Below are 104848 nucleotides of genomic sequence, written 5' to 3' on the forward strand. Positions count from 1 at the left end.
GCTCCATTATTAAACCACTCCATTCCAGAAGCCTGGGAGCACTATTGTCAACAGCAGTATCCAACACCAAACACACCTACTTATATAATTTCAATTTACCACACTATGGAATAAAATAACCAGAACAGGTAGAGAAGCAGAATCTGCCACCAAGCACCAGCTTACGGCTGTCAATAAGCATATGAGATCCTGTGTTGGGCAACAGGTGGCATTTCACAAAGTATCCCAAACAGCCTCTGCAAACAAACACATTAACCCTCCTAGGCTGCAGCTAGGGACAAGGGCAACCTGATCTCCTGCCCTATTGTATTGAACACCAAATATCTCAGAGACCACAGAATCACACAATGGTTTGGGTTGGAAAGGACCCTGAAGCCCACCCAGTGCCACCCCCTGCCCTGGGCAGGGACACCTCCCACCAGCCCAGGTTGCTCCAAGCCCCGTCCAACCTGGCCTTGAACCCCTCCAGGGATGGGGCAGCCACAGCTTCTCTGGGCAACCTGGGCCAGGGGCTCAACGCCCTCACAGCAAACAATTTCTTCCTCAGATCTCATTTAAATCCCCCCTCTTTCAGTGTAAAACCCTTCCCCCTCGTCCCATGGCTCCCCTCCCTGGTCCCGAGTCCCTCCCCAGCTTTCCTGGAGCCCCTTTAGGGACTGGCAGGGGCTGGAAGGTCTCCCCGGAGCCTTCTCTTCTCCAGGCTGAACCCCCCCAGCTCTCTCAGCCTGTCCCCACAGCAGAGGGGCTCCAGCCCTCCCAGCATCTCCGTGGCTTCATTAGCGAGCTGCTGACCTGGGGTAAGCAGACACACCAAAATGACTTGTTAGATAAGGTCACAAGCACAAGCGTTTTGCGATACCCCAACCCTTGGGAAAACCAGGTCCCTTCGGATCCCAGAAGCTTCACCCCAAAGCTTCTGGGGTGTTCAGAGAAACACCCGCTGCCGGGTGTTCATCCCGAGGAACCACACCTGCAGCCAGTTTTTAACACAGACACGCACGAGCAAAACACAGACGCAGCGACAAGCCCCGGGATTTGTCGTGCCGATCGCGACAGACCCCGTCGCGCCGCGCCGCGCGCTCTCCCCCCGCTCCGGCGCCCCCTGGCGGCGCAGGGCGGAGCCGCCGGCGGGAGAGGAGCCAAGGATGCGAAAGGGCGGCCGGGCGCGGTGCTGCGGCACGGCGGAGCTCGGGTTCTAAAGGGAACGAGATGAAAAACGCTACACAGGATTTCTTAAAAGCACAAACTCCCCGTGCACCATAACCTCCAGTGCCCGGGAGAACGCTTCCAGAAAGCAACCTGCACAGGGGTCAATTCCTCTGCACGCGAAATGACAACCAGCTAACGATGAATTAGCGCCCATTCCTGATGGACGCTGTTGTCCTCTTTCATATGATACCCACAAAGAACAGGGTGCGTGTATACTGACAGTGCCAGGGCATATATGGCAAAATAGAAAGACTATCGATCGCCAAGGGGAAGCTCATGGAGGTGAGCATCATGTGTGAAGGGCTTTGTCTCTCCTCATCATTGATTTTTATAATTGGTTTTGAAGCCGAAAAACCTCCTCACAACTCATGGAACAGCCTGTAGAACCAAGGACTGGGTTCTTTACTGCCAATACGACTTAATTCTTCACAACTTCCCCTCAACACAGAGGGAGTAAGGGGAAGGTGACAGGCGTCAGCCTGGCCTGGCCAAAACCTGACTTGTACTCCTCAAAGAAAGCACCACCTCTGCAAAGGAACGACTCCCCAAAATATCAGCCATCATGAAAGATGAACACGTTTTTACATCTCGCTAACATTCACAAAACAAAAGGCAACCACAGAATACCTTTGAACAGCAGAAAAATTACACAAGTCATGTTTATGGGTTATAAAAGCCCTTTTATAAAGCCATTTTTAAACAAAACCAAAAAGTTTACAAAAGAAAATAAAAGATACAGAAGAATGAGTTGCTTAATATATTCCAAAAAGGAGAAAAATAAAAGAGGGGACACAATTCCAACATGCTGAACAATAAAGGGTTCTTTTTCCTTGTGTTTTTTTTTAATACAAAATACAAGCGAAGGATACACATACTTAAAACAGAGCTCAGGAGCAGGTATGCAGTCCTGGGAACCCTTCAATAAAAGCAAAGCAGGGTTTTGTTATTTTTTTTTTCTTTCTTTGCAGGTACATACAGAGACTGGAATATGTAAAATTAAGTAGCACAAAAGACCATCACACAATTCTACCAATGAATGTTGCACCTATAAATTCACGAACATGGTCAACAGTCATGTTCACTTCAACCCTTTGGAAAAAAAAAAGTGTTGTTTTTATTTTAAATAAAGCATTAATGTTACATTCAGACTTAACTCCTAGTACCATGCGGTAGATCTCAGTATTGTCAAGGTATTGCAAAAGTCACCAACCCTACGGGGCCCAGTGATGGCAGCCACGTCTGCAACACACACCCCGGCACGGGCCAGCAGCGCTGGAACAGTCTGCAGCTGCCCCTTTTTCTGTCTGCTCTCGAGATTTAAGAAAAAAAAACAAAACAAAAAATTAAAAGGGATGGGGAGAGAAACTGCAAAGAGCCCGATTTTTAGAAAAGCTCAACAGGGGATTGCAAATACTCAAGACAAATATTCACTGCATACCATATAATGATGCCTTGCAGATAGCGCAGGGCCCAAGGCCCGACCTGGAGTCTCCTCCTCTACCTTCAAAGTGATTATTCAGGGTTTGCTGTGACATGATGTTCATGGTTAAACAAAAGTAATGTAGCTCTTATTTACAATTTTTTTGTAACAATTGCTTCTGCAGGAAAAAAAAAAAAGTAAAACTCACAAATCTTCAGAACACAAAGGGAATAAGATGTCAGACACTCCCATGCGCGCACTCACACCCGCGCACTCACACACAAAATACTTCAGGGGCTTTTACACACATTATTCTGGCTTAAGCTGATTGAGTATTTCTCCATCCCACCCACTACCCCTCCCAAAATATATATATAAAAAACCCTTGCCCCAATATACAAAGCATATGCACAATGGTGTTTGCAGTCACACTGAGCGTGCTGAGGCCGATGGACCCACTCGATTCACCGCAGCTGAAGGGGGCAGGCAGTCTAGAGAGTCGCTTCCAATAGTGGTTGATACAGAGTCAGCACATGGTGAGAACTTGACTAGACTTAGAAACATTTGTGTTTTAGTAGAAAGAGTTCAATGAAAAGACATTCAAATGCCAGTCATCTACTGAAGTGGGAAGTTTAAAACGAGGATACACTTGATTTGGGGAGGTCTCGGAAGGACACTGTCATCTTTCAGAGCTCTGATACTCCTTATGGTACTTAAAAAAAAAAGCCAACCTGGACAGTAAGAACATAATAGTTAAGTTCTGCTTCCTAGTTTCATTAGCAGAACTTTTATTTAAACCTCCCCAGAAATATTCAAACTTCAGGGAAAATTTTCTATTTGATCATATACATATAGAATATATAATTTCCACATATAGATGCGAGTCCCCCAAACTAACATATCCTACATGCCAGCAACTATTTTGTGACAGTGTCCCTTTAAATATCCATCTGCTTACATTTTCATATCCTGCCTCCCCCAGCAGATGAACATCCACTTCTCAAATATTAAACTCATGGATCAGTTTGTAGTTTTTAAGAACCATGTGTTCAACAATATGATCTGTTATAAAAATAAACACTTCACAAACAAATTACATAAAGCAAAGCACCAGTTTCTACAGCTCAAAAGCTTCCAGCATGTTACAGTTTACTTCCCTCCCTCCTTAACCTGGGTGCCTCAGTGTCTATTGTACCTTTGTGACCGTCACCAGCGGAGGGGGAAAAAAAAAAAAAAAAAGAAAAAAAGAAAAAAAGGAATTCAAGCACATCTTCTGCCACTGCCCTGGTAGCCCATCACCTGTGGATGCCGCCGTGCGGTGGCAACAGGAGCTGAGCAGGCTCAGCACTGTTACTGGCATCGGTGAGGTGCCCCAGCAGAAGCCACCCAAGGTGTGCTGCTTCTCTCCCCACACACTCTGCTGCTTTGATGAAGTTAAAACAACAAAATGAAAAGCTTCTTGGCTGCCCCATTTCTAAGTCTTGCTCTCACCCACAATCCATTCTGAAACCCATTTAGCTTGACACATTTGGCATTTTCATGCTGATCAAACAGAAACCAAAGGAAATAATCTTTAGTATGAAATTCCAACTGAAATTCCAATTTTTACTGATCAAGTCTTCTGGCCAGTTAAAGGCAGTACTACTGACATATAACTGCGAAACTCAATGTGGTGGTGTGGATTCAGAACGGAATGAATGAAAGGCTATATAATGGAAGTTAGTTATGAACTACCATTTTAAGAGTAAGACCAGGGCAGGGTATTAAGTTAACTGAACATTGGAATAAATTCGTTTACCTCTCTGCAAAGGCTCCAAAACTACAGCTGTGTAACAGAAGACAATCTTTTCAAAGCCTTCTTCTGTGAATGTAACTTTCTGCTCCATGGAGAACTATTCATGCTCCTAGAGAAAGGCATTTTTACAGCTTTCCTTCAAGAAATCAGAATGCTTAATACAAATTATTTAAAGAGGACATTTAAAAATGTGAAGTCTGCAGCTACCGGAAAATGTCGTGTACTAAAAAACCCAAAAAACATGTATTAACCTTCATAATTTTCCTCTTATCTGTAAAAACGTAAACTCCTGCAATTCTAACAGAGTAACCCAACAGACCATTAGGGCTTAGTGTTTGCACAATCAGCAAAACAGTAAGGTATAGGAAAAGTTACAAAATCCCAGAAGTAGTACAGGATTTACATAGTGTTTGGGTTGTAACAAACTCAAAGATAAGCATCATGCAGCCTGTAACAGCCATTAGAGATGAACACATGAGAAAGCAGAACAGTTTTGTAAGATAAAGGGCCAAAACTGCCAGGCGTAAAATAATCCAGTCCAAAATCTGAACTGAGAACAACAGAAACATATTTTTCACAGCCTTAACTTTAGTTAACTGTGGTAGAAAAAAACCTCAAGAATATATTTTAAATGGAACTTACAAAATACACTCTTCAGAAAAAAGTCTGGTCTAGCGGGCAAAGAAACAGCTGTTTGACCAGATCAGCTAGAGGTATTCTACATTTAAGTAACCCTTGCACATTTTAATACCAAAAAAACCGTAAGAACCCAATAGACAAGAATAGCTTGAAACATAGTCTGGACTGAAGGGGAACAACTGTGTGGACCAGACATTCATAAAAGTGTATACTATCCCCAAATTGAACGCAAGTGTTTTTTAGAACTTGGCCATTTATTTTCCCGTATTACCCAAGAAGCACTCGACTAGGAGTGGAGGGAATGCAAGAAACTCTGCTCTCCCAGAGATCTGGAAGGTGGGAAGAGGTGTGGGAGAGGAGAGGGGATTACATTCGCTTCTTTTTCAAGACTGATCCTTCATGCCAGCCTTAAGCTGTTCTGCAAAATTAAACCACTTTAAAAAAAAAAGATTTACAATGGAAACACCGATCATCTTTATTGTAACGGCAACAGTAGTTTCATTATAGTAAAGAATGTTAGAGAACTTAATTTTTTATAAGCCAAGGTAAAGTAATTTACCAGCCTCAATAAAATCCATGGCTATGAATCACACAAGACAATCACTCGGCTGTTATATTAATATTCCGTTCCGCATATAGGCTCCACACTGGGCTCAGCATCTTCAGGCTCCCTATGCCATTCAGCCAAGTGTCCTTCCTGGTCATATTAGTGTATCACATCTAAAAGCTCTCTAAAAATCCAAACAGGATTAACAAATCTGGTAGCATGCGCACCAGAAATCCAACTAATTAGCTGCCTTATGTTACCTTCAAGAGGCTGGTTACAAAACGTGTAGTTCTGTGACAAAAAAAAAGATGCAAAGCTTATCAGCTATAAGATAACTGTGAGCAACATACAGAAAGCACAAAGGGTTTAAGAAAAAAAAAAAAAGAAAGAAAAATGGCAGGTCCAGTTTTCAATATTTCCACCAACAAACATGGCAGCAACCTCTGTATTAGGCTTTGAAAACCAAGGCTTGGGTATTTTAATTAAAGATTAAAAAAGGATATGGCTGCTTTGATAAAAACACAGTAAAATGCCACCACACACGTTTCAAGTGTCTTGCATTTAGAGGGACATCTTGCTTTTATTACAAAACGACAGCCCTGCTACACTGCTTCCAAACTCCACTTCCTCCTAGCTTCACCTTTTAACACTGTTCCCTATTCAGCACGTCTGAGGCTCAGGGAGCAGAATGATGACCAACAGTTAGAAGCAGACATGTCTGCGTGGGAGCAAAGCCCCCCACGCTGTAGGATGGAAGGATGAAGACGTGGAAGTGGTACGGGGGTGATGTTCAGTATCGATGGAAGTCTGCTGGCCAGCACTGCGGCTGGAGAGGCTGAGAGGTATGACTACATAGCCTTTCCGAGGACAGACGGGGGGAGAGAAGAGAAACACTTAAGCGTGACTCATGGGATCCGAGACTGACCAGAGCATTACAGGAATCCTTTGCTTCACATTTATAAAAGGACATCCCTTGTCCCAAAAGCTAAAGAATTTAGTTTTACACTACCCATATTTTTTTTTTCCTTGGAAAAAACTTTAAAGACATTTTCCACAATACCAAATGGAAACCAGAGTTTTAAAAATTGTTTTCAATTTCTCTTCCCTATTCTGCCCATCTATAGCCAACCTTGGAAGAAATAAAATACAGTTAATGGATGTAAGAAGGTTGTATATCTGAGTTTGCATTGAATGAACTGCAATTTGCCTAAAGCAGAATAGTATTCTATCCAGCAAAGACAAAAGATCCTGCAACCTAATTGGAGGGTCTTTTCTAAATAAAAGACAGTGGACCATCTACAATCTCTTAATTGCTTTCCGTTAAAAGTGTGCCTGAATCCAAGAAACATAGGTTTCCTCCCCATGTTTCCTGTTCCTCAATTGGAATTCATATCAACTACATTATTTCTGAAAGTGAACTTGTATCAACAGAAGTCTGTTAAAGCATAGGTTCATTTTTTCCACATATTCAAATACAGAATAATAGTTTTAAAGAACTCTTACCAGCACTGGGAAATCTATTCTACTTAACGATTTGTAAGTATGGTTTCCACGTATCAGTCTCAAACCTTATTGCTTCACAACTGCAGTATCCCTTGAAAAAAATATATATTTAAATGGTCTGTTAATTTGTCTCAAATGGCTTTCAGATTTGGTGGGGGAGGGAGAACGGAATGGCCAACAGAGAACATTGACTTCAAAATATTACTGTATAAGGGTTTCCTCTTATTAAAAAAAGGATACACTGTATTAAACAGCTGAAAGTAAAGACAGCATTCAAAGCCCATGAGTCAAGCCACAGCCAAAACCGTGTTCTACCCCTAAGTATGTTTTCTTTTCCTTTTTCTTTTTTTCCTTTTTTTTTTTTTTAAACAAAGATTTTTTTCAACTGCCATTTAATCTTCACCAGAGGGTGCTTCATCTTCAGATCCCTCATCCCCTGACTTCTCTGGTGGAGGGCTGGCTGATTTTTTCTTTTCTGGGGGACTTTCAGGCTCTTCATCCTCTTCTTTGGGGGATGGGGTCTTTTCTTTTGTTGCCTTGGAGGCTGTGGGGCGGCCCGCCTTCCCTTTGCCTTTCACTGGACTGGGGGTCACTGAAAAAAGAAAAAGCTTATAAAAATTATGATCTCTAGCAAAACCAAAAAAAGCATATGGCTTTATACAAACACGATTTATGAGATGCTTCAGTAGCAGGATTCATTTTGCTTTGACCGTACCACACACAGAGTGGTTTTTGCACTCCATATTAGTAAGGCTGAACTGGAAAGTTAACTAACAAGATTTAAAAACTATTTAATTGCAGTTCCTAACTAATTATTGTATATGACATCATAAACTAGCATAGCTAGCCTACTGTCAAACCAGTACAGACGTTGCTATTATGATTTTAGACTTCCTGCAGAAATGCATCAAATTATCGTTTCATTCAAATTTCTCCGCCTTCCTCCACCCTGAAAACATCACAAAGTCCATGAGTTCCAAAGAAAGACACAAATTCTATTATTTGGCTATGAGACACAGAAAGTCAGACTGCAGCACCTCAATAGGGAAGGTTTTGCAAACTACACAGCTTTTGCCCAAGAGACATATATACTAACTCAATCTTTTAAATAAGAATTAAAGCCACCTTATTATTTCCCAGTGCTGCTTTAAATCATGGCAAATTACATGAATTAGCCCTTCAACATTTTATGTCAATGCTTAACGATCCCAAGACTTCCACTGAGTCTTCCATAGTAGAAAAAGAAAATACATGCTTCTAAAGCAAACCGTGCGACTATTTGCATAGACGCACCTGTAGCCTTTAGCCTGGGCTTCGGCATTTTCTTTTCTTTCCTCTCTGGCTTGGATTTCTTGGAGACCTTTTTATTTTTCTTTTTTGAACTGCCATAGTCACTATCATCGTCATCTTCCATGAGGAAGTCTTCATCGCTTCCTGAATCTGCTGAAAGCACAAAGAAATTTAAGTTTTTTGAAAAAAAGGAAAGGGAGCAGAAGATACAGTTGAGAGATCTGCCAGTTAAACTGCAGAGACGGGAAACTAGGACTCTGTGACCTTATGAGCTTCCACCTATCTGCTGTGCTAATGAAACTGGACATAGGAGAAGATTTTACACTGGTAGGGATAAAGCACTAGCATGATGAAACACACAAGTGATTTGAGGTTCTCAAAGTATGCTTCATCTCCTCAGTAAGTAACCCATCTCAAAATAAAGAGAATCTCTTGACAGAGAGAAGTGATCTTTTCAATGGTACTCTTACTTCGTTCTGAAATCATGTTTGCACTTTGTATTTCATGAACTTACTGTGGTTCATTACCGGCTGAACCCATCTCTTCTTATGAAACAAACTGTCCTACTTTGATCAATCAAGGATAAAGTACTTCTTTATCACCTGAAAGTAGCATCAATGCCCCAAAACCAATGGGATAGCAAGACGCAGCAAAAAGCATTAAGAACTTTAAAATAATCCTTTAGGGCTGCTTATAAAGACATACAAAGATCTTTGCTGCAAACTTCAAACAAAAATTCTAGATGTGAAAAACATAAGCTTGGTCTGTTGGACAGAAAAGCAATATCAAATAAATTGCCGAGACAAAAAGCTTTAGTCTTCACTGTCGCAGTCAAATAACAAACTTTATTTTAACTTTTTACAATCCCATTTACTCACTCTCCTGGAACTGTGCCTCATCATCCTCTTGTTCTTCCTCCTCACTACCCACATCATCCATAAGCATCTCTCGTTGTTTAGAAGCTGCTTTGGATGCTGCCTGTCGTTGCTGACGCACATTTTTGTGGTCTTCTTTCTCATCCTCACTGTCCTCTGCAGCAAAAGTCACCAAGTTATAATGAAGATACAGAACACAGACCACGTAACTGTCTTCAGGTAGCACATGGGCAAGGCAAAGGTCAAACCGTTCATGAGAAAGTTAATCAAGATGCTCACCGAATAACTGAGCAGTGAGGAGAACACGGTCACATTCAACCTAATAAGCACTTTTCTGTAGTCACCCAACAAAGATCTTGTGCAGTATCTTTCCCTGCAAAGACTAGCAACCCTTTTTTTTTTTTTTTTACCTGCAGGCCTTTTCCTGGATTTGGAGGCTGCTCTCTTATTCTTTTCTGGTTTAGCCTTTTTTCCTTTTTTGCTTTTTTGAGAGCTCTCATAGTCACTGTCAGCTTTGCCATCATCTGCTCCTAAGTCATCATCTTCACTGCCAAAATCTTCATCTGGAAGGAGAAAGTACAAATACGAAGTTTCTTGTATCATTCTGAAATATGGTTGAGAACTACAGGGAAGATTAATATGCATTTATCTACCTGTAAAGAAAAACTATCTCAGCATCGTATTACCCAAAAAAAGTATGTTACCCCAAATCAGGGCTGGAAGTAACAGGAGTAGAGGCAGCATCCAGGTCAAGGTAAGTGTATTGGAAAAGCACATGCTTCGCTAGTCAGAACAATTTCTTTCCTACGTGAAATCTTATTCCTGTAACTCTTACAAGCTGGTCTTTATTTTGAAGACACACCATCAGTACAATGTAGTTACCTGCCGAGTGTGAATCATCTTTTTTAGTCTTCACATCTTTTTCCTCTGAATCCTCACTGAAAATGAGAGAAAGACAGAGTTTGACTGCTATTTTAACCTCTATTTCAGTCATTGCTGTATGGAAAATACCAATTTTCAGAGAGCAAACTGGTCTCTAAGATGGCAATATGCACTTTCCCTGGACATTATCATGTTATACTTCAGGATTACTCAGCTGTATATGTAATTATCATGGTTGGAAAGATAATGTTCGAACTCCGAATCACATACAAACTTACATGGAATCAAGTGAACCACCAGGAAATAAGAAGGTTGAGATGAACCATGCACTTCACTCTGAAATCTACCAATAACCCAGATGTCTTCCATTTTACAGTTAGAATTTTGAAATTTTTTATGCTAATGCATGTCTGAGTCTATAAATGGAAAAGTTTTACTCTCAATAGATTTATAGTCATCACTTGTCTTCCTGTCATTGTTTTCTTTAGACTGCTTCATTCTCTGTGCACTGCCATAGAGCACTTAACCAGAACATATTTGGTCTACAATCTCCCAAACGATCTGATCTCTGATGGAGTTTCACTACTCCCTTCTAGTGGTTTCAATCCTCATCAGAGGGTATCCCTATCAAGCAAATACTAATGTTCTGTTCTTATCCAAACACCCATCATTAGTCATTACCACTGTCCAGAGAGGGTCTTCCTTCCAGCATGTGAGAACATGCACTCCAATCAGAGAATAAACAAGTGTTTTAAACAGGAATACTCTGTTGAAGGCCACTGATGTACAACATATGCTTCAGGAATGGCTGAACTGCAGACTTTGACAAGGTCAAGAAATACAATAGATCAAATCGTTGCTACTTTCAAATTTGGCAGTGGGAGCTGACACACAACATTCTCGAGAACTCTAATAGTTTAGATAACTTGTCACATTTCAGCCCCTCAGGCCCATATGTTTTCAGTCTTATACAGATAGCTGTGGATTTCAATCACTTAAATACATGAGTTTGTTTTACACGCAAGCCCTCTGCAATGTTTGTGATAAACACAGAAGTATTCTTACATACTTAAAAATTCCCAAAGCTAGTAGAACATCAAGTCAACTATTTAGTTGTTTTGGGAGCTGCCTAGTCCAATTTCTTTATACATCGTGCCCATTAAATCTTTGATTTCAGGTGCTACAGGCATTTGCCAGCGTGAAAATAGTCTCTCCCTCTCAGTTCACAATAGCAGGTGGACCACGTGAATACTCCCATGCCTTCATTCAGCTTTTAACTTATAGAACAGGAGCATGACTGGGGAAGCTTCTTAGGCACGCCTGCTGGTAAGTTACCTATATTCCCGCAAACAGTGCGACAGAATAAAGAGACACCTTCGGTTTATAGAATAAGAACCAGCTGGCAGAACCTCCATCCCTGAAGTTGATGTCGGTCACAAAAGCAGTCAGTTGACTTAGTAGGTTTTATGACAATCATTTGCTTAGTTCTAAGTGAGCCCTTTCACACTGCCGGAGCAACTCAGTTATCAAAACAAGTTACTGTGTTTCTGAATTAGACAAAACAGGAAATGGGAAACAAAGAACCACAGAGCTAACAAATGGCCCGTACTCCTAACTGCCACTTTACCATCCCATTTAATCTTTAACCACAGGAATGCTCTGAGCATACCGAAAAAACATGGAAAATGAAATGCATCTTGCCACTAACTTACCTAGGTAATTGTACTAATTGCCAGTTTTTGTAACTCAGATCATACTCCTTCCCATTCTAACTGTCTAGCTCTTGAAAGCTATTTTAATGACGAAGTACTAGAGACAAGTACTTTACACATGATTTCTCTGTCTACGCAGATAAGAAAGAACCACCTCAATGTCCAAGCTGGTTGTGCAAGCCTTGTGATCGAGAGCTCTGCATCTTATACTGCTGGCCTTGAACGCCGCTTACAATCATCCCTCTTACAAGATACTGCTCCCCACATGCAGGACAAGGTTTGGAGACATGTTCATAACAGATGAAGTGCTTCTTTTACCTGTCCTCCTGAGAATTCTTCCCAGATCGCCTCTTATTTTTAGCCTCCCGGGGAGACGAACGGATTTTCTTCGATGGGGGACCTGAATCTCTTCCATAATCTTCATCTGGACGGGACAGTACAAAATGGTTTTGAATCAAACTCCTAGTTCCCAGCAAACTGACTTCCTCAGCTATAACTTAAACTGACCATTTCATGCACATCAAAAAGAAGCCCTTCAAAAAAAAAAAATAAAATCACAAAGCTTCAAACAAAACTTTATAGAAGCAAAGTCCTGTCTTAAACTAGTGATTTACCTTTTTTTCTGCCAACAGCACAATAAAAATGCCACATAAAATCAAGTCTGACACAGGACTATTAGGAAACACACAAAAAGCCTCACAAGAGGACACAGTATCTCATTTTACAGCTAGTCAAAACCAGAGGTATTATGTAAACCTATTAAAAGTTAACATCCATACATATTTCTACACACTTTTAACAGCAAACTGTCCTCTGATGGGAAAAAGTGTGTCATTATATAGTATTTTACAGCATAACTTTTTACAACTATTACACAATACCTTATACAATATGAATAACAGGACTGCAATTAAGAACTATGCATATTTGTTTCCATTAATTATCAGTGCAACCTCACTTAGCAAACAGTAGCAGTATGTCTATTTTCTAAGAACACAAAACAGTCCATATGACTTTCAGAAATATTTTGTTAATTCACAGAGAACATAAAGATTTTTATTTTTTTTTAGATGCAATTCACAAAAATTCCTTTATGGAATTAACTAGAGTCCACTAAAATAAATTGAAAACATATTTTACTGGAGAAAAAAGTGGCATCAGGGAGATTCTGCCACAGAACATAACATAGACCAAAGAAGAGAGTTGCTGCCAACAGCCTCAGGGCACTACAACAATACAAGCATTAAATAATAAGATTTCTATCACCATTGTTTGTTTAATACAAAACATATGAGAATCATTATATTTTCAAATACTTATTAACAGTTCAGAGGCTGTGAAGAGCAGAAACTCCTTAGAATTTAAGTTAAAGATGAACTAGAAGCAAAACACTTAATATGCAAAGCAATAAATGAACTGCTGTAGCCCCAAAATATTATATTGTTAGGGGGAAAAAAAAAAAAAAAAAAGAGAAGTCATTTACCAGCATCATCTGATTCCTGAAACTGGGAGTAATCGACCACCTTTCTGTTCCTGTTAAAAAGCAGGGGGAAAAAATAAAATAAAATTAGCAATTCATAACCTCAGAGAGACACAAAAGCTTTCTTCAAGTAAGAAGAAAGTGCCTTATCCTTGCTTCCAGTGCAGGATTTGTATCCCAAAAACATCCCAAGAAAACTCTCATAAATAAGCCACCTCCACCTTTGAAGTCAGAAATGAACACACTGCATTTTCTAGCATTTTTCTAAGGAGCTATTATAACAGAGTGGATTATATTCTCAGAATTTGAAAGTGCTGTATAGTAAGTAGCACTCTCTTATGGCTCACTTATTCCTCACTGCAGTGAGGAAGAGTCATCTTAACCTATGCTACATAGTGCTTTCATTATTAAAACTATATATACATATTATATATCACTATACTACTGAAAGCACTATTTTAAAGCACTGTCTGCATCTCAAGATTAAACATGTATTTAAAGAATGCATCAGCCTGAACTTTAAGCCAGAGCTCCCCCTAACACCCTGTCTCAAAGCTGTGATATTGAAGATCAGGATTCCAGGTATAAAACAAGTATACAAATACTATCCTGAATTAGATAAACATTTCCTAACTGCTCTTTTTTGAATTTCTGCTTCTCACAGCTCAATATAATCATGCTTGCTCTCATACCTTCTCCTCAAGATTTTTGTTTTCCCACAGGTTCCCCGTTTCTAAAGCATTTTAAGTTTCCACCAGGGAGTTCTAGGAGCTTTCTCAATTAGTTACTTTGATGCTCTAACAGGATGTAAGAGAGCTATTACAATGCTTAACTGTATCACTAGGCACAACAATGGAAGAAAATATGCATTTCACCCAACCTATGTTTTTGGACAGCAAATGAGCACGGAACGATACTTTCTTTACCTTATCAGCACCTTCTCTGCTCTCTAATCAAACTGAAAGTAGCACAGGTAATGAGCTATCATTAACAGTGCAACTGCAACAGCCAATTCTAGACAAAACTAACTAACTACACAGGCAGCTATTACTGAAACCAATGTCTAACTTACCTAATTTTTTCTAACTTACCAAAACCTAAAAACCAAAATGTAAGTACTTGTTGGCTATTTTCTCAGCATCTGTCCCAACTACTTTATTGACAAGACACAAGTGCCCTGTAATACAGCTACTCAAGGGAACCAAGACAGCTGTGTAATTGAATTATATTTTAGTTATAGCTGATAACACCTCAGACAGACTGCAAACATCCACCTCTTACGTCTGACATGCAATGGGAGGAGGAAGCACAGCTGAAGGCACCAGAGATTCAGAAAGCCCTCCACACATACTTTGTACAATCCTTCTGACTCAAAGCCAATGATAAACTTGATTTTGCAGTTAGCACCACGTGAGCTCACCTCTACAGCTAGAAAAATCAGGCAAGCGACAGATTAAGTGACCTCCCCAGCACCACAGACTTGAGGACCACTGCAAAGAGAAGCCAACACAAGCTCCATCCAGCGCACAAACCCCAATGCTCTTCCCCTCTCCGGCACTGCAGAGCATGACTCTGGAATTTCACATTTGGTTCCCATAACTGAACTGCACTTTGTGATTAACAACATGCATTGCTGGTAGGACTGTTCAGTTGAAAGATACTCCAGAAGTCATTGTTGTGTTCTGGCTGTTGATCCATTTGAATCAATTATAAGTCACCCTTCTGTACAAGTACCTCTATTCATGCCTTACAGCAGTAGCCTTCAAAACATGAAGGAGCACGATTGTTTGATTTCAACTCTACACCAAGCCTCTAAAACTCAAAAAAAAAAAAAACCCAACAGAACCACCAACCCATCAACAAAACAAAAAACAAACAAGCAAACAAAAAGAAAGCAAGACCAATCATTAGATTTCTACAGGTTGAATCTCATCCAAGATTCAGAGTACGCATGAGTGGAACAAAGTACAACAGCAACGTGCTACACAGCCCTGCTGCTCACTCACGGTCCAAAAATGGTAAAATACCAATTTAGGAATACAACTACTGGCAAGGCTTGTTATGGTGTACCATCCAGGGACTCAAACTCCTGTTCCAACAGGCAGCCTTCCTGAAGATTGCCTCCTGATCCATCTCACAAGTGAAAACACTAAATTTTATTCTGGTGAGCATCTGAATAATAATAAAGTAACTAAGATACTTGATTTGGTCTAAGTATCAGATATTAGGGTTTTTTCCTCTGAAAGCGTAAACGGGGGGGAAAGTAGAATTGCCACATATTCTGTTCTAGCAGCTTTGTAAAAGAATGGTTTCTGACATCACTTCTCTAACAAACAAGACAGAAAATGCAATTTTGCCACCTTGTAGGAAGTTGGGTCATACACAGCTTCATCTTGCTTATTTCAGTCAGAGACCCATACTAAATCAGAAACTGAAAATGTAACACAGTCAGATAAAACATTAATGAAAAACATTGTCTATGTCCCTCCTCTTCCTAAGCACCATACCCTGTTTTCAGGTAGAAAGTAAATCCTGCTGGGCTCATTACCTTGTGAACAGGAGCAGCGACAGTTGTATAAAATAGGAAATAAAAAATCATGATGGCAGAAGAAAACAAGAGAGAAGGCTCTTTGGCTTGCTTTATACTATTTTGCAGGGCAAGGAGAAGGGTGAAGGATTGAAGGAATATCTGCACTGGTATCACTGAAGATAGAAACTTGCAAGTCTTCCCAACAGAACCACAGAAGCTCACAAGGGCAGAATCATCAAACAAACTGCTCTCATAGCTGCCATTCTCCTCACTTTATACTCATCATTCACTCCATTTAGATCTACTTATGTTCTTCTTTAGAACTGTCAACAGCACTGATCTGCAATGCTTAATAGCTATGAGTTTGCAAAGACAGAATGCATCTTTCATTACACCAAGGTGATAAAATACAGTAGGTAAGTTCACTGGAGTTGAAAGCCAGATAAAAAAAACATTGCTGGTTTTGTCAATGAAGCGTATCTCTTTGCCACTAGCAAAAACTAGAAGATGCTAAGGCAACCAACCAGGCATGAACATAAACTATTTGTACAACTCAGTTAGGCTGAGCATAAAAAGACAGTCTAGTAGACATCTGGGACGGATATTGTTCAACCTGGTTTAAAATGTGCACTGAAATGTTAAGATAACTTACTAATTCAGCTTAACATTTAAAGTGTGCACGTGAAAAGGAACTGGGAGAGGAAAGGTATAGAAAGAGGTCCCGATAGCCTAAGGTTTCACTAACAGCTGTCAGTCCAACATTTCTGGGATAAAGAGTAACTCATCTAGTAACTCATCAACACGTTACACGGGAAGCACTTACTTAGCAAAGTAATACTCAAGTTAATTTCATAAGAACTCAGAAATGCACAGTAATTCTTATGTCCCATACTCAATGCCTACCAAACTCAAATTTGGAAATGATGAAAAGCAATATCAACATTTAAAAGGATCACTAAATGCCTCTTCAACTGAATAAGGATTTTGGCGTAACACCCCACCTTCAGCTAGTGAGGTCCCTAAACCCTCAGTCTTTGTAAGTCAACATGTCAGAATAAAAACTAACAATCAGCTAGAAAGCTTTTGGTTTGTTTTTTTTTTTAAAGGGAATGCTTAGGTCCCCAGATATTTCCAAAGGCATCAAAATCCACAGATAAAGACCAAGTTTTAAAACCCCACACATACTTCTGAAAAGCAATGCCAGAAGGGGTCTTCAAAAAGCTAGTAACTGATCTCATCATGCACTGAGGAGGAACGTTTAGGTCAAATGATTACCAGAAGTAACAACCTATCTTCTTATACAATATGGCAAGTAAAATGAATGACAGATTAACTGGTCACTAAGATTTATTTCCTCCCCGCCCCCCCCCAACTACAGCATTTAATCAGTATAACCATCAAACCAAGCATTTGTGATAAAAGTTATAGATCTTTCTTCACGTTAAAGGAGTGGTCAGTTTCACTTTCTGGTTCTCAGTGCAGTTGGTAAAGGTGTCCCACTTGGAAGACAACACATTATCAATAAATATCACCACTGAAAGCACCCCTTCGGTGCCTTTTTTTATACACAGATAGAAAAAAAGATAGGACAGATTTTTAATAGGTATTTTTCAAAGTTGTGCAAAACAAATACACAGTGCTAGGCCTTAAATGAACATTCATTTACAATTATGCATCAGCAAGTTGAAATATCAAAGCCTAGTGACAGTTATGTACCTAAAACACGTCACTATGGTGTTAGTCTATTTAAAAATCGGCACAACTGTACTCAGACAAGACTCACCGACTAGAGGTTCCCAATTACAGAGGTGATTGTTTGGGTCTGGACTTGGTGTAACTCCAAACGTCAGTAAGACTAGGCACTGCTCATGGTATCTGCAGAATTTTTAGGGATACACATGACTTGAAACTCCATAAAGCAATTAAATGATTTATGCAGCAACAGTTTAAGCAGTCTTGTGCCCATGCTCCATTTGAACCTAACTACAGTTTAGAAGATTTTAAAATACAATATAGAAATGTTCCAATGCAGAGCAGGGGGGAAAAACCAAACTCCAATACACACACAAACAAAAAAAAAAAAAAAAAAAAAAAAAAAAAAAAGAAATTCTACAACCTGTGTTGTTCCTGGTATTTTGATTTTTATTATACCCCTACCTTGCTCTCTGTTTCTCTTTAGACTGAAAGTTTTCAGAGCAAGGACCTTTTAACTTATCTGGAAAGCGTCTATAGCTTATCTCTGGACACTACCACACATTATTACTCAAGTTAAATGCCAGTCCCCAAGGAAGTGTTGCTTTCCTGCTACCCCATGGAAGTTTTCCAGAATCACAATATTTATACTTTACATTGTCCAGGTACAACACTGGCAACATGACAAGTTACATTTAATAGATAAATACATTTTTTCTTGCAAGCAAAATTTCAAAGGACACTCTTCCACTGTAGTGCCAATGAAGATTCAAGAGTTACTAATAAAGAAAAACTAAGCACATAAAGCCTTGAAGCACTGAGATAGATCAATTAATATCTGATGTTAATCTTAAAATGAACAAACAAAAAAACCCCCGTGATTTCCATACTTGGCCACACGGTTTCATTTTGCAATGCCTGCAGGAGAGGAGTACCAGCAAGTGAAAGTGACCAGCAAGGAAAAGCAGAAGCAAGCTCCATCAAGTTTAAAGTTTAAATTCTTACTTAACACTCATTAATTGATGTTGTCTATAAAAATCGTGGCTCAAAATGTTTTATTTCATTTGCATTCCAGAATAGATAGGGCTATAATGTAGCCACTAGCTCCAAATGCTCTTTGCAGTACACCAGAAGAGTTAGCTACAACATGCAGAGGTTCAATAACTGTATGTTCCTTTACTTTTTACTTCTTGCCATTTTCTAACAATAGTGCAAATACCATCGTTATCCACCCAGAAGTTTAATTGTGTAGAAAGTACTTGGCTCTAAGTGCCAGGCACACGAAGCCTGTAAATACTGGGACTTTGTTACTACTTCTTAACAATTTTAAGAAACTGACTTCAACAACCAGACTCACCCTTAAGGCAGTCTTCTACCAATGAACAGAAACTGGGGATATATGTTGGACTTTACTATGTTCATTGTCTTAAGTGCATATATATTCACTACAAATTAGCAGACATAATAAATTAATTCAAAGACCATTGAATAGAAGAAAAATTTTCCAACACTAAATCTTATTCTGATGAGGAACCTTTCACCAGACTTCCATATTACTAGCTGAGATATCCAGAAGAAAATGTATACAATTTAAAAAGTTTTGGATTAAAATCTGTTAGGAGAGTTCTCCAGTTACTACCTAGTAGATCAATGCAATATACTAGCCAATGAGCATTCACATTTTTTTTCCCCTGAAAGGACTACTAAATACAGCTAGATAACAGAATGCTAGATCTATTCCTGACACACGCCAAAAAGTTTTCTGCCACTAACAGCCTGCTGGACTTTGGCACTTAATTTTCCTGTAGACCAGCGCCTGTCAACGGAGGGTAAGACAAGTCAGATCTTTCACAATACTGCAGGATTTTACAGAGATTTCTTTTATTATTATTTTTTAGAAACAGTTGCTCACAGAGTTGCTTAGTCTTAGAAGCTATACTTTTAAAGATACAACACTTTCCTTACCTGTAGCAAGACTCCAGTGCTGGCACATAAATCACCAGCAGAACGTACCCAGAAGTGTCACCCTGAGCAGCAAAGTCACATCACCACTGTATTTCAGAACACAGGCACTGTCATTCAAGATCAGGCCACTAGTCCATCTAGTCCAACATCCTGCCTTGCAGAAGGCCAAAGCCTGATGCTTCAGAGCAGCGTTTACCCAGTCCTGCTAATCCACCTTTTGAACCCAAGACAATTCCCTAAAACTGGAACTTTGAGCTTTATCTGCCCTTACCTTTGCATGCAGGAATACACTACTGGTCAAAAAGAGAGCTACGAAAAAAACAACCGTTTCACTAATCACTGTGCCAAACCTCCCTACTTAGCAAAGTTGTCCTAGTTCCTCCCCATTTATTTTTTAAACTCTTGTGTATTAGAGATATTACTTGAATACCAAGGCTATCATCTATAAGTGTATATATGTAATTTTTATAGTCGCAATTAATGTCATATTTATTATTCTAAAATATCCAGAATACCTAAGAATCACACCCCAGTGATGTGGAATAAAAGTACAACCAGTTACTTAAAGTATCTCGAGAATGAAAAAAATTTCAGAGCATTTGAAGAATACCTTATGAAGCCCCTTACCTTTTTTATAAAGACAACTTAAGTTACAAGTTCACTGAGCACTTTCCAGAGAAAAGTAAAAAAAAGAATACACTCCTCGCCCCCCAGTAAACTCTCGGATACATGTCATGTTCTCTATCCAGTAGATTTGCCAAGTTATAATGATTCAACAACGTAGGTAAGATTCCCCTCCAGCTCCACGCTGCAGGTCCAACGCTCTTTAACTAAAGACACAAACACCACGACCTCCCTCCTTTGCTGCTGGGGGAAACACAGACCCTTTTAGCTAAGCCGCCCACGCTTTCCCCCTCCTCCCCACCACCTAAAACCAGCCCTCTTGGGGGGTGGGAAAGGGGGGAAACACCAGTCGGAAGGCGAGCAGAGGAGAGCAGTTAGGCGAGAGGAAAAGGGCGTGTGTTCAATGCTGTTCCCACCAGAGGAGGCGGCTCCTCCGAACTCCTCCCCTAAACGTGGTTTAACTCGCATGCACAGCCCCTCTCTGCACAGCCCCTCTCCCCCAGACCCTCGCTGGTCATGGCTTATCGCCTGCCTGTCCCCTCCCCCAGCCAGCGTGGTTCGCTCTGCCCCCCCCCTTCCCCCCCAATCCCCCTCTTCTCTTGCAAGGGGGCGCGGGGGGCTGCGACAGAGGCCTGCTGGCCACCACCGCCTCTCGCCCGTCCGCCCTGCACCAAGTGGGTCAGGCTGGATGGCAAAGGTTCACTTTAGTTCCCCCCTCCTCCCCGTTACAAAACGTGGGAGGCCGGCGGCGGCCTCTCCCCAAGGCCTCTCCTCTTCGCACCCCCGGAGCGGCGCGGCCAAACGCGCCGGTAGCCCGCATCCCCCCGCGCCTGGCCAGCAACAAGCCGCGTTACAAATAATAATAAAAAAATATAAAAAGTTGGAAGAAAAAAAAAAAGCTAAATAGGGGACAAAACGGCCCATACGGCCTGCCCACCCCCTCCGTCGCGCCCGCTCTCCTCTCCACGGCCACGCAGCCGCCGCGGGCCCCGCGGGAGCCCCGCCGCAGGCCTGCCCTCCGGCGAGCGGGCTCCCTTCTCCCGCCCCTCCGCTGGGCCCGGCCCGCCTCGCCTCGCTTCGGGCTGCCCCTGCGGCGAGGCCTGCTACGGGAGGGCCTACACGGCCGGCCCGCCGCCGCCGCCGGGGGCCGGGCCCGGGAGGAGGGCGGGCGGGAGGCAGCGCTGGCGCGGCGGGTGGGAGGAGAGGCGGGAGCGGGGCCTCCGCGCTCCGCCAAGGACTCACCTGACAGGCCTGGACATTTTCCACGGCGGTTCGGGCCCGGCCCGCGGGACGTCGCCCAGCGCTGAGGGGAAGGGGGGGGAAAAAACAACGGTCGCCTGGTGCGGGCTCGGCGTCGCCCGTCCCCTCCCCGGAGCGAGCGGGAGCCCTGGGCCCAGCGCCTCAGGCCGCGCCTCCGGAGCCGCCTCTTTCCCCGCTCAGGCGCCTCCGCCGCCGGCCCCGCGCCCCGCCGCGGGAGACGCCCGCTCCTCTGCCTGGGCCGCGCGGCGTCCCCCGCCCCCGGTCACCGCTCCGCCGCCGCGCTCGCCGCCGCTCTCCGATCCCCCCCGCAAAATGGTCGCGTTCGCACCGCCGAGAGGATGCGAGCGGGGGGCGGTGCAGCCTACCCCGCTGGCACCACCTCCTCCCCCCGCTCATTGGCGGTGGCGGGCGGGCTGCTGCGCCCCATTGGCTCGTTCGAACCATCACGGTGGGCAGACCCTGCCCACTCTCTCCCCGCGGGGAGGGGAGGGGGGCGAGGACGCCCCACACGCTCAAGCTGCTGTGAGCGGCAGAGCGGGCCCGCCGCGCTGCCGGCAGATTCGCCACCGCCTTCTCCCGGCCCCCCCCCGGCGCCACCGCCGCCCCGTCCCGTCCGGCCGGCACCGTCCCGACACCGCCGGGATCCGGCCTGGATTTTTTCCTCCACGAACTGAGAGGGGGGTGGTCGGCGGGGCCCGACCCGCAGATTCGCCGCGCGGGGCCCGGCGTGGTTTTGGAGGGAAAAGGCGGGGAAGCGCCGCGCCGCCTCGCAGCGGCCCCGCGGGAGCGTCGAGGCCCCCGCGGCGCCCTCCCCGCACCCCAAGCCGTGCCCATCCCCGCTGCCCCGCGGCCTCGGGGCCCGGCCACGCGTGGGGCCTACAGGGCCCCTCCGGCTCCCCTCAGGGGAGACCCGCCGGTGAGGGGCGGGAGCGGGGTCGGGCCTGCCGGGGCTTAGGAAGGGAGGTTAGGGCCCGGGCGGGTGATCCCCGCCTCCTGCGGCAGCCCCTTTGTCATGGAAGCGTGTTGCCATTCAGGGCAGGGCTGCCCGGGAGGAATACACAACCCGGGGGGGCAGGGTGTCTGTCGGCCACCGGCGGGGACAGCCGGGGTCACACCGGGTCCCGGCGGCCCCATCGCGTTTATGGAATCATTGTAGAATTTACTGCGTCAACCCTTCGTGCTCCAACACCTGGACTCAAACTGCCCCTCAGTGCCCTGACGTGAGCCCCCCAACAGATGAGATCACCTTGTGTGATGGGATTTATCATAAATCTACACACTTTTAATAGTTTTACAGCACATTGCTTGCTTTCTGTTACACCGATCAGCCCTAGATGCGATGTGAAATACTTACGAAGAAATGCAGAAAATAAATTCCATTTATTAATTAATTTTATTATTTTTCTGCATCCGGCTCTGGAGCCCTCAGCACAGGAGAGACACGGAGCTGTTGGAGCGGGGCCAGAGGAGGCCCCGGAGATGCGGGGAGGGCTGGAGCCCCTCTGCTGTGGGGACAGGCTGAGAGAGCTGGGGGGGGTCAGCCTGGAGAAGAGAAGGCTCCGGGGAGACCTTCCAGCCCCTGCCAGTCCCTCAAGGGGCTCCAGGAAAGCTGGGGAGGGACTCGGGATCAGGGAGGGGAGCCATGGGACGAGGGGGAAGGGTTTTACACTGAAAGAGGGGGGATTTAGATGAGATCTGGGGAAGAAATTCTTGGCTGTGGGGGCGGTGAGCCCCTGGCCCAGGTTGCCCAGAGAAGCTGTGGCTGCCCCATCCCTGGAGGGGTTCAAGGCCAGGTTGGACGGGGCTTGGAGCAACCTGGGCTGGTGGGAGGTGTCCCTGCCCAGGGCAGGGGGTGGCACTGGGGGGGCTTTAAGGTCCCTTCCAACCCAAACCATGCTGTGATTCTATTCTCTGATGATCAGTACTGATTTCATTACCACCACCACTTCTCCCTGTACTAATCAACAGATATAAAGAACATGCACAACTTATGCAAAGTCCATAGAATCACAGAATCGCCTACGTTGGAAGGGACTTTCAGATCGTCTAGTCCAACCATCAACCTAACTCTGACAAAAAGGGAAGGTTTGGGATTCTTTAGACTTTAGATTCCCTAGAAGCCCCAAATTACTCATTTTGTTGAGAAAAGGAGCTGCTTTTGCCATGGAAAAATAAAATGTATTCCACAGTCCATTAAAATGGCAGCTTCTGCAATGGCAAGTCACTTTTGCTTTGCACTTAAATGTTGAGAGCAACTCATTCCTCAGTTTTATTAAAAACAGTACTTACAAACACTTTTTTTTATATAGTGGCTTATCTGAGAAGACTGGTTTGACAGTACAAATATGGTCAGCTTTTACCTAACTATAGGAGTAATTTGAGTTCATTTAATGCCTTGCTTGAGCTTAATTTGTCTCCTTTGGAATTACTGCCATTTTTCTGATCAATTCAAATGTGCCCCGTCCTTCGTGCAAGTCAATACTCATGAAAATCAAGCTGATCAGGAAAGAAAGAGGGGCATTCAGAGCGACCGCCTGCCCGCGTAGCCAGCCCCAAAATACACTCTGTGAATTAATGAGCCATAAGGAGGAAGGCGTATTAACAAACCACCACATCAAGGAATTCTTTTCTTTCTCCTCTTAGCTGGATATATTGGATTAAAAGCCACTACGACTGCGAAAGTTTTGCATGCTTACATCCCGCTTGTAGGTCAGTAAGACGACAATAATTGAGACAGGAAGATGTTTCAGTGAAAAGGATCTAATTTGTTTTGCTGGCAGTTCACGCCGTACGCTTTATACATACCCCATTACCGACAGCAAGACTGGTTCTAGTTTGAACTTGTGAACCCCGTTGTTAGGACTGTTGAGACAGGAAAACAACAACAACAACTACTACACAAGCAATATTAAACTTTTATTGCAAACTTTTGCAATACTGCATTAGTTACTGATTGATACGGAGGAAACCTCCCAGCAGTTTCTTCTCTTTATAGTAACATGATAATACTGCAACTTTACAGTAATCGGAAACCTGTCTCTAAAATACTTCTGCGTAACTGCAAGCAATTAAAAAAAAAAAAAAAGGCTAAGTTTCGATATTGCTGACTTATTTCTGAACTACAGTCTGCCTTCCTGATTTCCAATTCTATTGCAGTGCAAATTTCCTGCTATGTGGCCCCACAGTGCGCTGGCATCAACATACAAAATGCACCATTCAACTTCGTGTGGCTTTGAGTCCCGTGACCACAAATTAAAATTATAGGAATGAAAAACAACACCACGTGGAAGAGTGAAATAGGTACAGTTGGCCCAGAGTCACACAGAAGGTACAAAGTCAAAGCAGGCACTGCAGGAAGGAAAATCTTCATTTGATGAAACGCCTTCATTTTCAGACCAGGTCATTCCTGACGAAGGCACCAGTGAAGCATCACAGTAAGGATGAGGCTTTTCTGATTCATAGGTGAAAGATTCTAGTTTTCATCGGTCTGTGTGAACAAGACTTCTCTTTGTTTAAAATATTTCTTCGAAACTGCTTCACTCAAGTTGCCTTTTCCCTTTCAGTTGTTTTAAAAACAGGAATTATTTCAGCTAGCACGAGCTGGGCACAATCCATTTCACAGGCGACCGCCCTCCACACCCGGCCTGTCCCAGCAAAGAGCGTGTTTGGACGGGGCTTTTGAATCAGTTTGTTTTACCAGGACTAAACCAAGGGGGTTCTTTTATTATTTTGTTTTGCTTTTTTAAGCATCTTGTGTGCCACAGAGCAAGCTCAGAGAAAAAAACACACACATCTGCGGAGGGAGGTCGTTTTCCTGTCTGGTTGGGTTTTTCTACCGATCTCAAGCAACGACTCAGGCTCGGGTTTTTGACACGCGTCTCCTGTGTCTACTAAGATGTTAACAAGCAGTAAGCAGTGTGGAAAAAACCTCCCCAGGGCATACACCGGTACCGGAAACCACTGGGCAGAACAGAAATTATGTGTAATAGAAGAAAAACCTCCAAAGATCTTCCTTTGGCTTTTTGCTTGTTTCTGAGAGGCACTTATGAAAAAAAGAGGTCTGGATGAAGAGGTCCAGACGCCAAAGGGGCACTGGGACATGCAAAAGGTAGGAAGATGCTTTCCCGCCAGATGCGTGGCCCAGCAGCGAAAGAGGAATTAGACATTGTCCTTTCAGTGCCGAGCTCTTACGGACTGGAGTCATTTGTTGGTCCTGGGCAGAGATTTTCACCGCCTGCCTCGGCTTCTCCATCCATAAGGAGCTCTTTGCTGAAAGGCTTTGAGGGGCACATACAGAAATCAATAAATAACACATGAATCTTAACGGTTTCGTGACAGATCCTTAAAAAAATTAGACCCTTCTCCCCACGCTCCATAAAGAACTAGAAATAGTTACAGGATTAAAAAAAAATATTTTTTTTTCTTTTTCTTTAACACAATATTTAGGAAGTAAAATTCAACAAGACGGTTCCATTTTCCTGCTAACCAGTTCTACGCATTTCACGTGCTTCTACAGTGGATCCAATGGCACAGAAAAGGGTATATCTAAGCAGCTACAAAACCAAATTTGGCAATATTTGCACAACAGAATCCTAGCCCAGACATTTTAGCTTTTAATTAAAATAGTGGAACACAACACTTGTTCTAAATTTCATAGCCCTTACTGTTTACTTATCGATCCTTTTCAACTCCAGAGAATGAAAACTCAGAATTTTCTGTGCTTAGTGAAGGCAATCAGTTCCTGTTCTTACCACCTTCTCCCTCCACAGATTGTATAAAGTAAGAAAAGGCAGACAGAAGGGACACAGAGAAAAGCAGTCCTAATTCAGTAGGAATCAGGACAAACCAATTTACAGCCCTGTTTTCAAATTAAACTACTCCAGAAGGGAAAAATGTCCCTGAAGACCACTCGTTCAAATCCTAAAAGACGGGCAAGCTGGTTCTACAGCATGGCAGGCTTATATCAAATGCACACAACGCTATGTAACTCCAGCCCTAGAGAGTGCGCTTCCTGTGAACTCTGCTGAGAGAATTATCTCGTGTGCTTTTGCCCATTTTTTGTTGTTGTTGTTGGCACGACCCGTTCTCAACAAGGAGTACCTGGGGATACGCGGGGGAAAGCGGGCATCGAAAGGCCCGCGGGCAGTGGTTCTTTTCATTTCCTTTCGTCCTGCAAACCCCTCTCTTCTGCGTCCCCCCGGCATCACTAAAACCCGCGGGTGGGCTTTCAGAGCCCTGCCTGCCTGCACCATCCCCGCTCCCAAATTCACCCATCGCTACGGGATCATTGCGGGAAGGCAATTCAGCGGCAATTGCAAAGCTGTTGGAGATGGGAGGATACAGGGTGTTCTAAAAGTGAAAAGGACCGTTGTTCTGTCGTACAAAGGAGTTTACAACCTATTCCTCACTCGGCTCTCGGTGCCCTAATAACGTGGCAGCAAGAACAGACAGGATTGTGCTAGCCAGAGGAAGAGCGAGAAGGAACAAACAGAAGGCAACTGGGCAATTCTTGGCCAAAAATTGAGGTCTCTGCTGTTAAGCCCCACAGTCAGTGCACAGGAAAGCCAGGGCCGCGCCACACCACGTCTCAAATTCACACTGGGAATGCTACAGGTCTGGGCACGTGGGACACCGTGCTGATCCGCAGCCGGCTTTACATCGTAAGGACAGCGAGTGGCAACGAGGAGATGTGCTGGTCTCTCCAGGACGCGTAAGCAGAGGTACGGAGCTCCAGAGCACGAAGGAAGGACTTTGCTGCAATCCCACGGTGGGAATCCGCAGGCGCAGAGAGACCGACCGCTTGGGAAGTCACCGCTTCGGGCTGGGGCCGCTGCGTACGGTGGGCACAGGCGGCGGGGAATAAATGTGCAACAATACCAAAAATATACCTTCGACATCCTTTGCCCTGCCTGAAACAGGCCATCACATGTCAGAAGGTGAAGTGCTCAAAATTTAAAAAAAAAATGAATCCAAGCCACGTGCTTGAACATGGGCCGTGCTACGTCACTGTCAGCGGAGCTTCCAGTTGCTGCTACGCTGGAAGGAAGAGGAATCTTCTCACTCCTCTCTTCTTTCCGCTCCTCACTCCAAGTCATTGCAGCAACGCTCTGCTGAGAACGAGCAGGCACTAAACAGAAGACAGTTCATGATCGTGTAAAAAAAAAAAAACCCAAAAAACAGTAACAGCCAGTTTAGGAAAAAAGTGATGATAATAATAAAGGACATTGCTGCGGAAGGTGTAGTCAGTGCATCTAACAGCAAGCCCAGCCTGGCGGGGACGTCTCTTTTATGTGAATGTAATCCCCGCTCCCGGCAGCAGAGGAACTTCCATCGCCAGTGGATGAGGACATCATCTTTTCGATCAGGACTCTGGAAGACAAACATATGTGAGTTTGCTTGGGTTTTTTTTTTGGTTTTGTTTTTGTTTTTTAAACCAGCAGCGTTGGGCCACACAGTTTCTCAGCGGTACAAAGAAGAAATCGCAGTTCATTCTAGAAGGACACAAAACTCTGCAACTTTAAGGACCAAACAGTCAGGTTAAGGAACCCCAGAGCCCTGCCAAGAGCAGCACTGCCACTACCCAGCAGCATCAGGGGACTCTGCAGAGAGCGGATAATTACCAACCTACCGCAACCACCTCCCCTCGGTCCAGTTTAGGACTGGGACACAGCACCCGGCTGCCCAGCCTCGCCACCGGCTGTGAATACCCAGCCTGAGACCTTTCAGAAAAGGCCAAATTCTCCGTCAAAGGACCGGTGCATCACAAAAGAATTCCTAATATCTTTGCAGAAGAAATCTCATCCTGCTGGTAGAGGCCAGAAAAAGCATCCCTGGTATCGTTCAAGGAATTTCTGTTTCCAAAAGCATGTCAGAGCTTAACCAAGGAGAGGAAAAGTTGTGACCTTTCAGAATGCAGCTTCCCTTCGGGAGATTTACTTGCACGTTATTGCTGCTATTTGTTACTTAACTGACAGCATCGCCCCTCACCTCAAAGACGTCTGAAAGAGGGAGTTAACTCCCAGATGTGTCACCCGTCACCGTGCCTACCTCATGGACTCGTTAATATTCTTGTTTTCCTTGACAGACGTCTCCACCCAGCCAGAAAAGCCATTTTCTTTGCTGAACCGATCCACTTCGTCTCTTGTCACTGCCCACGGGGAAAGGTCGCACTGTAAAGCAAGAATTGGTCGTTTTAAGTCTAGCCTTTTAATTTTTAAGCTGGGAGGGGAATTCCACGCCCCCTCGGCCATTTACTGCCTGTGTGCAGGCAGGAGGCAGGCAGCAGGCAGGCAGGACGCAGCTCAGCCCTTCGCGTCTCCCAGATGGGGAGCTGATAGAGGTCTCCGGGCAAGGTTCTCAATGGGATGTTGCAAGCAGCAGTACGTTTATCTCATCTGAGATACCGCCACACCTCAGCCAAGCACGCGTGGAATGGAGGTTCATCCAGCACGGGACAAGAAACCCTTGTCGCCCATCCAAAATCTGCCCGGCCTCCCGCAGCTCGGGAGCGTTCCCGGTGCGGTGGCACCGTGGCGGCCGCGCTGATGCCCAGGGGACGCAGGACGAGGCAGTGACAGAAGCTGTCCCGCAACAGCTTGTACCAGCGCGTACACTCACACAGATTCCCCTAATGCCGGCAAAACCGACACCTTAAAACAGCTACTGAGGTAAAGCATTACTGGCGGAGAACGGGAGAAGAAAAGCCGCTCTCCTGCCCACCCATCACGCTTTTGAGTCATCTCCGGTTTTAGGCTCTCTCAAACTGGGCAAGTCTCAAACTGAACCTGGAAGGGGCTGCTGAGCCAACGCTGGCACGTGAAGAACATAAAGGTAGTTTTTAAATGAAAGAAAAATAAGTCATTAAAAGACAGCAACCAATCTACACGGTGGAACCCGACACTGCGTCCAAATGAAAAGTAACTCCCTCCGGCAGCTCCGAACAGAAACTTCACCTGCAGCGTCATCCCCAACCTGCCCAGGCTGCTGCAAGTTAGAGGCCAAAATAGGAAAAGAAAAGCTTTACAATCCTGGAGCTACAGAGCTCGAGCTCCGACGGTACGGCAGAAGGCACTGCAGTCCGAGGGAAGGGCAGCTGTTAACGCCTCCTTGGTGCCACCCAGGCGTCGAGTCCTACCAGTGTCCTGGCTAAGGAGAATCCTTGCTAGAGAAAGAAAATTCAAGAGTTAAGGAAAGGACTTAAAAAGGCCACAGGCTACGGGACAGCTCTGGGCAAGGCTTAGTGCTAAAGGGGTCTCCTTCCAGTTTGCACTCCCCTACGGACACACGGACACACGGAGCCCCTCTAGAGCTGCTCACCTTGTTGGCCAGCAGCAGGCAAGGCACGGGGCTCCCGTCGGGCAGCATGAGTTTGCTGTCCAGGTCCTGCTTCCACTTCTGGCTGTTGCTGAACGTGCTGACGTTGGTGACATCGAACATGATGACGCAGGCTGACGCCTCCCGGTAGTACAGCCGGGTCATGGACGTGAAGCGCTCCTGCCCTGCAGGACCAAAACGGAAAAAAAAAAAATCCACCGCCCCAGAGTTACCATTCTTAGATTTGTTCATGCGAGTAACACGTACATCATTTTCTCAGCTGACACGAACAACCCCCACCTAAATCATGAGGAAATACGGGCACTGAGCTGCGTCCCGCCCGGGGTACCTCGGGATGCAGCCACAGACCTGGAACAAACTGGGCAGCTCTTAATCCCAACCCAGACACCCAGATGTCCCAGAAATATTTGCGTTTCTCCCGGTGTCACCATTGAAATTGAGCGTCCCCGATCACACTTTCACTCCCCGCCGAGCAGAGTCCCACCAGCAGCAGGGTGGCCTGGCCACCACCAGCTCCAGAGGGACCGTGCCACCAGCGTGGCCTCGTGCTGCAGCGTTCCAGCCCAGGCTCTCCAGGGAGCAAAAATCGATACTAAGAGAAACCATCACAACTCACACACACTGTTATTACTGCTTACAGCTCACGGCCTGCCTCCACTACCAAAAACTGCAGCCACTATCCAGCTGCGTGGTTTGATGGTGCTCGTGTAGACAGGGACACGCCACGGAGTGTCCTCACCGGGACACACCACGGAGTGTTCTCACTGCATCCCACGGGTCCGCAGCAGGGTGAAAAACAGCTTTTCTGACACCGCAGAGATTTCACCGTGGGCTCCCCTGCAGCCCCGGAGCCGGTCACCAGGCTTTCACCCTGAAGCCATCGAGATCTGAGCAGCTTGAGTCACCTCAAACCTCCCGGCCGTCTCCGCAGCCGTCCGGGGACTGTCGGTGCCTGCATCCCCCGCTGCTCGGGGCACGGCAAGAGCACCGTGGGCAACGTGGCCCCTCCACTTTCCAAATCTTAAATGCCTTTTCGGGGCCGAAACTGAAATCAGTCTCTTGCTGCAATCCTCTTGCTGCAAACTTCTCCTTCCTGTTCTCTTTTTAAGGATCCCAGAAACACGCCTCTGAGCAGTGAAACCGGAGGAAACCACAGCCCTGTTTTCCTCACCCCTTTAGATCCAGAGGTGCCATTTTAGAGACGCTACCACTCCGGCCTGTCCTCGGTCTTCTGCTGACGGGGACACACGGGAACCCCATTTCTCCGTGGGAGCGGGTGCTTCCCGCTCCCCTTCACCCCACCTAACGCTGTCCCCCGGAGCGTGCCCCGCTCCTGGCCACCCCGGGGGCACCCACGGCCTCCTCTGCCCACGAGGGCTCCCGAGGGATCCGCCGGCTCCGCTTGCACAGGGCACCCAGCAGCCGGGTCACAATTCCCGATCCCGACAGCCGGGTCACAATTCCCAATCCCGACAGCCAGATCCCAACTCTCCAGCCCCACTCCCGATCCCGGCAGCGCGAGGTCAGCGGAGCTGCTCCAGGCTCAGACACAAGGATCAGGCCAGAAATCAGGATTTTAAGAGGAAAGCTCGGAGCTGAGAAGTCCCACATCCAGCTACAAACCAGCCTGTTTCCCCGTTCGCTCTGTTCTGGCTTTGAAATCACAAAGAAAGGCTCAATAGGGTTTATCATCTGCGCCGCTGTGTTCTTTGCAGATGGGCTTTTGATTCAATATTGAAATTAGTACTGCAGACTGGAGACAGCACTGCAAACCAGAGCAGTCCTGCCCCTTGGATCCACAGGCTTTGAGGATTTATTTTTGTAGCAGACTCCTACTGAAAGAAAGAAAGGAAAAAAACAAGAAAAAGGGCCAAGCCACTGAGAGCTTTAGATTCTGCTCCTGAGCAGCTGCGTGTGACCATACCTGCGATGTCCCAGAGCTGAAGTCGTACTGTCTCCGATTCCGACCACTGGACCACCTTCAGAGCAAAATCCACTAGAGAATTCCACAAAAAAAGAAAGGAAACCTCATTAGTGGCATTCTGCACCGTGGGGCTTGTTCCTCAGCAGCCTCTCACCGTTTCCCAGCGCAGGCTTCAGCATCTCGTCCCTCCCCGGGATGTGGCGCTGGGCTTGTCCCTTCCTCAACTTCAGATTAGAGAGTTAATTAACACAACGAACGGAGCAGCGATCCTCCCCGTCTCACAACGCCCGTCCCAGGCTGCTGAAGGCCTCCCGAGCGGCGGCAGAGATGCTGCTCTGCAGTTCCTTGGGAAGGAGGGCGGCAAGGTGGAATTTTAAGGTGGAATTTTTCCAGCCAGGGCAGCGCTGGGCGGACCCCGCTCCCCCAAATCGCGGGGCTTTTCAAAATCCCAGCAGGGTCTGTAACTGCTGCCCGCTCGCAGCAGCGAGATGGGACGCCCCTTCTGATCCCTGGAGCTGGAACACCCGCACTAGTGACACCAACCGAGAGCTAAGGAAGCAGAAATTAAAACGGTCCGGAGTAAGAATTCCTCCTGCATGTAACCCTGAACAACCACAGGCAAACAAACGGATACTGGAAACCTTATTGCTTGGAGACCCCAACTCTAAATCCAGTAAAATGCTGGATTTGCTGCTGTTGCCCGTCTCTGCTCTGCGCTGCTTGAGCCCTTCAGCTCCACGGAGCCCCGTGTCCCCCTCGCACCCAGCGCTTTCCACATGCCACATCCCAGCTGAACCCAGGAGCAGAAAGGAAACCGCTGCCTCTTCCCCAGATTACGACGCGTCAGGTTTTCACTGCAGGGGGAAAACCGTCCAGCCACGCGGCCGGCCGTGCTCAGCGGGGCTGGAACTTACCGACGCCAGGAATGAATTAAAAAAAAAAAAAAAAAAGAAGTGAAAAAAGAAAACCATCCGCAGCTCTTACTGCTGGGAGCCACAGCGCGGGCACAGCCCAAGCACTCTGCCCCGTGGGATGTGGATTTTTGACGTTCATCCCCTCTCCATTCGCGAATAAGAAGATTTAAGCGGCCGTGCTCTGCCCCCACTAGTTTGGGTCCTCTGGGAGATTTACTGAGTAAAGCCTTGGCACCTCCCGCTCCTCGTAGGTTATTCATTTACACTGATGTTAAACAAAGAATAACCGATCCCGCGTAATCTTGTTCCCGGCCTCCTTGTTACAAAGCTGTTGTTTCCCCCATCATCTTTCCAGCTGCCGAGACTTCAGCGGTAGTTTCGTGCTGTTAAACGTGGAAAGAGCGCTGCTCTTGGCTTTGCCAGGGAGAGCTGGGGCTGTAACCTCCAACTCTTCGGGTTAAAGCTCCGGGGGGCGGCTGTTCCCGGGGGAGGAGGGATGGGGCACCCCGAGCCTGTCGCCGGGAGGGACAGAAGCCACCGGGGTGTCACCGAGGATGGGCTGCGAGCGCAGCGGGAGCCGCCAAACGCAGCAGCTTTCACAAATTCTTCCTTCCCCGTCCGGAGGGGAGGAGGGGGGCGAGCTCCCACGAGGACCCCCGCGCGGGGGGGAGTTTCACCGCGATAACCGCAGGAGCTCCCGGCCCTTCCGAGCCCCGGCGGAGCCGCGGGGCCGGACTCACCGCCCACCGTGGACTTGTAGTGCCGGTTGAAGCTGTCGTTGGCGTAGCGCTGCACCAGCGACGTCTTGCCCACCGTGGCGTCCCCGACCACCAGCACCTTGAACATTCGATCGCGCTGCCCCATCCCGGCCCCGGCCCCGGCCCCGGCCCCGGCCCGGTCATGTGAGGGTCAGGTGGAGGCAGCGGCGGAACCGCTGCGGGCAACGGGGCTGCCGGGACCTGTAGTCCGCGCTGCCCCGCACCCCCGGGCTCTGCTCCTGCACCCCCAGACCATGCCCCCTGCACCCCCAGACGCTGCCTTCTGCAACCCCTGCACCCCCGGACCCGGCCCCCTGCACCCCCAGCTTCTGCCCCATGCACCCCCGGACGCTGCCTTCTGCAACCCCTGCACCCCCGGACCCGGCCCCCTGCACCCCTGCACCCCCAGGCTCTGCCTCCCGCACCCCTCGACCTGGCCCCCTGCACCCCCAGGCTCTGCCCCATGCACCCCCGGACCCTGCCCTCTGCACCCCTGCACCCCCAGGCTCTGCCCCATGCACCCCCGGACCCTGCCCTCTGCACCCCTGCACCCCCAGCCTCTGCCCCCTGCACCCCTCGACCTGGCCCCCTGCACCCCCAGGCTCTGCCCCATGCACCCCTGGACCCTGCCCTCTGCACCCCCAGGCTCTGCCCCCTGCACCCCCAGACCCTCTTCTATGCATCCCCGCACCCTCAGGCTCTGCCCTCTGCACCCCTGTACCCCCAGACCCTGCCCCCTGCATCACTGCACCCCCAGACCTTGTCCCCTGTACCCCCAGACCCTGCCTTCTGCAAGCCCTGGACCCTACCCTCTGCACCCCTGCACCCCCAGGCTCTGCCCCATGCACCCCCAGACCCTCCTCTATGCATCCCCGCACCCTCAGGCTCTGCCCCCTGCATCCCCAGCCCCTGCGCAACCAGCAGACAACTAAAAAGAACCCACAACACACACATGTATGTTTTTAAAGCAGTGCTACGCCATCGTTGGGATTCCTTCAAGGTCTTAATGCCAAAACGTTTCTCTCTGTAACATGTGTTCAGTAGCTTCCCCCATCACTCCCCACACCCCAACCAGGAAAGGAAAACACAACTCTCCCGCATCCCCAGGAGACCAACATCCCAAAGGACCCATCCTGTGCCTCAGCACCCTCGTCTTTGCTGGCTGTGGGAGGTGACCTTGCAGCCCAGGGCGGCAGGTCCAGAGCCAGCGAGGCCTCGGTGGCAGCTCCTCAGCCCCTGGCGCTCTGGGGCTTTGGTTTAGGGCTCTCTGACACCCTCCTTGTTTGGGTGAGCTGCCGGGAGACACATCCCTGCAGGAAAACAGCCCCCAACAGCAAATCCCACATCTGGGGAGGATGGGAGTCATTCTCACTGCCACAAATTCCTGCAAATTGAGGGGCTGCTTAGCCTGACCCACCAAAACGCACAGAACCCTTTTGTCCCACATACCTTAACCAGCAGTCACAGGCGGAGAGGCCAGGGCAGGGCTTCTGTACACAGCCAGGGCTGAGAGCAAACACCCGCCGCTCCCGCAGGGACCTGCATCCACCCGGGGCACGGCCGAAGCCGGGCTGGTGATCTGCCATTTACACTAATCACAGTTTGCTTCGTGCACAGTAATTTATTTGATTTTCTTAACTCTCATTCCACCGCCTATCAAAAGAGTTTCAGCGTAAGCTAAAATAAGCTGCCAAATGTGAGAGAGGCCTTTAACCACGTAGAGAGGGAGAAGCGTGTGAAGGAAAGACACCACAGTCCACATAAATAAATGTCATCTTTATTTAACCAAATATAATTTATCAGTTAAGTTGACATCTGTCAATTCAGTTATAGGAACTATAAATAATTAAGACAGTCTTTTTCCTTTAATAAAAAGAGTAAACCAGTATTTTTCATTTGCAGTCAGCTGTATAGTAGGCATGCATTTGAGTGCAACTGGTGGGAAAAGTTTTTGACCATCAAAATTCTTCAATTTTAAATTAGATTCTTCCCTGACCTATTCCCCGTGTGCAGCTTAGACCTTATATAAACGTACGGATGCCACCAGCCCGGCAGCGTGGCAGCTCTCCGTCACCCCCGGGTCTCTTCATTTCACAGGAGACCACAAACGGTACGTTCTTCCTCCAAGGGAATCATTTCTTGGGGAACTAAATAGTGATGTGACACCTAAAAGACCAGGAAAGTTTCTCATCTATCTATCTATCTATCTAAAAGATTAAGTGTTAATGGAAGGAAGTCTCATATCTATTCCTCAACGTTAGGCAGAGAAATCAGGTGAGCAGCAGAGAATATTCCAGAAGTCCCCGGGTGAGACTTCAGTACAGCAGACTCCGAGAGTTGGTTTCTTGGGTTTTGTTGGGTTTTTTTGGGTTGTGGTTTTTTTTTTTTTTTTTTTTGTTTTTGTTTTTGAACAAAGCTTTGGCCAAAGGAGATGTGTGAGAAGTCACGTCACCAGGGTGGAGGGTACGAGGTTCAGAGCTGCTGCCACAATGGACAGCTTGCAAAGATGAGGAAGGGGAAAGCAAGCCTGACGTTACACTAGCAAAGTAGAAAGGGGGAAAGTCGTCTCAAAAATCTATCACCTGCTCTTCTGAGGGTCTGAGAGCGAGCAGCCCGACAGAGCAAGGATCCCACCTCCGCCTCCTGAGCACTGTGAACGGCTTTGGCAGGAGAAGGAGGGCTCAGCGAATGCCCATGGGAGCAGGAAAGGATTCTTCTACAGCTTCAGAGAGGTCCTTGAGCCGGCAAGAGCCCGGCTCTGTTTGGTTTGGAAACAGCTGCTCCTGTGGCTTTCCAGAGCTGGCTTCCCACTCACTGATCCTGGCCCTCCTCGTCCCCAGAGTACGGACCAGCTCTGCAAGCAGATCTCTGGGCTGGGACTGCCCGATCCCAGACTAACTTTGGTCTTGACTTGGACCTTAAGGGGCGCAGGAATCGTTCCTGATGAATCGCCCCTTGCCTAGAAAGCAAAACTGTCTGCACCGCGGCAGGGCTTTGTGGAGCTCAGCTAGTTCTGGCGTTGGCCAGGGTGACAAAGAGAGCTTCCAACCTGGCCTTATTTCACATCAAGATGGACATTCCCAGCACCACATCGCACCATTTTGCGGCTGAGCAGAGCTGCCCAGCCCTGCTGGGACACAGAGCCAAAAGGAGAAGACAAGCATTGGTTTGTATGAGAAAGACAGAAGTCAGCCTAAAGGAGGAAACCAGGCCAATCGAGGATGGTCGTGTTCCGCTGCGAGGAACACGCTTAAAGCAAGAGGAAAAGCAGCCAACCACAAATCCAGCAGCGTTCAGGTGTTCTGGAGCTGCAAATAAGTAGGACAGGTAGTGTCCAGAGCAGGGACAGCACTCCGGGCCTGCACAGCTAACGAACATGAGAGCTTTGCTGTAATTTCAGGCCCAGGATACAAGGTGTTGCTGCGCCGAACACTCTAGGCATCCCCCAGCGTTTGGGAAGATACTGGCAGCTCCCCAAGCTTCGGGCAGTGCAGCACTGAAATTAGGCTCCATGGGATATACTGTATTTTCTCCCCCCTTGACAGGTGTTAAGAGCTTTCCCCCAAGCGCACTTACACATTCCATTTATATTCATGCATTAGAGCATGTTTAATAGCGCTGTCAGCTCCAGCACATCATTTAAACTCGGTGTAACGGGGTGAAGTTCCTAAGTCGATAAGACCTGCTTACATGAAACTGCACTCAGTTTACTGAATTGATTTATATCCAAATGGGAAAACTAAAGAGCGTGGAGTGCCGAAGATCATTTACAAACGCCTTAGTCACGCAGCCAGAACAGGTTTTCCCTCGTCAGGCGGCTGCAGACTGCATGGGAGCAGCAGAAGGGAAGGCGCCTCAGCCACCACCGAGCCCAGCAGCGCAAAAAGCAGCGGGGAAAGGATCAGAGCAGGGAAAACTGCGCTCGCAGGGCTCAGTCAGCGCTTGCGAGGTGGGCTCTAACCCTGATGCCCGATTTTACACGCCTGCTCAAGGGCAAGTGGGCTCCTTCGCTGCAGTCCCCTACAGAAAGCTGCACGAAGGACCAGGACTTCAGAAATCCGACTGTGCCCGCTGACCTGTTTTCCAGCTGGCGCCTGCACAGAGAGAAATCCAGCGGCTGAACATGGACGTCCTTTTCTAACGGACACCAAGAGCCTGATGCTCCCAAATTTGAAATGTCTCAGGCTCAACCAGAGAGGCTTCTTCCAGGCTGCAATGGGCCCGTCAGCCGCACTCAGCAACTGAAAGAAAATCTTAACACACAAAATAGGATCTATTTTTCCACCCTCGCCTCCAGGAAAGTCAACTGAACTGAGCAGGCTGCCGGGAAAGCAGTGCTGTGCCCCCAGCAGCACGAAGGGGAGCCTCCAGCAGAGCACTGGGAGGCAGAAGGGGAGAAGGACGGACGGGGAGAGCTCACAGACAAAGCACAGAGCGCATCCCTTTGCGGGCAGCAGTAACCGACCTCTGCTCACAACGGGAGGCAGGACAAGTTGTCTGCAGTTTGAGGCGCTGCCGGATGGTTGGCAAAAGGGAGCCTAAATCTGTCAGCAGAGACCGGCCTGCTCACAGCCAGGCTTCAGGGCTCTGCAGTCCTCAAACCCGAGACCCCGCGCTTTCCCTGTGCACACACAGGAATGGGTGTTTCGGCACAGAGGACCCTTCCTCGCCATCCTCGGTAATCCTTCTACCAGAGACTCTCGTGCTTTGGATGCTGGCGCAGGAGGGGGATTCAGAGAGCGAACACGAGAGAGGAGGGCGACAGGGCAGAGAAGACAGGAGACACCCCATGCCCTCCTCCATGAGGTTGTACTTTGCTAGAAGGTGCCTGTTCAGTAAAATAAATCTGAACCTTACCTCCAGTATTTAAAACGCTTATGAAGCGAAAAAAAAGCAGCCCTTCACCTCTAGTGACAGGGACAGGTGGGCTCCCTGTGTGATCTGACTGATCAGTATCTTCACTGTAACCTTGGTTCAGACATAACTCCTACGAAATTGCACTTGGTGATTGTCTCGTTACACTTTTTTTTTGTCCTTCCTAAAACTAGATTTATTTTCTGTACAAACTTGGCTTGAAATATAAACCACATAAAATTCCCATTGAAAATAATGAGAATCCAGTATCAAAGACGAAGTCTCAAGAGAGACAGGGTGGGGGGAGGAAGCAAAGGAGAGTAAGGGTGGAGGAAAAGAAACAACAACAAAATGAAAGGAGGAGCAGAGCTGTGAGAAGGGGGGGCAGCAGGGAGAGCTAGTCTCCCACATCAGTGTCCCGGTCACCGATGAGCCAGAGGATGTGAAAGCTGAGAGCGAGGAGACCTGTTCCAATCAGGTCCCCCAGCGCCGTCAAGTATGGGATGGAGAAGTTGTCAGGATCGAGGTCCCTGCCCCACATCCAGTGCACCATCCAGTCAGCAATGTACAGAAGAATGAGAACCTGGGAGGCAGGAAGAAAACAGCCACATCAGCCACAAATCCCGACTGCTGCAATCCCAGTCTTCATGGAGCATCAGCTGGGGCAACTCCAGCCGGGCTGGCTGGGCTCAGCCCCAGGCACAACCGCAGCCCGAGGAGCAGAGCTGTTGGAGCTCAGAACCACCTGCACGTAATGCAGGCTGCGTCCCCAAAACAACAAACTCAGCACAAAGAGGAACTCGGCGAGTTTCACTGTCCCCCTGGGCATCCAAATCCCCTGTGTCCTTAACCGCCTCTGTCCTGTCCTTCTTCAGCTTCACATGCCACCATCAAATTTAGGCTCAGAAGGGAGAACGCTGGCACCCAAACACCATAAAGTCAAAATTTTGCATCTCAGTTTTCAGATCTAACCAGAATAAGCTTGAAGAGACGTGGGGACTTGAAATCATGCAGGAAGGGACAGTAAGGTCTGGCTTCCAGAAATAAAAGAGCAACTGCCCAGCAGCTGAAACTACCAGAGTGTGACGTTCTCCCCCGTCTGCTAATGCCTCTGGTGTCTCTGGGGCTGGGAGGGTCTCACTGAGGACACGGCAGAGCTGAGGACCACAGCAGGCAGCACACAGTGGTACCTCCAGTGCTGCCAGTCCCACAGGCTGCCCCCAGCGGGGGCTCTGAGAGCGGCTGCGAGCGGAAGCCCCCTCCAAGCGCCCAAGCACCCAGCAGGAGTTCACAACCTAAATTTAGCCTCCGGGATGACAGCTCTCTGCTCTTGCCTCTGATGGATGCTCTGACTCATTTCCTCACACTGGCCTCAGCTGTTGATTTTAGGGGACACTGAAACCAGGCACAGCCTCCACGGGCGGAGGCGGGGAGCAGGGGGGAACGTAGCTGGGCTTAGTAGGAAACTCCCTAACCAGAGCGCCTCTCCCTGCTCTCCTACGCAGGCAGCCACACTCCTGCAAGTGGCTGCTGGATTTCTGCAGCATGAATACCCCGGTCTGTGCACATCCCTCGGAACAGCCATCGCTATGGGCTCACACAGCTCCTGCGAGGAGACCGGGAGCCCTGCGCTGCAGAGCCGGCACGTCTCTACCCTGCAGGGAAGGCAGGGAAAGGGCAGGAGAAGCCACACAAGGCATGAGGTCCCTGCAAATTCCACATCCTGTTTTCTTCACCAGCAGATTTAAAATTGCTAAAGGACCTTACATGACAGATTAACACACAAGAGGTAAACAGTTCTGCTATCAGGACTTAAAAGAGACAAAAGACAGATTCAAAACTTGCCAAGAATGGTAGGAAGGAAAAATTGTGTGTACAGGTATCAACAAAGAAGGATTTATTCAGTTTGATACCAGCTTATTTGAGAAATACAATCTACTCGGCATAGCTCTCCGAAGCTCATAAATCTCTTATCTAGGGGTAGGGTATATAGCTGTGCCTTCAGCAGTGTATCTACAACTTAACTGGCTGAACAGGTCCCCACTGCAGATGACACGGCAACGACCCCTTGGTTACAGCCCCCGGAGAGGCTGAGCTTACCTGGAGAAGCGCAGCTGTCATGTAGAAGACTATGAAAATCAGGGTGAGCGTAGTGTGTCCACCTTGCATGGAGCTGATGGTGTACAGGAAAACCAAGTGTCCAGGCACCACCAGAAGAAAGAGCACACGAGCAGAGCGGGAATTCACATCTGCAAGGAAACAAAGATGGAGTTCAGGCTTCAGATGGGCTTGAACACACAGCGACTCTGCAGCCTCCTTGGGTTCCAGGGGACAAGGCAGCACAACTATGGTCAAATCAGAAGTCGGGACCAGCACACTGGACCCTCATCCCCCCACTGCAGATTTCGGCTGGAAGGCAGCATGCCGAATGATGACCCAACTGCCGGGACACCCAAGGACTCTCTGCGCCAAGCTCAGTAGGAGACCTTAATTCTGTCCCGAGAGCAAGAGCTGCTCTCAGACCTCAGCTGCCAAAAGGACTCACGTCCCACCTCTGACAGTGCTCAGTACACGGCAGTCAAGAATTTACCATGAACACTGAATTTCCTCAGAGTTCTCTGGTGATCAGTTTTCTAACAGATCACCACCCCATTGGAGACCTCTTGCCCCTCCTTGCTCTTCAAGGCCAGCCTTGGCCCAGAAGGCCAGGACCCAGGGTGCAGGCTATCAAGCCTCTCTAGGAAGTTTGGAGAGCAACAACCTCTGCCCGCACTCTGTGCTGGAAATGCAAGTTTGGGCTGTGCTCTGCCACAAACATGAGAGCTGCGAGGAAGCCTTCCTAAGCGAGAAGCTTTCTCTAACTGCGGCTCCGTAAGCCCAGCAGAGCTGCAACACTTGAGCAGCCTCAAGGCAGGTTTCAGTATCCTGGACACATCTGGAAAAGATTTAGAGGGTGGAGGATTTACAGTGTTAGACAAGTCAGGGCATGGGACTTCCAGCCCCAGCAGGGCTATGTCCTCTTGCAGAGCGGCTTTGCTGAAGGTCCGATGGTCTCTAGAGGGCAGGCCAGGCCAGGCCAGAGGAGCAGCCACATCCCTGAGCAGACTTGAGCCACCATTGCCCATGACAGCGCTCCAGCGACTGCCACAGACCAGTTCAGCCATCCGACTGCTGCAACTCCTGCTGGCAGGAGTCAATATATTTCAACACCCGACTTGGATACCTGGGCTGAAGAAAGTGCTGCAAGGGCTGGGGCACTTGCGAGGGGCTGTTTCGGAGCTCTCTCCAGGCATCCCACTCATGTGCAGGTACGTGGAGATGCGACTGGCCTGCACTGCCACCAGGTTGCCACCCACACCTGCAGATAAGGAGAGAGCAGTAAGATGATGTCTCTCAAACGCTTTAAAGAGAAAGAGCTATTTTCAACAGCCAGCGGATCTGGAATTGCCAGGTACTGAAATAATGTAGGACAGTCTATTTTTGACCCAAATTCCACTTTTGCAGGATGTAAAGAGCTGAGACAAAGCACACTGTTCTACGGTTTCCCCTTAGGCCCCTTAGTGAAACAGATGCAATTCTATTACTACAGCTTTGACTGCAAGAAATACACAAAACAAAAAAAGTGACGAGTCAGCCACCAAAACAGACACAGGAAGTTTAAAGCTACTATTTTGTGCATGAGGCATAATGACACTGTGGAACCCACTAGCACAAGATGCACTGGCGCAGAATTAACTCCATTTATAGCAAAAAAGTAATAAACAAAGGAGTTTCCCTGGTTCGTTAGGCAGAAAGGAGATCAAAGCTTCATACCAGAAGCAACTAAATTTCCCAATTCTGAGTTGCAAATCCAAATCTTCATGTCACCAGGTGCCACAAGGCCCATATCTTGGAAGATGGGGGCCTTCCACCAGCCAGGAGGAATCAGGAAACCAAGACAGTTTTTGTTGGGCCCCTGGAAAACGTGTCTTTTAGGCAACAGCCTCCCAGACCAGTCACCCTCTGGTGAAAGGCTGGCACCAGAGGGAGCCACACTGCTGTGAAGCCTGGATCTAACCACCATGTATCACTGGCATTTAAAAGGGACTTAATCTCCTTAATCTGCCTGAAATAACACACACGGGACAATTCCACTGTCTGCCAAGAGCTGCAATACCAGAGTGGAAAAGAACTCACCATTAATAACTGGCGTAAAGACAGCCATCCCAGCAAAGTTTGGATCCGAGACTGTTCTGTCCAAAATTAAACCCCCAACACTGTGGAGGGAAGATTGAAGAGGTCAGTGCTGAAAGCTCGTTAGGAAATACTCACACAGAGCACCAAGGGTTCTCTCTGCTGCAATGCGTGCACTCGAGGGCGACAGATACACCTATTAACATGCACCTACAGTTGCAGTTGTTGCACATGATTTTAAGCCTCAATATTTGATAAGAAAGGACAGTTTTAGCAGGATCTTTTCTCATTGCTGCCAAAACCCATCAAAGACCAAATCCCTTAACACACGGTTTACTGCAACACAAAGCAATCCTGCCTTTCAGAGGGCAGAGAGGGCTCTTGTGCAGAAGGCTGCTAAACGGGATCTGTGTTTGCTCTATGGCCATGCCAGGGTCTCCCTGTGCAGCAGCTGGGACATCGGTAAGGCCCTGGATTCCAGCAGTCAGGTGCTTAATCACTCCCGTGCCTCGGGACCTAGAACCGTGTGTCTTTGTCTATACCACAAAGTGACCTCCAGTTTCCTGGCAGTCTGGACTGGAAGCAGAAGTTGTTTGGTTCTCTCTTGGTCTGGTATCTATCAAGGGCCAAGAGGTCGAAACGGCTGGGGGAAAGGGTGCGTTGTCTGTCTGTGTTTGGGGTAGAGGAACTTCCACGCCTTCCTACCTGCTAATAGCCATTGCGATAATGACTGGCTCCCAGCCAGAGTACAGCACCTCCCGAGTCGCTGCATTCTTCTTGGCAATGATGATCCAGATGGGCAGCAGAGCTATGAAGAAGGCGCAGACCAAAGGATTCACATAGGCTTTGCTCTCTGAGGAGGAAATAAGCAGAGGCAACAGATCAAGGACACATCCTGCTGCAGTGAGACGGGGTGCTACTTCAGCCGAGCTCATCAAGCTGCTGTCACCCCTGGAGTAAGAAACTCCAGTAAGGGCAGGCAAACTAGACCAGGCCAGCCTCAGCTCTGCAGGACACAGCATCTCCTTCTCCTGGTGCACTCTCAAGGGCTTTATCAACAGATCCAAGTGAGATATCTTCAATTTCAACTGCTCATTACCACTTCCCACTCCTGGGCAAGACCTCCCAGTGTTGCTTCACCTTTGGCTGAACCTGGCTGAGTCACATCCCCTGCATCCCAGCCGCCGGGGAAGGAAGGTGGAGGGGAGGGAGGAGGAAGTCTAGAGTCTACAGCTGCAGCTCTGCGCTGAGGATCCCCAGCTGGTGCTGACAGTACAAAAGATGAAATCCAAAGCTGCCTTTTCCCACTTGACTGCACAGTCAAGCCCCCGGCACTTGGAAGGGGACAATCTCTCCCTTACCACTTTACCTGGTGAGACTGTCTGCAGCCACAAGGCAGTAAGAAGGTCTGTTTCCTCCCCTTATCAGTTCTGACTAGGTCTCACTAACTGAGGTAGCTTCCAGGCCAGGCATCCTACATACCCCATGAACAGGAAGGGTAAAGGAAGAGGGCGAATCGAGGGAGATGCTGCACACGTGGAAGGACCAGGGAGAGACAAAGGCCTTTTGTTGCTCCTCACCCAGCTCTTTGTACAAGCCCCAGCTGATTCCTGAAAGCAGAGCCAGGGTGATGAGATCCCCCAGGCTGGCAGCAATTGGTGTGGCGACGTTATCAGGATTGATCCCCATCTTCCTAGATCCAATGATGACCCCAATCATAATCATGCCTACAGCCAAAAAGAGGAAGAAAACCGAATGAGTCCAAGGGGAGCCCAGCATTTGAGGAAGGGGTGCATGGAGGGCGTGCAGGGTCTGTCTCTCACCCAGAACAAGGGAAGCAATGAAAGCAGTAGCCACACTGCTGGCACAAAGCAGGACAGCATGGTCAATGCTGAAGTGCCCGTCTGGGATCCATCCAAATATCACTGCTGCGATCGAGGCCAGGAAGCCAACCACAGTAGCCTGAACCTGAAAATAAAAACTAGACTGTCACCAAGAGGAATAGAGAGCAAAATGCTCCCAGGGTGAGGGAAGAGGGAAACACCACCCAGGGCACCATTCCAGGAGGATTAGCATCCAGGGAAACAAGTCTAACCTATAGGGCAAACCGCTATGGTAAGATGACTGTGGGACAAGAAGGTGCCATTTGCCTCCCCATTACACACGCAATATTGACAGTCAATAGCAAAACCCAGGCATTTAAACCTTCTGACACTCGTCATAGTTGGGGCTTGCATCAGCTACCAATATTTCCTCTTTCTTCTCCTTTTCCTTACCTGTATCAGAGCCATGTTCCCTGTTATCATCTTCCAGAGCTCTTTGGGTGTATCCATTTGGCCAATATTAGCCTGCAAGAAGACATCGCAACATCGTCAAAGACTGACAGCATTTTGTATTTGCTAACAGTCAAATTCTTGCCTTACAGCTATGTAAGTTTGTGCCAGGAGCAGGAAAGAACAATGACCTCAAGTCCTTTACTCTTACAGGAGAACAATTCAGTGGAAAAGGCGTGTGTGTCCATGTGTGCATGTTTGTGTGTACAGCTGGGGCACAGCTCTGCAGTAACACCCCAGTCTGTGACATGCAGTTCTGTGAATGTCGCTTGGACTGTGTGTCCTGGGTAACTACAGTGCCTCTTCCAGCAGTTACTCCGGTCTTTTACCCCAGAACACCGAAGCTGTTCCCAGTTTCAGCACCTCCTTCCCAGCTGCAGGAATGGGCTGACGCTCTCCCACGCAGCAGGAGCGGAGCCAGACCCCCTGCAGAGGGGGTTTTGAAGGGAGCGTAAAGGGGAATCGACGTCAATAGGACATCTGATGAAAATCTTGCAAAAGCAACAAGATATACTTTGTCCTCGTGCAGAGTCACGCACTGTTGCTTATTTACTCATTGAATTCACTCCACTGGTGATCACTGGTGGCCAAGCCAAGCCTGGCTCAGGCCCAGCTGGGTCGTGCTGCCCCTCAGCTCAGCCAGCCAGGAGGGGAATAGGGGTACACCGACTCCCAGGTCCGCTGCGTGCCCCAGCTCCGGTACGGACCAAGGCCAGGGTAGCATCACGTGGACAGAGGAAGCTGGCAGCAAGAATTACTGTTTCAGTTAAAAGCTGAGTAAACAAGGGTAATGCCACGTGGAGACCTACTGAGTAGCGGGAAGCAGCCATGGCACATGGGTCATCTGGCACCGCTACAACTGCGGGAGATGCTAATCAGACTAACCAGAAGAGACAGAAAGTTGCTTTAATTCCCTGGCATACGATCCAAAATAAGCCAGCAGAATCACTGCAGGTTGCTGGCTATTGCAGAGCATAAGGGTTGTGCTCTTCCCTAGCACCTTCTAGGTCTCTATGGAAAGTTGGAAGAATGGATAAGCAGAGGGTATTACCTTATATCCAATTTTGTATTATTAGAAGCTGATGAACATGAAGAGGAAACAAGTGAAAGGCTCAAACAACCTGAAGTGGTAAATGCATGTTGGAGTTACTGACAGCGTCAAACTCAAACTTCTGCACAACAATACAGCAGCAATTTGCTCCTCTTGGGCTTCCTTGCTTGTTTCCACAAAAAGAAGTCAGCGATCAGCTAATCTTTCTGCTCTCCTTCCTGCGTGTGCTTGAGAGAAGTGCCAGCTCTTTTCAACCAGCACTGAGATGCGCCCATCTCTGGAGTGAGTTATTCTTGTCAGTTTAGTGGAGAGGAGGAAGGAGTGGGGGAAAACCAACAAAAAGTTGACTAGAGTGGCACTGAGCACATCCAGCATAGGAATTTGAGCTCCATATGAAGCCTGACCTTAAAATTCCAGCCACATGGCAATTAGGTTGGGATTAACATAACCTAGCTCTAGTCACTGGCAACAGGATTTTAATCCTTTAACTAATGGGAGAGTTTTGCTTCTTAATTGCGAAAGGAATTTCTGAGGTGCCTTAATGCAGCACTAATTAGAAACTCACAGTCTGAGAAACCAGTCCAGGCTGCTTTCCTGTGGGGAGAGCACGAGACCCGCATCGTGAGGCCCTGGTCAGAGGGGAGCCCCCTCCGCACGCCTGCATGTGGATCTCCCACGCTGGGGGAAGAACAGGGCAAGGGGGGAAAAAAAAAGGAAAGCCCAAGAGATCACCCTATCCCACCATGCACAGGTAGAAGGAGGTAAGAGTGCAAGGGTAGGTGATTTGTGTAGAGGCAGCACAGCCTTCTTTCCTGCCAGGGCAAAGGAAAGCAGAGGACAAAGCCTAGGGTGTTGGCCCATGAGGCTAATGCCACCCCACAGTCATCAGCTCAGGGGCATGAGGAGGCACCAGGAGACCAAGCTGGTGCAAGGGCAGCAGCCACTCGGACGGCTGCTCTCTGTACTAGTTTCATCGTGACCCTGCTGCAGCCACCGGAGCAGATAGGGGAAAGTTTTGCATTCCTGTGACTTTCTGCACAGTCTCGTTTCCCTGCCAAGCCTGCCCCAATGTTGCTCCATGCCAGCCCCATAAGGGAAGAGGACGGAGAAGCGCCGTGCTGCCTTTGTCCCAGGGGAGCCAGGCACTTGCCCCAATAAGCCCATGCTCAGAAAGTGCAAGCTGGCCAAGGCCAGGAGGGAGAACGGCCTGTGTCTGGGACAGCAAGGATCCTGACATGATCCGAACAATAGAGAGCGAATAGAACAAAGGGATTTGTTTCCCAGGATGAAGGGGCAAACAAAGCTCTGCCTGGGACACAAGCTGCAGTGCTCAGCCCCTGTTCCTGCCAGCCCCAGCACTGAGGCACAGCTGGGCCAGGGGCAGTGCGAAGTCTCCCAGCAGCTTTGTCCTGCCCAGCAGCGCCGGGGGAGAGGAGACCAGCACCGAGGGAAGCCGCCACAGCCCAGCTTTTGCCAGGTAACACTGGCACGGCCATCCCCCAGGTAGCTCAGCGCCTTGCTCCTTCAGAGAACCAAAAGTGAGGGCTAAATCCAAAGAGGAGGTGGTCCCCGCAGTCAGCAGGAATCGGCAGTCAGGGCCTGGGGGCAGAGGCCAAGCCAAGGACTAATCCAGGGAAATGCTGTTTGCCTTCCTACTCCCCAGGGACTACAGGGACAACCTCGGACTCTACAGAATATGATGCTCATGTGCCACTGGGTCCAGTGGATGAGAGCAGTGTCCCATAGGGTATGTCCAGGAAGCTACTGCACAAGGGACAAGAGGGGCTACCGGTGACTAAGGTTGGATGAGCAGCTCAAAACTTTGGCTCTGCCGCCATCCAGGAGCACATTAGAAACCTTGGGCCTCGGAAGCCAACAAAAAGCTGCTGAGGAGCAGAATCACAGCTTGAATCACCCCATGGCTCAAGATGGAAGAATAAGAGAGGACCCAGGAGAGCAGACATACAGAGACCTTTTCAACACCCTCCTGTGCTTTCTCCTGCAGCGCCCAGCAAGGGGGAGGCTGAGAGGCCGGGAGCAGGCTAAGCAGCAGCTCTCTGCTAGCTGTGCTTGCTGCCACCACCCAGGCAGACAGTTCTCCATCCCCACACCTCAGCCAGCACTTCCCCAGCAGCTCTCTCAGGCCAAGGTGGGTTCAGCTTCTCCGCATGGTCACGGCCAAGACCAGGCTGCCTGCTGCGAGGGCCCTCTCCCAGCAATTCACAGCACAGAGCCAGTAGAGCTAAAAGCTTGGCAGCAGGCAGCTAACACCTTGCAGATGTAAGACTCAAAGCTATACGCACTCCCATCATGGGAAACACAGAAACATCAGGCAGTCACTTGCTGTCATGCTCAAGCAGAAGATGCTTTGCAGAAGGAAGGAGTATTATTGTCCCCGTTAGGAGAGGATGTCAGTCTCTCTCCAGCGCCGCTCAGCTACAGAGACAGACTGCTGAGTTATAAAATTGTTTAAACACAAAGCAATTCATTTACAGCTGGACTAACACAGTATTCTGAGGAGCTAACAGAGCCTGCCCCCATCTCTCACAGGGAGCTCACTGTTTCACAGGAATCGGACTGAATTCTAGCAAGAGAAATGCCCAGCCATGCTGCTCCATCAACTTCAAGAGGCTGTCAATCCACCTGCTAGCTCTCACTGCAAGGTCCCCTCCATTCTAGCCTTTGGCGTACAATTCTGTCCAGGCTCTCTCATCTCCTCGCCCTCCTGAACCCAGCTTGTTTTAGCCTGCGTGACAACATGCCTGCACACAGCTTCCTCACCAAGAGAGCTGGATCCAAGCACTCCAGACATTAAACCGCCAAAGCCAGCTCGCACACTGTGCCCCCAGGCCCATGAGAAGCCACAACGAGGAAGTGAACTGTCAGCAAAGCTTAAGGACTATTAAGCCTTCAAACCTCATCAGTCCAGTGGGATGAAGACACCTTCCCAGCCTGCTAAACTCCAGGCTCTGGTTTCTGTGGTTGCTGACTGAGAGATTTTTGTCTGCCCAGCCACCACGCACGTGTATGGCTTCCCACCCCTTCCCACCCCAGGTGTCCTGCTCCCTCCCTCGACTGCCCGGATACTCACAGCTGTCGACAGGCGAGACGCCAGAGTCATCTCCAGGTTCCCCTTCAGGCCCAGTAACGCAGGGACTAAGATAAATACCTCAGTCACGTATTTGAAGACATCCCAGTGCTGCGAAATGAAAACAAAAAAAAAAAAAAAAAAAAAGAGACCATTAAAAATAATCGTGGCTGTTAGAAACCTTTGCTTTGGACCGAGTGTCACTTACTCATCCTCCTTTGTGACCTGGCACTGCCCGCGTGTGGCCCTGAGCAGACAGCCCAGTTCTGTTGCCACACTTTGAATTTTTGCAGTGATTTTAGTGGTTTTGACATTCGTGTAGTAGTGACAACACGTTCCCGCTGAGCTTAAACACCGGATCTCAGCCTGCAACTTTTAGTTAAAAATCCCCCAAAGATTAACCACTGACAAAATATTTACGCACAGAGAGGCCAAAATAGGGAAAGATGAAGAGATTTTGTCCAATACTTGCAGTTTTTGGCAGAATCGAGTACCGAAGTTCGGCCCACATCGGTTGAGTGCCATTCCCTACACGTATGTCTTACAAATGCATTTTTGAGCAAGGCACTGCTGCTCCCTGATCCTGCCAGCTCCGAAGAGCAGCCCACCGCGGTCTCCGTTCCCCCTACCTCACCTGGCACCTGCATTTACTCAGCTATTTACTAACTACTCTGGCTCTACAGACAAGCCTGCTCCCTTGGGCATGAGGGAGAACAGGCTGCCATGGTTATTTAGGAAAAAAAGAAGAGTAATTGCAGGGTAAGCAGTCTTAGAGGAGAGCAGCTGGCTTCCATGAAAACACAAAACCATCCCGAAAAACCTCACATTTTAAAAAAAACACCCTGCAAGCTACAAAAGCCTCATCACCCAATTCTTTATTTTCATGAATGTTTTGCAAGCAGGCCCTGTGTCCAAAATAACTCCCGCTTCCCGCATTGCCTGACTGCCATACCCCTTAAAGGAGACGGAGCACGGCTGGAATCACGCTCGCAGTGGCTGGATGCTGTGCTGAACATGGTAACTGCCGCGGCACTGACAGCTTTCCTCCTGCAAACGTTACCTGCCACAGGCTCCATCTCTCGCAGTGCTCTCCATGGCAGCATCAGACCATCAGGCTCACCAGCCAACAAGACACATGCTTCTTTCTAGGACCAAGAACGCTATCGGCCAACACCTTACAGCAAATACAAGTCACTCTACCTGCATAACTAATACCTTCCTGTGCAGAAGGACTTCAGTTATTTTTGTTTATTTTTCCATCCTTTGTGCTGCTTGCCTTCACCACTGACCCAACAAATTCCAGTTTCCTTCCAGGTCCTTTGCAACACCACACTCAAGCTGCACTCACTTGAAAAACCATTTAAGAGAAAAGTGTGATCACAGGAGGCAGGTAAGTGCTCGAGATGGGTGAACTGGGACCATTTTTCCTCAAAGGGAAAAAACTGTTTTCTAGTGAATAAAAATCCCCTTAACATTTCTGGCAGCTTGGTAAGACAAGCTAACCATGCTCGCCAGCTCCCAGGTGCATGGATGGAAGCTGCTCAGCTATTTCAGGCACAGCCACAACCCTCTCTCTGCTCAAGGACAAGGCTCCTGAGGATACCCAGGTTCCAGACTCTCCTGATGCAATGAACAGCCCTTTCCCAGGCACTATGATGGGCAGTGCCTAAGGAAACCACCGCGGTCCCTGCAGCCCCGGCTCCAACCACCACACACCCAGCTAATCCGACTTGGGAGACCTTCCCACCACAGCCAGAGGGGTTCTGGAAGGGTATGGCTCTGCACGGCTCCCCAAGCAGGGGGACGGTCGAGCTCAGTGCCCTCAACTGAGGGAGAATCAGTCTGAAATACTTCACCCGACACAGCGGCACATCAGGCTGTGCTTCCTTTAAGGTCACATCTAGGAACAGGCGAGCTCGGCTGTCCTCAGCCTATTTTTAGGCAGGCATTATGGGGAAACCTTATAGCAGCTTTCCAGTATCTGAAGGGGGCCTACAAGAAAGCCGGAGAGGGTCTTTTTACAAGGGCATGTAGTGACAGGAAGAGGGGTAAAGGCTTCAAACTGGAAGAGGGGAGATTTAGATGAAATTTCTGGAAGAAATTGTTTGCTGTGAGGGTGGTGAGCCCCTGGCCCAAGTTGCCCAGAGAAGCTGTGGCTGCCCCATCCCTGGAGGGGTTCAAGGCCAGGTTGGACGGGGCTTGGAGCAACCTGGGCTGGTGGGAGATGTCCCTGCCCAGGGCAGGGGGTGGCCCTGGGTGGGCTTTAAGGTCCCTTCCAACTCTAACCATTCTGTGATTATGATTATTTTGCTGCTTGTTGTGCTGGTGAATCCTTCTTCCCTTAGCAGTATCTAGAATTCAATCAGCAAGCAATGCACTCCCACTTCCCAGCAGGACGAGCTGGGTGTCACCAGAATCACTTAATGAAAGGAACATCGTCATTAGGCAGACCGCAGGCTGGAAGCGCCATGCAAAAGTTTCCTGGCTCTTTCTGCCTCCAGAGATCATAGAGGCAGAATCAGGCAATAGCTAGCACAAGTTCGCAGCCCTCCCTCACCTCGTCCCAACCCTGGCTTTCTAAATTAACCTTTAAAGGAGGCTGCACCGCAAGCTGGTGCCAGAAGCTGCTGTAACTGGAGCCTGCAAAAGCAGCTCCCTGAGCAAGACAGGGGTGTTCCTGGAGAATGGAATAAAAGCCATCTTCGGGGAAGGAAAACAAGGAAATTTCTGCAGACCTCAGCAGCTTGCTGGCTGCAAAGAGCAGGACCCATGGGCTCTTGCCAACTTTCTTAATATAAGATGTTATACAACACTGGTCTACGGGCATTTAGTGCGTCTCGAAGGCCTCCCTGGCTCCTGCAGAGAAGAACACTCCCTGCAGAGATGTGTGCCCGTGATGGGGCTACAAGGGGAGAACCAGAGACAGACTGGTTGGGGAAGACAAAAAAGGAAGAGGAAATATGAGCCCAGGACATTGAGCTGTTAAAATCCCTTTCCCCCCTATAACAGCCCCTCCAAGAAACAGAGAAGTAAGCTCTTTTCAGGAGGGAGGAGGGAGGCTAACACAGCACACAAGATCCTCCAAGATCTTCCAGTTCGCTCCTTGCAAAGGCAAACACACCACACTGGGCAGCAAGGGGGCTCCCGGCCGGCTTTCAGCAGAGCTGCGGAAGAGAATTACAGGGAGAGGCACTTCATCTCCAGCACCTCCTCCCTGCCCTCTGGGGAGGGGGAGCAGAGAGACTATAAGCACTCTAGGTTTAACTTATTGCAGCTTCATTCTCTACTAAGCCTCTGGTCCCTTTGAACATAAATTACCCAGATACCAGAGCCTGGTCTCTCCGACACAGCACTGGAGGAGTGAGATCGGACCCCATCCTGCCAGAGATTCTGGAAGAAACATCAAACCTCAGGTGGTGTTTTGCAGTTTCCTCCGGGCTCACTGCCTTTCCGAAGCTTTGCACCTGCAGACAGCAGATACTTCCCGGGTAACAGCTGCCTCTCAGCTGCTGTCATTTTTAGTCACCGCGTGCAAAGTTAAGGCTTACAAGAGTCATGAGTAAGAGCGTGGTTTCACTTGGATTATAGCAGGGTGGTGATTCATGACAGCTCAGAGTGGAGGGATGTGCTGCAGGATGGAGCAATGACTGCCGTGGTGCGGCTGCTTCGCACAGTGCACTGCTCCCAGCGCTCTCCCTCCAAAGCACGAAGAAACAAGCGGCCTTAACGGCAGAGCTCCGGCTGCAGGGCTGGCACTCCCCACTGGCCCCAGTAAGACCCACCCCAAAGGGATGCTAACACCAGAGGTGGTCAAGCAGGGGAAAGGAGCAGACTCCCTCCTCCCTATGAAATACTGTCCATCCCATCCAAAGAATCTCCAGGGTGCAGACAAGTCTGGAAAACAACAATCGTGGCTCTGCTGGGAGAGGGGACTGTGCCAACAGTCCTCTACCATACACAGAAAAGCAGCTGGTGTGTTCACATGTCACCTGGTCCAAAGGTCTCTCCAATCCCAAAAGGAGCGGAGGCAAATTCTCCACCTGAGAGGCAAATTCACAGGGACACATTAATGGGACAGCATGGCCAAAGGCCAGGGCTGCTTGTTTTCACAGTGGGGAGACCAATTACAGCTGGCTGATTAGTCCGTTTATCCAAAACAGAGGAAATTGAGTGTATGGAGCCCTCCATCCATTGCAAACCATGGCTGCATCCAAAGCAATGGGACTCCAGTCCGCTCCAGTGCCTCAGCTACCCGCTCCACATGCCTCCCTCCTTTCATCCAAGGCTTTGACTCTCTGGGAAGCCAGTTATCAAGATCAGCTCCCCAGATCCTGCAGGCGAGCAAGCCAAGAAGACACGCTTCCCATCCCCCTCTCCCCCCCTGTGGCATTTAGATGCCTCATTTAATCCCAAGGCTGAAGGGAGTTAGAGGAGTTGGCAGGAAAAACTGCATAGCCACATGCTGAGCTGCTGTGGGACAGAGGAATTACGAAGCTTTATTTCTAATGGCCATAAAAAAAAAGGCAGGAGAACACAGCATTATGCCGCAGTATCCCACCCCTGCCCTGCTCCCGCCTGGCCAGAAGAGGTGCTCCTTCTGCGGGAAAGGCTTTTGGTTGCATTCAAATTCCTGGCTCTGGGAAATGGCCAGAAGAGCCACACATGAGTTTACAGGGACATTGCAAAGGGAAACATGCTTAAAAATGTCTTTCTTTTTAAGAAAATGATTCCGGTAAATCTCTCAAGGCTTAATATAGCGCAGACAGCCTTTCCTGTTTTGAGTCAATTCACAGCTCTCTCAACAGGTTGCATCAAGAGAAACCGTAAGGATGACCAGCGTGCAAAGGCATGCAGGGAAACAGGCATTAGGGGCAAGAAAGCAAGAGAAGCGTCTGCTTGACCACCCACAGATACAAAAAAGCCTGACTTACCCTCCTGGCACACAGCTTGGGTGGAGACGATCGTAACTGCCAGCAATACAGACAAGAGACTGACATTCCAGTCTTTCTATGCCAACACTGAGAGAGCTTGTTTACCCCACTTAAGGAAACAGAGGAGCTTCAAGCAGAGCATTTTTGGTTGACCACAGCTCCAAAATGGCTGCCGCCTCCATACAAATAGCTTCATAAACCTACATTGCACGGATGATGGAATTTTGTGCCTCAGTCATCATTTTGGGCTGGGCATCAAGATAACTCCGTACAGCCTGTCTTGCAGAGCACCGGAGAAAAGGTTAAGCAGCTGATCCGCTGCCAGAGACACACACGCTTGGAAAACCTGTACTTGAGACCGGCGCAGGAGCCACGGTCCATGAAGTCACATTTTCCACATAAAACCCAAGCAAGCTGCATGGCTGTCAGGTTGTCAGTGTCACCTGTCACGAGAGACCTAATGAGAGAGCATGTCTAGTAACACACCAGTTTTCATCCACAGGTGACAGCCAGCTCTCTGGCTGGCCCTTCCTAAGGATCCCCTCCATCCTGTTAGCCCAGTTGCCCCTGGCCACTTCAAGACCGTGAGAAGGCAGCGTAAAGGCCACTCAGCCAGGCTTCGACCTTCGGAGCAAGCCACCATGCAAGTGCCCCATACATGCTGCGACAGGCGAATCACTAACCTGGCTGGCACGAGCCCAGCGTGCTGCAAACATCAAAGATGGAAAAAGGTGCACAGAACTAGTGACTGGAGCTGGGATGCCCACAGCCACCATCAGGGGAGTGCTCAGTTCAAGCCATAACACACAGAGTGGTCTCAATTCCCACTGAGGTGCTTTGGCTGCACATGTGCCAGCTCCAACCTCCTCCTCCCAGCCAGAGCAGGGCAGCTGCAGTGCAGGGGTGCCTGCAGCCTCTCCTCCCCTCACTCCAGACATCACCGAGGCCTCCCCTTGTCTCCCCCTACCCCAGCCGGCACGCGAGGTGACAGGTCTCCTCCCCTCACGGTTGCTATCTGCTGAACAAGCCTTGGCATTCCAGTCCTTCCTGGCTTGGGGTCAAGTCATGGTCTACAGAGACAGGATTCAGAGCCCAGTGCCATGCCAGGGAAGCATCAGTCCTACCTGCACGATATCCAGCACCATTCCAGCAGCAACTGTCCCAAAGCCTGCCAGAAGGAATGGAAAGAGGACTTGCAGCCCGATGGAAAAGGAGGTCTCCTTGAGGGGTGAGGCTGGCTCAGGACCTCGGTCTGTGCTGGTGTCATCGCTTTCATTGCTCTGGCTGCCATTTTCCAGCAGGGCATCTTCTTCTCGCACCCCTTTAGCATTGGCACGGGACTCCAACACCACCACTTCAACCCCATCACCATCAGGTCCCAGGAAATCTGAGGGCTCCACCAGCTGCCCCCGGTCCGGACTGGTGAGACAGTCCATGGGCACAATGGGGAGCACAGCCCCATTGGCCTGGTGGGTCTCTTTCTGCTCTGGCTTGGAAGACATGCTGCAGAGAGGCTATCCCGACCCTTGGCTTGGTGGGCCTACAGCCAGCGGCTGTTCCAGAAGAGATCTTCTGCCAGGAGCTTATACAAATGGCCTTTCCGGCATCTAGAGCCGACCTCTCCTATCCCTGCTTGCCTGCCTTTGAGCGCAGAGACTGCTCCTGCAGCAGAGATCCCCATCAAGCAAAGTCCAGGAATGGAGGACACCAACCACTGAGCTAGCAGGGAACACTGCAGGAACCGGGAACTACAGCAAGTTCACTCTAATTCTCCTCCTCTCAAACGCTGTGCGGCACAGCAGCCACCAAGACAGGATCCAAGCTTTTCCTCTTTGATGTATGACAGTTTAGTGCATCTTTCTCCAGTTCTTCTTCCAGCAGCACGACTGCTATGGTGGGGCACACAACGCAGAGAGAAAAACAGATGAAGACCACCAAATAACGCAGAAGCTTAAAGGGACGAAGAAGCAGAGAGACGATAGGAGAGGAATTGGCTTTTAGAAATGATACAATCCAGAAAAGCTCTTCTTACTACCAGGGCTTTGTCACTTTCTCCAGTGGCAGTGTCCCTTTGCAGAATTAGATCTGAAGGCTCCTGCAGGCTTTTGCTCTGTTTCAGCCAGTTTTTTGTTGCCTCACAAAATGGCCAGCAATACCAGCAAGCTACAAGTGTCACTGTCGTCCTCCTCTTCCAGAAGAATTTCTCACCTTACAGCACGAGGCAACGAGAGTTCTTATTTAAAGTAACAGCAAGTTCCCAGCTAAGGTTACTCACTGAGCTGAGCAGGCTGCCGGGTGGGAGCTGGCATTGGGACAGATTTAACGTCACTCCCCAAGAACTCGTCTTTCACCTGAAATATATGGGAGGAAAACAGACATTCAATTGGGTCTCATGGCAGCCAGCATAACGGCTCATTCATTCAACAGTATTTTCCTCCAATATATGTTGAAGGTACAGCCATTAGCTGTGCTGTCCCCTTGACCCTTTAAGCATTTCACAGCCCTTCCGCACACTTCAGGGGGGCTGTGTCAGGGGACCTAGGGCGAAGAACAGCTCCCTGCCCCAAAAGGGAGCCCCCAGTAGGGTGCCGCAGGACACGGGCACCCCACCCGGAGGGCAAAGCCCCGCGCGGAGCCCCCGGGCACAACAGAGGTGGCTGGCGCTGCCTCCCGTCAGCCCAGCGCGGGGCCGCAGGAGGCCTGCGGACGGAGCGCGGGGCTCTCCCCCCTCTCCGGGTGCCGCAGAGCCCCGCAAGCCACCACCTCTCAAGCGGCCGAGGCCCAGCCCAGCCGGCGGGGACAGCGGCCCCGGGGAAGGGCTGCCCCGGGCGCAGCGGAACACCGAGCCGTCCGCCGGACCGACCGAGCGGCCCCCTCCCTGCGGCACGGTGCCGCCGCGAACCCCTCGCTAACCGTGCCGGGGCCCGGGCCCTGGCCCTGGCCCCGGCCCCGGCCCCGGCCCCGGCCCCGGCCCCCGGCCACCCCCGGCCCCGCCGCGCCGCGCCGCGCATCTCACCGCCGCGCTGCCTCCGCTCGGCTCCGCGGGCTGCCCCGCGCCGCCCTGACATCACCGCCCGCCAATGGTGGCCCTGCCCCAGCGCGCCGCGCGGCCCAACCATTGGCCGACCGGGCGTGGCGTCACGCCTGGCCCCACCCCCGCAGCGCGCTGCCCACGCAGCGGGAGGAGGGGGTGCGACGAGAGGCCACGCCCCCTTAGCGGTGCGGGGGCGGGGCCTGGCGGATCACGTGCCGCCGAGCCCACATGGAGCCGGCTCAGCTTAAAATGAGCGTGAAACAGGAATCGTGATTAAACCGCTGTAAATTATTAATTAAGCTCAAATTTGGCAGGCGGCCCCGCATTCCGGACCGAGGCCCAGCAGCACCAAGGCAGTATGGGGGGTAGGCACTGGCTGTCAGCCCTCGGTGCTGGGCACAGGGGCTTCGCTGACGTCATTCAGCAAAGAAAACGGGGAATATGGTCACGTACTCGCTCTGCTTTCACCAAACTGTCCCACAAACACACACATGAAAAGCAGTAACTGCTGCTACAGACGTCAGTGCCTCGTTGCTCTGTAGAACCCTGCGTTCTTGAATGAAACCAGCTCTTCTGATTCATCTTTTCCTTTTAGTTCCTTTTTTTTTTTTTTTTTTTTTTTTTTTGCAAGAGTGGAACTTTTGACCAGTTGTTGTTTTTCCTTCCTGCCTTGCCTTTCCTCCCAGGAAACAGTCAACAGCAAGTCATTACCCGGAGTGATTACGTGATCCCCAGCTCCATACCTTGGAGACGGCTACCGAGCCAATGGCAGCGGCCAGGACGCGGGGGTGCGTGCTGGGACTGCGCTCCCCCACGGATACACCGAGGCAAGTGTGATCAGAGCTGGTGACTTCATCTCTTAAAATAAGGAAACGAAGGCAGTCGCCATCAATAGCAGCAAGAAAACCATTGTGATCGAGATGCCTTTGAAGTTGTGGGCTGGGCTACTTCATTTCTTTCTGCTCATCTTAAAATTGAGCTTTCTTTCCTGAAATATTTTTCGCTTTGGAAGAAAAGGGTGACCAGCACACTTGAAGCAGAGCAGGATACATAAATATGTAAAGCAGCAAGATCACTCAGACAAACCCACTTAGGTCTTCTAACTTCCCCAGGCCCAAAAACCTTTGCAGATGTGTTTCTTAAAAGAAAGCTGAATTTCTGGAGCAGGTGAGCAGAGTGCTGCTTTCACTGCAGTAAAGTAACTGTCAAAGTGCACTGGGGTTTATACCTAACTTCTGCTACACAGCAGTTGAACCCCGTATTTCAACGGGTGACAAGCATCTGCAACCATTTCACTAATTCTCAGGACCTTCTGCTGTGACACCAGCAAAGAGACATCAGGGAAAACTCAAGACATTCAGAGATGATGTCTTAAGCAAAGCCATAGCACAGTTCCACACTCAGGCTGGCCATGGAGTTCCAAATCTTGCCTCCAACCCTACCCTCTGTTTTCCTTTGTCCAAATAAACCTGGTCTGTAGGGCACTCTTTCCACCTTCATCTTTCCTTCCTGACTTGGAAAATCTGTATCTTCCCCAGAGCAACCATTCTTCCCCCACCCCCCTAAAAACAACGCACACCAAAATGTGACCTTGTTGATTAACAGCCCGGCCAGCTGCACGCTCAGGAAGTGGAAGCACGGAGACAAAAGCCGCCTGAGACAAGAAAACAGAAATAGATAAAATCCCCCACCAGCGATGCTGACGCGCAGAGATCAGAAAGGCAGAGGATGAAAGGGCAGGAAATGGGGTTCCAATTGCAGGGTGGCAGGTACCAAAGGCAGCAAAATGCTTGGAAAGGAAAGAGTTTTACCATTGAGCTACAGGAGATCATGGAATGTCGTGCCCGTGAAGTCACAGCAGCCATGTGGCTTTAGCACTACCAAGCTGTCCAGCTCTCGGCACGCTCTCAGTGATGGCCCAGCAGGCCACAGCACATGTAGGAAGATCTTTCCCTTTTCACAGAAGAATCCAGCAAAATAAAGTGGGGTTCAGCCAAAGTCGTGCAAAAACCCCACCTAACATAGAGTTTGACAGTGTCCTGTCAAACCTTTGCTCCCTGTTCTAGCTCCACCACTGTCTGTCACATCTGAACACTGATCTGAATGGAGTCCCAGCTGCCTTTGACCAAGGATTCTGAGGAAATCTCATTCTTAATTTCTTGTAACCAGGAATCTCAACAGAAAAAGTCAAAGACTGCATAGGTTATGGATAACGACTTACCCCTACAGGTGTCAGTCTGGAGCACAAGCAGTTCATGAGGGCAGGCAACATTAGCAGCTGACCCTAATCTGGTCCTGATCTGGGAGAAGAAATGCAGACCATGGAAGTTCTGTTTTACCAGCCTGGAAGCAAACAAAACTGTCACCATCCTTTTTCCAAGGTCCAAATGACTACTGCTCCCAACGGTGTTCACATGTGACCCACGTGCTGTGCAAGCTGCGACAAACACAGGTCAACCTCAGTCAGGTACGTGCCTAGGGCTTTCTGCCAGGTGAGAGCATCTGGCAGAGAGGAGCTGAAAGGTCCTCGCTTCCTGCGTTCCACGAGGCCAGCAGTTCCTGTGTCAGCTGCTGATGACCCAGCGATAGCATGGACACCTGTAACAGAGGGACGGAGGACATGCCTCACATTTCTGCTTTGCTCCGGATATAAGATGCAAATTCATTTACATTCAGAAATTAGGCCGAAGAAAGCACTAACACCAAAAGGCTGATCAGAGCAGAGACTGATATTAAAAAAAGCGTAAATGAAAAACACCTCTTAACTCCCCCATTTCCTACTCCATAAAGACCCTCTCACTTCCCAAAATCCCAAAGAGAACATTGGATTAACCTTTTCTGATGTCTACGTTCTACTAGGCAGTACTGTAGTAGCAATGTTTAAAAATTCAAGTGGACTTGGAAGGATAAAAGTGCTCCAGGGCTAATAATAATAATTATTATTCCTGAGTACTTACACAGCTTGTCAGAACTCAGACCTATGCTGAAGCTAGACTAAGCTGAGTAGGTGAGCTAATAAGTTTAAAGGTAGTTTAGACATGCATACGCCAGATGTAGCGGCTGCAGTATGGTTAGAATCTGGAAAAACAACATTCAGGTTTTGTCCTGTGGGCTTTCTGGAGGAGTTCATATCCCTTACTCTGGCCATTGGATCAATCTGTGATGATAATCCACCGCTACCTTTCTCTAATCAACATCGCCATACAGAAAACATGAAAATAACCTATTGTAGCTGTGGAAACTGGACAGAGAGCACGTACAGAGCCTCAGCACTGACATACAGTCAGCACGGTCACCGAGCAGAGGGTTACTGCCATGAACTAGAAGGAGCTTTTTGGTCACTTGGTTAAATAACTGAACTGCAGCCAGGCCCCTCCACGTGTCTGCCTTTCTAGTGCAAGATCAGGCACAGTGTTCAAGCGATCCGAGTATTTACAGGGCTACAATAAACCACACAATTGTGTTGGATTAAAAATATAAGTTAAAAGATGTGTGAAAAGCCCCCTGGGATATGCTACATGACTTGCATGTTGCTTCTCATACCCCACTGCCCAGGCTGTGACCAACTCATAGGTAAATCCATCAGTGACAAAGAGCATTTACCCTTTGTCCCTTACCCCCTGCATTAACCACCCTTCCATGTGGTCATTTTCCTTCCTGCTGAGAAGTGACTGCAGCTTCCTCTGGGGCCCACCATCACAGCTCTTAAATCAGCCAGAGCGATCTCTACTGAGCGAAGCAGGTCACTCCCTTCCCCACCATGCTGAGCTCTTTATCTCTGCCGCCCCTGCTGCCCCAGGAAGCTGTGGAACCGGAAAGCAGAGCCAGGCCCCCTGCACAGCAACTCAGATGACACACAGCCCTCACTGTGTGGTTCAGTTAAGGAAAATAATTCCCTGGGCAGCACTTCTGCATGCCTCTAGGCCTTGCTAAGGGCACTGAGAGATGCTGGCATGCAACTATCAGTGCTGTACTAGAGACCTCACAGATCACAGCAGCATAGTTTCTCTAAAGGGTTATTGCGAGAGCCTGAATTTGGGGACTAAAATGACAAATATGTCCGTAAAAGTTTCAGATTGCTAGCAAGCTCTGCACAGGAGCTGCGGATGAGGACTGAATGCATTGGCAAGAATCTATGCAGGGTTCAACCTGGCAGCAGCAGGCAGTACTGAAGACCGCTGAAGGTCAGGACTAAGGGTCACAGGCTGGGCTAGAGGGGAGGACTGCTTCCCTACAATGGCAAAGGATACTGCAGACTATGACTGAGCAGCCTCCAAATTCCTCAGTGGATGTCTTGCTCTACAGCACTGATAAGACTAGGGCTTGGTGGCATAGGCTGGGCTGAGTGGGGAAGCTTTCACAGCACCTGCTTGAGAAAATGGATTTCAACAGCACCATGAAATATCAAACAAAATGGCAAAAGAGCAGCCAAGAATGCAAGTGTCAAATGCAAAGCTGGAGGAAACAACTCTGTAAACACCTTGTTCCTGCATTCTTCTCCAGCTCTGTGCCTGAACTCCCCATGGTCACTTGGGGCTGAAAATAAACCAAGTCCTTTTAAATAGAGGCCAGCAACAGAGCTTTCTTTAGAAAATGCAGGTGTGGAATGCGACCTTTTCTCCATCGTGCAGCAGGCCCGTATGACCCCAGATCAGCTGGTCTGCTAGCTAGCTGGCTGCTAAGGCTGGACAACTACAGACCTGTTACTTTGAGTAACTGTTGTCAGAAGAACGGCAGCTTTGTACACTTGCCTGCAAAGAAGGAGGAAAAAAGGAAGTTGCTATGGATATAACACAGGAACACATTAACACACTGGAATTGGACTAATACAAACAGTGTTCGAAACACCATAAGGTAAGACACCAAGTTATGTGTCTTCAGAGCAGAAAATCAGGCTTTTCCTTCTCTGATGAATCAAAGGTAGTTGTTCTATATGCTCAAAGCACAGTGACTCATTAAAAAAAAAGAGGAATAGCTCACAGAGCTATTAATCTGTGTTTTCATGATGTACTTGGCATTATCAAGTAACTACTCACACAACGCAAAGTTGTACATGATCTTAGCAGAAAAGGCCAGCGCATCATCCCGACGCTATTATTTACGTGATGACACCAAGATTTCAAATACCACTCAAGATGAGAGACATTCTCTGAAAACGTATCACGGGAGCAGTAAAACGGGGTGGAAAGCAAGCTGTTCTGTCAGGAGAGGTGTGCAGATACCAAATCATTGAGTCACCCTTCCGAATTGTGCCAGATAAGCATGACATGGCAGCTAATGTGATAAAATAAGGAGACTTAAGAATACAAAGGGGAAAGCTCCTGTGTGGATAAAAGCACAGACGATTATCAGAAGTGACTGGAAAAAATGGGCAGAGGTGGGGAATGTGCTTTTTCACCATTGGATCCTGCAAGATAGGTCTGTTTCAAGCACTTCAGTTTAGTGCCTTCAGGTTGCAGCAAAGCTGTATTGAACATTTCCTCAATGCAGAGGCACTGCGTGATTTCAGCACTGGTTGATGAGCAGCACTTAATGAGGCTCTCAACAAGCTGCATTAGCAAAACCTCATGGCACACATTTGCACAGTACCTGCCAAAAACAACCCTGCCTTCCCAGAGCTGTTTGCCCTTCACTTCTCCTTCAGCAGCAAAATGAATCTTCAGATGAATGTTCTCTAAAGAAACAATCCTCACCAAAACACAGAGATGAGTGATTTTTGGTTGGGGACAGGAGTCTACAAAATACAGAGGATGCTTTATGTCTTTAGGACCCATTTGCTATTACAACAGGCAACAAATCCCCCCTTTACCACCACAACACAGCCTTCATTGCACAACAGCATGACCAAAGTTAGGATTTTTGCAACCCGTGCCCTACAACAGAATCACAGAACTGTTGAGATTGGAAGGCACCTTGGTGCATCATCTAATTTTCACTCCCAGGATGCTGTTGGCCTCCTTGGCCTCCAGAGCACATTACTGGCTAATGTTCACCCTGTCCACCTGGACCCCGTGCCCTTCTCTGCAAAGCTGCTTTCCAGCCAGCCAGTCCCCAGCATGGGGTTATTCCTCCCCAGGTGCAGGACTTTGCATTTCCCTTTGCTGAACTTCATGAGATTCCTGTTTTCCCATTTCTCCAGCCTGTCGAGGTCCCTCTGAATGGCAGCACAACCATCAGGTGAGTCAACCATTCCTCCCAGTTTCGCATCATCTGCAAACTTGCTGAGGATGCACTGTCCCATCGCCCAGGTCATTAATGAAGATGTTAAACGATATTGACCCCATACTGCCATAGTCAAAGTGAAGGCTTTAGACTCAGTTGTCTTTATAGAGACTTGCCAGAGGAAAAAAAAAAACAACCCTAATAACTTTCCCCTACCTCCCACTCCCGGGGCTGTGTTTTATTCTGTGCTGTATCCTGACACATCACTTTTGCTGTGTTTGCAAGAGGAATGACACCTTCACAAAAGAGCCATAGACATGCGGCTAAACAAATTAATGACGTTAGGGCACACAGACAAAATGCAATAAACTGTAAAAGATGCAAGCTATTTACTACCTAATAATGCATAACCAGAGTTAGCTAATTTTGTACAGAAAGGGGAGTACCAGGGAGGGTGCAAAGATTAATGCAGGCTGGAAAATATGTGGATTTGTTTTGATGGAAACTTTATGACTTGATCTAGTGTAGAATCAGGTGTGGAAATGACTTCATTGCAATTATACAGTTACATAAAAAGAATAAATAATTATCAGAAAAGAATCTGCATTCCTTGTTTTATTAGATGAAAATGCCGATCTGGTTTCAATTATTTAGTAGATTGACACAGTTTTACTCCATTGGCAATACTGATAAGATCAGACTGCAAATAAATAGAGAACGGTGAACGGAAAGAATAGGAATCCCAGTTCCATCACTGTTTTTCAGAATACGTTTCAGGGTATTTCCTGTACATTCCAGTGCATTTTACAATATGAATTTAGAGCAGAACAACCACCCATTCCAGTGTACAATTCAAACTCTGAAAAAGAGACATACATCTCTGCAACAGTGCAAGAGGAGGAATTGCACTAGTACCTGCAGCACAGAGCCTGCGTGTCAGTACAACGAAGCACTTTTCACCCAGTCTTTACTTTGTCTTTGTAACTCCAGCTAAAGAGACTATCAAGGCCAAAAGAATGCTTAACCCTTTAGTGCTAACAAAGATAGGCATGCTAGTGCAAGATGAAACAGAGTCAACATCAACGGCCTGTTTGCACTAGGATTCCCAAAGAGCTGAGTCAAGAGAAGTGCTGCAGTAAAGTGAAACTTGCTTGCACAGGCAGCGAAGGCACAATGACTCCCCGCTCCCACTGAACTGGAAGAAACTGAAGGACTTCACCATCTTTCATAATCAAGTTTTCAGAGAAGCAAAAGAGAAACATACACTACAGAAACCGATTCAGTGAAAAGAGAATACGTATGAGTAGACAACACAGATTTGGTTTCTTATTTAAAACTGCAATGCCTTATTCTGACACCCAGCTGCACAAAATACCCTGGGCCATAGCAAAGAGTGAGAGAGAGGTAATTGAAAAGACAGGAAGAAAAGTTTTCAGCACCTCTGAGCTCAGGGGAACATCAGTTAAAACAACACAGCTAGAACTTCTGGAGCTCAGTATTTTAAGAGAGTCAGAAATCAGTGCATGTATGGAAGAACTTAGCAGTATCAAGTCAACACTGACACTGGTTGAGACCATCACCTGGGGAAGAAGCCCAGATCAAGCAGCAGTGCCACAATCTCTTAGTATAATTTTACCAATCACATGAAACCTACACCATGCCACAAACCTTTCACGTGAGCTTTTGACAGACACATCATTTATAAAAAAATCAATTACCTGTAAAAAATGAGCTTGTCAAAAGCACACACAGGAAGATTCACCTCTTTTACTGATAGGCAAGTGACTGCTGATTATAGCTTAGATTTTTAAGTGACTACAAGTTTCAGAGGCTTAAAGAAAGTGCTGAAAAAATTAATACCATCAGACTAACGGCTGCATGTCAGACCAGGGAGAAACAGAAATCAGGGTTATTTGTTGTGTTTTGTCCAGGTTCTTCTCACTTTCCAGCAAACCATACATTCGCCTAAAGCAGCAACCATCAATTTTTCCATCTGTATGTAAACCACAATTTATAAAACCCAAATTCCAGACGTAGCTCAATACGCAACGCACAACTGCATCTTATGGCCCAGACCCCTGCCATCCCAGAGTCCACCTGAGTAGCTGCTCTTTTCAGGTGTGTTTCTCACAGCTCGTGGGAGTTTGCGTGAGGCTCCGGCAGCTTGTCAGTATCACAGTTCTTAATCAGCTGGAAGAGGAATTCAACCTGTTTCTCGTAATTCTCAACTGAGATTCTCTCATTCAACCCATGGATCCTGGGAGAAAGAGAAGAATGTTTGTCATGCCAGTGTGCATTTGTGACCCACCTGCATACACCTAGCACCCTACTTGCCTGTTCACTTCATAAAGCAATGCACAACATAAAAATACAACAATGTACACCAAATACTGCCCTGTTGGCAATGTCTGTTCCTCAGGTCAGCCAAATTTACTGATTCTACGGCTCAGAGCACAACAACCAAGTCCACAGTGTATGTGGAAAAGAAAAAAACAGTATTCCAGCTCCCTGCCTGTTTCTTGGTCATTTGTGTCACTGTCCTGTACAGCTACGAGAACACTCTACTCCGGTATCATCTGCACCTCAATAAAATGCCAAATCTAATACATGCTAAACAAACAATGTCTTCACGATGACATTCTTTGTTATCACTTTGCTCCAGGAAATCTAACTTCCAGCTTTAAGGAGCAAATAAATTCAGAGTGGCACGCGTCCACACACACAGATAAATCTCTGAAACAAGGCCAATGACCAGGACAACACCTTTCACATTGCTGCACTATTTAAAGCATCCAGTCGGCTTCACAGCATTGCTGTACTACTGAATGGGACACCTAATGAGGTCTTGTCTGCACTTGAAGTGAAGAAGAGTAAAGCCTAATACTCTCCCAGTGTAATTACCATCCCCTATTTTTGCAGCACCCAAATCTGCAGGAAACGGGTGGCCTAACAGAATGTGAGGCAACACCACCACCACGCCAAGGTATACAAGGCTGGGTTTCCTTCTTCTGCCTAACACATATCGATTTTCTCTTTCACTAGTCCCCACCCCAAACAGCTGCCCACATGCCGACAGAATACAGTACCTGGGAAGATCATCTGATTTCAAGGGCAGCGGGTTAAATCGATAAATGGCATTTGTGACGTTAGTGAAATGCCTGCTGTCTGTGTTTCCAATACATGTGCCTGGAAAACAAACCTCAGGTTTACTTTGCATGAAACCAGCAATTTTAATGACCGACACTTTTCCCAGGAGAAAGGAAAGGCATCTAATAACAGTTCTACATAACCCCTAACTACACCAAAAGTAAAATCACTGGAAACAGTTTACTGGTACATCCTGGAAGAACAGTCTCTCCTTCATGAACAGGAGGAGCTGAACATACAATTCAATCATTCTAAGAACAGTCATGATACTCAGCCTCCACAAAAGTTTGAGCTTCAAACTGCAGTCCAACAAACCGTACAGGAGTAGGAAGGAGCTGCGAGAAAGGGAAGGGGCTGGGATCATAAGGAACAATACAGAAAAGCAGGAATGGCTTTCCCACCTATGAAAATAATAAAAGAAGACCTCAAGCAAGAAGACCTCCTAACTCTCCCTCACAATTCCTTTCTTCCCTGAAGAGATTCCTTTGTATGCACAAAGAGTCAAATTCAAGGCTCATTGTTTCTGTCAGCTTCCTGTTTGCTTTTTTACTTCCACTACTAAAAAACAACATTAAAACTTCTAAAACATAAAGAGGGAATGGAATAAAAAGAGGAAAAACCAGCTGTTTCCAGTAGTTAACAGCCGGGGTGGAGAAGTACACAGAAAATGGAAACAAGTCAATACTGGAGGATGAGGGAGAGAAAAACAGGGTGGAAGCTGGAGAGGAAACAATAATCATCATGTGTTTGCTGTTACCTGGGACTACGCTGTCAACATCTGGGAAAGTATCCAGAATGGTTCTTTGAAAAATATGGACTCCAAATGTCTGGTCATCCCAAGGACTGACGGGGAGCGGGTCAAAGGCATCTACTACACCAATCTTCACTCTGTCATCAGCAACAGTGTTTCTAACTGCCTCCAGCACCTATGGGTAAAACACGGAGATTAAATAAGCAAAAGAAAGGAGAGAGCATCCCTGCTACCTGTCAGCAAATGTTCCACTTTCCAGAAAACATTTGTCCATGAACTGCCAATTGTGGCTGCAAATACAGGTGCATAGTCAGGACTGAAACTGTGTGGCAGCCTCTCTTCCTCACTGTATAGCTGTTACTTAAGCTAATTTTTTCAACCCCAGCACAATCAGATGCACATCACTGTCTCAAGGTATTCCTGAACTGCTTCAGTCCTGAAAGGCAGGTGGTCAACCTGCTTCTACTTGGTAGTTAGGTCATCTGAGTAAATAATTCAGAAAAAGGTTCCAGAGAGGTGAACTTTCAGCAAAGGCGTGGCAAGGGACGATACTATTTACTAACAATGTCTCACAGCTGTCCTTGGCTGGACAGGCAAGTCATGCCTACTGAAGTGTACAACACTGACATATTCTCACAGGTCAGAAACCTTAACATTTCCATTCCATAATCACATATGATCCATGTGCTCTTTGGAACAAAAATACTTCTGAAACCTGCTCGATGAACTGCAAGGCACAATTCCAAGTTCGGTCTGCCTCTTGCTCTGCCCCACATCCAGAAGCCATAGTAAATAAGGCACATCTCAAAGGAGCAGAAAAGACATTAGGTAAGCTGTGTTTCTGACAGTCTCCACAATGGAGCAATTCCCAAACTTTCCCCTTCTACTGCTTCTATGAATACAGGGAGAGATGAAAAGAGTATTCTTAGAGAACAGATCTGCTGCCACAAATGGCCAAGTGTTGCTCTGCTCAGAAAGGGATGGAGAACACCCCGCACCTGGGGGTACAGCGAGTACCTCAGCGGCCTTCTCTGCAGAGTGGATCCGGAAGTTCACGGTTGCTTTTGCAGAAGATGGGATGACATTTACCTAGAAAAAAAATGAAGGACCAACACTTAAAAGGAAATTTAAAACTGATTGAAATGCCAACTGCAAACTAAGAAAGTGCTCAAGCAACTCCAGGCCTCAGAGTAATGAATGCTTCACTGTTTTCACTAACATTAAACGTGGTATCTCTTTTTGCACGCTGTGTTAAAATCCTGAAAATCTCATCTATAATGCAGACAATTACACAAAGAAACGTTCAGTTCAACAAAAATGAAGGTAACTGTTATAGAGAAGTTTTCCTCTTGAGATAAGACCTCTCCCTTCAGAAACTTTATATTGAGAAATTCTGAAAGTTTACGTTGGGTTTTTTAAGCAGTATTTTTACCTCATTGTCATATTACTTTTCCCCAAGTATGAGACATGTAAATTGCTTAACAAATCATCTCACTGAAGACACATAACTCTTCTTTTCTACAGAATGAGTATTTACAGTTTTGTTAAACAAAAAAGGCATAGTCTTTAGAAAAAAAAAAACAAGAAACCAGGGTGTCACTTCTTTCCTGGCCACTCAGTGTCACTGTTCAGCCACTGTATTTTGTTTTCTTGTCCAGTGATGCTTTCCAGTAACAGATTTTTTCAGGGACACACCAAACAGCCTGTTTATTTTCCAGGGCTACAGTATTTTTGGATAGCTACACCTCCTTATCAGGGCAAGATCCGGCTTTATCAGCCAGAACCAGTTACCTTTCAGTCCAAGGTGCACACTAACCCTACTCACATGAAGGTAAATGCCAGACCTGTGCTCACAAACACAAGACCTCATCCGGGCTAGGGAAGTGTTTATTACAGAGACCTTTCTGTGACAGAGATCAGACACTTCTGGAAGGAAGGTATTTTCAACTGTAGCTAAATCCAAGCCACATCTAAAGTAAAAATGAGACTGGCGGTGACACCACACAGGGTCCAAGACCAGGACCAGTACTGATCTTACAACTGGATATAAACAGGTAGAAACCAAATGTCCTAATTGTCTCATTGTACTACATGGAGAAAAATCAAAATGAAGCTACCTTGATTCCTGCATTAAACATCGTGACTGCTGTTGTAGTTCGAATCAAGGCATTGGTAGAAGGCTTCCAGGCAAGAACTCTTACAAAAAAGGAAGAAAACCCCAAATAAACATTTTTCAAGGAAGTTTAATATCAATAAAACATAAGCACAATTACAAAGGCAATAAGCTGAATGATGGCCTATTCAATTAAGAATGTGGTTATGAACGCTAAAGCCCTGAGACTGTTTAAACTACAAGATTAGAAATAGCTAGTGATCTTCATCTTTTAAGGGTGAGAGGCTGTGAATGGTCATCAAGGATATTTTTTCTTACCTGCTGACAATAGGTGAAAACAGCCATAGATTGCTCATGATGAGATTGAGAGGAAATGTGAACTAAGTGGAAGAAATAAAACCACAAATCAGAAAGTTTCTAGTTTTCAAGAAGACAGGGTAGTCACTTGGCTATGGCTGAAATAATTCCAGCAGAAAGAATTCTCCAGGAGAAAGGCCAGCTTAAGTCTTCTCCTTTCCAGGAGCTATGTAATTTAGCTCTAAATTCATATGCTGTCTTACTCTTTACTTATTAATATGAAAATCTGAGAATGAAATTATAGTTCTTTCCTCACCTCTGATGCAAGGTGCTCCATTGTCATGAGTTCTGGCCCACGGCCAAACAGATTGCGCAAGGGATTCTGCTCCAGTCTATGGCAAAGCAAATCAACATTTGAAACTTAAAAAATCTCTGGCTATTATTGCTCCAGAAGATTGACAGGAATTTGATTTGTGAGATGTATCCATGTATTTGAGACGCAACCCCACTTTCCTCTCCTGGTAAGTAAATCTGCAAGCACAGCTCTGCGTCAGATTTCTGAGCATTCCAGTCACACGCAAAGATTTTCTGAATCTTTCTGAATCAGAAAGCTGAAAAAATCCGAAATCCTGACTCTGATAAAGAATACATGGAAACCTACAAAAATATCACGCCAAATACTATCATATCTGTGCATATTAAGTTTTCCTAAAATGTATTTATTAGCAAATTTGATATCTACACAGACATGTAATGAGATGATTTACCCAGTTACGTTCTGACTTTACACCATGTTTACTGGCTTGGATAATTACCAGCTAGACGTAGCAGGTATGTGCAAGAATAAATGCCAGAGAAATTCTGCAGCCCAAACAAAGCAATCTCTATCGCTACGGAGTACATTATGATAGACATCATGATGCACCAATTGTCTTGGTTTCAAGGAAACAACTGACATTAGAGCAGGTGAAGTGAAAAGACACTCCAGACATTTGGCAATTGTCCCTTTGCTGGGGATTGCATTTCTGCCCTTCAAAGTGAGCTACAAACTTCAATTTCAAACATATAAGGGGAATTTACAAAACACTCTAAATACAAATATTAAAAAGGAAAGTCACGCATCAGTGACTTAAGAGTCTGCTTGACTGTCTTCTGCATTAGACGACAGGGAAGCTCTCACCTGGACATCGCTGCTGCAAGAATGCCAATACTTGTCTCCTTAGGGGGAAAGGATGAATGTCCTGGCTCTTTTTCCACAGTGAAGTTCAGTGTCATTGAACCCTTTTCTGTGATACCAATTCTGGTCAACGATAAATAAATAAATGATTAATGCAACTCCAAATACACATGCACAGACTATAGGTGAAAAGAACAACTCTCCATATTTTTAGTATCATAAAAACCACCAAAGAAGCAGCAACAACAAATCCTCAACACAATCTTTAAGTGTTTGGAGGACTGATGTCTTTGGCTGCTTTGGCAGTGAGCACACTCCGCAGCATACAATTAACACGCTTGCACTAGCTAAGTGGAACATTCTGCTTTTGTCAGCACGGCTGTGATGGACAGCAAGCAACTCTGGAGGTCCTTTGCGTGCGCTTTGTGCCACTGCTGTAGCTTTAGCAACCTCAAGACTGACACTTGCCTTGAAAACATATTTTATTGACATTAGTAAGATCATTTCTCATAAATTAATTATAGAAAATGGATCACTTCCATCAGAGTGAAGTGTGTTCTCTTTTACTTACACAGCTACTGGCTTATTCACTCCGGCAATGATGCCATCTAGTATTGCACTTCCCTCATCTAGTAAGAAGGAGAGTTTCACTCCTCTCGCTTCCAAGAGAGCTGCAATCTTCACTGCTCCCTTCCAACCAGACACCTGTGAGAATCCAGTCAGAGGAACTGGTCAGATTAAACCACGCCATTGGGAAGAATACTGGAAAACATCTTGCTGTTAAGAGTGACCAGTGCTACAATGCAAAGAATGCAAGAAATCCACTAGCGAACAGCTCTAGAGCAACCAGTCAATACAAGATTCTTCCTAGCAAAATTCATTGGAGACTGTTTAAAGGCTTAGTAGCAGATGAATTTATATCCCCTGAGGGATGCTCCCATTCACGAGCCACCAAATGTTGCTTTGAATGCTACTAGTTCTTGGACACAATGATATCTCAGAGCTATAAGCTCCACAGATTAATTAGTCATTTTAAAGAGGTATATTTTGGAAATGAATAAACAAAACCACCTCATCTGTCTCTTTGTATTGTTTACTGATCATTTGGAACAACCATGTAAATCTTAAGCCATTCTTTCATATACTATGTATAGTCCAAAATGTGACTCCTGCTGCACCTTCCACGCAGAAAAGAATGTGAAATAACACTCTGCTGTGTTCTTTTCCCTTTGCTCATCACACCAAACCCTTTGTCAATGACACTTAAAGCCAAAGAATCAATATGTAACTATGACCACGTGCCTGACACAGTATCTACTCTCACAACCAAGAAAAACAGGAAAGACTTTCTAGCTAAGCTTTCTGTTTAAGCCTTGTTACACACATGAACAACGCAAACTAGTTGTTCTGATGAAAGAAAATACCTCTTCATCATGTCCAATGCCAACATAGAAAGATCTGCGGGGTCTGTAATTTCTTCTCAGCAAAAATTCTAGAGCTTGCAGAATACCCTGCAGAGAAAAAAAAGCAGAATGTATTGTACTATTCCCGTGTGTCAGTAAGGAGAATAAATGTAAAAGAATGCAATGCAGTGTAAAAAATACACAATACATTCAAGGCCCTTAAGGACACTTTGTCCTGTTCACAGTTGAGCTTTTATTTCTACAACTCCTACTGATGATATTCATATTCTCTGGAAAATGCACTGCAATATTTTTGATCAATAATGCTTAAGACTTAGTGTGCTACACAGTGTCAGTGTACATACACAAAACACAGTGTAGGCTTGTTCTTGGTACTGAAGTCATCAGTGACAAACTGCACAGGAAGCACGACAGTGTTCTATTATCCAAGGAATTCACTGTTCCTTTAAACTGGCTATCCTACACCCAGTTTGGCTCTGACTTGAGCTACCAAATCCATTTATTTTAATAAGCGGTATGTTTTGTACAAAAAATGCTAAGACGACAGAAACAGAAGAACAAGAAACTTAATATGAAGAATGAGAAATGAAATCTACCACTTGTTGTATTTTTTCATCTCTACCTTTTTTTTCCAGTTTAAGCTAGTTAAAATTTTCTATATTTCATCAGAAATTATGTTGCCTCTACCTTGTCAGCACCCATTTTGTCTTGTTCACTGAAATTGTTGATTTTTATTGTCCGTTTGTGGAGTTAATTGTGCAGTTCACAGTAGAAGGAAGCACCAGAACAAAGTTTTAAGTTGCAAGGCTTTGAAACTGATAATTAAACAACTCAAACTTTCTAGCAGTATGGCCTGTGCCGCAATAAGCAGCCACAGCATCTGTGACACTGGTTTGCTGAACATCTGTTTAAATTTAAATACTGGGCTGTCATGGAAGTAATACCTGCAAGTCACAAAGGACTATTTTCCTTCCTAATTTTTCCATCAACTTTTTCCCAAATGAGAAATCCTTCACAGATCAATCTTTTTTTTTTACTTTATTCCTCCCAAATATACTTAGTACAACAGCTTTGCCACAGACTAGATAATAAAAGATATAAGGTTATTTGACTGTAATAATAAATAAACATTGTTTATTTTGAAACTCAAGCCTTCTCAAAGGGCCAAGTTTTGCTTTGAATACCCATATGACACCTGGGAAACAGTAAAAAGTCTATCCCTGATTTCAAACACAGCATTTGACATAAAATTCAAACACAGTATTTAACCAAATACATCTGCAGCTGTGAATATGTTTTTCTGTATCTTCTAAGAGCTTTAACTCTGCTTTCTTCAGTAACAAAAGACCATTCCACTTCATCACTAGGAAAAGTTAGGAGAAAACTGCAGGGCTTAGGAATTAATCACATCCTACATTTAAGGAGGGTCAAGAGAGACAATATCGTAGATCTCAAGAGAACAGATTCCACCAATCTGTCTTTTCAGGCTTTGTATCTCTCTGAAATTGTATTACCAAGACGACGTACTATGGCAGAGTTTTTGTTATCCAGCGTTCCTCGTCCATAGATGAAACCTTCATGCTCAGCAGCTGAGAAAGGAGGGAAATCCCAGCCCTCTGGGGGAGCAGGCACAACATCCATGTGTGCAAGCAGCATATAGGGCATCAGTTCAGGGTTAGAACCCTGAACAGTAAAGAGATGGCTGTATTTCCCAACAATTTCATGTTGAATGAACTTTGAAGAAAATACAGCCGGGAAGACTGTTAAGAAAAAAATTAAAAACATATGAAAAAGAAAAATCAACAATAATGCCCAATTTTATCATTATATACTCCATAGAGTAGTCATCTATTTAGCCTCAAGGAGAACACTGTAAATAAGACGGACCACAACAAATTTGCTTCAGGAAGCAGATGTGCAGCTTCGTTCTCACACTTCTACCAATCCATCTCACTTTGTATTTAAGACTTCCCTAAGCAAAACCAGGAACTGTTGCTCATCAGTGCTGCAGCTGTGTTCCAGGTAGCAATGATGGGACTGCGAAAAAGCAGGCTGAAACAGGGGTAGCCTTCCTTTTTTTTTTTTTAATGGCAAGGTCATTTAACCATCTCAAGGACCAAACCCCACCATTGCGAAAGGACATTTGAACGTTCTACGTTCTAGCTTTGGCCATTGCTACACCAAAGTACACTGCTGCAGAGGTGACCTATGCATGCCATTTTTGCCACTCCTTTCTTGAGGAAAAACAAAATAAAAATCTGTTCCATTATCTTCAAGAACCATACTCTCTTCAATTTGTTTACAAAAATGAAATCAAGCAGCAGAGATTGCTAAGAATGAAAGTTTAGTACCTTCCTGAATGTAATTCCCAAATTCTGCCATGGCAGTTGTATTCAAGTCCTCTGGAGATATGGAAACAGTCGGGATTTTAATAGCACCTTCAATGAAATACAGAATAGAAATCATTTGGCACAGAAATCAGTCTAACAATACTTGAACTGCATTTCAAAAGGAAAAGTAATATTTATGTTCCTGAATATCTTTCAGACTTTAAAAACTATTTCAAAGGATACTAAGAGCTACCACTATCAAAAAAGACTGTCATACTTCAGCTGAGCCGTGCACATGCAGCACACCGGTATTTCCTTCCAGTTTCAGCCAAAGTATTTTTCTAGATACTTCAATTCCGTTTTTCATCCTAAAGTGATGAAGGATGTTATTAGAAATGCTACTGTTCAGAAGCAGCTGCATTTTGCTATGCTGAACGGATTCCTTGCAGTCATAAACTATTATGGCAGCTAAGCAGGCAGCTCAGTTGTCATTTCAAGGTTCTTTTTCAATAGTAAGTCAGGTTGTGATGGCAAGACTGTTACAGCACCTTTTTTCATTATGCTCCAACTCTTAAAGATATACAAATAGACAGGTCTTTTATTGCTCCTTCTAATCTGCTCTATCATTTAAACAGGGTCAGACAAGGCTGCTCCCCAACATCGAGTCACTGCCATGCAAAAGACAGGTATGACTTAGGCCCAATCACAGCTGCATAAGAGCATCTGTCAAGTGAGGTTACAGATTCTTTTAAAGGTCGTGTGTTATTCAAGAAGAATCACGGAAATAAGCATCTCCTGCATCCTGCATTTTCCCATTAAAACGTATGTCAACAGAATTTGCTAGGCAATAAATCTTCCAAACCAACAACATGAGATTTCCAGAACCCAGCCCCTACTTGAACAGTCAAGGACCGTTGCTTCATGCCAGAGTGTGATTTCCTGCAAAATGCCAACCCTCATGAGATCTAAATACCCTCAAAGTGTTCTGCAGAAGACTGCGTCAGGGAGCACAAACACACCATGACTTGTTATGGGTAGTCTGCCTGCAGCAAGGCAGCATGCAAGATTTCAGCCAGCAAGAAAGGAAAAAAACCCAACAGTGACTTATCCAGCAGACAGAGATATAGCTAGTAATGCAGTCACGGGATGTGTGGAGCATTCTGCATGTAGGAGAGGGAAACACTAAAGAACATCAACACGGGAAGAAAAGTGGCTTCAAGAGAATAGACAACCGGTTTCCTCCAAGGGGAAAGCACCTGAGGAAGTGTTCTCCTTCACTGCTGCCCCGTTCCCTCCCGTACCGACGGCCGGCCCTTGCTGCCGACCTCTCTCCCCACGGAGAAGGCCGCGGCGGCCCCAGGGCGAGCTCGGGACGCCGCAGCCGCCACGCCGGGGAAACAACCCCCGACCCGGGAGTGGAAGGGAGGGCACAAAGGCTGCAGCCCCCGGGGGAGGCCCGGTGGGCCGGGAGAGCGGGGCCAGCCAGGGCGGCCCGCCGGGCCCCCTCACCTCGCAGCGCCTCCTTGAGCTCCAGCCTCTCGCCGGCACTGAAGGCGGCGGTGCCGCCGCGCCGCGCCCACAGCCGGGGGATGGCCGGGGCGCGCAGGAGGTAGGCGCGGAGCAGCACAGCGGCCACCAGCGCCAGCAGCCCCGCGCCCAGACCCAAGCCCACGGCCCAGGCCGCCGCCCGCCGCCGCCCGCACCCGCCTGCCATTCCCGACGGACTCTGGCCGCCGCCGCCCCGCTGAGGCGCGGATGGGCGTGCCCGAACGCCAATGGACGCGCACCCGCCCGAGGGAATGACCAATGGGCGGGTTGGGCCCGCCCCCTCCGCGAGGGCTCCTGGGAGTTGTAGTTCTGCGTCGCGACAGAGTTGAAATGGCGGGCAGGTGGAACGGGCGGTTACGTTGTCTGTCTCCTCCCTGAAATCTCATGTTTCTTATCCCGAGGGAACGTTTAGGAGCCGTGGGGAACGGTGTCTGGCACCCATCAGGGGCTCCCGGCACACAGCAGCAAGCAATAATGGGAATGGCCCCTCACCCTGGCTTGGGCTGTGCCTGGAGCCCACTGCAGGCCCAGGTGCTGGGGCTCAGGATGCTGCTCCCAAAATGATGGGCTGCTTGGGGGGAAAAACGGGTGACCATGGGGAATAACCACCCCGTGGTGGTGGCCACAGCGGGGCCACAAATTGGCAGGGGGACACCGGTGAGGACCAGGCTGAGGAATGGGCCTGAGTCCGGCACGGTGGCGTGCCGTGGCCTGTGGCAGCCCCACTCCTGACAGGGTTTAAACCTGCCAGGTTTTCAAAACACATTACTTCTTGCCTGGTTTCACCACGGAGCACAATGGAAGAATTGTTGTTCTTTTCTTTACGTCTGTCTTGTACTGAATTTGATGATTTATCCTACCTTTCCATGGCGTAAACTGTCCTGAGATGCTTAATACCGCATGGAAGCTGCGATCGAAAGCCTGCCCTCAAACCAGCAGAAGAGGCAGATGATTGTTCACACATTCTTTATTATCAAAAAAGAATGAAACCAATATTAAATTAAATAAATTACAAACATTTCTGAGCTGGTTATACGTCATGCATTTGCCAAGTAAGGCTTCAGAGCCATTACACATCCACATCACTGTTACTTTAAGCGCAATAAAAGGACACTGGAAACCACAATTTTTCTACTCCAGCATGAATTTGAGCTTCCCTAATTCTCTTGCCCAGGGACTTGGAAATTAAGACTTTGAACTGGCCTCCAGCAATGCCATTTGCCCACTGACGTTACATTTATTGTCAGAATTGGCCCGTGGCTACAGAAATGAGGTATCCTTCTTCCTAGCTCATCAGAATCGCAGAGCAGAGTCAGTGCAGCTCCTTTCAAGCCGTCTCTCTTGACCATCCCATCCATTATTCTTGTAGGAACTTCAAGAAATACAATCCATTTTTTATACATGGTCTGTTGCTCTGAGGCTTCCCGCGTTTGGCCTGTCAGGCCCTGAGACTGTGAAATCAGCCTCCTGTAATTAACCTTGAATGAAGAACTGGAAATTGGAATTTTCCTCATTTAACGTGATGCCACCTCAGAGATGCAGAAATATTGATTAGCTACTGTAGGAGAGTGTCTTGTTCCATTGCACCAATTTCTTTGTTGCTTTTTTTCAAACAAGCAAGTAAAAGGAGGACTCAGGCAGTAACAAAAGACCGTGAGTAATCACCCTCAAAGATAATTTAAGAGAATGAATCTCTTAATTTCACCTTATAGAACAAGCTGTACACAGTTCTGGAAAAATCACTGCTGTCTAAGATTAAAATAAGTAATAATCATTAGGTAGTGGGGTTTTCCTTTTGGAAACTAACCTCCTTTGGTTTTATTACTCTCTCCTGCACCACATAATCAGAAACTGAGGTAGAGAAGTGGTGACTTAGTTAATGAGGTGTTACATAAAACCAAACTGGCAGGGTCCTGATGTTTCCTTTAATGGCTGTCTAGCTATGATGGTTCATGAAGCTCGATTTTCCTTAAAAATGAGACACCTGGGAGCTGTAGGAAAGCCCCACTTTCTCTCCTCACAAAGCCTTCTAGCAATCTGATAGTGAATCAGCTCAATAATGCATATGTATTTCAAAACTGTACATTAAAGCTCGTTAATATTTTTAATATCTTAGAGTAGTAAAATAGAAATAACCTTTAAAAATATAATTTACTTTCATTGTTAAGGCCACTCTTTATTTTTCGCATTCATGGAAATATAACAGACTGTCCAGTTTTACTTCCATTACTATTCACTTTTTCTTGTTGACTCTTGCCTTTTATCCCAGTGCTGGAAATATCTTGTAGGAAGACTTGAAATTCAAACAAAAGAAATTGTTTTCATTGCAGTCGAAGACATACCAGTATGTGTCTTTATCTTAAATTTTTTATAACCTTATTTTCATAAAAGCCATATTTGTGGTTGAAATGCACTGAAGAAGGGTCTCTAACCCTTGGCTTATGCTTAGATTTTTCAGGCTTTATGCTGTCATCTTGTCATTACTGTCACAACATCAGCACTAGGTAAGAAGGGAAGGCATCAGCGAGGGAAACTAAAATAGCAGTTGTTATTAGCTTCACTCAAATATAAAAGAATGTCAGATTTCTTAGAAATGATTAAGATCTCAGCTGTCTGTCTCTGGGTTAGTGAGGGAGGCTTGTGTGCCTGAGAGGTAGATGGTCCTGGTAGCATCAGTCTGTGGTGAATTTTAATGAAAATCATCAAACACATAGTAGAGAATTGTTATGGAAATATCACATACTGTACAAGAGTTGTCTCTTGCTGCACAAGTGACCGTTTGAGAGCTTGCCACTAGAAGCCCCGCATAGCACAGGGTGTCACTTGGGCTCTTCCCTAGTTGCAGGCATAAAATGCATTCAAATTTCAGTTTTACTGCTCTGTATCGATCACATTATGAAAAGTGCGCAGAAGGGGCTTCCTTCCCTGTCCCTGAATTTGCTGCTTGTGATCAAAATGGTTTGGGAAAAAGATATCTCCCCAAAGCACTCATCAATGTTCTGGACTAAATCTTTTAGTTGTTCCAGTCAAGAAGAGGATGGGAAGAGTCAGAACACCCTTGGGATGAATGCTTTCATGCCGTTCACAGTCTAGGAGCCTTATCTGAAATGCCGTTCAGTCAGTAGAAGGATCCCTAAAAAACTTCAGAGGGGATTTGAACTGGACCGTGGGTGTTTTGAAAACGTACTCAACCCACTGGGCAGGCAGGACAAGGTGTGCGTGTAACACACAGTAACAAGGAATCCTTATTTCTGATTACAAACTCACCCTATTCGTAAGAAAAAAAAAAAAAAAATCCAGAAAGTAGCCCCACTGAGATGAGATAGAGTACCGAGGTCTTTGGGGGATCGGAAATAGGGCACAGGTTCGAGGCAGTGGTTCAGGGGACGGTGGGTCACCGAGGGAGTGGTTGGTGGAGGGGTCCAAGAAGAGGGGCCATGGGAGAGGCAGGGAACACGCGGGGAAACTCGGGGTTTGCACTTACTGTGCAGACACCCCGCAAGGCAGTGCATGTTTTAGAACAGCATTACCTTACAAAGCTGCGTCACCGCACCTTGCAAGAGTTGTTTTTGGTCGTGAATCAAAGTCGTGAAAGGCTCTTAATGTTTGTTTGTGTTTCACTTTGTCAGGAAAAGAGGGAGAGGGAAAGGCAAGAAGGGGGATGCCCAAATTACGTCATGCCTATATGGGAGACAAAGGAGAGCACTTGGCAATAATGACTAATCGTCCCATGTGTTAAGGCACCTGCCTTCAAATAAACTTGCTTCTCTTCTGTAATTAATGAGATGGCATTTCCTGAGTTCCTGCTTCCATCAATTTCTGTTGCCCGCTCCAGAGTCCATTGCTCTGAATACCAGAAGCAGAGCAGGAAGGAGGGAGGAATTTATCAGTTCAAGAGGTGTGACGGCCTCTTGCTTTGCAAACTTATTGTATCCCCAGGTGGAAGTGCAGCTCTTCACGAAGGGATGGGAGAGAGCAGTCTGTTCAGGAGGGTTTGCCCGCATGCTGAGGCTCCCTGTGCGCTCACAGAGCTGTCTGTGTCTCTGAGCGGAACATGCTTCCAAACATCTCCTAAAGGGCACACAAGGCACGCTGGGTTAGGGGTGATGCCGTGGTACAAACCCCACTCAGCACTCGGTCACACAGAGAAAAGCCACCAGAAACCCCAACCCTTCCCAGCCCTCCTCCACAAGGGAAAGCTGGCAGTGGGGTGGGTGCTCAGCTTCCAGCTGTACATGGATAGCATGGGGAAGGTCAGCACTGGAAAGTATCACCTCCCAGGGACCTGGGTTCAGTGGGTGCAGATCACTTCAGCATTAACAAAGTCTGTGCTGAAAACTTGACCGCTGACCCTTATTTTGGGCTGGAGCTAAACCTGGTTCTCCAAGTCCATCCCAGTGTGTGGAAGCCATGGGTCTGACTGTGAACCTGAGCTCTGTGGCCCAGCATGGATGAAGGGACTCCCCCGTGGGGCTAGCCTAGCTGCTCCTTCATCCGGGTACCTGCCAGAGCTCCTCAGAGAAGGGATTTTAAATTATTTTTGCAGCTAAATTTTCAAAGTGTTACCGTTGCTAGCAGTTTGCCTGGCAGTGGCACAGGGGCCTCCCCATCTAACCAATCCCAACCACAACTACTGATTTCCACCTTAACGTCCACAGCTGCAGACGTGACCCCTGGCACTAGGACTGACCTCCTCCAAGTTCTTGTACTCTGCACTGCTTTCGTCCACAGACTCGTAAATGGAGAGCTCTGTCTGATTTGGCCTCTGTGCAGGAAAGAATCAAATCCACAAATTAGCAGAGTGCAGGGTTGAAAGGACAGGAAAAAATGACTAACCCAAGCTTAGAACATTACACATTCTCAAAGGGAAATGCACAGGAAGAAGGGGCACAGAAGGAATCCTATTTTGATTGTTTATCTCCTCTGACTGAGCTGGCATTTACATATCTCTCTGCCAAGATATAAGATACCGTAACTTATTTCTTATGAGATAACTGGCTAATACTGCCCTGGTTCCAACTCCAATTATCATGCAATAAATAACCCATATTTGGGGAAATAGCCTGTCTCACCCTGTGTTGTCAGCATGTGCCACATTCCTGCCTCGGCCTTTTCTCCTCCCACCAAGGGAAGCATTCATGGATGCCAGGGCTGATCAAGGACAGGGGCATGTGCTTTGCCTTCATTTCTGAGGGCCAAATTCTGCCTTTGTGTGCAGCTGCATGTCCCAGTCAACACCAGTCTGAGGCCATAGTGCTGGAACAGCTCTTTCGGCTTCTCCAGGCTGGGACAACATCCATCTGCCACGTAGGGGTTTGCAGAAGACATTTACTCTTCTGAATTCCCATTGAAATGAAGTCAATCAGTAGGCACTTGGCCCATACGTGAGAAGTAGAAGATGAAAGATTTTGTTGGATTTAGACCTTTACCACTTGAGATAAACAAGAAACTTTATTAGGTGCACTATTGAGTTGTTGTTCTTCCTTTGTGCTGACGCAGCATGTAAATCTAATAATACCATACTGTGAACTGGAGAAAGACTGGGGAGCAAATTTACCTCTTCTAGGATGGGTGGGTGGACAACTTCTTTGTTGTTTGCCAGTGCAAATAAAACAGCATCGTGGATCGTCAAGAAGATGTGATTTCGGTCCAGGCCTCCTTCCTCAAAGACTCCACCTGTGCTAATGTCATCGTACACCTGGGCTGGAGAAAAGAAAAGCACATGAACAAGAAGGAAACCAAAGAAGGAAGCCTTTGAAAGTGCACATGGCTGATGTTAGTCCTCTGAGATAAAGCAAGGCTGGGATGCATAGGGAAGAATAAGGTTTGCTGCGGAAATGAGAGTGTAGGGATCTATTTTTCTACGTGCTGAATGTGGAGATGTTCCAGTCATAACACTTCCCAAATGAAAGGGCCCATTTCACACACAGAGAACAGCGTTTCTCCTTCCTTTCTTCTGTTCTTTCATCTGTTCTGGCTTGGTCTAACAAAAGGCTGACAGCTCGCACAGTTTGCATATAGAAGACAAAACGATCTCCTGTCAAGAGGACATAAATGGGGGAAAATCACATGGAAATCTGTTCTTCGTGGATTCTTACCATGCACGTTTGCCAAGAACACTTTAATCCCAATCTTCTGATAACTGGAACACAACTATAAGGGATGAGAAGGGAGAGAGAGGATTAATAACACTGCTGCTCCAGCTTTGTGTTTATACATAAAGTCTCTTATCCAGGACACGTGTCCTGCGGATGCTGTAGGCGAAAGGCACACAAGCCTTCTATTAAGGAGGGTAAACATCTTTATCTGAGCTGCCCAAGAAAGCAGAAAGTACCTGGGTGATACGTTGCTTGTTTGTGTTTGTAGTACAGAACTAACCTTGCCCAGTGCTTTTGTGCCCATGAGGTCAACAAAACAGACTCCACTCATGTCCAGGATGATGGTGTGAAAGCTGATATAGGGCGGTGCTGTCATCATAGGGTCAACGTCTGCTGTAGGCAGGACACTGAAAGTGCTTCCTTGCAGAGTAGTGGTGCTGCCCAGCTCACTGGAGGTGTGCGCTTGCCCAGCACCGTTGGTGGGTGGATGGAACGTGATGTAGGAGACGCTGGCACCGTTAGCAGTCGTCTGGTTGTTATTGGTATCAGTTGGAGAGGTGCTTTCAAAGTCTTTCTGGAGCTCTTGCAAAGACAAGGTCTACAGCAAAGCAGAAATGTACAGTCAGGGCAGGGCACAAGCCGAGATCCTGACTCAGGAATGCACCTAAAGTATTCAGTGGCATGCGGTGGTTTAGTCTGGACTAATTCCAGCCTGGTGCTAGACTAAATGTCCCTTGGTGTTGGAATATGTTAGGTTAATTTTAAATGATTCCTGTTCACATGCTTCAAGACTGCTCAGCAATGCAAACCAAATGAAGCTGGGGTGACTGGGAAATGTGCTCCAAAAGTGCACTTTTGAACTGAAATGCTGACATAGATGCATCCTTAGAAAGAGAGGGCAAGCCCAGTTTCTGGGAAATTGTTCACCATGTTTCCATTTTAGCCATCTCTGTGGCTTTTGTGCTCCCAGCCATTTCCAGTTCTCCTGCATGTTAAGGTTTTGGCTCTTGGGAGGAATGGAGCTGTGGGTGGGAAGGAAAGGAGGTAAGAGGTGGTAAGTGTGGCTAGGAGGACGGTGCAGAAAATCCTATGTCAAGAGAAGTGGTTTGATGGGAACTTAGGGTCTTGTTCATCCACACAAGAACCCAAACTGAATTACCTTGTTCTGCCTCAATAAGAATTTTGGTAGCTTTGTTGGTGGTTGTGCTGTCCCCTTCTCCTGCCGTTTCACATATTTCTTCCTGGCTAAGTACACTTTACCAGGATCCACCCCAGTCTGTGGAAAAGAGAGAGAGTTTTCTTTGAAAAAGTCTGTTCAGTCCTGTAGTCAGGGGCTGCTGTTTCTTTCCTGCTATTTCCCAGCCTGCGGCACGTGGCAGAGGAGGACAGCACCAGCTGTACACAGGAGCGAGGTGGTCCTGATGGCAACCAAACAACATCTTCAGCAACTCAGGGTATCTGCACATGCAGGGAGGAGAGATTGCAGTAGCAGGATGACTGCTTTTGGCAGAGCTTGGAGGAGGTTACCTGCCAGGATTCAGGCGTAACCTCTAAAATGAGGTCTACAAACAGTCCTGAAGATCAGGGAGAAAAATATGGAAGAGGAGAGGATGGATGTAACCATCTTTTGTGATCCTTCTAGGCTTAATTGTCCCCACATAGCAATACAGGAGAGAGCAAGGACCATTTGGGATTGACTGCAAGCAGAAATTTCTTAGGGCATTGCTCACCTTGGCTATAATCTTCTCGCGGAATATCTCTGAGTTGGCAAAATACAGTGGTGAGCAGTAGGTCACAATTTTAATCCCGTTAAGTTCATGTACCTGCAACAGAGATGAGAGCTCAAAGCAGACCTGACAGGTTGTGTGGGGGGTGCAGGATGGCTGAGAATTTGAGCAGCAGATAACTGGGAAGGTCAAAGGGAATGGCAGCTCTCCTGCTACCCCCGGAACAAGCAAACAACCTCGCCAAGACAGAGCCATGGACTGGAGTTTCCTGATCACATTGGGTACCAGTGGCAAAGAACAGCCTGCTCTGTGAGAATGCTTTAGCTTCTGCTTACCTTGTTGTAGGCTTTAGGGTTCTTGTAGATGTCAGTGGAAGTTACTTGGCCCAGGGCAGAGCCGTTACGGCTAGGAGAAAAGAGGGGACCAGAATTAGACTAAATATTGCAGGAGAAGAAAACCACTTCGCTTCACATTCCATACTGGGATTTGAAAATTTGCTTTATGAAAATACTTAGATTTCATCCCTACAGGGTCTACAGGGCAAAAAAAAGAGTCAGCATTTTGAAATCCCAGGCTGGGAAATATTAATAGGGGGCTTGATGGATTAAAAATGGTGTATAAACTTCACACCAGTCTCTGCACATACACGGGGCTCGCTTTTTTTACGAGCAGGATTTTCTGCTGGGAACTATGCAGGTAGCTTTTCGTGCTGAAGTAAATACCTTCAGACTTCCCCCTGCCTTGGGATGTGCACATCACTAACCGTGCGCGGGAGTGGGAATGCAGGCAGTAAATTAGCGCCTGCCATTCCTGTTTGCACATTCCAGGGGCCGGGGAGGACACCTGCACTCCCCCAGGCTCCTGCCACACGTTCCTTCGAAACACGGGCCAGAGGTCAGTTATAAAAATAATCTGTCATTTATTCTGCAACTGGGAGATTTTCTTTCTCTTTTGTTTTTTTCTAGCTACCCCAATACTTACAACTGGGTATGGAAAACCACAACCAGCGCGGAAAATCCCACGCCCACAGCGACTCCGTAGGGAAGGCTCAGGAAAAAAGCGGATAGGAAGCTCACCAGCCAGACCAACTGCAGACAGAGAAGAGCATGTAAGATCATTTTACTCTACCACGGACTGGAGCACAGTGATGGATGGAAAACGGCTTCATGCTCATATTCTGGACCCAAAGAACTACACAGCTGAGGATCAAAAAGCCAAGGCCTGAATTCTGCAGCTATTCTAATGATACAGTTTATTGCATGCTTTCGTGTGAAACATCATTGCCGGGAAGCTTGCCAGAAGCCCCAGTTTTTCATCCGTAAAAGCAGCCAGTGCGTTTCTTCACAGCTGCACGAACGCCCGCACCGCTCATTCAGTTCAAAGAGTATCAGCCTAACTAGTCAAGAAAGGGCTCCTGCAGATCAGACCATCTGCTGCTCGGTAGCTGCTCCCAGCCCCAAGGAAGCTCCTGCTGTCAGTCAGAGCATTTCATAAGGAATGAGCATCTATCTGAAAACCATCTGAGCACCTACTATAAATGACCTGAACACAGAACAGATTCGATGACAAAGTATGACAGAGCATACCAAAACCTGCTCCACCTCTCAGCTCAGAGCTCAGTCATTTGTCGTTTTTATATATGAGTACTTGGGCATCTCCCTCCATATGAAATTAGTCCTGCCTAAGCGTATAAACATGCCCTCTGAGAATCATTATTGGGTTATTATAATCCCATCCTCAAGACTGATGAAACGTAACTTTGACCTTAGACAAATCAGCATAACTTTGATGACTTCAGCATCTTTGTTTCTATGCATGGTGTGTATAAATGGCGAGTGAGGGCTTCCCTCCATCCAGACTTCACACTGGGCTGTATCTGTGGAGTGATCCCTGCAGTTAGCGCTGAAACACAACTGGACTTGAGGTCATGAACACCCATGGTCTGACATCACCCAGAAACGGTGTTCCCCGTTTTGGGACAGGACACTGAATCTAGTTCAAATTCCAGGGAGATTAAGGTCAGGGGAATGCAGTTCACTCCATTGGTATCTGCCTGGTCCCCACGCTCCCCTGCACCTGTAGGCGCTTTGTGGTTGCTGGTAGCAAGAGCGTTGTTCCGGCAGCTCAGTGGAAACACAGCATAGCTGAGGCAATGGGTCTGGCTGTGCCACGGACAGGTGATTCACAGGGGCAAACCAAAGAGGTGTCTGACAGCCGCTCACCTCTGCTGTGCCCAGGCAGCACCACACATCTCTGCTCAGTCCACCGGCTGCTTGGGTGTCTGCCCGGACTTTGGGCTGGGGGCTGTGGACCCCACAGGGTCGGTCTGTCCTCCCTTCAGCCAGCTCTGATAAAGGGCAGTAATTTCACCTGCCCTCCCATGAACCGCCAGAGCCAACCCAGACCTTCCATCCTACCCACCAGGCACCAGCAGAACCCTTTCAGAGATGTGCTTGAGTTGCCATAAATGATTCCCAACAGAGAATCGCATCTTCCCATCAGTAAGTTTCCCTCTCTGACAGTTCTTGTCTGAACTGCATCAGCTCAGACCTTGCACATCCCTGGTCCGGTCAGTCTGCTGGGCTCAATCCTAAGCGTGGACCAGTTTTTAGTAGCTCATGCCCTGTGCTGGAGTGTGCCTTCACCTCATGATCACACCCCTGTGAAATCTCTGCCGGGACTGCTAACCCATCTCTTCTCCAGCACCTGTTTGAACAGTATTTTGGGAAAGCTGTTGATGACTCAGGTCAGCCCCTTTGGACTCCTGATTTCTCCGATAAGGTGGTTTGTAGGGACCTGACAGGATATTGGCTCAGTGTCCCCACACACCACTCAGCCGTGGGAGTCCTGTTCAAACACTCTCTTTTTATGTCAGACATTTCCAAATTCCGTTCTCACTCCTCCGCACCCCCTGCCTGGGTTTATACATCAACCAGTGCCTGGAGTCCTTATCGCTGTGAAGGGCTCTCCTCACCCTGGAGGGCTATTGTGTGAGTTTTTAAGTCATGACTCCTAGATATTGAGCAGGGCCGGTTTGGCTAGTTCTGGGCAAACAGGCTCCTGCAGTTGATTGGCATTTAAACAGAGCAGGTGATAGTTCAGGCCTCTCCGATACGTGCACTAAGCATGAGAGTGCTCAGCTGGGCAGGACAGGCTCCGCCGCTGCTCGGGACCTCATTGGCAAGGGGATGGAAGCACAACCGCACCGAGAGAGCGAAACCCACCTCCTATAGGGGACTTGTACCACCCTCCTGCCCCCAAAAGCCTGCCGGGGGGCTGCTCGCCCGGCATCTGCCTCGCAGAGCCAGGGGCTGAGCTGCCAGCGTAGGCAGGCAGTTGCCTCCCACCCGTCCCCTGGCACTCACGCAGTCCAGCTTGCTCTTCTTCCACAGGTAGAAGGGATCAGCCAGCTGCTTGAGGGAGTTTTTCAGGTTCACCGCGATGAGGGCTCCCAGGACAGACTGGGGAGGAGAGAGGATCGTATCAGCTGGGTGTGGGTGTGCAGGGTGGATGCGCCACGTTTTGCCGGAGATGCTTTCTGCAGGTCTGCCCTCCTTGGTCCGGTTACCACAAGGGAATGGGAAAACGTGACACCCCCAAAGATCTCATTTGGATCTGAGCATGATAATTTAGACTATTTTTGCTTCCAGAGACTCAGTGCAGGCGGGACCTCAGGCCAGGAACAAACCGTGCTGTGCATCAGGGGGTTTTGGAGCAAGGCTGTGCCTTTGCTTGGGTGTGTAGAGAATGTGACGCAATTGCTGTGTGGTTTGCAGAGATGTCTGTGTTACCTTTGGAAGAGGTTCGAGGTAGATCCCCAGAGCCAGCATGGTCACCATAACCACCAGGGCCACAAAGAAAGCTGCCACCTGCAAAAAAAGAAAGAAATCACTTCAGCAAACATCAGGGTCTTCCTAAACCCCTTCTGGGTCTTTCCCCTCTTGCTGCTTCAGCCAACAGCACAACTGGTCACCGCAGTGTTTTATGTGAGCAGACGCTTGCATCTGAGCAATGGGCTAGGATTTTGCAGATGTCATAGATAATCCCAAACTTCCCTCACCTGGTAGCTCTGCTCAATTGGGGGAGCCAGCCTGGGAATGCAGATTTACAGCCCTACGTCTGTGACCAATCCAAAGAACCATCCAGGGAACAAAATGGGGTTGGGGAGGGAGGAAATTCTGCTTTTAACAACAGCAACGTGAAGCACTCGTGTATGGAGCTTCTCCAGACCTGCAGCAGTGATGTCAGGCTGGAAGCACGCAGCAGCTACAGGGGTTTGTGGTCAAGTAGGGTCACGTAGGGAAGAGAGGAGGAGGAGGTACTAACTTGTGATTTCCCTCCTGCCCCATCGACGGCCAGAGTGACGGAGAGAGCACAGCAGATCACGTGGATTTTGAAGAAGGATCCAAAGAAGTTGCTGCAGCCCAGGGCCAGCATTTCCTGTGGAGATGGGAGAACACGGTCATCAGAAGGGACAACTGCCTGTCCTGCCCTGCCAATGCCTGTCAGCTGCCAGGCAGGAGTGCAGGTGCCCGAGTCTGGGGTTTATGAGGCCAGGGAAGGGACCTGGGTTCCCTGCAGTGTGTCCCAGACCCTTTCCTTCCAGTAGGAGCTGGGACAGCCTCTGGTATAGCAGGGAAACCTGGAAGCACAGTTCCACATAAACACGTTGTCATCTGTTGACACACTAAGGGCAGGGCTTCATGTGGTATGCGTGGCTGTTATTGAAAGCTGCCACTGTGCCAGTGATGACAAAAGAGGATTATTTAATGTCCTGCCTCTCACAGTATCTAGGTGACACACCAAGAATCCAGGTCTTTCTCTGCTCAGTGAGAAACACATGTGCCTCGTGCTCCAACAACCTGCAGAAATGCCATCAGTGCCAGCACTTGGGGCTCAAGCCTCAGGTCTGGAGGCAGAGCAAAGCAGAGAGCTCAACCTAAGGCTTTCTCCCCTTTTGCAGGCTCTCTCCGGTCCACGGGAGAGGGATCTGCCCTGTCCTTTTGACCCCCACATGGCAAGCTGCCACGTGAGCCCACGTGCATGGGAGCAGCACCTCTGTTTTAAGCACAGCACTTTTGAAAGCTCCCCATTCACGCAGCGAGTTTTTCTTTTCACGCCTGAGAGCAAGGGGAGCGGTCCTTGCCAGCGTCCTTCCGGACCGAGCGTTACCTGGTTGGGGTCCACGTCATAGCCATGCTTGGCTGCCAGCGTTCTCCCCATGGCTAAGTTGATCACGTAGCCCACGATGGCGAGCGAGAAAGCTGTGCCGATCATGTCTTTCCACTTGTTCACCAGGGGCAGCGTTGGCGCTGGGAACCTGCACTCAGAGCGGAGGTGAGAAGCAGTTGTGACACTGGTGTCCGGAGGCCGGTGAAGTGCGTGAGGAGCTTGTGTGTTCAGGAATGACATAATCCACGTCTACACTGTGGACAGCTTGAGTGGATGGTGGCAGTTGTGTAACAGGGCGCAGCAGCGCTGCCTGACAGTCCTGGAAGGGGACTGTCATACAGCAGGGAAGAGTGAGGTGTTTTCCAGACTGCAGGGGGAGGAGGAGGAAGGAAAATTGTCTGGAAGTTGTGTCAGACCTGCACATGCACTTACCCCAAGCTGATCTTCCCAACTATTGGCATGTTGTACTTCTCGGGCATGTTAAAGCTGCCAGAGATTGCAGTTGCGACTATTACCTGAAAGCAAAGAGAATACAAGAACAGTTAGCACACAGAGCATGAGCTCTCTCAGAAGCACGAAGCTTGCTGTGCTCATGGGGTTGGCAGTAAAAAATTAGCACCAAATTTGGGCTAGAAAAGGAGAAAAGCTCCCCAAAATGAGTTATATTCCTCATCCCCAGCATCACCAGGATGCAGGTGCAGTCTAACAGGGAAGAGCTGGGGGTCAGAGGTATCCTCCATGAGGACAGCCCGATTTCTGACCCCAAGCCGTGTGGGGGGCACATCATTTTCACTGTGTAGATCTCTACATGATGAGCAGAAGTGGGTGTTCCAGGGCTATAAGGTGAGGGGAGGGACTGTCTCCTGGAGGGTCCCAGGGACAGCTCGTGCGTCACTTACGATGATGATCTCCATAGGGATGGGCATCCGGATCTTTTTCATGTACTTTAGGTTGAGCTCCTTGACGATGATCAGGAGCACAGCACTGACCAAGGCATAGACCAAGGAGGCCACGTTGGTTTGGGGCAGCCCTTTACAAATATCAATGAATGTCTAAAGGGGAGAAAAGAGGAGAAGGTGTCGTGGGGGACCAGAGACTCTGGACAATGTGGACAGCACAATGGAGAACACTTGTTACCATAATCAACTGCAAACACCCTGAGATGTGACGAGGGTGAGAGAAGTGCTAGAAACCCCACTGCTGAGAGATCAGGAACCAGTCCTGGGTCTGTGCTGTCTGGTTAAATGCAGTTCTAGCTGCATCAGTGGGGGGTGCATCCATGGAAGATGCAGGAAGGCCCAGGAATGGATAAACCTACCTATTGGAAAAGCTTCTGTTGCTAACAATTGTGCAAGACTCCTGCTGTAAAGTGATACGGTTCACATTCTCCCCAAATCCCAGACCCATTTAATTATTTCTAATTAGAAACTAGTCGACAAGGGCTCAGATAATACTGTGTAGGAAATACAATGGCAGTAGCGTAGGTGTGCTGGGCTGGGAGTGGTGCAGACAGACCTATGCCCCCGCCTCCACCCTTTCCTTCTCTCCGAGCCCCCCTTTCCCTTCCATGGGGGGCAGTGATGCCTGCGGTGTGGTGGTCACTGGGGGAGGAGGTGCAGGGAAAGCCCCTGTCCAGATCACCCACTTACATAGACGATAGCTAAGGGCCCGGTGTAAGATGGAACTGTCAAGCCGAAGACGTACTTGAGCACGGAGATGAGGATCTGCAGCCCTGCTGCTGTCATGAAGCCCCTGATGAAAGACTCTGAGAGGTAGATAGCAACAAAGCCAAACTGCACGAATCCCAGGCAGAGCTAGGGTAGGACAGACAAGGCGTTATTAGAAGCTTGCCAGGCTGGGAGGGCGAGGTGCGGAGCCGGAGCGTGCCCGTGCCGGGCCGGCTGCTCCATCGGGAGTGAGGATGCCTCCCTCCCATGCAGCCATGGCAGAGGCTGGGCTGAGCGGCTGGCCCCGAGCAGGGATGGGGAGAGGAGAGCTGCAGGATGCTGGGGAGTCATCGCTGGCTGCGATCCTGCCCCAGGGGCTGGCCTCACCCTTGGCTAGTCCCTTCGGAGAATTTCGCACCGAGAATCCCCCCAAAGCCTCTATGCTGAGGCAGCATCCACTTAGAAGTGGGGCCTCTTCTAGCATCCCCGCTCCAGGGAGAGAGCCCGGCTGACTCCGTGTGGGTCAGCGCTGGCCAGAGGACACAGCACAGGTGCTGCAGCGAGTCCTTACTTGTATGATGGCTGTCAGACAGGCTAACGTGGCAGAGATCTCCAGCCTGGCCGCTTCCAGGGCCGTGGTATTCACGCTGGTCTCATTGGTAGTATGGTTGAAGTACTGGAAGTCCGACTCCGGAGCCAGCTCATTGCAGACGTTGCCAACAATAATGCTGATGACTGCAAAAGTACCTACAGCACAACACAGTGATGTCAGTAGTTTTCTCTAGAGAGCATCCTGTCCTGAAAGGCACTCGGGCAGGTTAGGCTGTCCAGAGACACCCAGCCCATCACCGCAGCCAGCCCCGCGGTGGGATGTGGCAGTGGTTCATTGGGGTGAGATCCTGCTGTGCAGCCAGAATCAGGGATCCCGTAAACACCTGACAGACCAAACGTAGCCAAACGTCTCTATTCTGGGGCACATTGAGTATTTCCAGCCAATGTTTAATTGCCTTGTGCAGACAATTGCTCTGCAGACTCTTACCTGGGACCATCTGATGGATACCGCCGAGGAAGAGGTATGTTACCAAGGGGAAGAAGGAGGAGTAGAGCCCGTTGACGGGAGGCAGATTGGCCAGCAGCGCGAAGGCCATCCCTGGAAAACACAAGGGAAATGGGCAGGTCACACAGGTCTGTGCCCTGCTCACACATCAGCTCCAAGAAGGTGCTGTGGCAGGAGGTGCCCAAGAGGGCAGGGAAGGCACCAAGAGAAATATAGGGACAACCAGGTAGGAGGCAGAGCTTGGATTTATACACGTCAGCAGTAAAGGTAGCTAAACCCCCCAAGGCTGGACATCAGCTGCCATCTGCAGACCTTTACTTGAACTGGCAAAGTGCTATCCCTTCTTGGTGACCAAGAGAGTCATTGCGTCTCACCTTGAGGCACTTGAATCGTCCCCGCACTGAGCCCGCCGAGAACATCAGGCAAAATGTAGTCCTTAATTTTATACTTGGGAAGCCACACAAGTATTGGGAACAGGCTAAAGAGGGTGAGTTTGAATCTGGAAGCTGAACATCTAGAGGAGACCAAAGAAAAATATGCAAATAAGTAAAGAAGGAAGGAAGCAAGCAAGCTGGGAAGGGAGCAAGCAAGGAAGGATATTTGTATGAGTGTCTCAGCCTTTCTCCCACATCAAAACCTGAGCCAGGTTTTTGGTGCACAGCCCTTCCCTGTCAGTGCAAGGCTCTTGCAGTTAACTGGCTGGACATTCCATGAAGGATTAATGTGGGGATGTTCCTGACTTGGTGGGAAGTCCCCGGTGCTGCCACAGCTGGAAGGAGAACCTGCACAGAGTGAAGGATTTAGCTCCCCAATATCTTTATACCCTTCGGATAGGGAACAGGTGAGCTGTAGAGAGGAAACAGCTCAGCGATTCCTGGGGCAGCTGCACCAAGCCAAAGATAAACTTTTTCAGGTCTTTGGTCAAAAAACCCTGAGTGTGTCTGAAAGAAGATTGCTTTTGGGTTGGCACATGCAACATCTCACATCTCTGCCAGCTAACATGTATGTGGTCTCTTCCCTGTATTACTGCCTTCATTTTTCCAAGATATGGAGAAAGATTTCCAAGACAGAAAACAGCAGGGTTAATCATCTTTTTTAAGGAAATCTAGTACTGTTTTTAACAAGAAAACTGATAAAAGGCAATCCCAGCTGGAAAGCTTAAAGAAATAATCCACACACTCATACCTACATCACCAATTATACCTTTTTCATTATTAAAAAAGTTTGAAGAACAGAAACCCAAGTCCCAAATGCACTTAATGCAAAGTGTTCCGCTTACTTGCCTTACAGCATAATAGCTGAGGCAGTGAAAAGAGTAACCAGTTTCACTTGCTTCAGTACAATTTGCATTTCTCCTGTGCCTTTCATCCATCAAAGCCCTGAAGATCATGGAGAAGGTTTCCCAGGAGAAAAATGGGAACTATATCCTGAGGTCTGAATTATATCCCAATTTCAGACCAAATATGGTTCCCGTTTGCCCCAGCTATAGCATTCTATGTTACCTGAAAAGATTTTTCAATTTTTCTCCAATGGGGTAGCTTCTGCTTTTCTTCTCAAACTCTTCATCGAAGAGGCTGACGGAATATGCAGGACGTACGATGACATAGCGAGGCCTGGCGTGGTTCATCTCTGGATCATTTAAATTTTTCCCAGAAAAAAGAAAAAGCAAAGCCAAGAATGTGACTGGAGCTGGCCCCACCTGCAGTATAACAGACCGGACACCTCCAGCGTCTGGGAGCCCTCCCCGAACATCTCCACCCTAAATAGTTTCCCCGTGGCGCAGAGGCAGGTCCTGGGAGTGGCTTCACCCAGCACCGGGGGCTGCTGCTCCCCAGCACAGGGAGTTTTTACCAGCTATTTTGAGGTGATGCTAATGAGCGATGCCGTGTGAAGGGACCGGAGCGCATCCTGGATTGCCTGGCAGATGAGCATGGGTGTTAATCCTGGCTCTGCCAGTGTCTGCCTTTTTGCCTCGGGCAAGTCACTTGACCTTTCTCGTGCCTCAGTTTCACCATCTGCCGGTAGGGTTGGCAAGACTTCGCAAGGCTGGGCACTCTGACACAGTTTGCAATGGTAGATACTGGCACCGTGATTAAAGGCAGTTTCCCTCCGAGATTTTCCTGCTACACTGCTGAGCGCTGTCATTTGCATCCAGCAGCCTTCCCATTTCTCGCTTGCCACGAGAGGCTGTGGGCAAATCCTGGGTTTATTCTAGGAAGCGATGTGCAGAAAGATAACCGTTTCTAATTCATTGCAGTGATGAAGATGCCAAAACATCCTGATGGACTAGTCCTGCCCAGTATCTGGGTCTTACCAAAGGGAGATGATGAACTTCAGAGAGCCCTTATTTTACTATGACCAGCGATGCCTGGGAAGAGGGGAGAATCATTGTGGACTGGAGAGGCTGGAGGTGGAGGGAGGAAGTGGTCAGATATAAAACAAGGATCTTGGTAATTATTTGTGGTATGGCGTGTATCTAAGTGGGTCATTGCCCAACACAGGAGTAGAAGAGGGGGTGGAAAAAACTGGTGATTCAGGCAGAAGAACGCATCAAGAAACAACATCCAGGTTGCTGAGCACTTACAGAGTCCTTTGAATGTACCACATCCTCCTCTCTCCCCTCTCGGCACTGTGGGTACCGCTGAAGTCAGTGCACACCTTGACACCGAGTTCAGCGGAACCAGGAAGAGCAAAATGTCCACCTGTAGGACTAGTGTCAGTGCTCACTGATAAGCAGCTACCTCGGAGTTGGGGCTGGAAGACATGAGTAACACGGAGCAGAGTGGCCCAGCAGTCCAGGGCAGGAAGGAAAGTATGATGCAGGCAGCCGAAACTTTTGGGAGAATTTAGGTCAACAGAATCATTATGCAAATAGAAGCTGATGGATTTAGAAAGGGAGGTCATCAACCCCACTCCTGCGGTGGATACTTTAGTGATCACAGGGGCAATCAAGGGCAGTTTGCTGGAAAACAGCTCCAGCAATGGTGTGTTTCTGGTTCCAGGCTCTGATCTGCACCCACGCTGACTCAGGGGGGACCCCAGCCTGTGTCTTTGGAGGGCGGGCTGGGTGCCAGCTAGCTAAAAGAGATGTGCCCCCCTTCCTGCACGGCCGGGCGGTTAATCCAATGCCCTCTGCAGGCATGCACACACTGGCATCCCTGTGCCCCTCGGCCGCTAGAGATGCCCTTCCAAGAGCAATGACAAGCTTTACCTTTTGGAGGCTTGGTGCAGGCCTACACAGTGTCCTAGGCTCTTTCCCAGTCCCTACGCTCATGCCAGAAGCCCATCTGATAAACAGTCATTCCCTGGTTTTCCTACGTCAGTCTGCGCAAGTCATGTCCCTGCTTCCAGGTCCTGTTGCTGAGCAAGTTCCCAGCCTTTCTCCAGGTCCCAGCCCCACAGCTCTGCTCTAGATTTCCAGTTCTCCCTCTCAATATCTTGTAGCCCAGGTCCAGGCTCAGCAACATGCTACTAAGGGGGATAAACCCACCCGAGCTTCTGGTGCAAGAAGTCTCTCTCAGCTTTATTTCTCGGCTCCACCACTTGCCAAGCAGCGTGCCTGCCATCACACAGACTGAATCAGCCAATTATATCACAGCTCTTTAATGAATTTCCCCCGCTGAGCGAAAGTGCTGGCAATCAGGAAAAATAATAAACAAGGCAAGTATAGAGGGAAAAATATCCCCATGATTAAATTCCATCTTAAACAAACAGGCTAATGATGTCAGCGTCTCGGACAGAGTCAAGTTCTTGACTTGGCTTATCACTGGCCTTGCCCTAGATCAAACAGCAGGTTAAACCTTTGAGATTTCGGAATGAAAGAGAACGAGCTGTGTGACTGCTCCTTGAACAAAGGCAAAACCAGCTGTCCTGGTGGTGATGGAATAACACCACGGCAAGCTGCAGGGCTGGGGCAAGACACTGAAGCGATGCAATGTGTGTGGAGAGAAAAGCAGAGTGCCAGTACGTTGCTGCATTGCAGGGACCAGGTCTTTCAAGAGCTCAGTTCCACTATGGACATGGAATTAAAGGACAAGGTCTGGGGGAAGAGCTCCAAGTGCAGAGCCCCTGATTCAAGCTTTTCAGGAAGCCCGCTCCTCCCATGTGTTGGCTAGAGTGGGTGATGCTGAGAAATGTGAAGTTTGGCCTCACTAAGTCTACCGAGCCTGGGGTCTTGGAGGAATTGTGACACACGGAGTATGTACCTGCGATGTGATGCTTGGAGCAAGCAACAAATGAAGGCAGAACAGCTTCGCTCCAAGCATATGATGTGGGTGAAAGATATTGTCTCGGCAGGTCATCAGCTAAGGGACCCATCGGTTCATACCCAGCTGATCCCTGCCATGCCAGTCTCGCACCAGCCTGTGCGTGCCAGCCACAGACCTTTTTTCCCGGTGTTCATCTTGCAAATGCACTTACTAAGCACTTATCTTCTGTCCCTGTGCTGGTGATAGCTGTGTTTGGGAAGAGAAAAGTCACATTGAGGTTTCTGGCTAGTGTTGATAGGAGCCATTGGCGTAAAGCCACTTTCCTGTGCTGGCACAGGCACAGAAAAGGGACTCAAGTCCAAGGAGTGTGAGTCAAAATTCAGTGGTAAAGCAATCTTATCTCTGCCTTAGGCATAATGTAAGGGCCCAAATTGATCCCAATGCAAAAGCTGGACATTCAGGGAATGTCTCTGCTACATTTTAGGGAGAAAAATCCAGTGCTCTGGAAATACTGTTTCCTCCTTTGACTGTCCCCTCTCCGTCCCCGCTTCTCCTTGCACAAGGCAATGCACATGCAGATCTCCTCCCTGATTGCTTCTCAGCAGATGGAGCTCAGAGGTCTCGTCCCTTCCAAATCCTGGGTGAATCTATATTAGAAACATCTCTCTCCCAACTCCATTGCCCAAGAAAGGGTTGTAAAAAGCAGCTCCCCTCTACCCCAGGAGGCAAGGTCTGCCTGGGGAGGGCAAGCGCAGGTGCAAGGGTTTTGTTGCAACACCAGGACAAGGTCTTGACTCCTGTTCCCCGGAATCAGTGCTTTCAGCACCGTGTCTGCCCCAACTCCCAGCCTCCCGCTCCCGGCGCCGGCTGCAGGTGCCATGGAAGCCCTGGGGCAACGTGGTGAAAGGGCCCAAGTCTCGCAAGGTCAAGCGAGACAACCATCACCTCCTCCCCTGAAACCTGCTCTGTGCTTCCTCGCCGAGGCATGGCACGGGGGAGGACAGGGCGGATGCAGTGCGGGACGCTGCAGTGCTGGATGCTGCAGTACTGGATGCATCAGTGCCCAGCTCTGCAGTGCCAGATGCTGCAGTACCAGGGTCTGCGGTGCCAGATGCTGCACTGAGGGATGCTGCAGTGACGGATGCTGCAGTGCTGGATGTTGCAGTGCTGGATGCATCAGTGTGCAGCTCTGCAGTGCCTGGTGCTGCAGTACCAGGGTCTGCAGTCCCAGATGCCGCAGTGCTGGATGCTGCAGTGGCAGATGCTTCAGTGCCAGATGCCGCAGTGCTGGATGCCGCAGTGCCAGGCTCTGCAGTGCCAGGTGCCGCAATGCCGGACGCCGCAGTGCCAGGCTCTGCAGTGCTGGATGCCACAGTGTTGGGTGCCGCAGTGCCAGGTGCTGCCCAGACTGAACTCTGCCTCACCCTCCTGCCGCACACCCGCTTCCCTCTCCCTTTCATGCCTCTGGTGTCGAGCTGGGCTGGCAAAGCACATGGGCAGGAGGAAAAGGAGGTTTCTGCTGTCAGTCAGTTCAGGTATTTTAAAAGGATGTTGTATAATTCAGCTCCGCTGTCAGGCGCTGATCAGCCCAGCGATCCACCCCTGCGCTCCAGGGCTGTTCACTCTCTCTGACCTCCTGGCATCAGGGACGGGCCAGGACCGAGTCCAGCTGATGGGCCACACCAGGAGCTTGTCACCAAGGGACAGGTTAGCGTCTTCAGCTGGGCTGTTTGACAGGGCAGACCTTTTTGTTCACAGTTAAAATCGCTTTGATCCGCTTTAGTTTTGTTTTGCCTTTGGCTCTGAATTGCCGCAGGGTTCGTCTACAAATGAACCGATTGAGGAAGAAAGCACCATGTGGTGGTAAAGCCAGATCTCTAGCCCCACGTTTCTGGCACAAGGACATTGGTAAAAACATCTTTCCTGGTGCTCTGGGGCAGGGGAAGGGCAGAAGCAGGGAAGCGGTGGTTGTGTTTCAGGGGGCTGAGCAGTTGGCTGCATGCACAGTGCCACACATTGAATACACACGGCATTTGGCCATGGGATTTAACTTTTTCTTAACCTTTTCCCTTTGGAAATAGAAGAGGCTGATGCTAGGAGAGCATATAGCTCAGTTATGAAAAATACCTTATCCCAAAACCGGCTTTTAGCCTCAGAAAAGGCGAAATGCCAGAGTCCGTAAAGTTCAGACAAAACTTGGCTGTTTCAATCAGCTTTTTCCATGAATGGGAACCATAATGATGGCTGGTGGAGTAAAAGCCAGAGAGAGAGGGAGAAGGTGTCGGGAGGTGCTGCCTGGCCATGGTGTGGGGCAGAGGGAGCCGGGCAGGGGCAGGGAGGAGACATCTCTGCTTCACTCCAGCTCCCACCTTCCATCCCGCTGCTCCTTGCCGCAGCCTCGGCTTTAACGTCCCCCTCGGGAGCAGCCCTCCCGTTCCTCCACCCCTGCACTTTTGCCACGGGGCAGCCAGGCATTCAATCAATGTTTTCTTTTTGTTTAGATTAAATATTTGGAGTGTTAAATAGGTGATTTCCATAAGGCAGATGGCCCTTTTCTTGTTTGAAGCCACCCAGCCCAGCGCAGGCACTGGGCAGGAGCGCTGCCCTGGGCTCTTGTTCTGCCGTCGCTGGGCCGGTGCCAATGTTTGATGTACCACTTCACACGAGTTTCTAACCAAACTAGCTCTGCGCTTGGTAACCAGAATAATAAGATCTGCAGACATCTGCCAGCTACTGAAGGTGAAGCCAAAGTGTTTGGCGCAAAGGGTGTTTATTAAGTAAAATGCTTATATTCAGCAGCTCGGCTTCTGCTCTTTTTAATGCTGTTGGAAATGCGGCAAAGTGGGTACGGAGGATCTGTTCTGCACTGGCACTGGGGTAAATGAGCCCAGATTTGGCCCTCTGTCTCTGTGATTTGTTTGATTAACCCCCTTTTTCTCAACCCCACCCTCACTCTATGACTCTCGCAGCTGCATCCAGTGCCGTCCCTGGCCGAGGGAGGGCTGGGCTGGGGGAGGCAGCGGGCACATGGCCTGGGGATGCAGAATTGGCCCCATCATCACCCTCCGAAAGCCACCAGCTCCCCTGCCCTGCAGTCCCCTGGGGGTGTCACCTTGCTGAGTGTCCCAGCGGTGCTGGGACCGGGCTGCCAGCTCCTGGGCAGGCAGAGAGCAGCGCCTGACCGTAAAGGCATCCAAGTCTGTCCCCTGGGAAGTGGTGTCTCCATTCTCTCCATCCTCCCCATCCCCTTGCTGCTCCCTCGGCATACGGAGCTGTTGGGGTGGGAGGAGGGAAGGTTGGGAAGTGCACTTAAGAGAAGGAGAAGTCAAACTTCAGCATCCCTCGCTGCCGTGAGTCTCTGCTCTCCACATGCCTCTGACACAGAGCTTGCCCTCCGCCTTTGAAGAGCAGGTGGGCAATGCAAATCCCAAGGAATTAAAAAGTTTGCAGACTGCAGCATTCCTGCACAGCCTGCGAATGCTTATCCAGGATGCCTGCTGAGAGCTCGCTCCTGCACATGCTCCCTGCCCCGGCGGATTCATTCTTGGAGAAGGAAAAACACCTTTGGGGTCACCCAGTCCATCCTCCGCCAGAGGTAGAGGATGGGAGAGCATTTCTCTACTGGAAACCTCTGACCTGGGTCAGAAAGACTGTGTGGCCAGCAACTAATGTCACTTCAAGGACTTACCTTCGAGGGAAGGAAGGCCAGGTCCCTAGCTTAAGTTTTCGGCTTGCTTACAAATAAGGTGCGGACAAATTTTATCAGGGCAGAGCAGAAAGCATCCTAGCTGCATGAACAGCAGTTTACTGCAATGGAGGCGGCTCATGGGGATATTTTCTCTTGAAGGAGCCTGCTCAAACTGGACCTAAACGTCCCATGAAATGGCACTGGGAGGAGCTGGAGATCCCGCACCCAGTCTGACAGGTCTCAGTCTGGAAGCACTTCTCCTTCCCAGCTTTAAAATTCCCTCTTAATCTGATTGCGTGCCCGCAGCTGTGCATCCATGCACCAGGATGTCCCTCGCAGCAAAAATCCCTTGCCGAGGTGAGATCCCCGCGCACAACCAGTGCTCCCCTGCCAGGCACTGGGCTCCATGTCCTTTCTCACTGTGCCTGTGTGTGCAAAGTCTAATTTGGGCTGCTACATCCTCGGGGCAGGGCCACTTTACATAGCACAGAAAGTTCTGATCACAACAAGGATCCAGAAATTGAGGGTCTCTCAACGGTATTGCCTCTCCTATAGCAGGGAAATCCCCCCACAGATCTCAGCAGGAGCCAGCCAGGATAAGATGGCAGGATTTATTCTAGTAATAATTAATTCACATATTTGGCTCTTCCAGTCTCTCTTCATAAATCAAGCTCTTGGATCGTTGGTGTTCCTAATTCCTGAGTAAATCTGCTGCTGTAAATCCCCTTTGCAAAAGGAGGGAGAAAAAGCGAAAGGGGGGCGGGGGGGGAATAAAAAGAAGTACCAGTTCTCCAAATACTGAAACTCACACCCAGTGGCTGTGCAACCGGAGTGTAAATCCCCCACGCCCACCCAGACAAAGAGCACGATTGTTGGAGCTGGGTTACCTGCGCCTCGCCGGGCGGAGAAAGGGCCGATTCTGCGAGGGGAGCTGCAGATGTGGCAAGAAAGCCCCGGCAGAGAGGTGCTCCCAAGGAGGTGTGCAGAGGTCTGTGCTCAAATAAGCCAGTGAGTCATTTATAAATCACCTCAGTCAAGGGGACCGAGGGCTGTGCTTGGCGCCTGATTGGCTTGGAGGAGGTAATTGCAAGCGAGTACACCCAGGCTAAGCCCAGGAGATAGCCCGGGGAGATAAGGAGAGATCTGAAGAGGGACAAGGGCTTTTTTGGATGTCTCCTCTCACCCCACCCCTTCCCGCTAAGGCTTGGGCCGTTTGATCACCTTTGCGGGTCCCTCCGTGCTCCGGGCTCTCAGTGACAATAGCTCATATTCACCGTCACCCCGGGCCCCTCCTTCACCTGCTTCGGACTCGGGGCGAGAGAAGATGCTTTTGTTGGCCTGGGTGAGCTTCCCGGCGTGGTGGGTAGTGTCTCCCCGGCTTTTGTGCTCTGGCCGACTCCCCGCCTCCGGAAGGGACAATGGTGCGCTTTGTGCCAGCGCCGGACCCCGCCACTCGGGCTTGGAAGATGGGCTTGGCAGGGGAAAGCAGTTTCTTTCTTATTTCCAGGTTCAAAGGGATGAGAGGCGTGGGAAAGAGAGGCGAAGCCCCCGCCACCTGCCCAGGAGAGAGGGTGCGGGCTGCGTTCCCCTGCGTTGGGAAGAGGTGGAAGCCCTCCGCAGCGCAGGGATGTGCCGGTGCGGATCAGTCTGGGTGATCTGTCATCAGCCTTGCAGTCACGGTCCCCGGGCAGGAGCCACACCTGCGCCACGTGCTCCTCCGGAGGAGAGTTTGACAAGTTCTTCAGATGCCCCTGGCAGTGGACAGGGATGGAGCGGGGAGGTGCCGGGATGGGCCGTCTGGGAGCTGCAGACTTGGGGGCCACCCTCCAAAGGTATCAGTCAACCTCCTGCCCCGGGAATTCGCCGATGTTTTGGGAAATGCAGCGTTTTGAGCTGAAAAAGGCACTGGTGTGACATGCGTGTTGGCAGGGAGCAGCCAGCTGGGACTAGGGGAAAGAGATCATCCTCTCCTGTCACTGTGTCCCCAACCTGCGCTGGCAGCACTGTGCCAAGCTGTGTCCAGGCTCGTGGTCTGTCTCCTTCCAGAGGGATCCAAGGATGCAGGAGCCAGGTACCAGTCGGGATGTCAGAGATTATGAGATGGATAGGGACATCAGCAGGGAACACCACAGAAGGAACAGGTCACGAGAAGGAAGCTGTAGGGGGTTATTTACTGTGGAACGAACTGATCTTTCGTGTTCCCATTGTCCCCAAGGACAGCTAGGCACAAGCTGTTTATAGGGGTCGGCTCTGCTGCCCTCCCTGCTCCGGGCTCAGTCCCAAAGTGCAGATGCAGGGCAAGTGGGATGTGCTGCCACCTCTGAGCACTTGGCCTGAGTATGGGGAAAGTGACGGGAAAAGGGAGAGGGGCGAGAGAAGGCAGGGCACCGAGAGAGGGGGGAAGGAGGGAGGCATGGCTGGGGTGGGGTGGGAGGAAGGGAGAAGCTGATGATGTGGCCTTTGCTCGCTCCCGGAGGCTGTCAGAGTAAAAATCTCCAGTACCTTGTGCATGCACAGGGCATCAACGTTTCTTGCCAAGAGACCTCATCTTATGGAGATCAATCATTGTGTCCGGAGCATGCCAAAGGAACACCCTACCGGCGTGTACCAGAGGGAAGGGGGCTGATTCATTGCCATCTGACAGTCAGAGGTAATAATTGCCAAGCAGTTATCCTGTAAATATTAATAACCCGTATCAAGTGTTTTTTTTAAAGGGCAGCCTGATATGCGTGGAGCCCTTTGAAACGGAACTCTGTGACACGGCAGGAGGACCAGCCCAGCCCACACGTGTGCACAGGGGTCCCTGCCCACGGAGCAGATCCAGGCAACCTGGAGCACCAGCACCCAAAGGTCCCAGCCACAGGAGTCCTGCTCGCAAGGCACCACAGAGAGAGAAGAAACAGCATCTCTGCTCCAGAGGTGATGCTGGCATTGCTAAACTGGCTGGACGATAAACCAATGCTAGAAGGAACTTCTTTGCCATCATTGAACTGTCACTTTTCCTAGAAGAGCTCCACCAATGACAGATTCTTTTCCCTTCACTTTCCTAAACTGTCATCCCGGCGTGGGCAGAGCTGTGGAGCAGGAGGAGTGGCCAGGGGCACGGGGAAGGGGGGGGTAAATGTGTTTGAGATCTGTATCTGGGCTTGGAATGGGACCAGAGAGTCCTGAATTTAAGCTTCCACTCTACTCACAGCCATCTGCCTTTGAAAAGGAGAAGCTGCCAAGCAGAGAGGCTTGTGTGGCCAGTCAGTGCAGCCAGAGCTCCAGCGAGGCTGGCACACACAGAGGGGACGGGTCCCACCTCGGGGACCAGCCCAGCTCTGAGCTCTGGGAACAACGTCAGCTTCACTTCAATCCAGCTGGTACGAAAAGTAGAATCCCAAAGCTGCCAGACTGCAGTGAGGGAGACGGGAACAGCTCCAGCTCCAGGCTGCTGGTGCTCCTCGTCCTCCGAGCTGTCTGCTCGGTGCACCAGGCCCTGGCACGTCGTGCAGGACCCAGCAAGGTCAGCAGTGGGGATGCCAGGTCCGAGGGAATGTCTGCCTGTCAGACAGACAGTACACTGGGATGCAGAACCAAACCGGCCGAAGACACCCAATGGTGCAGTTGTCTGGGGCTTGTGCTGGGACATTGGCAGGGCAGAAGCCCGACTGGCTGGGTTTCTTGCCCACCCAGCGTTGTCAAAACCCAAGAAGTTCTCAGTCCTGTGCAAGGTGATTTTGCTCACAGGGGATGACTTACACAAGACCTTCAGGCTTGCTCTGTCCCCTTCAAATCCAGATGTCCCTCCTGCACGGGCAGGGTCACCACCAGCTCCCGCTGTGCGGGGATGGGCGAGCTTGTGGGGAGGGCGAGCAGCTCCCCGCTACAGGAGCTGCCATTCCAAAGTCCCGGTGGGTGTGATCAGGGAACTGCAAGGTCTTGCCCTGTGGAGAAACCAGCCCCATACAGCCACTGATGGTCCTTTGGCATTTCTTGCAACAGGAGGTGCAGTCCTGGTCAAATTCCACTTTCAGTAACTATAAATAAAACTCTGATTCTGCATCTTTCTGCTTTGGCCAAACTGGCTGTGTGTGGCCCAAGCCGCTCTGCTGGGATGTGTCCACCAACGGACCGGTCAGGACGATGAGCAGGGCACAGACAGGTGTCCAGGGAGCACCGAGGCTGCCCAGAAATCTGGGAGGCACTGGGAGATGGAAAGACACCACAGGGATTTCCCTGAGTCAAACATGGAGCCCTGGGTGCACGGACTGCTGAGCTGTTTATCTTCTGGTCCGATAACAGCATACCAAGTGCTGGAATGTGTGGATTTATTTGCAGATGATTAATATTAGCAGCTATATTGCAGTTAATGAGGGTAATAATTCAGTGGTAATTTACTGCTGGAAGTTATGAGAAATCTTGCTTGGAGCCCTGAGGTTAGAGTCAGCGGGGAAAGGCAGCACGGCCCGCGGGGGCGGAGTGGGCTGGTCCCTGGGGGATCTGCTGGTGGTGGGACCTGCAGGGAGCCTGTCCCACCCCCCCCACCCTCCCTCGGACCTGCGGCTGGAGCTGCTTCTTGCTTTCAGACAGTTTTGCCAAGGAAACGGGGCTTGTGCAGCCCCAGGGGCAGGTGGGAGCCGGGGTCTGGGATGGGGAGGCTGCAGGTGGAGCGGGGCAGCCTTTATGGCCGGTGGAGACACACTGGTGCTTCCAGGTGGATCTGGGAGGTCCTGGGGGGCTGTTGGTCCATGTGGCTGATGTGTTGTTCAGGCTGTGACACCTGCACAGGGGACACCTGAAATTAGGGGGGGTGTCGTGCTTCTGTGTTGGTCCCTTCATGAGCTTTTGGAATCCATAGTGTACCCCAGCCAGAGGGGAAAGCGGAGATATGGGCTGCCAGATTCCTACAGGAATGAGGAATGAGGTGGCCGTTCCTGGAGCGTTGGATGTGCCCAGTGCTGTGGGATGCTCTGGTCTGCTGGCTGCGGGGTCTGGTACCCTCTGGGTACCTGCAGCGTCACGAGCAGTGTCACCCACGGGGGCCACGTGTCACCGCACAGAGCCTGGCTGGAGCGGTGAGATTCCCAGGGCTGGTTATCATCGTTTCCTTCTCGCCCAGGAATGCAGCTCTTGGGCCCGGGCCGGACGCCACGCTCTCACTGGCAGCCATGGCCGAGCCGCCGGCTCCACGGTGCCAGGCGATGGAGACACAGGTCTTGTTTGAAAGGGAACCGCCAACTTTTAACACTTCCCAGGCTTCCCCCTTCACTTCTGGGACATGCAGTTGGTCTCAGCAGCTGGCACAGGGGTCAACGGCTTTATCCGGGGAGGAATGAGGAACGCAATGTCCTAGAGGGAGACAGCGGGATTATTTACAGCACCAAAATAAAGGGTGGAATGCAGAAAGGCGTCGGGAGGTTCAAAGCTGCCCCTATGGCTCAGCACCATGTGGATGTTTCATGCAGTTTATTTCGTGGTGT

At 48.6% G+C, this 104848-nt stretch overlaps 5 protein-coding genes across 8 annotated transcripts; all 5 read right to left on the minus strand.

Moving 5' to 3' along the window:
• Window positions 1–1839: 1839 nt before the first annotated feature.
• Window positions 1840–21776, minus strand: NUCKS1 (nuclear casein kinase and cyclin dependent kinase substrate 1). Of its 3 annotated transcripts, XR_010073802.1 has the most exons (9): window positions 21406–21776; window positions 13356–13405; window positions 12191–12296; window positions 10161–10216; window positions 9689–9841; window positions 9282–9434; window positions 8407–8556; window positions 2648–7705; window positions 1840–2513 (listed from the first exon to the last, which is right to left on the minus strand). XR_010073802.1 is itself a non-coding variant. In XM_063356426.1 (8 exons), exons 1-8 carry the CDS (start codon window positions 21420–21422, stop codon window positions 7506–7508), a joined length of 885 nt encoding a protein of 294 aa, XP_063212496.1. In that variant the 5' UTR covers window positions 21423–21776; the 3' UTR covers window positions 1841–7505. The 3 variants fall into 3 exon arrangements, 2 of the variants coding, with proteins under 2 accessions (XP_063212496.1, XP_063212497.1); XM_063356426.1 differs by having other exon boundaries at window positions 1841–7705; XM_063356427.1 differs by having other exon boundaries at window positions 1842–7705; window positions 8407–8553; window positions 21406–21775.
• A 2539-nt stretch (window positions 21777–24315) lies between these two features.
• Window positions 24316–33487, minus strand: RAB29 (RAB29, member RAS oncogene family). Its single transcript, XM_063356618.1, has 5 exons — window positions 33336–33487; window positions 31682–31753; window positions 29740–29921; window positions 28471–28592; window positions 24316–27792 (listed from the first exon to the last, which is right to left on the minus strand). The coding sequence occupies exons 1-5, from the start codon at window positions 33457–33459 to the stop codon at window positions 27675–27677; spliced, it is 618 nt and encodes a 205-aa protein (XP_063212688.1). The 5' UTR covers window positions 33460–33487; the 3' UTR covers window positions 24316–27674.
• A 1621-nt stretch (window positions 33488–35108) lies between these two features.
• On the minus strand, window positions 35109–59359 carry SLC41A1 (solute carrier family 41 member 1). Of its 2 annotated transcripts, none has more exons than XM_063356477.1 (11): window positions 59039–59359; window positions 54908–56134; window positions 48856–48963; window positions 44657–44728; window positions 44204–44348; window positions 43961–44107; window positions 43086–43233; window positions 42384–42463; window positions 41431–41565; window positions 40308–40456; window positions 35109–38790 (listed from the first exon to the last, which is right to left on the minus strand). In XM_063356477.1, exons 2-11 carry the CDS (start codon window positions 55283–55285, stop codon window positions 38605–38607), a joined length of 1548 nt encoding a protein of 515 aa, XP_063212547.1. In that variant the 5' UTR covers window positions 55286–56134; window positions 59039–59359; the 3' UTR covers window positions 35109–38604. The 2 variants fall into 2 exon arrangements, with proteins under 2 accessions (XP_063212547.1, XP_063212546.1); XM_063356476.1 differs by lacking the exon at window positions 59039–59359 and adding an exon at window positions 56800–56950.
• Window positions 59360–63579: 4220 nt separating this feature from the next.
• On the minus strand, window positions 63580–75961 carry PM20D1 (peptidase M20 domain containing 1). The gene is made up of 13 exons (XM_063356685.1): window positions 75728–75961; window positions 74240–74326; window positions 73416–73648; window positions 71889–71975; window positions 71036–71169; window positions 70468–70587; window positions 69604–69679; window positions 69309–69370; window positions 68995–69073; window positions 67895–67966; window positions 66884–67052; window positions 66066–66165; window positions 63580–65236 (listed from the first exon to the last, which is right to left on the minus strand). The coding sequence occupies exons 1-13, from the start codon at window positions 75930–75932 to the stop codon at window positions 65107–65109; spliced, it is 1554 nt and encodes a 517-aa protein (XP_063212755.1). The 5' UTR covers window positions 75933–75961; the 3' UTR covers window positions 63580–65106.
• A 3828-nt stretch (window positions 75962–79789) lies between these two features.
• Window positions 79790–93114, minus strand: SLC26A9 (solute carrier family 26 member 9). Its single transcript, XM_063356605.1, has 20 exons — window positions 92990–93114; window positions 91862–92001; window positions 91470–91580; window positions 91002–91177; window positions 90413–90577; window positions 89663–89815; window positions 89196–89278; window positions 88764–88911; window positions 87918–88031; window positions 87383–87460; window positions 86957–87052; window positions 84573–84679; window positions 83927–83996; window positions 83595–83687; window positions 83024–83140; window positions 82145–82462; window positions 81865–81919; window positions 81324–81469; window positions 80457–80531; window positions 79790–79837 (listed from the first exon to the last, which is right to left on the minus strand). The coding sequence occupies exons 1-20, from the start codon at window positions 93112–93114 to the stop codon at window positions 79790–79792; spliced, it is 2418 nt and encodes an 805-aa protein (XP_063212675.1).
• Window positions 93115–104848: the final 11734 nt, after the last annotated feature.

Source organism: Chroicocephalus ridibundus, chromosome 20 (assembly GCF_963924245.1).
Source record: "Chroicocephalus ridibundus chromosome 20, bChrRid1.1, whole genome shotgun sequence".
NCBI classification, from domain to species: Eukaryota; Metazoa; Chordata; class Aves; order Charadriiformes; family Laridae; genus Chroicocephalus; species Chroicocephalus ridibundus.

Coding starts and splice junctions, on each gene's coding strand:
- NUCKS1 (XM_063356426.1), bottom strand. Junction 9,435..9,688: donor ATCCAGGAAAAGGCCTGCAG/GTAAAAAAAAAA, acceptor CTTTTGCTGCAG/AGGACAGTGAGGATGAGAAA. Junction 8,557..9,281: donor TGAGGCACAGTTCCAGGAGA/GTGAGTAAATGG, acceptor TTGTGCTTTCAG/CAGATTCAGGAAGCGATGAA.
- RAB29 (XM_063356618.1), bottom strand. CDS start 33,459: ATGGGGCAGCGCGATCGAATGTTCAAGGTGCTGGTGGTCGGGGACGCC. Junction 28,593..29,739: donor GCCTGCTGCTGGCCAACAAG/GTGAGCAGCTCT, acceptor CTTGCTTTACAG/TGCGACCTTTCCCCGTGGGC. Junction 27,793..28,470: donor AATATTAACGAGTCCATGAG/GTAGGCACGGTG, acceptor TTTGTCTTCCAG/AGTCCTGATCGAAAAGATGA.
- SLC41A1 (XM_063356477.1), bottom strand. CDS start 55,285: ATGTCTTCCAAGCCAGAGCAGAAAGAGACCCACCAGGCCAATGGGGCT. Junction 43,234..43,960: donor GGGCTTGTACAAAGAGCTGG/GTGAGGAGCAAC, acceptor TTTCCTCCTCAG/AGAGCAAAGCCTATGTGAAT. Junction 38,791..40,307: donor TGACAGCTGCGCTTCTCCAG/GTAAGCTCAGCC, acceptor CCTGCCTCCCAG/GTTCTCATTCTTCTGTACAT.
- PM20D1 (XM_063356685.1), bottom strand. CDS start 75,932: ATGGCAGGCGGGTGCGGGCGGCGGCGGGCGGCGGCCTGGGCCGTGGGC. Junction 70,588..71,035: donor GTGAATAAGCCAGTAGCTGT/GTAAGTAAAAGA, acceptor ATCGTTGACCAG/AATTGGTATCACAGAAAAGG. Junction 66,166..66,883: donor TGTTGACAGCGTAGTCCCAG/GTAACAGCAAAC, acceptor TTTGTTTTCCAG/GCACATGTATTGGAAACACA.
- SLC26A9 (XM_063356605.1), bottom strand. CDS start 93,114: ATGAACCACGCCAGGCCTCGCTATGTCATCGTACGTCCTGCATATTCC. Junction 81,920..82,144: donor GCACAAAAGCACTGGGCAAG/GTTAGTTCTGTA, acceptor CATCCCTTATAG/TTGTGTTCCAGTTATCAGAA. Junction 80,532..81,323: donor ACCCACCCATCCTAGAAGAG/GTAAATTTGCTC, acceptor TTTCCTGCACAG/AGGCCAAATCAGACAGAGCT.